The following is a 143813-nucleotide window of genomic DNA, read 5'->3' as shown; positions in this document are numbered from 1 at the left end:
TACTACTACTACTACTACTACTACTACTACTACATGCATTGCGGACGCACGACCCACGGCTTAAGGAGCTTCGCCCCTAAAATAAAGAAAAAATACCAGATTTCCAAATGCCATAGGCTCACCATTTTCACCAGAAATCCACTCACAATAGATTTTATTGATAGGTTATGCACCTTTGAAAAATCTAGGAATACCAAATTTCCAAGGGCCAATTTCACCAGTAATGAAGACAGAATCAATTGTTATTTAAATGTCACTGAACTGAACTTCGTGTCATTTTGCATACCAGAGTCTAAAGCGAAACTGAATACTAGAGCAATGCGTGGATTCCAGAGGCTTTCTCTGTTTTTGTTGTTGAAACTTCATTGAGAAAATCAATTTGATTATAAATGAAAAGAAATTTCTAATAAATATTTCATTTCAAGGTTTCTCGACGATTCAGTTTTGTCAATTTTAATAAAATTCGTTTTCGGTGTATTTTGTAGTCAGAATACTCCCTATGCTTATATTATTTGCAATATGCGAACAAGGTTTCACTGCCCAGTGACCCGCTAATTGCGTAGTGTAGTGGCTGTGGTGTTCGATTGCCGACGCGAAGGTCGTAGGACCGAATTCCGGCAGCGGTTAAAATTCTATTGAGGCGAGAATACTTGAGGTCCGTTATTTAGGAGCATGTTAATAAATCCCAGGTGGTGTAATATCGTGGTTCCGGAACCTTAAACCCCAAAAGAATACTATTTTGAGTGGCCGCCGAATCTGTTGGATACCATTCGTAATGTTAAGGCAGAATGAATGAATACGCTTTCGACTGCGGTTTTGGCAATACTTGTATCCAAGAACATTTCTTTACTCTTCTTTTAATAATTGTAATGCACATTGGCACGCTTGGTCTTAACCATTTTATTCATATCCTTAGATGATGGTGTAGGTACTCTACACAATAATGAACACCACAGCATGAACAACACGTAGGAACAATGGGAGGTGCTGCCGTCCAGCTCGGTCTTTGAACCTATTATTCAAGCCAGTAAAACTAGAACGCTTATTATGTTAGCCGAGAGAAATGTACGTTATTTGGCGTGTAATAATGATATCGATAAGCGCCATAATAATGTCTTAAATTATGTGTTAAACATAATGTTTCATGAGCATTTGAATAGTAATGGGGTGTTCACCGTATGTATGGATGACCCTGTATACACACGTTCATGGGCAGCAGTATCTTAATTGAGTTTTTCGAGCATCTTATCAGGCAACGAATCACTCAGTTATCAATCAAGTGATCTGTCGATCGGTAGTACTCTACTATACAAACATGTACGATCAGAAAAGTGCAGTACATTTGTGCTACATACAGCGCTAAAGTTAGCAACGGAAGACAGACACCATATGGGGGAACGTGGCCTTGAAATGAGTTGCGTTGCGCTGAGCCAAGGCGTGGGCGTGATGACACACTCTTGACGTTTTCATATATACATACATTTTGGTGACACCGACCTTCCCTATACGAGTGATAGCAGCGGGAATTCCGGTAGTTGTCGGTGCATAGACCGCTTGCAGTATTGTCGCAGAGAATGCGAGCTCGCAGGAAGAACAACGTACGTAGCTACGCTACAGAGAGAAAGGGTCGTTATGGAGAGGAGCAGACTCTATACTTTTAACAGGAACACTGCTCAGTCAGTCTATACAGCTAAGCGAATCACGTAATCAAGGCGGTCATAGCTATCGCCGGTTAAACCGATCGAGCCGTAGCCTTACAGGCAGGCATCCTTCTCCCGCTGCCGTCAAAGACGTCCGCTGACGCAGCGTCCAAGAGCGCGGACTTCCGAAAGCTTCAACGTGCGCGCTCGAGCGAGCGTCAAGACGACCTCCGAGGCGGATGCAAAGCGGCGCCCACGCGCCGATATTGCGTTGGTACCGGCGGCGCCCGGAGATATAAACGAGAAACGGAATCGGTGAAACCAACATCCCGACGACGCCCCAGAAACGTGGAAAGAAGCACGCCCGACGACATGAGCAAACGCGCGGAGAATCCCGCCACAGCCGCCGCTGCGCTGCTGCTGCTGCTCTTGGTACAACTCTCCGCTCACTGGACACCCGTCGAGTCGCAGAGAATCCTGTCTGAAGGTGAGCAATATTAGTTATTGACAAAGTCTCGTATACTTACACAACGCTTGTCTTTTTTTCAATTATGCGAAGCATGATGGGTTATTTGGTTTGGTCAAGTTGGAGCAATATCTGCCAAGCACGAGAGGAAAAGACGCGAGAAAATGTTCACACACATGCAGGACAGGCAATGGTCCTCTATATGTTAGGCGCCGGTACTTAGCTACGGAGCAGAAACCTGGAGACTTACAAAGAAGGTTCAGCTTAAATTGAGGACGTCGCAGCGAGCAATGGAAAGAAAAATGGTAGGTGTAACCTTAAGAGACAAGAAGAGAGCAGAGTGGATTAGGGGACAAACGGGGGTTAAGGATATCATAGTTGAAATAAAGAAGAGGAAATGGACATGGACCGGGCATGTAGCGCGTAGACAGGATAACCGCTGGTCATTAAGGGTAACTAAATGGATTCCCAGAGAAGGGAAGCGGGTTAGGGGGAGACAGAAGGTTAGGTGGGCAGACGAGATTAAGAAGTTTGCGGGTATAAATTGGCAGCTGCAAGCACAGGACCGGGTTAACTGGCGGAACATGGGAGAGGCCTTTGTCCTGCAGTGGACGTAGTCAGGCTGATGGTGATGTTAGGCGCTTCATCCTGTCTTCTTCTGCGACGATTAATAGTGCACAAGTATAAAGAGGATTTTCTTTCTTCTGGAAGGGCTTCTCTTCGAGCCTACTACTGTCAAGACGCACGGCTTTAGAGTTGCTACAGCTTGATGTTCTATATAGGCCGACGCCTCTGCTTTTCTGCGAGTAGCTCGCTCCCCCTTCTCTATCCGAGATGTTCTCGCCTGTACGAGAGCCACATGCTTCGTAAATGCCGTATGCGAGCTATCTACAGTTATACGACTATACACATCGTTTTCTCTACGCAAAATATTTTTTTCCTTCATCAGTTTAATATAGGGCAACACTGGAAGTATTCAGAACATTACATTGAATTGCATTGCATTGAACAGTGCATCGATTTTTGCATGGTGTATACAGTGACTATATGCTAATTAGGCTGGCCAGATTTCCGGTGCCCAGTAGTGCAGTGAATGGAGAACGAACGCAGATTGTATATATATGATGATGTGAATTAGACCACAGCTGTGCTCGTTTCCACTGCGTAGTACTATACGTCTCATTTTTCTAATAAAAATGGAAGCATTTCACATTCGAAAATGCGATTGCATCACAGTGCAAAAAGTAGCATGTGTGGACGTGCCTATAGAAGAGTATAAGCGCCAGGGTGCAAAATAATTATGTTGAAGCAACTTTAGTTGAATGCTTCGCTGTTGATTAAAATACGTGACAATTGCAGGAATGGTCTTATGGCCATTATACTAAATTTTATATGAAGTATTTCTTTATTACATCTGCATGTTTTAGAACATGAACAACACGTACCTCATGCAGCTCCACATTATTTTTAAGAATAATTGGTAAACAAAAAAAAAGAACCGGAGGAGTTCTTCGTGTATGATACTAACAATTTGTGCGAAGTCTGTTCGTTGTAATGTTGTGGTCCTGTGGTCTAACAAATTTTATTTCACTTGCTTTCAAATGTGGTTACTTCCAGAATACTAAACACAATACTCGCACGATTCACCGAAATGTCATTGTAGGCTCCCGCCTTTGTACAAGAGGTACACAAAACGTGCTATTTTCGAAGTTGCTCGTTTATGTAACTGCAACTGAGCCATTCAAACTTATTTGTCTAATACGGCTACCACTCGTACAAGCATAGCCAGGTGGGGGAGTGAGCTAGGGCTCGACTTCCCTCGAAATTTTCAATTTTGCATTTGTATATATACGCGCACGCATACGAAAACACGCCCGTACATAGTCGCATGACTGAACTTCCACTCCGGAGAAACGTTTTGGCTTTGTCCCTCATAGCTGGGCTAGATGAAGAGTCAACATTAGCACAGTTTATGGTGGAGGAAAGAAGGTGTCGCCTAACAGGCATGGACAATGAAAAGGACGAGGCATACAGAGAAACTAGTTCATAATTGTCATTCTTTGTACGCTGCTTTGCTTGCCGTAAATACTCGCGTGTAAGAGGTCTATAGCACCCGATGCACTCAAGCACAGTTCTTTATTTTCGCAGAAGAGGCGGCTTACATTGCGCCTTCGGCCAAGCAGCAGAAGCCGCGAGACCCTCTGGTGGAGTTGCTACGGGAGCAACTGCCTTACACCCGCACCATCGCCAGCAACGGCGGTACGTTCTCCATCAACGAGACCGTGCACGGCACAGCCTACAGCGGCCATGTGTACGTCCAGAAGGGACACCTCCACGGCCTCGCAACCGTATCGCGATCGGCAAAGAGCTGCGGCCACCGCAAGCTGCAGCTTATGTGGCCTCGGGTGACGGCCACGTTCAAGTTCAGGGCTTCGGTCAACGGCGTCCGCGTTCTCGGCTTGGCAATGGTGTACTTGCTGCCGGCCACTGTGCGGCTGCCGCTTGACGTCGACGGTATGCCTTCGGGCTCGTACCGCGTGGACGCAGTCAAGGCATCGTCGTTCAGCACTTCCTCGCTCAAGGGTTTCACGCACCTTGTAGGACGCATGTCCCGACACCTGACGTACGCGAGTCAAGCCGCGCTGCGCTCTTTTCTTACGGGCGAAGGACGCAAAGTGCTCGACGTGACACTGCGCAAACTTTACAACGAAGCGACGCCCGGAACAGCGTTGGTCTGCTGAGTGAGCGGGAGTGTGATGGCAGTACTTTTGTGCAGCTGAGAAGGCGGCGTAGGAAAACTGCACCCCCTCTCGCCAAGCATTCAGCGACGTTCCCGACGATCGACAGAAGTTTTGTGGTCGTCATCGTACAAGCTATAGAGTACATAAGTGTACAAGCTCGCGAGCGGCTCCTGGTGGCAGCACATTAAGTAACGCAGTCTCTTCAAATGTGTGGCACACTGCAGCAACGATGAGAACAGTTTTTAGGCAGCAGAATAACTGTGTTGAGTATTTTTCTTTTTAAGTTGGGGGCAGGGATGGGAGAGCTATGATATGGGTAGCACCTAGGCAGTGCAACTAAAGCTTCAACAAATTATGTTTAAACATGACATAAATATTTCTTGCCACGTGGAACTGTGCCCTGTATTCTTTCGAACTCCGGGACTGCGATCGAGGACATCGATTTCCGTGTCTGGGGCTGTCAGAGACACGACCAAGGATGAAATCAGCCTCACGATGTGTTATCCGGAATTTTCTCAGAATATGTACAGGCAATGCTTGATCATTGGCAGAAAACATGCCGTGCTTCAGGCAGCATGGAACAACCTATAGGACAACTAAGCATCAGCTTCAACGAAGTTCTCAGCTTACTTTTTCTTTTCTTTGAGTGCAAGCCATCGCATGGGGATGATATGCCGCCTTAATATGCCAAATGTTAACGTTGAAGGCTGTCCGCGCTCCCCAACCTGTCCGATATATTCAACGAAGCCAGACCACAGGGGCTAAGGGAGAAGGACAGGCTGTGCACTCAAAGAATGCGCACATCCTGTGCTCTTCGTTGATCGCTATGCTTTCAGCGCTGTGGGCTCAAACCAACAGAATGCATGCGTTTTCTTACTCGACGCAAATCGAGCTTAGATCAAATGTTCCACTCCGATCTGTGCTTAAGTACGGCGGGCACGCGAGGGAGCCTACATCCATAACAGGGCGATAGAAGTGACGTCGGAATTTCTAGCATTGTAACAAAAAAAGAAGACCGTTGTTTTCTCTCTTTAGTGCCATGCCCACTATACTACTACAATAACACTGAAAGGCGCAAAAAATGATGATGTCGGTGTCTTTATTGCAGAGAGAGCCATTGTCAAGCGAAACTTTCAGACTTAATTGTAAAACAGGACTCCATTACAAGTTGGGGAAAGAAGGATCTTGGGACATGCCGCAGACGTTCCGGTTCCTCAGGATCCTGATGTAGCCTCCTTCGCCCCAACCGGTGCCCCAACTGCACAAGAAGAGAGGTTTGAAAATGCGCGGTAGAAATTGGCTCAAGTGCGAGCGCTTAGAGAGCTGCGCGAGTACGCCTTGCTCTACAATTGAAGAAAAGACAAAGAAAGAGAGACAGATAGAGAGAACTGCTAGCACACCACTTCTGTGCACGCTCGTAGGAAACTGTAACCCATGCGTTCATTGTGCGTACAAGCGCTACAAACTACATCCGCTTCCTTTTGTCGTGCGAAAGCTCTGCTACTACTAGCAAGCATGTAATTAACGGAAATTCAAAAGCCACAATAGCTTTAGAAAACGCGGACACTCGTAATTCCCCAAACTTCTTGCCTTGAAATAAATTTTCTAAGCAACAATCGAGCCACACATTCAGAGAGCCCCCTAATTCTTTAATGTCCCCTAATTTGGAACACCTTAATTAACGCATGGACGATCGGCCATGCGGCAAAAACACGCTAAGGCGACTACACGCGTCTCCGAGCGTCTACAGCTGTTTAGTACAAAATACATTTTGAACAAAATGTCTTGAAAATGCTCACCTGTTCTTGACAATCCAGTACGGCACACCCCTCTCCTGTCCGTAACCGACCAGCAGCACGGCATGATTGAGAGCACGGGGATCGCAGTTCGGTTCACCGTAGATGCCTACATAAAACGAAATAAAGGTTGGAGCATTAATGGTGCTACAAACAGCCGGAAACAACATTGCAACGTGTTGGCGGAGAAGTTCCCCCGAGAAAAATGTATAAATCCGTAAAAAAAAAAAAACGACGTCAGGACAAATGAAGTGACAGTCGTAGAACCCGCGCCTGAACAAAGTATCTATGTGTGAATACTATGATGTGCGTTAATCGTGGTAGTATTAGCTTATGGCGGACATTTCGTGCACTCCAGTGATTCGAGAATCAATATTCCAAATTACTACAGAGTAAATTAGCACTAAACTTTGCACATCACACAATGCTACGCCCGAAAGCATTTACGTATGAACAATTGACCTCGCATTGTCAATGAAAAGATTAACAAAGTGCTATTTTTGACACTCCCTTACGCAGCAGAAAGTGACATCCGCATCGCCGTAGAGTTTGCCAACGACGTAAATGGGTGCCTCAACACCTATTGCAGCCAATGTGTGTGTGGTTGTTATGTCAGTGGTGATCACATCAAACTATTAGTGAAAAAGCCTCAGAAATTGTAGCAAGACCCAACAGTGAGAAGGAAAACTCGCGGGCTCAGCTTGAAAAGTGCCTGGAATTAGCACAACTCAACAAAACCTCTTAGTGGTGCAAGTGCTGTTTCAAATTTCCGCGAACAAATATACAATTTAATTACATTTATCTGTTGTGCACACTCCGGCAAAAGCACGCGAACTTTGAGGCGCTGCCACGGTCTTGAAAATTTGTTTTTCGAGCAAAAATGTTTAGCCGCAACACTCCATGAGGTACACGGAAGCAAAATCTGCGACGTTTGAGCACGCCACGTCTGGGACACTTGGCATGGAATGACCCACATATATGCACGCGATATGGAGCCCGTAGCCCATTGTTCGATTGGTGACATATTGTATAGGATTATTGCCGAGCTTGCATGTTTGTGTGTTGTTTGATCTGCCATATTTGAGAATTTTATGTTTTGTTTATCAAATCTCGGCTCCGACTCGTAATTTGGATCACAGGCGGCGTTCGGTGGTGCGCCAAATAGGACCAAATGTAAATTGTCCGAGCTTTAGTGGCGCAGTTCGGGGGCCGATACGTCGACCATTGGAATTAGCACGGCGATTGCCTTTCTAACGTGACCAGTGGCAGCATGCAGGTGGGTCGAATCTCACCGTTCTTGTAGAACATGAAGGTCTGCGGACTGGCGTTGATGCCGATAGCAATGGGACCGACATTGGCCAGGGCATCCTGGAGCACACGCTCGTTCCTAGGTGGCAGTCGTGTGTGGCCGTTAACGAGCACTCGCCGTGCCTCGAAGGAGTTGGAGAACTGGCACTGGAAGTTGGTCTGCAGGAACGGGTAGAAGGAAGTGCGACGTTAAGGAAACGTTTCGGTGGCATAACGAGGCGAGATCGATGTGTCGTACACACGTCGAAAAGGAGCAGATCTTATTTTGGTAAATAAACAGATGCCTGACGTAAAACTACAGACACATTCCGTTTGAAGTTCCGCAATTGTAAGTAATAAATACAATGCCTCTTGGAGGATATGGACAGAATAGTGAAGAAATACTGAGAAACTCGTTGCGGAACCCAGAAGTTGGTGGAAAATGAGGATAGTGTAGTTTACCAAGAAGATAGGAGAGGGAACTGTGTAGAACCGAGGAAAGGGGAGCAGAAACCATTGCATGGCGATCTAGTATATAGTGAGCGGTGGGAAAGAGAAGGAAGAAGGAGTAGTGTAAAGGTTAGAAGAGGGAAAAGAAGACAAATATAAATAGAATAGAAGAAAAAACTTCGATTTCACCAGGTGGTGGCGCGTAATGTAAGCGTGCCAGCCACGCTGTTTACCGGGATGTCGCAGGAATCGAAGTGCCTTTTATTTTGACCTCCTGCCTTCTCCATCTACATTTAAGCTGCGACACGCTGCGAAGGAGTATTAAGAAAAGTATACGTAGACTGACCGCCTGCCGGTACGGGTACCGGGCTTCTGTGTCCAATCCACCGGCGTCTTGGACGTACTGGAAGGCCCCGGGCATCTGGCCACCGTTGCAGCCGTTGTTGCCGTAGCGCGGTCCCGCACAGTCCATCAAATTCTGCTCGCTCAGGCTGATCAGCCGGCGGGTCCTCTTGAAAACCTGACCTTCCAGGGCACCAACCTGCAAACGAACGAGAGAGAAAGAACATTCAAGCAACTATTAGCCTCGTACAGTGCAGTAGCAGAGCGCTGCGTATAATTACTGGGCGCCACGTGCTTGCAAAAGATACAGCGTGGAAGAGGCCAGAGGATTCAAATACGTACACGCAACTGCATAGAAGGTATACACTGTGTTGTGCGCTGCGCTGGTTTGCGAGAAGCACGAGGACAAAAAGAAATTTGAATACCAGTAGGGAACTGTCGAATGTGCCCGTAATGATAAATTCGACAGCCGACAGCCAGAATGCTTGTAGTACCGCCAAGGACCCAATCGGTACACGAATAAAGCCAACAGAAAATGTTTGCGGCGTGTGGAATGCATGAGGCAGCTAAATCAGTTGCGGATATGGCAAAAAAAATTAGCGAAGCGATGTTATAGGGGTCGTAGGAGGACTGCAACTTTAGATTGTAAAAGCATTCATAACACTCTCTTAACCTTAATTCGTCCGCTTTTGAATTTCTCGCGTCACATCTGTATACCATGTACATGGGAACGATAGCACAACGAGGGTGCAGCTTCCCCGTTCGAGCGACAGCCGCGACGAGAAACACAACTCACCTGAAGCAAACAGACTGAATGACGCGAGACTTGTCTAATGGCACGCAAGGGCGTTATAGAGTTGTACCGACGGCTACCACGATAAATTGAAAGGGGTGCCAATATGAGACACTATGAAGTGGTAAAAGGTTGAAATGGTCCGAGTGAACTGCCTGCTATAGTGCTACTTGAAGCCTAGTGGATCCACGAGCGTGAACAAGGGTTTATCGCACGATACTCACCGCGCTGAACGCCCAGCAGGCACCGCACTGTCCCTGGTTCTTAACGGGCGTGACGAATCCGTTCTCCCTCCAGTCGACGAATTCAGGAATGTCGCCGAGGAGCGGAGCGTAGAGAGGGATCTCGGCCAGTTGCTGCTGACTGGGAGGCTTGTAGCCCGTGTAGTTGGCCACAACTTCCTCTGGCGTCTGCAATGCGCATCACGGGTAAGTGAAATGAAACAGGCTTGAGGACACTCGCGAAAAAAAAGTTTGTCACATGTTCAAAACTCTGGGGATATTGGGCGGTTGTAGACGCACGGGAAACATAACGGGTAGTAAATAACGTCTTGATATGATGTAACTGTAAAGAAAAAAAAAGTGTAGGAACAACGAAGTTCCACCGGTATTTGCGCGATTTGGAGTCTCGGTACCTTAAGGATAAGAAACTCGGACCTTCTGATGATCCCTCATTCAGTCAGTGTTGAACTAAAAAAAAAGTAAAGGAATGAAGAACAAATGCTGAAAACAAAATACGCGTCGTCATTCGGTTCCATTGAACAAAAAGAGTGGGCGGTGCAATATTACTGGCCAAATGCCTCCAAACCCAAGCACCATTCCGCGATTCGGTCCGTTCTGTCGGAAACGTGGGCAATGCTGCTTTAGTACACGTGTAATGCCTGTATATCGTCTAATGTGACACGCGTCTAATGTGACAAATAAAAATGTTACGGTTTGTTTACGTGTATAATAATGTTTGTCAAGGTACACACATGTTTAAGAAGAAAGGACACTGCAGATCAGAACTTTCTTTTTCTTCAATTTTGAACTTTACCATAGTCAGTATGATAGCGCTAATTGTTTCTTTATATTGTTATTGTAAGTTTCTAGAGCTGCAAGTTTTGACAAGCTAAGTCTTACACTAGTAAAAAAAAAATCTGGTGTTGTAACAGCAGGCGGGTTTAGAGTCGACAGGCTTCGTCAACGCCAAGCAGTGAGCGTATATCATCGATTTTCCTGTGAACGACCCACATTTCACTCGCTCTTTTGTAACCCGCGCTGCACGACACGACTGCCGGTTTGGTGGCAATCAAAAGCACGCATGACGTCACGCACCGCGCCTGTTGCGTGCAGCCTTTATCGAACAGCCACAGCAGGACGTTGCCGCCAGTTGCCTCAATAGTTGCAACATCGGCACCAGCTAGAGAGATAAATTAACTGCCAACCTCTAATCTTTTACGTCATTTTTTACTTTATACATGTGTATCCTTTAAGCTTTCAGTTGCTATTCTGCGCTTGTGTATGTGTGGCTTTTGTTTCTTGTCGCTTTTTCGCGCAGTTTCGCAGTTACGAATTACCAACTCGTCCAGCGTTCAGTCCTCTTATGGTACGGGACTGTTGCACTTCCAAGCATTTGTTAAGCGGCTTGAATTGAATTGCTTGTTAAAAGTCAAACCAAATGTACCGGGTGATTGCGAGAGTTTCGCGAATGTCGCTGAGCACCCTTGAGGAAGGGAGGCTCAGGTTTTGAATAAGGCTGTAAGTGTCTCTCCGCCGACACTACTTGCTATACCACATTGGCGAGCATGAAATTGTGGCATTTAAGAAAGTTACTCGCAAGTGTTGCTTATGGTATTGTAAAACAGAATGATATGGGGAGAAGCGGTTATATTTATATATACGTTGGTTATAAAGCCAACTTTGTTGAACAGACGGAAACGCTGATCAAATGTCACGAAGAAAAAAAAAGGTGCGGCTTCCTCGTGGAGCAATCGTTCAACTCGCGGAAAAGACGAAACCTTCAACCTCAATCTGCGTCAGTGATCGCTTCCGGCGTTTAGGGCATGTTGGCGGGAGACTGCCGCCGCTTCGATTAAGCCCGTGTCTCGTCAACTGGATTCCAGATACATGTATATAGCTTCGTCCAGTTTTCTCGGTCGGCAACTGAAGCTTGCCGCCCCAGTTGAACGAGTGACGTGCGACTTCACCGCACGGTGTCGCCAAGGAACGTGGCTTAGTTTGTCCTGGACAAGCTCGTGACGCAAGTTGGATCTAGGAGCACGGCCACATAAACAAGACGACCGAAGCAAATAATAGCGCGAAAGGTCGCAATTCGCGTCGGCTCAAAGAACAAGGCTCCCGTACGGAAGCCGAAACGTGAATGTTCGTCAAAACAATTTTGGTAGCAGTTCTGCGCTCTTTTTAATTATACCGTTACTATCAGACAAGACAAAATTTAATCTAAATCTTGGTTGCAATATACGGCAAAGATGTCTACGCCACACTAGTTACAAAAAAAAAAAAAGCCAGGCCTGCGAGGAAGGCGCAGCACAGTCACAGCGAAAGCTAGCGGCCTTGCCGAACCTTTTCCAAACACTCATTGGGTAAGTGCTGCCAGCCCACTTGCTTGATACCCACTACGGCATTAAGTTTTGAATAGCAGGCCGGCTTCGGTGTGCTATTTTTCGCCATTCTTCTCAGAAGCGTGGCGTCCTCTAAACTATTGCGAGGAATTGTGTGCCAATTGTTCATGCAGTGGCTGACGACGCTGTGGAATTATGTTCGTAGTGGGTATGCGGCACAGTGAATAGCTGAACAAAAACAAGCTTTTGTAATGGGTTGGAGCATTGGACGGCCTACTCGTTACGCTATTCGCATTGTGCGACGACTGCTTGTTCTGCCACCGTTTTAAAACGCTTTGTAAGTCGTACTAACGCGATTGCTTTCCCGACGGCAAGCCTGCCTAAAACAAGTGTAACAACAAGTCACAAGCACCGGTGTAGCTCAGTTTGAGTAAAAACCACGGTCTCACCTTGGGGGATAAATTGCCTTATCTGTGAAAAAAACCGGAAACTATTGACCATGTTTTCTTACATTGTTGAGAGGGAGTATATTTTTGGGATGTACTTCAAAGGACGTTACAGAAAGAATTACCTTTAAATGCATATGCTATAAGACTTCTGCCAATAGTGGACGAAGAGGGAATGCCTTTCGATTTGATTATGCTATGTGGACTTCACTGTATGGCGGGCCCGTATGACCGGTTTCTGTCGCGATCAGGATGCACGGCCTGCACTAATGTGTTTCCGTGAATGTATGGCCAAGTTTGTTGAACTGCAGAAAACACGGGAGATTTCACCTGAGTGGTTGTCGAGGGTAGAGGGGTAGAGCCCTTGGCAGCACTTAAGGACAACAGCTCTTGTTGTTAAAGAAATTAGGAAGACCGGAAAACAGTGTACTGACCAACAGTGCATGCAGCAAATTGGCACACATACCATGTCGGCGAAATGGTTGACTGCGACGCTGTAGAGGAGCGTGCCGTTCTTAAACTTTTCGTCCACGGTTCTCAAGAAGTTGAAGGTGCGGCGGAACACCTGCTCCCGGTACACCGTCTCTTCGGTCGTGTGGTACGACTTGTCTGCAAGTGGAAAGAAAAATAAAATAAAGGCACCATCTAAACGAAAACGGCCCGGCAAAGTGACTCAAGTGACAAACGAAAGCGATGAAAGACGGAAATAGAAGTAAAAACACATGAAAAACAGATGCGGTAGGAAAAAAAACGTTTCAACAGAGAGAACACCGAAAGAGAAGAAAAGGTAAGCGAAATAAAGATGTAAACAGACAATAGAAAAGAAATATACATTAAATGTCACCTTGCTGTAACCTGCCTTTGCAAGTACTATAGTGCCAAGCTGCAAACACTTTTTTTTACAGCTTAACACGTTTTGTACAGATTAACGTATAGCCGTTGGTAACTAGTTTAACAAACGAAAAGCCCGTCGAAGGCATGACACCGTACGTGCGGTAAGCTTCCCTATAATATGCGACACGTGTGCCAAATATCTGCAGTGTAAAAATAATATGCGAAGAACTGCAAGAGGCGAAAAAAAAAAATTATGGACCACCTCCCCGTAGGGAACCAAGACGTGCGGCGCTTGGCACGACGAAACGGACGGACTGCGTTACACAGGGTAGTCAAAGAGCTGCTTCGCATCTAAAAAAAAAATCACAAAGATGAGGACCGAACAGGACGTCCGATGGTTCGAGCTTGTCAAACACCAGCTATGGCCTCGTCTCTCGCGCTGCTTCAATTTATTCACAAGATGAACCAACGAGCCCCCCCCCCCCTCCCCCCACCAAAAAAAGAATATCCATAGAAGCCATCCGCAGCAATTGGAAATACTTTCATGGTCGTCTGCAATTTAGCACTCAGCGCGGCTCAACCTAACGTAGAATGCACTACGTGCGCATGCACTCCTTTTTACGCGTGCGGATATATTCAATTGCACGACCGGGAATTTTGAAAAACGGAAGCGGATATGGCTGCATTTCATTGTACAGGACAACGGAACCATAAACGTTATGCGCTTCAAGAAGCACCCTATAGCTCCCCACGAGGGGAATGCTTGGTACAGTAGAAGAACTGCAACAGTTTTCGTGAACTACGTACGGGGTCTCGCGAAACAGATGCAATGGCCGCACCGTCTTTTTTTTTTTTTTGTAAGCACCCATTTTATAACCACACACAAAGGCAAGACTGCACTCACTGTAGACCTTGCGGAACTTGTCCCAGGCCTTGCCGAAGTTGCCGTAGATGTCGATATTATCATCCTGGTGAGAGGGCCCGATCTGCATTAATGCGATCACGCAGAGGACCAGGGCGAACACTGGGGAAGCTGCAACAAGGAGATGAGACGGCGCACTATGAGCTGGCAGCGAAGGCGCGTCATGACAACAGATTTGGTGCAACGGCGTAGAAAATTAAGAAGGAAAGGGGGACGGGTAATACCTCCCCCGCCACCAGTAAACACGCACAAAGTTAAAGCGGAGGACGGCGAGAGGCTCTCGCTGTGTTGCAACAAACACGCTGAAGTGCAGTAAAAAAAAAAAAAGAAAACCGAAGCTTAAGGAATTCGGCTGTCAAGTCTGAATACAAGGAAAATGCTTCACGTACATAGAACCTGATACAAAGCGCTTCCGCCCTGTCGTAAAATTTGGCAAACAGCCGCAGAACCGCTCAAGCTGCAAAAATTGCGCACACCGCGTGACGTAGAACTCTTGCTCTTTGCATAAATTATTTACGTGGTATACAGGTACCAAACCGAGAACTCGGAAGTTCATCAGACGAAGTTCGTAAGACGCAACTTAAGCGAACGCCGCACCAAGCATGATTCGTATGTCTGCTACTTCTCCGTGCTGCAAGGACAGTGCAACCGGGTTTCCACTGCAGCGGGTCAGCGTGAAGGTATATAGAATCGGCCCGCAGTGAGCAGCAAGGTGGCAAGTTGGATAACGTTCATGATTGAAAACTTTTGTTGAAGCGCACTGAAGACAGACGGACAGAAGAGGCTGATAAGGACAGCGCTTGCAAGCGCTGTCTGTCAGCCTCTTCTGTCCGTCTGTCTTCAGTGCGCTTCAACAAAAATTCTCAATCATGCAGCTGTGCGTTACGCAAAATCCCAAGAACTGGCCACTTCTAGCAAGTACCTTGCAACGAGGAAAGCGACAAGTACGTGACGTATGGCGATTTATTTGGCCGCCCGAGTCGACCATGAAAATTCATGAAAGAGCAACGCAGGAAGCTTACCCGCACGCAAGAAACTAATTTCTTCCCCCCCAAGGTTCCTCACACAAGGTCTATAAGACTGCAAGGCGAAGGTCTTAGTTGCCGACGACCAGTTTCTGGTTCCATCTCACTGAGAGCTTGTCAAGCCTACCCTGGTGAAGCATAAGTCTCCGCGACGTATATTTGAGCCAGCTGAGCCAACAGCGCCATAGAAAATTAGGAAAGAAAGGAAAATGCCCCGTGTACGACAATCATACTATCCCAGAGTAGGCGTCATTTGTCTTCGCCTGGTCCCTGTGATTGCGGTGGCGTGTACCGTAAATACGTCGTCGGCCTACTACGGAAACCACAACATCCTCTGGTTAACTTCATCGGAGGCATTCGTCACACTACTGCATAGGTCGGTTCACTGCACCCGAACCATCGTTGTTCGGTTCTTTTATTTAAAGAATAAAGAGAAAATACAGCTATATAGTCGTACAACAGTACGCAGCGCAATGTGGGCTTTCATTTTCGCATCAATGCAGCCTCTGCAATGAAACATGTGGCGACAAATATGTCGTGCCCCACGGTTATTTTGCCGGGGCTGCGACCATGAACTTGCAACACAAGTGCATAAAACGCATCTTGACTTATTGGCTAGGAACATTTTCTTTTCGGGTGTTATTAACTTAACAGAAAGTGGTTTTGCCGGCATTCCGATGGGAACAAAGTATTCTACAACTAAATCGCACTAGAAACAACAAGCTCACGCTACAGAGCAACTCACCGATCATCTTGTTCCGTTTCGCTGGGCAACTGGACGAAGAAGGCGGGAGACAGCTTTGGTGTCGATGCCTTTTAAGCCGCAGGCCAAATGGCGAAAATGCGATACGGTCATCGATGACTGGTCAAATCGCTAACTCTGACTGTGACGTCAACTCTTTCAAGACCAGTAGTGGACGATAGCGACAGCATGTCGCTTATCTTTCGTTTCCCTCGGGTCGGAAATCGTCGACCAAACCAAAAGCGGAAAAATTTAAACGGCACTCGAAAGGCATAGAACGGGTAACCTTCACTGCAGCGATGTCACGACACATGAACCGAGTCACGCCACGTGTGGTTTGTGATAACAAGAAACGCACCACACCCTTCCACCGTATCTTGCCACTTGAGAGCGACGGAGAAGCCAAACGGGCGCTGGTAGCGGGCAAACAAGACTGACGTTTAGAAATGTCACCACGAACTCTCGAAGCAACGGCGCTCTGAACCACGAAGTGACGTGCAAAGTCCGAACGTGGCATGTGTTTTCTCAACGGGCCTGAAGGACTGAGCGAAATCTATGCAGCTGCCCGTGGAGCTTGGCAACCTCTTGACGGCTGACATTACAGCCATAAATACAGCCGTAGTCTTCTAGTTTCGACTACGTCGCTTTTCGCCCCGCCTCGGTGGTATAGTGGCTACGGTACTCGGCTGCTGACCCGCAGGTTTTCTTATGCGATTCTTAAATGAAAAGAAGATAAAAGTGAGCCCCGTAACTGTCTCTCAGGGGGAGGACACCTCAACAGTAGCTCAAAAAGGAAGGGGTTAAGGAGGGATTAAAAAAATAGGATTAAAAGGTATAGAGATGGAGAAAGGGGGAAGGAGAGATCGTGGCACCGGGACAGCAACATCCAGACGTAAGGAGAAGATATGAAAAATGGACACGGTCGCAGAAGTCCAAGGACGGGTCATCCCTCAGCGAGAGCTCTTGTCGGCGTCAGGAGATGGCGTAGGGCGAGCCAGTCGGCCAGAGCTGCGATGTCATCGGAGATCGCGGGGGCACAGCCGGTCCGCAAGAAATCCAGCAAGCGAGTGACCCGCAGGTCGCGGGATCGAATCTCGGCTTCGGCGGCTGCGTTTTCTATGGAGGCAAGAATGCTGTAGGCCCGTGTACTCAAGGCTTGGGTGCACGTTAAAGAACCCCAGGAGGTCTAAATTTCCGGAGCCCTCCACTACGGCGTCTCTTGTCATCATATGGTGACTTTGGGACGTTAAACCCGACATATCATCATCTGCCTCTTCCAACCCTCTCTCACACGCAGCGGACGTCTGCCGCCATTTTATTCTTAACATTGAAGATTTGCGAAAGCCACCAACGTCAAGGCTCATTAGCAACGCATCTTTCAGCGAACAATATACTACCTTGAAGCACCTTTCTCCTGCTGTCCATCCACCGTCATCAGTGAGTGGGGAACGCGTTTCACCATAGCGTTAGGAAGAACGGGGCTACCGAAAACGAGCGTTAGTCAATAAGATTCATCGGTGATGCTTCCATGGTTGTCGGTGCTTAAGAAAAAAGAGGGAAACATCTGGATACTTTAAGCCCTCCACTACGGCGTCTATCAATGCCATATGGTGATATTGTAACGTTAATCCGCACATATATCAATCTAATTAAGTCACTTTCCAGTGGTACCCATATCTCGGGTAAACTGCGTTGCGCGAATCTAATACGATGTTTAAAATGCTTCGCATTTAAACGCTCGACGAGCGTTTTCTGTGTCGATGACGTGTGCAAGCAACGTCGTTATTCGACTTGCATTCGGCATAACTATACGTTGACTTCATCAAGTGAGCGCACACGGCGAAATTGTAGATAGCTGGACCAGTTATAGATACGCGGTAGCAAGCAGCGCGAAAAAACAAGACGAACACACAGGAAGGACTTGCTGCCGTCATTTATTCATGTGTGCTCATGTTGGTTTCTTTTTGTTTTGTTTTTTGCGCTAGTTGCTACAATAGCGCAGACTTCCGGCAACGGGCTGATCCCTACAGTGGGGGGAGGGGGTCCGAATGTTTTCAGCTCTCGCCCCCTAATATTTAATGTATGCCTTCATTAATTAATTATTTATTATACACGCGCGGTTTTCTGCATCGGACTTCCCATGCATAGGCTACTCCACCCTTCTCTATTAATGGACTCTCTCTCAGCCCCTTAAAGGCTTAAGCGTAATAAAGAATTGGGAATAAGTAAAATATGTAATAACAAGTGAAAACGATTACCACATTTAAAAAAATGCAAGAAACTAGCCCAGTTTTAGGTTTCTTGTCCCAGACGAGCAATGCATCGTAAGCGGTTTTCATGACTGCAGGCCCGCCCCACCGCGGTGGTCCATTAGTGGCTAAGGTACTCGGCTGCTGACCCTCAGATCGTGGGATTAAATCCCGGCTGCATTTTCGATGGAGGCGAAAATGCTGTAGGCCCATGTGCTCAGATTCGGGTGCACGTTAAAGAACTACTGGCGGTCGAAATGTCTGAAGGCCTCCACTACGGCGTTTCTAGTAATCATATAATAGTTTTGGGACGTTAAACCCCACATATCAATCAATGACTTCGGGCCCATGTGCTATAGCAAGAGCGCACAAAAAAAAAGGGGGGGGGGGGAGGAAGCAATGTTTAGTAAGGGGAGTGGAGTTAAGCAGAAGCCTGAAGATGCACGATATCTCTTTTCCCTGGTGCATGTAACTGCAATTCTATACAAGTTAAGCCTGCCGTATACGTTTTTAATAAAAAAATTGAAATCTATCGGTCGTGAGGCATCGTGAGATAGCAAAACAAATTTAGGCAGTACAAGTCATTTTTTAGAACTCTACTGTCAATTTCGCCGTCATAGGTAAACTGTTACAAGAAGAAAAGCGTTTTATTTATTTATTTTTAATTTCGCACCGAAAATTTATCAGTACGAGGCCACCAACTCCCTGAAACTTGCTAGGTTAAGACCTCGTGTGTCTCAGAACACAAAGTAGATCATTTTTTTACGAAGGCCCTAGCAGTCACCGTCAAAACTTGTGAGGTGGTGCGGGATCGCCAAGGAAACGTCGCCACCTGCACTTTTTTGCATCATTATTATTATTTTCGAACATACATTTTCTAGCGTACCAAGTGCCTCCTCGCGGTAAGAGTGGTGTTTTTGATATTGTAAAATTGTAATTTACTTTCAGCAGTCGTGTCATCGCTTCCTTCCTCTTTCTTTGGTGTTCTGTGCGAGCGTTGTGGTATTATGATGAATTTACTAATACGATAGAAATAGCTGTTTATCCAGAAGAAGACATTCCTTACACTGAGTCGCGTTAAAAGCATAACCTTTTTTGCACTGTACTAGACTGACAAGAAGTGTAACCGGAAATCCTTCGCGATTGCACGCTCGCTGATGCTATCGCGCGCGAAATCACTTTTGCATTTTAACCTTATCAGAAATGAGTGTCCTGGTGTCAAATTTGCCACGTCATGCCCATCAGCAGAATGCCACAGGCGCGTACTCGTATCTATCATGACTGGAATGAAGTTGGCTTGATTACTTATACTATGTGTGGTTTGGCTGAGATGACTAGCCCGGCTCTTTAGATAACTGGTATCAAATTAGGTGTTTCTCACGTCTCCGCTGATCTTCAAGCTCCGTGAACCGACAAATTATCGGTACGGACAGGGGATTTTCAAGTCGGTCTCTAGTCTCTAGCCAACTTTCCGCGTGGCAATTGTGTAACACTTGGCAAACGTTAATGCCAGCCCACATGCATATATATATATATATATATATATATATATATATATATATATATATATATATATATATATATATATATATATATATATATATATATATATATATATATATATATATATATATATATATATATATTCATGCATAATACGTGGGCGGCGCGACAGGATTGCACAGGGTTTTGTACAAAACCGTAAGTTACACATTTGGAAACAGGATTTGATGGAAGCCGTCGAAGTTTATTTATTCGGTGATCAAGTGATTCTGTAGTCTAAGTTGGGCTTCTATTGCTTAGGGCATAAAATTATAGGGGGTATGCACTGAGCCGCAAGGGGGCCACACCACGCCATTTTGACGGTCCGTTCGTACGCTCGTTCGGCTGTCCGTCCGTGCTTTGGCAGCGAGCGTGCAACATTTGTAGATATATTTAGCGTCATTTAATAACGTGTCGCTCATAAAAAAAATTACAACACGCTTACCTTAATTCCCTCTGCATGCTTTGCATAACGTCGATTGTGAAGGTACGTGGGATCTGCCCCCCCCCCCTTTTTTTTTTGTAAACAGATGGCTCACTAACGCACTTGTCTGGACCAAGCCTAAAAACCATCAATTAGCCCCGCTGCGGTGGTCTAGTGGCTAAGGTACTTGGCTGCTGACCCGCAGGTCGCGGTATCGAATCCCGGCTGCGGCGACTGCATTTTCGATGGAGGCGAAAATTCTGTAGGCCCGTGTGCTCAGATTTGGGTACACGTTAAAGAACCCCAGGTGGTCGAAATTTCCGGAGCCCTCCACTACCAACGTTTCTAGAACTATAGGTAAGTTGCAAAACTCCCCGCGTCAGACTACCCGTAACGCGGCGCAAGAACAGCTTCCGGTTTGGTGGCGCTGGCGGCGCAACAAGCTTCCGCTAGCAGACAAAAACGCGTAATCATCGTGTCAAGACGTCGTGGCGGCTGTTCTGAAAAAGCTTTGCCAACAGTATATTATCGTGATTTGCTGTTGTGCTGCCACAGAAACTTAATACTGTGCAATATTTAGCGGCGTAAGGCAAATACAGTATAACTATGGCTTTCTGAACTGCCCACGATAAACGATGCTTCATATACGTATATAGCATAACATTACGAGTCTTTCCGTTAGTTGCTAGTTGGTGTACGTTCGCGATTGATTTTTAGGCGCAAAAAACCAAACTACAATGTCTTGTATCCTCTCTTGTGACTATGTTTTTCATGCCTTAAAATAAATTACATCTATTTGGCGCAATACCGTGGCTTTTGTCTGGTTCTGTAGGCAGATTTTTTTTTTTCCATGTCAGTAACATTCTTTAGCAACTTAAACCGTCGAACAGCTGCGCGTGCGGCCCTTTTCTTGAGAATATCTTCCATCTGCAACTTCTTGAGTTCCTCTAATGAAACCTGTTAATAAAGTTGAAGCCAACGCTTCGAACAGGGACCGCACTTTGGGTTATTGGTGAGCACTTCGTAGTCATTACTCACGAGGGTGCTTGCTGACGCACTAGGACAACATGAACACACTTTCAGCTTTTGTATGTCCTCCAGAAGTTAGGCCAATTGGGTGATGGTATCTGCATACCTGGCCGACTTGGCTAAGCGATGGTGACGGCTGCTAATGGTGACTGTCATGTCTTCTGCAACGACTACGCATTTCTCTTCAAATAGCGCTCTTCTTTCTTCTTTGAACGCTAGAAACACCTCAAGACGTCTTGTCTCGCCATTCTCAACAACGTTCCGCCAGCATGCAGCATGCAAACAAACGTTTTCAATGTCTTGAAGCGAACTGACGCCACTCGTTGACGGCATGTCGGGACTTATTTCACTGTCTTCGAGCTCAGTAATCGGCGATAGTTTATTCTTTTTCGCCGATGATATTCTGGAAAGTACCCTACTTCTATCCGGCAGCTTTCGCTTCTTTGTCGTGGGTTTTGATAGGTAAGCGGGCAAATTCGGGAATACCCGTGGAACCCATCCTTCGACGAGGTCCCACTTTCCTCTGGCGATTTGTACCATGTTAATTTCCATTGATGACGTGAGTGAAAGTCTTCAGGATGTCTTCCTCATGAAAGTGTTCGTCACACACACGTGATGTGCTGGGCAGTTTCTTATCCGCACGAGGAATAGCGTGGTCCCATGGCTTTCGCTGCTCAGGTACACGCGGGGCACAGAAGAAATGTCGTGGTACGTGTCTCACTTCCTGTAGCCACTCGTACAGCTGGGAACGGAACGTGTGGGCATGATGAAAACACGCAACACATACAAAGCAGAACAGGGCACGCTGAACCACAAAACTGTTCACGCAGAAAGAAGCCTGCACGGATAGCGACACACTGCAACAGGCACAGCCGACGCAGGTTACGGGAGTGGCACGAGCGAGCATGCAGTGAGTGAATCCGGATGCGACAGCAGCGCCACATTTGTCTCTGGCAGCGGCGGCGCCGTGCAACATGGCTTAGTTTTGCAACTTACCTACTAGAAACATTGTCCACTACGGCGTCTCCCATAAGTATATGGTGGGTTTGGGACGTTAAACCACACATATCAATCAATCAATCATTAAAGATCCTCAAAATATGTGTTGTCAGAAGTGGGAGTTTTAAGTTTTCAGTAAACTCAGTAGCTAGTCTACGCCCATCCTGTTCACTTCTACTTGGAGAGCTAGTGCAGCGCACGTTGTTAAGTGGTTTGTTCACCTTCACGTTGCATGATGCCGCTTGTTTCGTCTCGCGGAGTGCTTCAAAACAGCAGTCGCGAAGCCTACATTTTTAATCTTTGGTCTATGCACGTTTTGATATCATAGATACCGGCGGATTCCCTGAAATGGAAAGTGAGTCGTATGGCAATCGTGTCGAAAAAGAAGGTACGACAGATGCTTATGTTGGTATCAGCTTCAGTCAATGAGAAGTACTAGACAAAAATAAAATAAAAAGAAGCTTGACATTGCTTGCTGACGACACCGATAAACGTTTAGAGCGACCCCATTTGAGTAATGATGATAATGAAACGTCCACACAACAGAGCTTACTAGTGCACAGTTATAGATGCTCAACGCCGGCGACTATGGGTAGGCAGCCATTTTTTTGTCAGAGGCGGCCGGAGAGTGCAGCAGCGCAGTCACGTTTGCGAGCGTTGGCGTAGCTTGCAAGCGTGATCGCGTGCGAGTGCAACGCAAATTTAACTCTAAGTAGTGTCGTGCACGATGTCAGCGTCACTGGTGGACTACACTGCAACGCTGTACCAAAAAGATTGCCCGCAGCTTCCCTCGGGGGAACACTGAGGAGGATGCGGAGCATATAATTGGTTAACGGGGTGTTAAAGTGCGACTTACTTGGGTCGATGGCTAAATTGGTTAACGTGGTTGTGAAATGGGGTGTTAAATTGCGACTTACTTGGGTCGATGGCTAAATTGGTTAACGTGGTTGTAGGAGGGGGTGTTAAATGAGTGAACACGTACACACGTATGCGAAAGGGTGGCGCTGGTCGAAGGGACGTCGATCATTGTGTTTGTGGATTCGTTCGCATTCATTTCACCGCGACCTTGGACGTCGACGCGCCGTACAAACCAACCGACGAGCGGCAACTGAGCGAGCGAGCGCCGACCTTGAGTATATATACAGCGCGACGGCGCATGCACTGTCAGCTGTTGAATGTTCTCGAAGCGCGACGGCGCATGCGCGTCCACTGGAGAATCAGGAGAATTGTAGAATGTTCTCGAAGGGGAGAAGCGCGCGTGGCACAGATGGTGGGTGACGGTGCATGCGCGCGTCAGCTGTCGAATGTTCGAGAAGGGGGAGAAGCGCAATGGCGCATGCGCGCGCGTCAGCTGCCGATGGTCTCGAAGCGTGACGGCGCATGCGCGCTACATTATACACCTAGCGAATGTTCGTGAAGAGGAGAAGCGCACGCGGTGTGTAGAGGAGGAAGGGTGCACAGATGGTGGAGGAGTGAAGCGCGCGCGGTGTGTAGAGGAGGAAGGGATGCACAGATGGTGGAAGGAGGAGGAGGAAGCTTGCGGACGGCGCCGCACTACAAGCCTCGAGTATTAGATGCTCCGCATCTAAAAGACCCGGGGGAGGGGGGGAGGAGGAAGTGCCATAACAGACGTACGGATGATGATGGGTTGATGAGTTACGTGAGACTCTCGCACAAAGCGCGTCGCGCCACGTCCTATCCGACAGCGGCACCAAAAAGACCTTGAGCGGTGCGAAGAAGAGGCGAGAATTTGCTGAGTGGGTCCATGCGACGTGTACTTGTGGCCGTGCGTCGACAGATCCGATGGTCACGAATTTCTTGTTCTGAGAACGAGTTTTATTGCGCGGAATCAGTTGAAGCCGAGAAATGCCTTCGAGGGGCACAACTTTGTGACGAGTAGCTGTGTGTGGGAGCCGTGGGTGAAGAGTGTCGCCGCCGACACCGTGATCGTCGTCACTCAAGTAAGACGTGTTAAACTGAGGAGCGCTCTTCGCGTGCACGTACGCCACGTAGAATAACATGTGAGAGGCGAGCAGATTTCGCCGTTCCCGGCCATGCGTGTGCAGTGCCCGGCAAGGACCTCGCCATCACTCTTGCCCATGAACAAGACGCCGACGAAGGACTTGTTAACACACTGGGAGTGGTTAACCTGGACAGAAACAAACATTAGCACCCACGGCAAAAAAAAAAAAAAATACGCGTCTTGCTTAAGTGACGACGATCACGGTGTCGGTGGCGGCTTTCTTCACCCAATGCTTCCACACACAGCCACTCGTCACGAAGTTGTGGCCCTCGAAGTTGTGGTCACGAAGTTGTGGCCATTCGCAGAAATGGCCAGAAGGGCTTCCGCGAGGAGTTTTCGTTGAGCGCTGCCAACCAAACTCATGAGGAGCGCGTCGACATTATCCTATCGTACGCAGTGGAGGCGCCTCACGAAGGAAGTTTTTCATTCCTACATGCCTCGCCTCTAGCATACGTGACGCTAAACGGCATGGGACGACAACGTATGACAGTCCGGACCTCTAAAGAACTCTGAAATTAAAAAAATAAAAATTCCGCCATATCCACGAAGTGAATGATGATGAGTGGGCGAAGCTCCGGAGGTAAACCTGGTAAACCATGAATGCTCTGTACATTTTGCCCACTCGATTTTATTACATCGCTCCCCCTAGCGTACGTCGCCGCACTAAATCGAACGATTGCCTTCAACCAATGACACGCGCCATATGTGACATCATTCCTATTTTATAAGATCTCGCGTCTTTCATCAACTACAAGTACCGCTTTCTAGTTTATAACATCTTGCATCTTTTCATCATCAGCTACAAGTACCACCATCTAGTAAACACTACAAGAACTAAACGAGAGGTGGCTACATACAGGAGACGGTACCGCCATCTAGTGAACACTGCAAGAACTAGAGGTGGCTACATACAGGGGACGGTACCGCCATCTAGTGAACACTGCAAGAACTAAACTAGAGGTGGCTACATACAGGCTACAGGGGACGCACAGCCCACGCCCTAAGGAGCTTCGCCCCTAAAAAACTTATGATTTGGCTATCACGGTCAAGCTTTACAACTTTTTTGTTTGTTTGTTTGTCTAAGCAGGTTCTTCCCTGATCCCAGCCACGCGCGGGGACGATCCGAATACAGAGGCGTCCCACGCGCGCTCTTGCAGGCAATCGACGGCGGGTGCAAAGGTTGGGCGAGCCGAGAGAAGTGGTCGTTTTGCACGCGCTGCCTTACAGTACGCTTATTGTTTCAACCTGAAGAACTTTTCCACATAATCATCTAATGAACTCGTCATCACTGGCTCACGAATTGATTGCAGCAAGAGTTTGTCGGATCCTTTGATAACGGGCGGAGTTACTGAGATGTTTCACGGGAAGAGGGGGATGACACGGAGGAAAGAAGTTACGTCAGCGTGCGTGATCAATCCTGGTGCACGAGTGTGGCTACTGTGTCTATAATCGTGCGCAGGGTTCACCTTCAGGGAGCGGGGGTAGACATTGCACCCTTCCCCCTATTAGGTGAATGGGGGCAGGGGGGGGGAGCGGCGCCCCCTGCCCCTTCGTGTGAGCACGCTTATGACTGTCTGTCATTAGCAGTGCGGCGCCACCACGGCAAGAAGCACATCTGGTCCAAACGCCTCTCGATTTATGTCAGCAATTAGCCAATAGCATGCTATCTGCTGTTCGACGTCAGCACCAGTAGCTCCGAACATTGGGCTTTAATGGCTTCGAAGAGAGTGAGCACCGGCCTCTGTATGAAAAGAGGGCGTCTCAGAAAATGGTAACTTTGCACCCCGCTTTCATATCTTTTTTGCCATGTAATACTGCAAGATTTGACTCATCTGTTCATAGCAAGCTTTCCACAGGACATTTAGCGTCGACCATTTAGGTCAGTTGAAAGTTTAGAAGTCATATCGAAGTGCGAGCTCATGTGATTCGTTTCTTTACTACCGTATGTGCTGTACAGGGTCGTTCGCCTCTAAAAGTGAACACATCATTAGTATTATAGACTTCATAGAAACTTCTCTTGAATGCATAAAACTGAAAAACATTGTGTTTATCTCCACCACGATAGTTCGTAAATTAACGTACATTTCACTTGTGAAGTAAAATAAACATTCTAGTTTTACCAGCTTGAATAATAATAATGTGTTCCCCTTAGATGTGGTCAACCCTGCGCATCCCACCAGCATAGCCACAGCAGGCGTTCACAGACATAGAGGTGGATCTGTTCATGCTCCATACAATGCTTGTAAATTTAATAGGCGAATGTTTACTACCGCGCACCAGGTCAACAAAACTACGACCCTTACTTTGCACGATTGTCCAGTGTGTTCCAGCTGCTATCAGTGCATTGGCTTTCAAACGAAACCGGCTTATTTTTTGCCTTAATTCGCACACATGTGCATAAAGGCATGCAGAAGCTAAAGAAAGCCAACAGTGTGCCAGACATGTTAGTCGAGGAAGAAACAACACAACTTTAAAAATTGTTATCTATATATATTATAGGCAAAATATTCTCTCATACAACAGGGACGGAAAATATCATATCAAAACGCAGAGTATATCTCTTTTTAAAAATCTGTTCAGAAATGCAACAGGATCACATCAGCTTCATCTTGGTGACCTCGGGTAACACGAGTCTGCTTTGAGCAGCCCAGGTGTGGCCTTGAAGACGGGAACGAGGACTGTCCGCGTCATGGTCAAAGTCATGCACTTGCAGCCAGGCAACAAAGACGTGACAAGGAATCGCTTGCGCTGCTGAGGTAGCCCATCAGTCAGCAATAAGGGTTGGCTTTGCCAGAGGATCCAGGAGTGGTCCCGCTTCGGCTTGACGATTTGGCTTCTTAGTTGACGTTACACCCAGTTGTAGTCGCTGCAGTGGACAAAGTGCAATGCTAGTGGCAACGTTGTTTTAGCAAGCTGTGCACACTCCTGCCACACCATTTTATTCCTCCATATTTCATAGACTTCTATGTTCCTCCACTCCATAGAACTTTTATGTTTCCCATTGAAAATACGGACGCTATTCTGGAACTACATTTATGCAATTTGGCTCAATAGCAATCGCTTCAATGCCAAGAAAAGTTGTCGCCAAATATACCAAAATAAACTTTAGCTTGGGGATAAACTCTTCTTCCCCACGTTCAAATATATGTGAAGAATAAAAGTGCCAAGTGCCTTTGAAATTCTTTATACTGATTTAAATTACCTTTACAGTCAAACCTGGATATATCAAGTCTGAAGGGGATCACAAGACTGTCTTTCGATATATAAAATTGAAAATATTTCATATATTGAAAATATTTCAATGGCATTTTACAACTGTTAGATATGCACAATAATTTGTTAATGTGGGTTCAATACATGCAGCTATTGCAAATGCAGCTATTGCAAATAAGAAACAAAGTTAAATTCTAGATACTCTAGGAAGGAGAACACTCATTTAGGATTTGTCTTCATTCTACATTGTTGAAAAGAGGTATGTTTCATATCCTAACATTTATAAACTTGTAACTAAGTACATAAAAGATACATTGCAGCCTCTTGTACCCACAAGAGCATCTCAAAAGGACGTATGTGATAAACTTATTATCAGCTCACATGAAGTTGCTACATTTTTTAGAGGGATTTTGCAAAAAGAACTACTGTTGGATTGATAGCATGTTCATTTGATAGCAGTGTATGGCCCAACCCATTTAGTCTACATTTGATGAGTTACTGGGCAGAGTTTGCAGATTTGTGATGCAATTTTTAATTGACAAGTTATAGAGTCCTTAACATGCCGAGTTTTCTTGAATTAAGCAACATTCAACAATTTTTCTGAAATTACGCACTAGTTATGGCGCCACAAGCCTTTTCAATGTAGTAATTGCGGTGGTTACTAAGAAAAATGACCCCTCCGTTCGCATAGAACATTTGGGAAGGAGCTCCGAAGCTCCAGCTTTCTGTCAGCTCCAAATTCCCAGCGAATACCGACTTATGGAACATGACAAAGGTGCCACAATACCCACAACACTTCATGATGGTTCCGTAACACTACAACACCAGTGAGTACAGCTGAAACAGCTGTTCAACTTCGACACTGTTATTGGCTGAGATTTATGGACTGTGTGACAAGATACAGCTGCAAAGCTCCTGGCTGTTATGCTCCAAGGCATACATGAGAGCCACTACTGTCAGTACAACGTGAAGGGTGTTATGCATGAAATGAAGTGGCTAAAAGAGATGGGATAGTGTTTGTTAGTACAAGCAGAGAGAAGAAAAATTGCGTCTTCACAACAGGAACAGAGGAACCAATATACACATTTGTGAGCAGAGATTACAAAGTTGTATGCAGTTAACCAATAAGGGAGAAGTTCAGGGGAGGGTGGAAGCTCAATGTGACAAAAAATCTTTGAACACGGGCTGCCGCTGGAGCCAGTGTTTCGACTAATGGTGTTGTCTTCGTCAAGGCAAGACCACTTGTTCAAGCACTGCTGTCAGCAAAAAGTGTTCGAGCAATTTTTATCGTGCCAGCTAACAGGTTACTAACACTGGATGCTGTGAAGTAGTGAAAGCATGAGGAATCTGCATGTGCTCGCTAGTTGTAACACATTACGCAGTCAATTTCTCCAATAGGCAAGGCATTCTTGGAGAAACTCTACAAATGTTATGTCTATTTCAACCCACGGCAGAAACAGTTGTCAATTCTCTCATTCAATGCTCTGCGCCTTTTACTGCAGGCACTCTCACGTCCAGGAAATCACAGAATGTGGAGGCAGGCTATCCATCGACACGACAATTGTGTGTAAGACTTAACTACTTTCTCACAGCAAAAGCCTCAATTCGTCGACACCACCACGAATAACTGTGTACAGCATCTTTTATGCATTGCATCCTAAACACACCCCGAATACAGAACAGCCTCAGACATGAAAAAGATGGTTATTCTTGACACTCAAAAAGAGTTATGATGCAGAAGTGTGTAAGTCGGCTTTTTGTGCTGACTGAAGGCCATACAACCGTTTCGTTCAACATTTTCAAACTGGTTGTACTGATTGGGTACTTCTTTTGAATTCTTTCTTCCTCTTCTGTCAAGCACTTACAGCTATCAAATTGAGAAATTAAAACAAGACAAACTTTTTCTGTGACATTTCCTTAAAAGAACAGAATTGAACAAAGAATCAACAGCAATTTCCGCACGAACGTTAAAGGATGCAATACTTTTGGGATTGTGAGAAGGCTTGTAGAATCATGCACAACATGCAACACTACACGGTAATAAAGAATCTAACAATCACACTGCTGTAACCACAGGTTGCAAAACAGCATGCCAATCGCACCATATGTAACATCACCAATGTTGTCATATGTGATAGCTACCAAAAAAGTAATGCCCCCAGCGATTTTTTTCTGTTTCTCAAATGTGTTTCGTGAGACTGCATGGCACTCCCTTTTGCAAATTGCTATGTGACATGTTGAGACATTAACGCATGACTAGCTCAACTTCATCTTTTTTTTTTTTCCTAAATGAAACTATAAAACAAATCATTTTTCTTTCAGAAGCACGACCTTTGCAAACAAAAAACACAATCCCTTAGTGCACGATCAATTTTTCACTCACAAAACATGTTTTGCACATTGCATGATTAATTGGGAATGCCCACGATTTGTAGAAAGCTTTAATCGAAACTAGTACTGCTGCTTACAGTGAGTGGGAATGTACTGTTCAACAGAACCTGACCCTTGCCCCTCGAGCAAAGAAATTACACTCGTGAAGGTTAAGAGTGTTATGGATAAAATAGAAAGTCTATCAGACTTGCCTATACTGCATTGACACAGGCCATTGTGATACTTTAGTTTATCAGTGGTCTTGAAGGACCTCTCAATACCAAAACGTACATTTATGCCCATTTCATAAATTCATTCAGGACCACCATAAGTTCTGACAGTGTCAGAAGATAGTACCTACTTTACAGATTGCTACAGTGCCAATCTTCTCGATTAATAGTGCAACTGGGCAAATGTAAATGTAATGTTCAAGGTCACTGGTATTTAAACGACAATAATTTTGAGGTGCCTAGTTTATTTCAAGAATAAAAGATGGCAAAAAAAAGTTGTGGGCGTTACTATTTAGGCAGCTCTTGAACATTTTCACAAAAGCCTTACATGTGACTTGAGAAGAAGGCAGATGACAACGATAATAGTGGTAGGTATTGCAAAGCTCAGTTAGCACGGGTCAAAATACACATGAAATTCCAAAATATTTGATAGATTCAAAATTGCATAACCAACACATGTTTATATAATCAGCCTTTCAGAAGTCAAGTCTTAAAATAGTGTTGCAGAATGAATCAAACATCAGTGCAAAGAAAACAATCTTGATTATCAAGCAGCAAATATCTAACTCATAGAAGTACTGTTTAATACATGAACATCAAATATGTGCATACAGGAAACATTGAGGTATTAGGTGCACCCATTTCCGGCTTTATCAGCTTTGTGACACTGTTAAGTCGAACTGCTTAGCACTATCAAATTATAATACACTGTGAACCTTTTTCGAAAAGCCATATGCAGCTTTGGTTGTGATACTATGCGATTACTCGATTAACAGAGTCAAAGCAGTACTGACACAAAAACTCTGGCATTGCGTTTTTATGCTACAATGTGTTGCTGGGGGCCTGTTAGTCACAACACCACACATCGTTTGCTGCAGCATGTGACAGATAATTACAGGTTTGAGAGAGCTCCAAAAACGACAAGACGCAGGGTGCAGCTATCCCCACCTGGCATGTGCAGCTCATGACCACATCGGCACACAGAATTGTGATGCACTTCCACATGGTCTGCATCAAAAATTACTATCGAACGGAAGTGTCGCTAAGGATTAAATTTCTAACACGTTCGCCGCGGCCACGCATTTGGGTCCAGCCGTCGAGATGTATAAACTCCGGGAACAAATGTGGCAAAAGAAAAATGCTGGCTACGACATCATCATAACTTGTTTTATTGCCTGCAGTGTGGAGACGTGAGGAAAGTAAGGGGGTCCCCAATGGGTCCCTTAAGATGGTGTCAACACCTTCAAAATTCAAACTTCGAAATCGCTGTAAAGCACCTTCAAAGCTATATTCACTGTTGAAATGTGGTGCATGATGTACGCATGCTCACAGGTATCGATTTCGCTGGCTATCTTGGCCACGAAATTTTGTATCAGTACACGTTTAACAAAAGATGAAGGTAAAGCACACAATTGACTAGCTGGGAAGATTATAATGCAGTCAAACCTCAATAGAGTCAACATAGATAAAACAATTCACTCCCTATAACAAAGTAGGTTTAGCACCTTCCTCACTAATATCTGCAAGTAACAAATACAGCTATGCAAATGGATGCTTTGGCACCCAATTGCTCAGACTAAACCAAGTGGCCCACAATATAGTTTTGGCGTGGAATGTCTAAAGTGTACATCACAGCCCAACAGGGATTGTGGCCCATTATCACTATACATGTTGTCTGTTGAATATAGCATTGATGCCTTTTCATGGTAATGGTACTTGTATCTAGCATGACAAATGCAGAGATTCTGAGTCTTTGGAATTTTGATTTATAGCTCCTTCACTGCATTTGCAAAACCAAAAGTGATAAAATAAGCTTTATGTCACTTTATAAGTGAAGTGGTAGCCAGAACTTGTTTCTCTTTTTAAAAAAAGAAGAGAGACGCAGTTTTGATGTTGTTCAACTGACAGGACCTGTCACCGTTGCAGCGGAGGCGCTTCCATCACTCTTTACTTCAAAATGAAGAAACTCTACAGAGGAACACTAAAAGCAACTGACAAAGCACCCTTGATAAACTTTATGCCCGCTAAAATTGCAGCAATATGTTTATTATTATACTATGACTAGCAAACAGGAAAATAAAGGTTGAGGTTCTTTTAGCAGCAATACAAGTATGTGTAGAAGGATAACTAAAATATTCCAGACTAAAAGTGTTAACTAATACTGAATATTAACAATTAAACAAAACGAAATGCAAAATATATGAGCACGCCATGAAAAGCACACCTCAAAGGGACACTAAAGTGATACAACGAATCGGCTTTCATTTATCAATTGTACTTCGAGAAATCTAATGTCCTAAATTTAACCATCATACATTTAACGGAGGAGAAAATCGAGCTTAAAACTTCACTTTTAAATTTGGCAACAAACATCCGTGAGTGATGTCGCAAACTTCAAAGCGTATCTTTTGTACTAGTTTGGCAACATTGGCTCAATGAAATTCTCTTCAACTTGCAACATTAAGTATGGCTCTCCCAGAGGACAGTGTACTTCATTTTTACTAATTAAGAACTATGTGTGACCTGGTATACACCTTCAAAATCTATAAGTGATGACGTCTGGCGCGGGAATTTGAAAAAGGCGTCGCCACCCGTTTTTTTTTTTTTTTTTTCGTGCGTTTTCTCGCTGTCCAAGCAAGAGTGGGCTTTCGGCATTGTGAAATCGTTATTTAGTAATAAGAAAAAAAACGGTTGTGTCTTTAAGTGTCCCTTTAAAAATAGATTTCTTGGTAGTGATCGCATGTATGTTAGAAGCAAATCTAAAGAAATGGCTGGAATGCTATGCATCGAAAATGCCCGTTATTAGCGAATGTCTATTCTGCGAAATCTAAGAAAAGACAGAGGTTTAGAGGAAAATAGCTCGAAGAGATGAAAAATTCATGAGCACAGGGTATCCTTTATAGGGGTGGTTTCAACAACGCCAAACATCGGCTCCAGCGACGTGACTCAAGGCAGCGTGGCTGCATAGGTTGCCATACTTACTACAGGCTTGCATAACTATTTGGAGGATGCGTCCCCGGAGAAAGCGACGATGTAGCTTTCTCGAACACCTCGTGTCCCCAAAACTCTTGCTTTTCGGTGTACATACTCATATATCTTGTACACTCAAACAGCGGAACTATAGCAAACCCGATTATCACGAAATATCAGTTATAACGAAGTAAACGAAGAATAGCCTTATACAGTGTAAGGAATATACCTTTAAAACAAATTTTCGGATGGAATAATGAACTTACTTTCATGTAAGATGCAACCTTGTTATAATGGGGCTTGAGTGTATTACCCCAGCGACACCCCATGTTGACAAATTTTTCATCTGTTCCACAAAGTGAAACTTGAAAAGAGACAAGTGCATTCTCAAAGGCACACCTTGGAAAGAGATCCCTTGGTGGTGATTAGGTAGTAGATGGCATAGGTGGGAATCATCATCATGGATATTAATGCCATGAACCAGCCGCTTAGCTCACCCCACCAAGGGTAGAAGTACGTCCTGGCATACACTGGTGGCCGGTACTGAATGATGGACGATACGAATATGGCCTGCAAGGACAACAAGGTGAAAAGTTATGGCAGTTTCGGAGACCACATACGCTTGCAGTATGCAATAGAGAACCACATGCACATCCTTGTGCTGCTATGGAACCTCCCCCCGTACAGTGCTCGCATGTACTCTTAGATGTGGGTGCGTGTGTGTTTGTGTGTTTATAAGCACACTCGCAAAACAAAAGGGGAACTTAAAGGGCTTGTTTTCTTTATTAGACGCAACATTATTCACAACCAACAGACAGTCAAGCCAAAGAAAGCATGTAGGATGTAGCTTGTAGTAATTAGGATAAAAATGTCAAAATATTACAAGGCACCAAAAGACAACTCGCCAACAGCAGGGCTTGGACCTAGAAACTACAACGCGTCTAATGCTCCACGGATTGAGCTATGGCATATTGTATTCCTCCCGTACACTTTGTCGGGTATATCTCTGCATTTAAACCTGGGAGTGTTAGCGCCGCTCGCAGCTCTGACAGCGAGTGTAGAAAACGTTTTTGTTTTTGCATGATATATATGGGTCATTTCGCGTCAAGTATCCCAGACATGGCACTCGCCCACTGAAGATTTGGCTGATAATATTTATACCTTTTTTTGTATTTACCATGAAGTATTGTGGTGAAATGTTTCTCGCTAAAAAACTTTTCGAGACCGTGGCGCCCCCTTGGAGTTCACTTGCTTTAGTTAAACTATGCCTGATAGATAAATGCATCTAATAAAATCTATTTTTGTGTGTTGAGCTTCGAAACTGCAGTGTTCCTGCAAGTGCGGTTCCGTTTAGTTATCCTACCTAATAATTCTTAAATGTTGTGTTTATGTGCCAGCTACATCTTTTCAGAAACAACATAGGTCTTCAAAATTCATATTTTTTTTCTTAAATTCAAACTTCCTCTATAAGCATTTTTTTATATTAATGTGGTTTTCGGGAAAGTGGTCTTTTATTACGTATCGAATAAATTAACACACGTGTGCACTTTTTATTTCGTATACCAGTTGTTCAGACAGACCTGTACCATTTTGTGCTAATGCTACCATAAGCTTTTTTTCATTACTTAGCAGTGAAGTACATAGTAAGTTTCGTACATACCGAATGAAGTAACACGTGTTGTGCGCATTTTCTATTTAGTATAGACCCTTTCACTGCTTACAAACACAGACCCTCAATGACATCCAGTTTCGTCCATCGATGTGCCTTAATAGCATCGGTGGACAACAAGCTTTAGAAAAAAGCCCACTGATTTTCTACAATTTCGTTCCCTAATTTAGTGAAATATATTCAAATAAATGTTCTTTTGAGCTACATAAAAGTTATAAAAGATTCCCTTGTACATTAGGCATGCTTTTTTTATGTGAAAAATGAGAGACTTGCTTTACCCTTGAAAAGAACTTGAAAAACTAGCTTTCAGTTTCGACATTAGGAGCTGGTGAATAAGATGACCGGAAGTTTTTGTGGGTGCAACGCTTGCAAACTTAAAACAGTCTATACCACTTGTTCAGACAGCCCTGTAGCACTATGTGCTGATACTACCATAAGATTTTTTTCCCTTACTTAGCAGTGAAGTGTTGTATCAAACGCTGCAGCATGAAAGTTCTTTAATTGAACCACATCAGCACAAAAAATGCAGTCAAATATGAGATGAATTTGACATTTTTTCCGATTTCACATTTTTTTTAGAGGAGTGGGGGGGAGACTTGACATCTATTTTATGTTTAAGCATTTCTGAACAAAAGTACACATTCCTGAAAATGACACTAACATAAAAATTGCTTAGAAAATACTCGAGTTTATTATTTTTTAAAGTGTGAACTTTGAAGATTTTTGTTGTTTTTGTAAATATATAGCTGGCCGTTAAACAGAAAATTCCTCAATTATCGAGTAGGACAACTAAGCAGAACCTTTTTAATATGTAACATGCTATTTTAAAGCTAAATACATGATAACAAATTTTATATGTTATTTTTTTTCTACTCGGCACAGTTTAACAAAAGCCAGCAATCTTTGAGGAGGTTTCACTAGGGTTCTGAAACATTCTTCCCAAGAAAAAATGTTTTGCCACTATACTCACGGTACATGCAAAGAAGGTATAAATTTTATCAGCAATATTTATATAGATAGATATATAGTTAATTATTTAAATATATAAGACTTAATTACACCAGTGGCATTTTCAGCATCTAAAGAGTCCTTTAATTACCTAGCTTTCAAATTGATGTGCTTGTAGAAGTCTGCGTGAAAACTGAGTGGATCTTGTTCACTGTAGAGGTGCTGCCTAAGTAGACGACGGGCAAAGACTGTGCTGCTCTCTCCCTACTTACACCCACATCCCGAAGCATTTATTCTCCAATTTTGTGAATGTTCCCACTCGGAACACAAAAATTCTACTATCATTCTTGAGTCAAAAGGCCAATGCATGTGGCACAACTATTTTGCCACTGTTTATCTGGCAGTCGATTTACATAACACGTGCACTGCTCTCTACTTACAATGCAAAAGAAGGGCACGAACACCATCCAGCAAGCACGAAAGAACCAGTTTGGTGCGTAGCCAATCATCTCTTTTATGTTACTGGCAAACTTGTTCGAACCTGAAATGAAAAGAAAAAAAACAAAAATTGTCCGCCAAGCATGTGTGGGGTAGCGGAAAGAATATCCACATAGGACAGCCTACAAAAACAACGGAAATCACCCATGTCGCAAGGAGCAGCACACGAAGCCCAACCAAGCATTTCGTGCCTGCTGACAGCTATATCGAGGTATTAATGCCATAGGTCGGCAAACTAGCTCACGAGTTGACACACTTAGACTCGATTCAACTCAGATCGAGCCATAAGTCTGAGTGTGTTCGAATTAGCAATATTTAGACGAGTTTGGGTTCGAGAGAATCCGGTTGAGAGAAATTTTAGTGAGCCTGAGTCTAGTGAGCCCTGAGAACAAAATGGATCTTTTGGGTGAGTCTGAATGAGTCAACTCATTAGTGAATTTGCCGACCTGTGATCACTGCCGACAATCGCAGTGTGAAGCGTGGGCATCAGTAGAAGGGCCACTTGCCCCCTCAGACCACACTAGTGCTTGCCCCTCCAACCAAGATACACTGCACTATTCCCTTATGCCTGCAAATTAAAAGTTTGCAGGCATAACGTGAAAGCAGAAAGCACAAGACCAGGTCGATTGGCCGAACATGAGAGAAGCCTTTGCCCTGCAGTGGGCGTAGCCGGGCTGATGATGATAAGGACATGCTCTAGGTTATGCTGTAAGCAACAAGGAAAATCATTCAAATGCGCGCTTGCTGCATTGTGGCAAAAACAAAGCGGCATTATATTTGCGAGAAAGATGAAAGTGGCAATATTTAATGCGGCAATATTAAGAGTTTAAGGGTGCCAAGAAAGATTGTTTCCGCTGTTGGCTGCGATTCCTACCATTATTCTATATTGGTTCCGGGCATTGTGCGAGTTTAACTGCATCCAGTGGAAAGTGTAAAAAGGACTCACCGTAAAACCAGGAAATGGCCACGTTCTGGAAAAACACTATAAACAGCAGCGTTATGCCCGACACAGCGTAGCTGTCAACCAATTGGAATAGATACATGCCACCCTGAAATCGAGAACAATGATTCATTAGAAGATGCAGAAATGAAGCAGAATGTTTGCTTCTGGAAAAAATATGTCTGTCTAGACTTACACAAATTTTTTTGTTTTCCAATAAAAACAAACTCGTAGCAGTTCGAGCTGAGCACATAGCGGATTTTTAAGTGGCATTTCCACACCCTTAGTTAGGGATGAAAAGTGCCGCACAGAAAAGAGTAAGTGATAGAAAAAGCAAACAAACAGGGAAGCACTCAAATACTTCAACAGCAAGCAGTAAGCTGACTTGCATCACCTTTTGCTCCCTTTCACTGATAATTAAAGAGCTATATGCAAATTAGAAAAGCATTTGTCGAAGCGATTTATGCAATACCTCCTTCCAGTTAAAGAACAGAGTGGTGACAGCCTCTCACCTGGGTGACCATGCTGAGCCCTAAGAGGAACTGAATGGTGCAGAAGAGAAGCGTCACTTGCGGACGGTTTCGAAGAAGCACAGGCCACACGTCAATGAGGCCGGCTATGAGGGCCTCGGCTGTGCAGAACTGCAAGAACACACAAATACACCTCAACAACGACAACATGTGAAGAATAACAAGTGCAATCAATTGCAGTGATGATTAAAGGCCCCACTGAAAATTTTGGTGAAACATTTGAGGCACTTTGTGCACAACATGATAGTGTCAGTTGTGTCAACTATGAAAGAGGAAAAGACATCGGGTTTTGCAGAAACTGAACCCCCTGCATAATGAATGTACGTTCGTTTAAAATAACTGTGCAGTGTGCCGTTATATATGTATTATCATTTTGACGAAGGCACTACCACGCTTGACAGGTCGTTGAGTGTGTTGCCATACATGAGCCACAGCGTAAGTATAATTTTCTTTACTTAAAATGCACAGAACCAGAAATAAAAGTGGCGGCACATAGGACCAATGGGGCAAGCAAGACAAGTAACAAGAACACCCAAATAGTTCCATGCGCCCAAAACTCACAGATTGTGCCACATGACGAAACTGCAGGACAGCAATTGCCACCTGGTGGCTTCCACACAATGGAACGTATGCAAGATGTGACATGGGTGCCATTTGCAGGCAAGATATTTTATGTTATCTTCATTTATTTTTTTTATTTTCGAATTTTGGGCTGCCAAGTTGGGGGGAAGTGGCCTTTACACGAGCGTGGCTCTTAACTGAGTGTATACGGTAAAGTGTTTGCAATGTTGAATCTAAAAGACACCTTTAGTGATCCCTTTTATAATGAGCTCAACAGTATGCAACATTCTGCACACAACGTTGCCAAAGACAAATGAGCAGATTTTAAAATTTTAGGAAGCGCACCTAAACGCTACGTGCAACTGACCTGGCTGTCGATGCCCACCACAAGCAGCATCACGAAGAACAGCACCGACCAGACAGGTGCCGCTGGCATTTTGGCCACGACTTCAGGATAGGCTAGGAATGCGAGGCCCGGTCCTGAAATATTTACCATATTCTGCGACTGAGTGCAATACACTTTATCGGACAGGCTGCCTAGAGTAAAGCAATGGGTACTATAAGAATCAAATGAAGCCTGAACAATGGCAAGCATTGAAGATGACTTAGTGTGCGCCGTCCATTTATCACCATTTACAGGGCAGCACTCGGTATGGACACACTGCTCATGTCCACAGCTATGACTGGACAGTGCTCACTTACACCATTTATAATGGTTGCCATTGTTTGGGTTGCATGTTACCCCATATTGCCTCACATCCACTAGCATTTTACAGACACAAATACACCGTAAACTTGACAGGGGATCACAAAATCTTCAGCTCATCAAAAATACGAACAACCAAAAAATTAACTACTGCCACTGAGCCAGAGCACTGATCTGGAGCTACATTTGCAATCTTTTTCAAAGGTTCGTTCCAGTTTCACAAGGTTTTTTTTATGGCACTAGCGCCGGCTGTTCATCCCCCAAAGCAGTCTAGTACAGTGCCAACCATGAAAAAATGTTTGTCATTATTGTTTGAACTGTAAAAACCGAAATATAGGTCAAATTTACAAAAAAGAAATGAAAAGTCGACCCTCGACTTATATACCGGCCGTTGGCAGAGAAAAATGTTGAAGTTTCACAACAATGGGCAGCCCAAGTCAAAAGCCTTCATTGCTATTGTGAGCATCAGCAGCGGTGCCATTGGGCAAAGCTAGGCAAGGCCTACAGTGTTCTGGCAACGCCATTTTGCCTCAGTTATATGCTGTCAGTCTGCTGTTTCCTTTTTTTTTCTATTTTCTTTAGAAATGAGTGGTAGTCAACGGCAGTTCACGATGTAGCTCAATTTTCCTAAATGTGTCAAGTAAACAAACACCCCGGTATCCAAACAGAAAAATGGCACCAGTAGACTTCCAAGGATTGCATTTACCATGCTCTGCCAATTGTTTTACTGGTGCGAGCCACACGTCTCCCACTTATGAACTCAATCAGAATGTGCAAATGCTAGGTTTTTCACCTTGCCAAAAGAAGTCCCAGGTCCAGAAAGATGTTCGCGCATAAGGTGCCACCGTGCCACAACGGGATTTCTTTCTGCTACATTATGTTGCTCACAAAACGCGAGATGCGATTGGTTGCTTACAAAATGCAAGATGACCGCTAAGGTACCAACTAACTAAAAGGCATTTTCGCTACAGATACTATAAAAAATGTTCTAAAATCCAGGTGAGTTCATGATTAATTACGTACAACTAGCTTTGTGAATCTGTGCTCAGAGTTGTCACATTTCAAGGAAAGCGCTTCCATGTGCTGCATGCAGGCCGCGTGTGCCCTGCGAGTCTCGCAAGCTAATGGCGGCTGCGAGTGATGGGTAAGGAGAAAACAGCGCCGAGAGGAGGAGGAGCTCGCGCTGCTTTTAAAAAAATACAGGGGCGTCACCTTAGCCGAGAGCACAGCAGCACCTGCTGTGCACTTAGTACAATGAGTGCCTTGCGACCTCCGAGATTAGCTCCAGCACGCCTCGCCAGGACTAACTGCGAAGGCCTTAAGCGTCTGGCTCGCAGGGCAGTAAAAGTACCTCGCGTGAAAACCAGCGTACGGAAAACTTATTCTACCAACCTTTTACATTCTAAAACCTTCGAAAATGTCGATATTGTAATAACGTGAGCAGCAGACAGCATACCAAGAAGCAACTGATAAGTTTATTAGAAGACGCACCATATATAGGCGCAGAACCACGTGATCGGTCGCACAGGAATGCGCGCACTGGGTGCGCAGTGATAAGTGACGTCACGCTACAACACTCCTTCCCCTTCAGATTACTTCCGAAAGTCACTGGACTGGTATCTGTTCGGGGCATGTCGTACACGTGCACTACGACGCAGAGTTGGAAGTTCGGCTGCAGGTGGCGCGTCGTCGGCACTGGGCTGGTCCGGCGAGCCGGAGGCAGCTGCTCCGGCCGTGGGCGATGCAGTTGCCGGAAGGAGAGACGTCGCAGAGTCGGTTGCGTGTGGATTTACGAGAGGCGACCCGGCGACTGGCCCACACGCCATCGGAACCGTCGGTGGAGTCGTGTCTACGGATGCCGTTGGAGCAGGTTGTGCCTGCGGATAACTTGAAGAATCCTGGCTTCCGTGGCGGGCTCTGATGTGGTCCGAATGCGTAAATCGCACCGCCTGCGACACTTTCACCAGATAGGTTACGGGACTGATAACCTGTGTCACGACACCATCTTCCCACGACACTGTTTCACCTCGCACAGTCTTCACCCACACAGCGTCCCCCACAGCAAAACATCGCGGAACCCCCCTAGACATGTCCTTTTGCACTTTGGTACGTTGCTGCTGCTCCCGCATGGAGAGCTCGAAATCTGGTTTTAGCAATGACAGCTTTACCCGTGGCTGTCTTTTCAAGAATAATTCTGCCGGGGTCTGGCGAGTGGTACTGTGCGGAGTAGTCCTGTAACTCATTAGATAGCTGTCCAAGCGTTCCCGAAATGAATGTTTGTGGTGGCTAGCTTTGTCCTGCAAGACATGCTTTGACAGTGCTTGTTTGGTAGTCTGCACTAAACGCTCGGCCGCTCCGTTAGAAGCCGCGTGATAAGGAGGTGTCTTGACATGCCTTACACCGTTTACACTTAAGAAGGCCGCGAACTCTTCGGAAATGAACTGCGGTCCATTATCACTCACCAGTACCTCTGGCAGACCATACGCGGCAAACATACTACGTAGCTTCTCAATGGTTTTGTTAGCAGTAGTGGATGACATAGGCGAGACCTCGATCCATTTAGAGAACGCGTCGACGAGAACCAAGAACGCCTGAGAGCCCTTTACCGCATAATCGACGTGCACGCGTTGCCAGGGCCTTGTGGGATAATTCCATGGTTGCAAAGGAACCGGTGAAGCAGCTTTTTGGACGGCCTGACAAACCTGACATTGTCGAACGTAGCTCTCAACCGAAAGGTCGAGGCCAGGCCACCACACAAAGCTTCTTGCTAACGCTTTCATGCGACTAGATCCCGGGTGGTCCTCATGCAATAGCTGCAAGACCTGTAGCTGGAGCTTATCAGGTATGATCACCCTTGATCCCCACGTTATGCATTCTTGCTCTACTGATAGCTCGTCGCGCCGGGAATAAAATGGTCTAAATGCTTCAGAGCACTCTGAAGGCCATCCATTTAAGATGAAGTGCGTCACGCGAGACAAGGTGGGATCACGTCGTGTGGCTCGCGCTACGTCATCCGCTTTGAGGGGCATGCTGTCAAATAGCAAGAGACACTCGGAAGGTTCATCGGCCGCTACAATAGGCCGTGGAAGCCGAGACAGAGCGTCAGCCACTTCAACATTTCTTCCCTTTCGGTATTTTAGTTTATACTGGTACGCTGCCAGGGTAATTGCCCATCTTTGCATTCGAGCTGCAGCAAGCGCAGGCACCGGCTTGTCGTGGCCTAATATTCCGAGCAATGGCTGATGATCTGTATAAAGAGTGAACTCTCGTCCATACAAGTAGCGGTGGAATTTTCTTAACCCAAACATCAGTGCTAATGCTTCGCGTTCGCACTGAGCATAGTTTTTCTCTGCGGCTGTAAGTGTTCTAGAAGCAAATGCCACTGGCCTTTCGTGTCCCTCTGCGGTCTCATGAAAAATGACAGCCCCCAATCCATACGACGAAGCGTCACATGTCATAGCCATTGGTTTCGCCACATCGTAAAAAGTGAGCACATTACTCTTGACAAGTAACAGTTTCGTAGAAGCAAATGCTTCGCTACACTCCCGTGTCCACGACCACCTTTCGCCCTTGCGCAACAGACGGTACAATGGCTCTGCCACGCAGGCAAGGTTACTTAAGAACTTTGCATAAAAGGTTAACATGCCGAGATAAGCCTTTAGCTCTGTTTGGCAAGTGGGCTCTGGCGCTTCTGTGATCGCCTTTATCTTTTCTTCTGTAGGATATATACCTTCAGCGCACACAGTGTGACCGAGATAAGTCACAGTGCTCTGAAAAAACCGACACTTTTCCTCTTTCAGTGTCACGTTGTAGTCACTCAGCCGCTGCAGGACTAGTTCCAACGTTTTTTGACAGTCGGCTAAGTCTTTTCCCGACACAATGACGTCGTCTATGTAACATCCCACGTGCGGTATGCCTTTGAGCACCTCATCCATGAAGGACTGAAAAATGGCTGGCGCACTGGCTACCCCAAATGGTAAGCGCTGGAACTCGAACAGCCCCCTGTGCGTATTAATAGTTAGCAGTGGTCGGGACTCGGCAGTGAGCGGAATCTGCTGATACGCGGCCGAAAGATCCAACACACAAAACACTCTGCCGCCAGCTATGGCAGCGAAGAAATCTTCCGGTCTAGGCAATGGGTAGTGGTTGGTCTTTAAAACAGGATTAATGGTGACTTTGTAGTCCCCGCACAGCCTCAGTGAACCATCTTTCTTTTGGATTACGACTACTGGCGTGGCCCAATCGCTCCGATTTACGGGGCGTATAACACCGCTTTTCTCTAGCCTTTCTAGCTCGCCTTCCACTTTATCTCGAAGCGCAAATGGGACGTTTCTGGCCTTGCCAAAAATAGCCGTACAATTCTGGCTTAAAACTATCCTTGCTTGATAGTTTTTTACTTTTCCAGGTTGCTTAGAAAACACCCCTGGGAACTTCTTTTTAACCGCCTCTACCTTGTGAGAGTCGCTTACATTTATAGCAAACACGCTTTTCCAGTCAAGCCCGAGCCTTTCAAGCCAACTTCGCCCCATCAGCAATGGTAGCTGCTTGCCGTTATCCTTGACGATAATAGCGGGTAGCCGCAAAGACTGTTTTCCCACCGTAACGGAAACGTTGCATTGCCCTTTTACTGGAACAGGTTCCCCAGTGTATGTTTTTAGGGTGACTCGAGATGGCTCGCACTTGACATGAGGAAATGCGTTCAGCCTCACACTCTCAGGAATTAGTGTTACAGCTGCTCCCGTATCAATCTGCATGCAGAGGTCTTGCCCTTCTACGTTTAGCTGCACTTCATACCCAGAACGCACGGTATTGATAACATGGTACACATCTAATTCAGAGTCACTATCAGAGCAGTCCACCACGTTTGCAGTCTTGAGTTCTCTGCGATTACTTGGACACATCTTCTGTAGATGACCGATTTGAGAACAGCTGTGACACTGGACGTTCTTATACCAGCAAACACTAGCCGCATGCGCCTTGCCACATCTTTCGCAAACTCGCTTGGCTTCCTTGAGCTTCCGAAGCTTCGATTTCTTTTCGCTTCCTTTTCCTCTTATCGCCATTGCATAAAAAGCCGCTTCCTTGCCTTCTGCATGAAGTAACGCTGTCTGCCGCGCAGCCTGCTCTCGGTCCTGGGCTATCTTGCACGCCTTTTCGAAGGTTAAATCTTCTTCAGCAAATAGGGCGAGTTGCGTTTCCTCGCGTCTTATGCCTGCCACTATTCTGTCTCGCAGCGCGTCTTGCAGAAACTGACCGAAATCGCACTTCCTTGCTAACTGTTTTAAGGCCACTATGAAGTCCTCGACGCTTTCCTGCTCTTCTTGTGCTCGCTTGTTAAATTTGCAACGTTCGGCAATGACCGAGCACTGTGGGCTATAGTGTTTCTTCAACAGCACTGTGACCTCTTCAAAGGACTTGTCCCCAGGAACAGCGGGTACTACCAAACTTTTGAGCACCTCGTACGTTCGTGGTCCTATCACACTCAAGAATACTGCCAGCTTCTTTTCCTCTCTGATGTCATTTGCGGTGACGAAGTGCTCAAAACGCTCCAGATAGGATTCAAAATTCTGATCCTTCTCGTCGAACTCGTCTAGCTTGCCTAGTCGCGCCATTGTTCAGTAAAAGTGCAGTATACTTATCGGGTTGCTTTCCCCGACGACTGCGTTGCCTCTTGCCGAAGGTAGTGCCGCCGAGTTCAACCGTCCCAGGCCATGGCTGCCGTTGTTTTCTGGTCCATGGCTGTCGACCGCCGATCGCCCGCAATACTGCTTCGTACTGAGCTAGTACAAGGGGGCGGATCCCATCCTCGTCGCCAGTGTAATAACGTGAGCAGCAGACAGCATACCAAGAAGCAACTGATAAGTTTATTAGAAGACGCACCATATATAGGCGCAGAACCACGTGATCGGTCGCACAGGAATGCGCGCACTGGGTGCGCAGTGATAAGTGACGTCACGCTACAACAGATATGAAGGTAATTAACCCCAGTTTCCCTCACTCATGTGCAAACAAAAGCTTGATTGATATGTCAGGTTTAACGTCTCAAAATCATCATATGATTGTGAGAGACGCTGTAGTGGAGGGCTACGAAAATTTCGACCACCTAGGGTTATTTAACATGCACCCAAATCTGAGCACACGGGCTTACAACATTCTGCCTCCATCAGAAATGCAGCCGCCGCACAAACAAAACCTTAAGCATAACGCCAGGAGGGCTACCAGCATCACTATCGTTCCACAGCTTTCTCGGAGAGTGTCGATGTACAGTTTAGGAGCTTTTTAGATTGAAAAAAATACTGCTTATAAGACAACCATGTAGGTACTGTTGAGATCAACCACTAAGTCTACACACACTACAAAGGTAAGTTTTCTGAGCACTGTAAAAACTGGGTTGAGAAAAACGGTTGTCAGTCCCTTTGATATTTCAATAAAATCATATCACTGGTAAGCAAGATCACCAAAGTCGGTGGTCATGTACTTTCAGTATTGCTATTGGGAGAACTTATCACTTACCTGAGCGAAACACATCACCAACATCGTGACCAGTTATGTGCGCCAGATGGCCCAGCACCGAGAATATCACCACGCCAGCCACAATGCTCGTCATCGGGTTCACTATACACAGCACCATGGAATCCCTGCACATTGACAGTCGGGTCAATGAGAAAATTTAAAGAGCTCCTAGCTAAGCATGACTGTGAGCTTTCGTTACACAATAAAAGTTTTAAGGCACTGTGTGGGAAGCTTAGGTATACCAAAAGAATTTTTTAAACCACACCGAGTTCAAAGAGGAAACAGTACTTCCTACCTACAAGTGGTATCTCCTCACCACCTATTGCTTTAGGGAACCATGGGATCTCAGCACTTAGCATTGAGCCAGTCAGGATTTTGTACATTTCTATCTACTGCTACTTGTACTGCTATCTCCGTCGCTAGAGCAGTCACAAATGCAGAAAATGAAGTGAAATCAGTTTATCGCGCACGATAGTCATGCGAGACAAAACAAACCAGGCATGAGACTGCATCGCAGAGCAGGGTAGGCAACCATTCACGACAGATATCTTTCATGTATGAATCAATCAAGAGCTTACTTTATCCTGACGTCATGTGAACAAACAGCTGGTGTCACGAACTGTGCTGCAAGGATGAGAAATGCCGGGAAAAAATAATGCTATCTTCTTAGTATTTTCAGAGGTGGTTTAGGGGCGTTTCAAGGCAAATGCCTTGGATGCCTCATCAAACGCGAAAAATTGGCCTCTGGCAGCATCGGCACAAGTGTTGCAAAAAGTTACCACGTGATGACATCCCCATAATACATCATCGCATGACAATGTTGCTTAGTCAAAGGTGGGCCAGCCTGGAGGCAGAGCGAAGCTGCATTAGGTGCTGAAAGCTTTTAAAGGGAGGCAGCAGAGCGCCAATAGTACATTGGCTGAGAAGAAAAAGACTTCCCTTTTTCAAGTCATCTTAGGAAAGCGTATAAAAGACCATAGGCATGTGCACTGTGAGGGAGAACAGGGGGGGTGTAACGCCAGCTTTATATTTTGGCATCATGGGGAGGGGAGGGGGAAGTGCTGTGACTAAGATACGCCCCCTTTGAAGGAGAACCCTGCGCACGATTATGTAAGAGATCCTGTGTGATCCAAACAAAGTACTCTTCAAAGCACTTAATTGAAAGAAAAAACAGTGCGAAATTCTAAAAAACACAAGACAAAGAAGGCACGACACGAGCGCTGTGTGGTTCCTTCTTCGTCTTGTGTATGTTTGAATTTTGCGCTGTTTTTCCTTCTTTTAAGCATGAACCAACTCTCCCAAGCCACAACCCTAGCAATCTTCGAATCGATTCACTGTGCAAAGAAAATAAATCTTAATTGATTGATTGATATGTAGAGTTTAACGTCCCAAAACCACCATATTATTATGAGAAACGCCGTATTGGAGGGCTCCGGAAATTTCGACCACCCGGGGTTCTTTAACATGCACCCAAATCTGAGCACAGGGGCCTACAGCAAAAGAAAAGTCTTGTTTGATGCAATGACTAAGAGCACTGTAGAGTAATCTCTGATTAATGAAGAAAGGAACAAGCACTACTAGGTGGCAAGCTACTAGGAGGCAAGAGCCACGGTGAGTGGAAAAACACTCTCGCTTTGCTTTGGCCAGCCACGCTATCCTGGCTCACATCTGGTAGTGGCACAGGTTCCTCGCATTCTACCCTGTGCCAAAGCATAGGAGCATGTAAATGTCATGTGACAAGCACTGACTCCTTCCTTTTATAGTAGAAGCTGTTATGAGATCACAACAACCAGATTTGGTGACATAACTGTCGCCTACCAGAGCAAGTTTCTGTAACCATTATTTCGAAACGAGAAAAAAATATCCAGGGTCAGATGAGATTTGAAGGCGGGACCTCTGTATGGCAGTCGACTATTCTACCAGAGCCACGCTGGTGCTTGTAACTTCTTAGCAACAACACTATTGTATTTACTCAAATCTAGGCCGACCCCGATTCTGAGCCGACCCTCCAAAAGTCCTAAGCTTGGAGAAAAAAAACTTACCGCGAGTGTAGGCAGAGTGAAACAATGATGACAGCGTTCACAAAGAGGAAACATTTAGAGGATATGAAGCAAAGCAGTTGGTTCATGATGCAAATAACTCGAGAAACAAAAATTATGGGCCCTCTTTCCAAAGAGAACCCTGATGGGATGCGAATCAGAAGTGGTGCGCACGGCGTTGACCCAGTTGAAATGAGCATCGACACGGGTGCTAGAAGAATAATTTGAAGTGAAACTCGGTGTAGCATTTACTCAAGTACATGTTTGTACGAGACGCAAAAGCACGAAAGTTTCATCGCTGACAAATGAGTTAAAAGAGTGTTTCCACTCGACGTGCAGTCGAGTGTTGCTGGCGGTGCAGAGGGTGAGGCGAGAGAGAAGTGTGTAACAAGTAGTGGACGGAAAAGCCGGCAGCTGCGGCGAGCGTGCTATGGGTGAGGGAGAGAGTGACGTCAGCACGCACCTACGAGGTAAGCGTGCGAGGGTAGCATAGATTCAATGTGCAGCTGCGGCATGACCTACTTGGCACCACTTCAACACCTGCAGCGAGGAGAACGCGTTGCGGAGCGTTCATACGGACACATGTAGATATGGCATTACACATGTAAGCCAAAGAGCTGCTTTGCATCTAATACAGTCGCAAGTGCTGTTGCATGTGTTTCTTTGCTGTATTTTTCCCACTGCTTTTAGTTGCATTATAAAAACGCCACACTCATAAAAAAAATGCTGCGTTGTTAACTTCGTTGTCGCTGTCTTCAAACAGTGCGCAATCTTCGGTGCTACCAAGTGCATTGGATATGCCGCACCTCTTAAAAAAGCACACAATAAAAGTTCCCGGGTTGTCGTCTCACGCCGCAGCCCCTCCAGTGACATTCCACACCAAAGTCCCGTCCGGCTTGAATGTTGAACGAAGACTTCGCAACTTGGACAATGTTCTTTTTATAAGCGGCACTATATTGACACCACCTATTTGGCGCCATTGAGCTAAGCCACACACAAACCACTCTAAGCGCGACTTTAAATGACAAATGCTCGCCTCAACACTCGCTACAGTGACCAAAATGGCGGCCTCATGTGTGTACTCAAGCCAGCTATTAGCTTGGCGACAACGCGTCTATAACGGCTATAATGGCATCTATGTGGCGCTGGTTGCGCACCGCTTTTCTCAATGCAGAATGACGCGTTTTTCGAAATTTTCAAATTTAAGCCGACCCTAGAGTATAATGCAAAAAAAAATAAAAAATATATATTGTCTTAGATTTGAATAAATACATACATGCGTCATGCCAAGTAAGGGATTGTGTTAACATACGTAATATAGCATAGTAGAAGAGTAAAACAGCAACAAAGCATCACACAATACGAACTGCATAATGGGACGGTTGGTTGTTAAATGGATTCAGCTCTTTAAAAAGGGCTCAGCCATAATTATTCATCATCATCAGCCACAGGATCAACAAAGTGCACGTAATTCTTAACAGATGTGTAGCAATACCTCGCTTCTCCACAGAATGAAGAATACTATTTGGTAGGTGCTTAGCTACTTCACAAAAATTATGATTTCAAGTGTCGTGGGTATCTTGCCAGTGTACTTGTATTACGTAGTTTCCCTAAGCGAGTTTACAGCAGGCCTTACATAGGCAACTTTTTAAGCTTTTACTGTGACCGAGATGTGCGTTTCACGCAGATCTGGCATTTTTTTCCTTCGCTTCTATTTTGATTTAGAGCATATTTCGAGTGGCAGGCACAGCACACTGAACAAGAAATTTACAATGAAATAGAGGTCTGCATGTTATTGCCCGCCAAAGCAAATTTACAATAGATACTTCTGTCAATGTCTGATGATTAAAAGCTACTAAATATCATTTTTCAAACAATGCTTCATGGTTTATGCAGACAGAAGAAACACAAACCTGAAGAAGTTGTGGTGGAATTTGTTGTAGCTGCCCAGGGCTATGACTGAGCCGAAGCCGATGCCAAACGTGTAGAATACCTGGGTGCCGGCAGCTATCCACACCTGTAATGAAGAAGCCTTAAAATTGAATGAGATTACACTAATTGTTACAGATTTTTATGCAGTACAATCTCCACAAATATTCATACGCAAGCCCATCAAGCATTTAGGCATGGCAATAGTATTGATAGCCCAGGTTGGTTTGTTTTTCTCCTCTTTCGTCTGCAATGGCTCGAAGTTAGTATTTATTGCTACATAGACACTCTTGTTCTGACATCTGTTTCGTGTATTTCAAAATTATCTCGAAAGTTCATAAGTCTCTTCTATCGTGGATATGTGGACTGGCCTGACACATCATTTCACCAAAGCTGGCCTGTTGATGCAAAGCAACAGAATACACATTGAGACGTTTGCTGCACCCGCAGTCTCTGAATAATAAAGAGTTTAAGTTTATAAGTCTTTTTACGTGCCTATAGATTACCTTTCCATGACCGGTGCAACAGGTACATCATGTTAGTACTTGTTGAACGAATTGCTTCTGCAAAGTCAGGGAGGGCGCTCAAAACACACAAAGCTTTTATTCTAAGCAGGCTAAACACGCGAAAATAAATTTACTTAAATTTGAAAACTAAGGGGGCTGCTGTGGTTGTGGCCAGTAAGGCCATGGGACTCTAAACATAAGAATGCGAAAGCTTCAACTGTGTGCTTGCAATACCAGGTATCGTCCTCTTGGCACATGGTACATTCGCTAAAGAGGAGCATAACTGACTCAACCAAGGCTGCAGTTGATGAAATAAGCATTAGTATTTACAAAAAGAAGAGAAATCTAAGGGCTCGTTGTTTCTTTGTTAGCACCAAACTTAGTGATAACCAACAGTCAATGATGCCAAGAAAATATAAGAGACAATATATACCTTAAAGGGGCCTTGCCATATTTCTTGAGCATGGTCCACACGCGGGCTAAACACTTTAGTGCAGCACATGGCTCGAATTTACAATCAATTCTTATAGTCAGCTACGAATAGCTCACTCTTTTCTCTACAAATGATGCCACATAGCCAAATTACTGTGCCATATATTTAAAGTCCACAGCTGATGGCTGATTCCAGCACTATGAGTTGCATAGTTAATGTGTTAGCAGCAGTATGCTGCCCTGTGCCTATGCGCAAGCTCGTGATCACACTAAAAGTAAGGTGTGCACTTGAAGAAAAAAAGAAAAGTGCTCAAGGTCGTGATGAGCGTTGATGGAGGGACACATATTCTTGCTCCCTTGTCATCCTCTTCCCTGTGCAGGTTTCAGCACTCTTGCTGGTACAAAAGGAGAGAGAAAGTGTTTAATAAAGGGACCCTCAAATCGTTTTGCCAATTTTGTACCAACGCGTTGGGCTGATAGACCAAGTCGCAAGGGTTATTTAGACTGATTTGAGCTCTCTGCATAAACTGTGTAATCTATTGCAACGCTTTAAAGCTGCCGATCGCTGCAGATCGTTGCAACTTGGCCCAACGCGTTTTGAATCGCCCATTCACAGAGCGACATTCTATTGGCCAGAGCATGTCAGCAGCCACGTCACCGCGGCTGCTGATCTGACTGGCTGTCATGGGTGTAGAATGTGCCGAAGATCAACTGTTAGGATGGCGGCACCTATTGAAGCAGATAAGAGTCACTCCGCGATCTTCGTCTTTGTTGCCAGACAGTGTGTGTGCTGCCAGGTGCACTATGTGATGGCCTCCGAGACTGCGCACAACCTGTCGGCGTTCTATTTCAGAGGTCTAGATTGGTAAAAGCTCAAATCGTCGAGTGCACTCATGAAAGCTCTGCGATTTCCAGCGATTCTAGCATACCTCATGAGTTGAGGAGGCCAGGCAGACGTGAGAAAGAAGGTATGACACAGTTGTCCGTAGTGGCCTTGGTACACGGCATGTCACTAAACTTGTGGTGCGGATGGTTTGATGATGCTCTAGCCTAAACGCTGAGAAAACTTCGAAAATCCATTTCAGGGTCCCTTTAAAAATGCCTGTAACTCCGCCTGATTTTATAAACTTTTGCAATTTTTACAGATTTTACAAATTTTTGTGGCATGTGATTCCTAACGCTTCAAGCACTATTAGTGAGACTATTCCATTATAACACAAAAATTGTTGCATGGTCCCTTAAACTGTATTTTGATAAAAGTGTGGAGAAATAAAGCAGATAAAAAGACAACTTTCCACCGGCTGGGACTGAACCCGCAACCTTCAAATAACGCACAATGATGCTCCACCAGTGGAGCTATAGTGGCATACATCCTCCCATCCACTTTTTTTGTGCATTTCTGCACATGCAAACCAAATAGTGCTAGTCAGTGCCGCTTCTAGCCATGATGGCAAGTGTGGAATGTTCTTTTTTTGGCAGTTGGTGTCCCAAAACACGTGATCTTTTTACGAGTTGGCAGCTCATCAAAAAGCCCTAGCATATTACGTGAAGGCACCAAGTCTTCCTGAACAAGAACCTCGCTACGAACGAAAGAAGGAACGGTAATTTAGGAGCCTGTAGTTTTATTGTTAGACACAACTTTGTAGTTCGAAAAGATGGCGAAAGCAAAACCTGCAGTCCTAATGGCTTACGTGAGGGTCCAGCAGCTTTCCCCACTGGGGCGTCACGTAGAAGAGGAGGCCTGCGTCGGCACCAGGCAGAGTCACACCTCGCACAAGCAGCACCAGCAGTATCACATAAGGAAACAGGGCCGTACACCAAATTATCTGCAAGAAAAGGGTCACGTGATCACCTTCGCACAGTTTGCACAGCAAGTGCAGCAACTGAATTAGCATTGTAAATGAAGTCGCCTCCCTGCATCTGCATTTCCGCTATGCAGTATGCTTTGTACAAGTATTGGGTACACTTCAGCATGTAGGCTATGGCATAAATACGAAAAGAAAATCCAAAGTGTTGGAGCGCTGCTCAATATGCATGAAAATACAGATATCTGCTTCAACATAAGTGAATGACAGCATGCCTTATGTATGTATGTGCTAATTAGAAGAAAAGTGAAGTACTTGAAGATTTAAAACAAATGGGAACAAAAATTTAGATTGGCTAAACTGTTAAACAACTCTGCAGAATAAAATACATAATTTAAAACAAATGTTGACAATGCTACTGTACTAGCACTGAAATTTAGATTGGCTAAACTGTTAAATAACTGAGTAATATAAAATGTATAATGCAAAGAAAATGTTGACAATGCTACTGAACTAGCACTAATTATTCAGTTTTTTAATTAAAAGCTCAGAAATAAACCTACACATACACATTGTACTGGTTGGCTGAAATTACACGAATCACGGCACCCATTGCCTAAAAAATTTTTACCCGACACTGACACCGCATCTTTGACGTCATGCTAAGAAGCCGAACTAGTTCTTTTTATCCACCACTTCACGGAAGACGTAACACTAGTGACTGTTTTTGCAGCTCTAGCATCAAAAACACGTATTTTTGGAAACATCTTATGGCATACCTGCTTGCGTATCAAACATAAAATCTTACAAGAAGGCTGCCAAGTATCTGTGCCATTGAAGACAAACTTTTTTTTTTTTGTGCAGTCCATAATATTGTAAGAGTTGGTCTTCAAAGTATGGTTCAATTATTTTGTAAGGGCACCACAGAAAAAAAACGAGAGAGAGAGAGAGATCACATGAATGAACAAAATCACCCACTCTCATGTGATGTTTATTCATATGCCGAGGACATTACGTGTGCTCATGTCCGTGTATTATTGCGTGTTTCTTGTACTATTCTGTGGTGCCATTTGAAAATAAATGAATTATAATAAAGGAATGGTAAAATGAGTGCAACAGCAGGCACCTCTGAAAGACGGCACATTTTCTGAGAATATCAAGCTCCCCGTTAACACAGTATACCCTCAGATAAGCATTTGCTACACCAGAAAATAGTGATGAGGTAGCAGGCCCAAAAAAGATTACCTTACCAATCTGTGTAATGCAGCTAGACTCACCTTGCCGCTCTGATGAATGCCCTTCCATGTGACCAGGAAGACAATGGCCCATGACAGCAGCAGGTACAACGCCAGCTCAGAGCGCACACTGCCTACGTCATCAAGTCCTGACGAGATGTTGAGCACACGTTTCCTGCAACACAAACTTATTACACAAGTGCAGTACGTAAAAAACCAGACACAAAGAAGGAGATTCAGTCTGCGCACTGACAAGAGGTTTTGCAACTTCCAAAAATTTTGCCAAAGGCTTCGCAAGCACTTCTCAATATCTGGTGAAATATCAGCCCTAGCCTTTTCAATGCTCTACTATATCAAAGCATTACACTTTTACACTTCATGATATTGGATGCAAGTTTTTACACGCTCTACAGACTACATTTCTGGTAGTTCACAGCTCATCACAGATGTCAGTATCCAACTATATATTGTCACCATCCCCATGGTTACATATGGATGCTTTGGGACTCCGCCACTGGCTGCAGTGCTGCCTGTTCTACAACCAAATGTTCCGAGACATGAACACTCACTCCCAGTACTCCTGGACAGGTGTGGTGAAGGTGGTGTTGGCGAGGTTGGTCCCATTCGGTTCTCTGCAGCGTTCAGTGTTCCAGTAGTTGCCACACTTCTGCCACGGGAGATTGCTAGTGAAGGACGCAAAAAGGTAGAACATAATCCATGCGACCACAATAATGTAGTACACGTTCGAAAAGAACACCATCACCATGGAAGCGATGCCCACACCTGCGGTCATAAGCAAAAATAAAGGACAAATAAACAACTCGTACTGAAATGCGCCCACTTGAGAGAAGGGCAGTTCCTCTCGTACTAGTAAGCTGCCTTCAGGAATACCTTTGAAAATGGGCACCAGCTTCCACACACCAATGCCGCCACGACAAACATACTGTCCAAGGGCCACCTCAAGAAGGAATGAAGGAATGGCTGTCAGGATGAGGCATACGAAGTAAGGAACCAGGAAAGCACCTGCAAATTAGATTTACCAGTGCGTGAGGACGGTGCACGAACTGTCTGCTTTGCAAGTGTCCATGAGCTCATTAGTGCATTTGCTTACGCTCAAACTTACGCATAGAGGTTAGTTTCTGTTCGGTTACATATTTTTTATTGCACCTGCTTCACTAATCGCCTCTCCTTGTTTTTATAACTAGCATCTCCTAAATTACACCCATCCCCCTTTCTTGCTCACTCTACGTTCTTGCCCTGAATCATGCTCATCCCGCCTGACTGAAGGCAGAGAGAGCTACGCAAGTGCTGCTATGGAAGACCACTGTCCTATGACGAAGGCCCCTCCTTTTGTCAAAACAGTTTCTATGCCTCTATAATTTGTCTTCTGCCACAATTTTTTCTTTTTTATTTTTCCCACTAACATTGCACTCAATGGTGTAAACATCAAAACAAATACACACACAAACCCGAAATTAGCTCCTGTCTGCTTTATCTGACAAAATAACAACAAGAGCTTATGCACATGGGTAACCATAAGCAAGAGAAACCCTGCAAAAAAATGGAAACTGCTGTTACCAACATCTGTGAGGTACAAAAAAAAAGCAGCAGTAGCAGAGTGGTTCTGCCATCTGATGAAAACCCCAAACGATTTGATTTGCAAAGGAATGTTTTTCCAGCCAAGTAGGGAGACGATGGAAGCTTTTCACTTGCGAAAGCAAAGTGCGCGCACAGCTAGCATTTTTAAAAACCTACTTCTAATAAAGAGCTGTAAAATGTCACTACTGAGCTAAATTTGGACACCAGGACATTAGGAAACACAAGGTACCTTCACATAGTTGTTTATTCAGAAATTCAAGTACCCCTTTTTTCACTTACTGGCTGGCTTACATTTCAAACATGTATAATAACTAATATTCTGCATAATCTAGGATGTTCAATAAACTTCATGGAGTAGATGGTTATGCCAAGTATTGATTAAAAAGAAAAAAATTGTCCCCAAAAATTTCGCTAGATCCTTGGTCTAGCAAATGGCAGTGTTGAACGAGAACCAGAAAGATTAAAAAAAAAAAACTAAGCTTTTACTGTGAACACAAATAATGTGGTAAAAAATAACAAAAAGGAAGCACATTTTGAAAGGTAAATAGTTTGCATGTAGCATAGCTACTGAGCTAAAGAGCACAAGTGTCTGTGATCTCCTTATATATTAGCTGAGATCATTTCGCATAGTATTTCCTTAAACTAAATTGCTGAATTTAAAGCTAGCCATACTTGTGTAAGCTGGCCAAACTAAAGACTGGCCACACTGATTGCAACAGTTCGACAGCATTTTGTAGTAATAGATGGCAGCAGCCATGATGTTGAGGTCAACTCAGAACATTGGGGCCCTCCACATAAAGATGATACCAGAAAACGATGTCACACCTCCTCCATTTTCATAGCACAGGTAGGGAAAGCGCCACACGTTGCCCAGGCCGACGGCATAGTTGATGCAGCCAAAGATGAAGTCAAGCCGACCTTGCCACTTGCCGCGATCATAGGAGTGGTCCGCGGTTGAAGAATCTTCCACCACCTGCAGTTGAAATGCTGCCACAGCTGGTTGCCCGGTGGCATTTGGCCGCACTTCTTCGTCATACGGCACACTCTTGTTTCTTCTCGGCACAGCCTCTTTAGTCCCTTTATTATCCGAGCTGTGGAAAGTGGCCGTCTCCATTGAGGCTTGTCACAATACCATTCTGCACCAAGCAAAATTCAAGCGATGCTATAAGACATTGCTCGCTTGTATAGGAAAAACAAGCACCATAGTACAGTCCAGCCTTAACTTGAGAAGAAGGCGTAAACCAATATTCATTATGAAACAGAGCCTAGCATAAACTAACAAGTCTTGACATAAAGTACTCCACAACACTATTATTCGTGATATATGAAAGTTTGTGTGTTCAACTGCCAATGCAACTTCTACAAAAAATGTTAAGTGATAGTACCGCACTCCTTTGTATCATTAAAAATCAGAGCAATTATGGTAGAACTGTTATGCTAGAGGCACAGTTTAGACATGATGTGCACCGATTCTATAAAAAACCCCAGCTGCAGCAATTGCAGACATTAAAATTTAGTCGGCACTGGCACGCTCCTCTGTGCATTTCCCCATTCCTTGCAAGCATACAGCTGGTTAACCAGTACACAGCGGCGTCCCCACTGTGAGTGAATACTGAGTGCTTACAGCTGGTAAACCGATTGGCAGTGCAACCTTAGCACTCCCCCTTTAATCTGTGACCAAACAAATGAATACTTTTACTCAATCAAAGATAAATCATTAGGTTCTGCGTGTTAACTGCCCCTATGTGGAGATATATCAAAAACAACTTTTGATATATCTTGGTAACCTATGCTTTTTTTTTTTTTTGAAGGAATCGCCTCCTTACACATTGCACGCGGGAATATGGGATTATGTGAAGCGCTCTTTAACCGATGTCTGTCGGGGAAACGTAGGCGAAGGCGAGTGTAGTCGACAGATCGAATGAAAGTCCATAAAAAAGTATGATCAAACTATCTCCTCCACATTGCAACTTAGATAGCAACACCGCGAAGTCGCACACCTCGGGACGCGAACATTGCCCCCCGAAGGCGAGAAGTACGCAGTGATATGACCGAGCCGTCTTTCGTTCGGATAAGAAGAGGCACCGTATACATCTGACGACGACGCCACGAACGGAGTCCAAGGTCGATACGTGTATCGCGAAGCTATCACGACGCCTGCAAACGGTGCGGGCACGGTAACCGAGTCTTGTTACGCAGTCGAACGATAAAACGCGGTAAAACCGCCTCATCTCACCTTTGAAACCAGCGGTTGAAAACTTACGGCTCAGCTGACACGGATAAACTTAGCCCGAGAGGGTCATTACACTTTTAGGGCAGCCGGTTTGCCCCGCTCGCTGTGGAGATGCAACTGGCGACAATGATCAGTTTCTCTCTCACACACACATACACACACGCTTTTACAGAAGGCTACTTCCAAAAGCGCCTGCACAGAATCGGCGCGGATGAAATAACAATTTGCGCCCACAGGCTGGACGGTTCACTGCAGGGCCGCAGTCGGCCAGAAACGACGACGCGAGAAGCTCGCGACATCGACGAGATTGATCGCGTAGGCGAAATTCGCCTAAAGAGCATAGCGATAGATCAGGTAAGCAATACATAGCGCGGAGGTTCTCTGCCGTGGAATAAATGATTCCCTCAGTGAATGCACACCAGCAAATGACTGCAGTTCGGATCGATCGAAGCAGGCAATCAAGAATGCCACGCGGAACGCGCTTCACCAGCGCAATGACATTAGCATAATGCGAACAAGAAAATAACGGAGAATGAAACATTACCCCCGAGGAAAAACGAGCAAGGTGACTCAAGCAGCTGACTTCGATTCGCAGACTGGAAAGGAAAAGATAACATCGCGCGTTCGCGATGTCAAAGGCCTATCTGTGCTGCGCACTCACGCGCAGCTGAACATATCGTGGCGGTAATAAAGCGACGACACCCATTGCGAGGCGAAATTACGCGAGAAACTTCGTACATTCGAATTTAACGCCGGCGAGTCGGCTCACACAAATTTGCCGGCATGAAAACGTTTCAGCCGAAACTCGTTATCGTACGTAGGGCAAGAGCCATGATGAGCCCCTGTGTAAACATAAAGAAATGATACTGTTTGTTTTGTATTTCTGTAAATGACGTTATAATGACTGCACCCGAGGTACACTGTCACAAATAATAATTCTACACTATGAAAATAATCGATTTTTTGTGTTTGTATAAGAATATATATTGTTTTGCGCATCTTCGCCCAACGTGGGCCTGTGGCGCAACGGATAACGCGTCTGACTACGGATCAGAAGATTCCAGGTTCGAATCCTGGCAGGCTCGATGTTATTTTTTTTCACTTCGCACATTTCATCATTTTTTTTCTTTACATATAGCAATGTAAATTTACCAAAGCACAGCGAGAGGGAGGGCGCATTGTTGCAAAAGTCATTCAGCTCAAGCCCACTCTGCAGAGCCTGTGCTCCGACGATAGCTAAAAAAGCGCGGGAGCTACCTTTGATCTCTCTGGTCTCACTTGTGTTTAGAATAAGTGGTTAACGATTTAGAGTACTTGTTACTCTACTATGGGAGAGCACTGAGCCGTCCCTACATTATGACTAACTAGCTTTTTTACAGGCACTTTTTAGGGGCGAAGCTCCTTATAACGGCACCTGTTCATCCCTCGTAGCCGTTGTAGTGTGTAACAAGTATAACATTTTGACCTCCAAGGTGGTGCCGGTGAGATATTTCTTCTGTGCGTTGTTGAACAATAAAATATAGTGCTCAGTGTACATGCCAATGGCTGTTAATGGGGAACGAGAGACAGGAGCATTCGGCTTTTAGGTAACGCGCACGCTGTGATTCCCATTAGCAGCCATTGGCATGTACATTGAGCACTATCTGAGAAGGAAGGGTTGCTACGTTATACTCGCTGGGCGTAACTTTCTTGGTTTTAGAAAGGTTTAGCGAGCGTTGGGCCGCAGTGCCATGAATACAGTGAACTAGCATATACCATGCACTCGAGGTGGTTAAAGGTGGGAAGTAGATACGAAGCGCAAGCCGTAAAGAAAAAAAAAAAACCCGAATTAGCAGCCATTGGCATGTACATTGAGCACTATCTGACAAGAAAGGGTTGCTACGTTATACTCGCTGGGCGTAACTTCCTTGGTTTTAGAAAGGTTTAGCGAGCGTTGAGCCGCAGTGCCATGAATACAGTGAACTAGTATATAGCATGAACAAGAAGACCCGAAGCGCAAACCGTAAGAAAGTGTGCGTGTGCCACCTCTCGTTTAGTCCTTGGAATGTCCGCTGGAGGGCGGTGCTTCTATATGGGGAATATATGATGAAAAGATGCGAGATGGTGGTACTTGGAGTGTTGAATAGATGGACGAACGAACACACAGGCAGATTCATGGAAGGACGCATGAACGGACGCAGGGGGGGATGCATGGACGGACGCACGAACAGACGCACGGACGGACGGGAGAATGGACGCATGGAGAATGGAAGCAAGAACGAATGGACGGACTAATGCTTCGCCTCACTCTCAATCATTCACTTCGTAGATATGCTGCCATTTTTTCGACTAGCGTCGACCCTGCTAAGTGGGCTTGAGTTGAATATTTGTTGCATGTCTTCTCTCTCTCGCTCAGCATGTAGATAAAAAAATTATATTACGAAAAAATTTATCCGAGCCTGCCAGGATTCGAACCTGGAATCTTCTGATCCGTAGTCAGACGCGTTATCCATTGCACCACAGGCTTTTTTTTTCTTTATTTACATTGCGCCACAGGCCCTCAATAGTTGACAAAAAACATCTCCTGACATCAGTCGGTTGGCAAATACAATTGATGTTATTTATCTATTTAGTTTCTTATTTATTTAACCACTTTCGTCTTTGTTTTTTTTTTTTCTTTTTCGGGCTGGAAGGGTGGCGCGTGCCCCACGTGAACCATCTTCTTCCGCACCAATCACATTTGCTTTCATCCTTCGTCAAGTTATACGGTTTCCATGTAGGCGCCGCCGACATTGCACTTGTAGTGACATCGCGACGCGTACGCTCCGCACAGTCCGAAGCTCGCCACTATGATCACGTGACAACTGGCACGGAACATTCAAAGCTGCCTCCGAGCAAAGCATGTCGAAGAGGAGCATCCCTCGGAGCAGGTGCTCCTCCCTGATGCTCTATGCCAGTTGCCACGTGATGGCAGGGAGCGGTGGCGAGATTTGGGCTGGGTAGAGCCTACGCGTCGCTACTTTTACTTACTTATGTGGTTATAAAAGAGAAAAGAAGAGAAAAGTGAGCCCCGTAACTGTCTGCGTCTGGTGCGACACCTCAACAGTAGCTCACAAGGGATGGGGGTAAGGAGGGATTAAAAGGGTATATATATATAGATATTAAAGGTATATATATATATAGAGAGAGAGAGAGAGATGCGCAGGGACAGCAAGCGACAACGGAAGTAAAGAGAAGATAGGAAAGATGAAACACGGTCGCAGGAGTCCGAGGAAGGGGCACCACTGGCAAGAGCTCTTGTCGGCAACAGGAGATGGCGTAGAGCTAATCCAGTCGGCCAGAGCTCTACGCTGTCGTCGTCGTCGGCCTAATCCAGTCGGCCAGAGCTCTACGCTGTCGTCGTCGTCGGAGACCGGCGTCAGGGAGTGGCGTAGGACCAACCCAGTCAGCCAGAGCTGCACTGTCGTCGGAGATCACAAGGGCGCAACCGGTCGGCACGGAATCCAGCGAGCGAGACGTCGCCACAAGCGCCTCAGTATGTCCATATCACTTATCCCTGTTTACCTTGGCAGCCTTATGCAGTTTACAAACAAGCCAAGGGGGCCCAGCAAAACTTTTTTTTTGGTATTCATCGAATGGCTTCATTAAAGGAGTTCTTCGCCTCACGAATCAACTGTCACAATATTCTTCAGTTATACTGGTGTCACACGCTGACTGTTAGTTAGCCGCGATCGGGGCTGATGCGGATCGAATGTCACGATCGTGATTGGATCATTTAGGCGTGCTGCAGAAGAGCCAATCACAACTCAGAAATTTGATCCTGATCGGGCTCAATCACAATAAGAGATGCAAGAGCCCGTTCGTCGACTCGCGTATTGATCCGTGAACACTTTTTTTTTTTCGAACACGTGGCTTACTGTCAGTGCGATCACGAGCGATCGGGCACGTGGCGGCCCCGACAACTATATATGTTACGTAGCTCATAATGCTAAGTTGATATGTGGGGCTTAACGTCCCAAAACCAACGTATAGTTATGAGAGACGCCGTAGTGGAGGGCTCCGGAAATTTCGACCACCTGGGGTTCTTTTACGAGCACCCTAACATCTGAGCACACGGGCCTACAGCATTTTCGCCTCCATCGAAAATGCAGCCGCAGCACCCGGGATTCGATCCCGAAACCTGCGGGTCAGCAGGCCGAGTACCTTAGCCACTAGAGCACAGTGCTGCGCAGGGCTGCTTACGATGCTCAAATACGCTATTGGCAAAGGAATGGATTTTGGGTTTATGCACGGCAATTTCGGTTTATGGAATCATTTTTCGAAGGAAGAGTGAGCAATTTCTGGCTGACTTTGAGCACTAGTCGTACGTCCCAGACTGCGCGCTGCGCTCACATGCCATCAGGAGCCTCAGCTACCGATCCGCAGTGTTTTATGACCGCATTGCAGGGTCCTTTTATTTTATTCAGTCAGACCCACCTTTACCACCTACCCCCCCTCGCCCCAGAAGTCGAAGTCCGTTTAGAGCAGCACGTGTCATCGCCTCAATTTCATTCTTGCATAAATCGCGAATCTTTTTTTCAGTCGGACTCGCCCAAATGGCGGAGGGGGTGTTCCCCTTTAGGGGGGGGGGGGCGGTGGTTTATCATAGCCCTCGCCCTCCTAACCCTGCAGGGGCGTAGGCAGACAGAGAAACAATTTTGTTTTGGTCCTGAGAGGCGAGGCAGAGGGCCAATTAGGTAGGTCCACCCAGCCGTCGGGTAGTCCCACGTCGGAACAGAGAGGCCATGCCTTTTAGTACGTTCACGGACCCTCTGGACAGCGCGAAGCTGGACGCCTTGTCTAGGCCCTGTGATTGCCGTCGTCCAGCCTGCTTGTTGGCTGGACGACTTCAAGTCCTCTAACTCAGGACACTGCCAGAGCATGAGACTGAGAGAATAAGATTCGGCGTAGGCAGAAATTTTTTTTTCACGGGTGCACCTCCTTGGTCTGAAGTGGGGTCCGGGCAGGCAGTGTGGTCGGTCGATTCTGTGCTTTGCATGTATACCACGGGGAAAAAAAAATTTCGGGGAGGGGGTGGGGGGCACGGGCTCGGTGCGACACCGGCTTGCTACGCCACTGCCTCCATATACTAGGTCTAAGTATGGGGCGAATTGCCACCCCCTCGTCTTATGTGTGACAAGGGGGGGGGCATGCCTCCCCCCCGCGCGCACAGCTATGGGGAATAGGAGCTACGGTGATCTCCCCCCCCCCCCCCAGAACTCTGGCCGCGCCTATGTCCAGGGCATGGGCATCGACAGTATTCTGTCTAGGGGGGGGGGGGGGTTGCAAACTTGTGCTACAAATTACTGCTGGGGTAGGAGGAGGAAGCGTTGGTGTACTTTGGGTGTGGGGTACGTTCCGGTGTGGCTTGAGGGGGGGGGGGGGTCTATTTGCATAGCCCTGGCGACGTGCATGGGCCAGAATATTATTAGTTCATAATGTAGAGAAGCCTCCGAACACTCAAATGAGTCGAACTCTCTAGTGCTTTCTAGTGGGTCTACCCAAAAAGGACGCCGCTCGCGCGGAGAGTCCGCACTTGGCCGTTACTGTCGCCATTGTGTATGCTCGCTGTATGCCGGCTAATAAACGCCCTAACAATAGGTGTATTTTACGATGGATTCGGGGTCTTGAATACAAAAACATCTGCGAGGCAAGAACGTCTTAACAGATTTCCGTTTTCCGACAGGCTGGCGAGAGAGAAGGACGGGCCCGGAAACGTGGCTTCGGCGTCCGTACCTACTCAATGTGTTCGGTCAGATCAGCGTTGCCCTTCCGGCGCATTTCACGGCGGGATGCCTTGGCGTTGACGTCCGGTAATCCTCCAGACCGACGGGCGCCAAACCGTGGCTGCAGCGTGACGGTTGATAGACACACAATATGCGCGCCGCATGGTTGACGCTGGCCTTTTACGCTACGGCAGCAGGCTCGCTCTCCATATCGCGCAAAGAACTCTTCCGCGAGATTATCAGACAGCTGTCGCCCAAGCATCATAAGGTGAGTGATTGCGTAATGTAGATATAAATCACCAGCCACTGGCGTAAATCGTGTGTGTGTGTGTGTGGGGGGGGGGGGTTCAGGGTAGTCTAGACCTTCCGTGTTAACTTTATTTATTTATTTATTCGAGTACCTACAGCGCCCAGTTTGGGCATTACAGTAGGGGGAGGAGACATAAAACTTGAAATTGATACAGGGTATGAATACCGATAACAAAACAAGTAAGCATGCTCAGCTTATACAGTGTGTACACATTCTTGGGAACATGAGGCAATCAAGGAAAAGTAAAACACAAACAGGAATGCAGACAGAAATTGGCATCTTTCATTTCAACAAAAATTGTGACAGAGCATTTTGAAATGAGGGTGGTGGGGTGGATACAATATATTCTGGTAGGTTGTTCCATTCGTGTGTGGTTTTCGGGAAGAAGGAGTTTTTCTAAGTATTCATGCGACATCGGTATTCGCGAACTTTGCGGGAGTGATCTAGGCGAGAGGATACATAAGTGGGATCTTTAATGTACACGTGTTTATTTAAACCAGTGCTATCAATATAAATATTATGAAATAGATTTAATCTTAAGAATTTGCGCCTGTCCTGCAGGAGAGGCCAACCCAAATGTTTACGAATGTACGAAGAGCGGTTAGTGAAATCATAGTTACCAGACACAAAACGCGCTGCTCGTTTCTGAACCCTTTCTAGCGCATTTGTACATATTTTAGTGTCTGGATCCCAAGCCACACAACCGTACTCTAAAATTGAGCGAACGTTAGAAAGATAGAGCGTTTCCTTTAGTTTAGGTGGGGCCTGTTTAAAGTTACGCTGTGTTAAATACAGTTAGATAAATCCCAAGGGGGAGGGGGGCACTTGCAAGGGGAGACACCACTTGCAAGTGCCCCCCTCCCTCTTGGGATTTATCTTTCAAACACATTTAATTCGCTTGAGAGATTAACTGAATCTCCGTAGTTCTGAATTCTGAAGTCCTTCCAAAAAACACTCACATCTACTGGAAGAGGAGGGAGATTCGTGCTTCCGAAGAGGGGACAAAATTGAAAGTTACTTTTCGTACCAAGAATCACAATCTTCCTCAAGTTCTCCACGATGACGCGCCGCAGATGATTCAGTGTGACGGGTGGTACGCAGATTTTTATGCTTTATCACGCTTTAGACACTTATGTTTTAGATAGGCGGAAGCCATTGTCAAAGTAGAGGAAATCAGGTTGCTCGACAGCGATTATGTTACGGTATATAAAGAAATGCTTTGTTTTTTGTTATTTTATTTCGATGTTGTTATATGGATGATCATGTCATTAAAACTAAAATGAATATTTATAAAACTAAAATGGCCACCATATAGCAACAGGTGCCCCGCCCCCCTTGCGATTTTTCTGTTCGCTGACTGTGCCATAGTGACCCCAAGCCTGAACAATGACACTAACAAACGACAAATTGCTTCAGAAAGTACCGCTATCTGAGATAGCTTATTTCACCATTTTTCTTTATGCAAGTGCCGATTTGCAGTGCTCCGTGGCACCATTTTAAGCCTGCAGACAGCGTGTTGCAAGTCATTCTGTGCGTGGCTGTATACATATAGCTTATAGTGGTTATAAGACAAGGAATCTCACGGACGGTGAATGAGCAAGACGAGATAGCGATGTGTCCCTTCTTGCTTTGTCTGTGCGATTTTTGCGCTAACTATATACAGGGTGTCCCACGTGCACATATAACTTGAGCCAAGAATTTGAAAATGAAAGACACTTGAGTGGCGAATTGAACCAAACGCGTACTACCCGCACCATCCCTGTAGGTACTCAGGCTGTTTTTTTTTGTTTCTACCCATACTAATTATTAATTCCTAATTACCTATTTTTTAATTATGTACTGAAAACCCAAAACATGAACGCTGAGATGTAGAGCACTTTCAGAAACGACCGACTAAACTGTTCCCTGTACGATACGTCTCGCTCTGTTATTTTTTCCACGTTGTAAAAAAAAAAAAAAGCCCGTGAAATCGAAAAACAACCATGTGACGGACCACGAGCGCACTGCTACAGTGCTGCTATAGGCTTTCTTTCCGGTCTGTCCGTGTACGAGCTTGTATAATATAGAGAATTGTTTTCGGTAGTGATTTATGCACTGTTCCAGCACCTCCCTAACAACTCCCCTTGAGCTCGGAACCATTATATATAGCAACTACGGAAGTAAACTTGCTTGTTCCGTTCAGTATAAAAGATCACGGAAAAAGGCTCAGAGTATACTTGAAATCAAGTGACGACCTTCCGAGCCGGCCCTAGTAACGAGTCGTATAGGTCGGCGAACTCGCTCAGACTCGGATCGAACCGTGAGTAATTTTTTTGTGAGCCTGTTTCATGAGCCCGAGTTAGTCCGGCCAAAGAAAATTTTTGTGAGTGCGAGTCCCAGTGAGGAAAATTATGGCGAGTCTGAGTCCGAGTGAGTACAAAGCGCAAAATATTTTTTTGTTGTTGTTGTTGAGCGAGTCTGAGCGAGTTCCACTTTCTTCTGGCGACCTAAGGCCCTATCTAATCATATCAACCTTTACTATCAGCCATATTTGGATTAACGTTTATACTCACGTCTATACTCAGAGGTATTCCAAAGCAGTGTCGTTCACGCACCGTTTCAATGTTTATTATTAACAAACGTGAATTACATAGGGGGTGTTTTGACCTCCCCTCGCCAACTCTTCCAATGAATTTCTTGAGTATTATATCTTATACTGTCATCTTCTCCAAGAAAAATGGCCTTAGTGGTTCGGGCACTGCCAACTCGTTTTCGACGATACTAGGTCAAACGGCACCAAGAAGAGAACAGATTACGCGAGATATTTGGTTCTAAAGAGGATTGGCACCACGGCCGAAGAAGCTAACTATATAGGCTACAGCAGACTCATGAGTCAACTCACTCAGACTCAGATCGAGCCATGATTCTGCCGTCTCAGTGAATCCAGGTGAGTATTGTTTAGGTGAGTTTGAGTCCGTGAGAGTCCGGCTGAAGAAAATTTTTGCGAGTGCGAGTGTGTCCGGCTCAGGAAAATTTTCGCGAGTCTGAGTGAGTCCAAAGCTCACAATATATTTAATGAGTGAGTGTAGTGAGTGCCACAAGTTTTGCCGACCTATAGGGTAATGACCTATAGCATGCCACGCTCAAGAAAGACAATTGCTCCGGAGGTGCCGGAGTTTGAACCCGGGACTTCTTACACGCGAAGCAAGCGCTCTACCTCTGAGCTACACCCCCAAACAGACAATTGCTGATACAGTGGCTGTGATGAGTGATATTTGAGCTTGTCGCATCCTTAGTCGAGAGAAGAGAAAGCAATTTTTTTAGCCGACTGATAATTTAAAGCAATTTTTTTAGCCGACTGATAATTTATTGTAAATTCTAGGCCGGGTGCTGCGCTATAACATCTGGCCAGAGTGTTCCCCATAGACTCGACTATATACCAATCGACAGCGTTGTCTGACCATGCTCAAATAGTATTGCAGGGCCCCTTTAATTAACATGCAGCTATAGATGTGAGTACACAGCCGCTAGAATTTTCGCCTCCGTAGGAAATGCAACCGCCGGGACCAGGATCCGATCCCGCGACCTTTGGGTTGGACAGGCAAATGAAACAGGCTAAAAATATGTATGCCATAAATTATAATGCACCACAACTTTCTAACGTAAGCAACTGTCCTCAAGCCAATAAATAAAAACGTTAATTAACGAGCTTTTGTTAATTCATCAAGTCGACGTCGTTCTAGGTGCAGGAAGTATTTCCGCCTCGACATATGTCATGGAATTTTCAATAAAAAAGTATGTATAGTCGAAAAAAAAACACCCTGTATATACATGACCACCGCGTTTAATGTCCACTAAGAGTGTTTTACTTGCGACATATTGCAGAATGCAATTGGCCACGGCCCTGTCCTGTACGACTACGAGGATTATTTCGGTACGTATGTTTACCTGCGGTGCCTGCCAAAATATAGTCGAGACAGTGGAGTAATCGTTTCCCGTGAGCGACCTTCCAGAAGATCTGTTTCCGCTCGACACATGCGCGCAAGAAGGTTTTCGGCAATATCCGTGGCCGGCATCTTTGGGTACCAGCTTAGTAAGGCACTGCGTGAAATCTTACTGGAAAGAGCGGAGTAAGAAACTGACATTGGATTGGTATCGATTGCTCCTCGCACTGTTCCTTTGTGTTCACCCTTGGCGCAGCTGGTGAAGCACACAAAAAAAACGCGGGGAAGGAACGATATCTTCCCCTGCGTTGACACTATCAAATATTGGTCGCCAAACTTGGGCACGGCTATAGAGTGCATGCACTGTAGCACGGGCATGCTCGACTGCCCTTTCCGCACGAAGGGAGCCGATTCCGGCCGTAGTTTGGGTACCCAGCGCAGCGAACCAGTCTGTGACGTCACGACGTGAACACTGTGTCAAAAAGGGGCCTCAAACTCGCACCATCTACCGGGCCGTAGACACGAAATTAAGGAAGGACCGGGACACTGCAGAAGTGGGAAGCCAGAGGGAGGGGGGGTCGACAAATGTCATAACGTTGCGATTTCAAAGGCCTTTCTCACGTGTCGTATATTGGGTCAGCTCGCATATATGGGTCAGGACTCCAGGAACATACTACCGAGGCTTCACAATCACCAAAATCTAGACGTCGATCGAAGTATAGGGGCGAAGCACTTTAGGGTAAAGCCTTGTCCCTGCGATGTCCGTTGTCGTGGCTCGCACGTGATGGGAGCGCCGGCCGCGGGCGCGCCGATCGTAGAAAAGGAAAACAATGATCGCTGGTGCGCTCATGGCATGTTGTTTATTTCCCTGCGGCGCTCCAAAGCTATAAAACGCGTTCGCACTCGGCTCTCTCTCTCATGGTCAAGGAGTGCACTTCGTTATGAAAGGAAGAAGGAATGTGCGAGGGTTAATGATCCCCGCAGCTTCGGCCACTCGCCATCATTCACTTCGTGGATATGCTTAATTTTTTCTTCTTTTCGCGGTTATGTTAGAAGACAAGGTTACTGCATTAGGTGCCCTACGACAAAAGAAATACTTCGTGGTCTTGAGCGTTGCTTATCTGAGCAAAGCGTTTTAATCCCCGATAGGCATAGGTCGGCGAACTCGCTCGCAATCGACTCACTCTCTCAGATGGAGCCGCGAGTCCGAGCGAGTTTGGTTCAGGAGAATTTTGGCAAGTCTGAGTTAAAGCGAGTCTTAGCGAGTTCCACTTTCTTCTGCAGACCCAAGGTCCTATCTAGTCATCTTCAGCATTACATTCAGCCTTACCTGAATTCACGCTTATACTCACGTCTATTCACATGTGTTCCCAAAGGAGTGTCGTTCATACACCATTTCAATATTTATTAAATTAGAGGCGTGAATGACGTAGGGGGTACCTCGATCTCATTCACCGAATTCTAGAAAATTTCTCGATTATATCTTATGCTGCCATTTCTTCCGAGAAATATGACTTTACTAGTTTGGAAACACTCGGTACTGGTGACATTGGACCAATATGCAAACTAGACTGTGCTTGGGTGAACGTCTATGCCAGTTCGCTCTGAATAGAGTGACAGCAGCGGTGAAGCTCGCTTGAGTCGTGATCGAGGGTGTGCACCACGCCATCGCTGTGGCCATTTTGAAGGCCCGTTCGTATGCGCCACCTCGCTGTCTGTTTAGGCGTGCAGGAGGTGTTCCGGAGGTTTCCAGACTTTCAAGTTGTCGTACGGATCTCAGACACAGCGTGTGCGGCAAGCGCGCGGACCTCCAAAATGGCGACCCTAACGCTAGCGATCCTAGCTTTCCTTCCTCCATGTACCCTAGCGGATGACGCCCAGTGCATGCTACGTTGGCCCACTGCCGGACCGCGACTTTACAAAGGCGAGCGCATCCCTCCGAATGCTCGGAAGGCGTTTTTCTCGATCAAGATCGCCTCAGCAAACACAGCGCGCGCGAAGTCTTGCCCGGCAGCTGCCTGAAGCATCGTCATGGGCGCAGGCATGTTTGCTGACGACATCACGCACGAACCAATGAGCGTGCAGCTTCCGAGAGCCTCGTAAGAGCGCCTGGCGCAGTGCATTGTGGGTGGGTCTATCCGCTCGCCTTTGTAAACTCGCGGCCGGGCCAGACTGCACCTGCGCGCGCAGGTGCAGTCTAAGCCCGGCCGTGGTTGGCCTAACCATGCCACATGTAACATGTTCCTCGCGCACAGACGCGCCCGACTTCAAAGAGCCGCTATGCGTGGCTGAGTTGGTGTTGGCCGAGGACCGACGAGCGACGTGCCGGCCGCGCAACCAGCTGGTGCCGTTGCCCCCGGGGCCACCCGAACTGCTGCGCTTCCCACGGCTGGTGGAGCTGAAGCGCTGCGAAGGAGCTTGCGACCACGCGGGACGCCAGTGCTGGCCCACGGTCAAAAACAGCGTCAACATCAAGGTGCGTCGAGTAAACCAACAGTTACTATAGCATACTCAGAAGTGTTACTTACAAAACTGACACTATTATGGAGATATACATCTATACTCCGAAAAGTTTAGTGTCATTAACTTTACCAACATAAGTGTATTATTAGATGAGAAAATAAACGATAAAAAGCTTCATTTTTTTATTTTCCACAGATATATCCTGTGATGTGGTCACAAATTTCAGCCCTTTCTCGTGTTTTGGTTACATTGGCTTCACAAAATTTCTCGAAACTTATTACGTTGTATGTTTAACTCACCTACTGTCCACCTGGAGGACAATGTAGTTCAATTTTATTGCCGATTAGAAACTTTGTGGGCCCTACACTATACGTGCTGTGAAAATGTGCGACGTCACATAACTAGTGTGGGAATTTCAATGTGGTGTCGCCACCCGTCTATTTAATCTGGACGTTTTTCCACATCAGACACGATGCGACGTTTTTGCTATCGTGAGAGGGTAGTTCAAATTGTTCTTCACAAAACCCCTCGTCAACACACGCAAGGAAACAAAATTGGCGTCTTGGGCATGTTTGCGTTGAAAGTTACTAAATCTGGAGCAAATCAAGTTGTGGGTTCAGTGAAAGTGCATTTGTAAATCCATGTGTAAAATACACTCCATGATGAAGTGGATGATACCATATAAGAACTGAAAATAATAAAGAATTGGATTTATAAAATTCTTTTTCTACACATTTCAGGAAATGTTAGCCTCCCTAGACGATATGGCCAACATGAAAAAGAGGCACTTTCATCTTTCTAGGCTGAATCAACTTGGGAATGTGCAATGAAAAGCACAGATGTAAATAGTCAAACTGTGTTCAACGACTACACTGAAGACATTGAGCAAAAAAAAAACAAGCACAGGATAAAAATATCGAGAACAGGACAGACCCTCTTCCTGCACTGTTTTTTGCCTCAGTAACTCAATGCTGGACCAACCGGTCTTACAGCCATTGCCCATGAGTTCGATATCTTTACATCCCATCAACATACCTGTTCCAGTAACTTCCTTAACTTTCCCATAAAACAAAATTGGTGCCTCATTTTCAATTTCTTTGTGTTGCCCATGCAAGCTCTGGAATGCCAGAGGGGATTAAATAGATGCACATAAATTCACAATGCTGGCATGCATAATGCACAAGAGGACTCGCTTTGCATGAAACGTGCACAACAAAAACTTGCTTTTGCTATAATGTGGGCAAGTCTACAGTATGATACCGGTATTTCTAACCATGCAGCAGATGGCAATACGTAACTATTGCAACATTAATTTTGAACATCTGAAAGCTGCCAGTATGTGCCCACAGCATTTGTTTTTCACCAAGTGTGGCTCATGTCTACCAGGGTTGAGTATTCAACTTGCAAAATTTCTTTTTGTCTGACAGTAGGGGGAAAACAAAGCATCCGATGGCCATGTGTATTGAAGGAACTACTCTGCATAGGCATGGGCAGGATTTTCCAAATGGAGGGGCAAAGTTTCACCGTGGCACAGCTTCCTCCCCTTGCCTCTTCGAACACTCCCACGGAGGCATCTTACATACAGAACACAGGGCTAAGATGAGGCACTAGAGGTATATATATCATTACAGGAAAACATACATTTAGAAATATAGGGAGAGACAATGGCTGAGACACAGGTGGGCTGGCACACTCCCAGACCAGGATCTCTACTACCTTGTGCCAGGAACCCATTATTGCCTTGTTACAATAGATTTTTCTTAACAAAGGGGAAAAAAAAAATACAGCCACTCTTTTGTAACAAAAAGCCACAAGAAAATCCGTATAGAATTTTCAGACAGGAGAGCTTCTCAGTTCCCTTCTGTCACCTTGCGGGTTTTTGCAGAACTCATTTGCAATAGATTTTTTTGCCACCCTGTTACATGCAGGTGGTGAGAGTGAATGTGACTGGGGGCAAGACACAGGTTCAGTGTGCTGAGGAAATCATGGAGGAGCATGCCAAGTGCAGCTGCAAATGCCCTGTCAAAAAACACCACTGCAGCCCAAACCAGGTGACCACACAAACTGCATTTTCCAAGGCGGCCATTAGAAGGGTGCCCACATGCCTATGGGTCCCAGTGGCAAGACATTCTAAAAAAAGGTGTTGCAAAGAAAAATTGCTTTTCAAAGCGATGAATATTGAAACTCTTCCTCATGCAAACAGACTGTTAAGTGTTGAAGAACACACTAGTATTTTTGAATAAGGTAAGTAACTATAATTCTCGAACAGAAATATTTTTTCACTGGCTCTAACATTTCATGGTGTTCATTCAAGCAATGCTGTACACTCAAATATTAATTTAACGAAACCGGATATAACAAACTATTGGTTATAATACAGTAAATGTAGAATAGCTCTGTTACACTGTGCTACAAATATATGTTTATAACAAATTTGCGGATATAACAAAGTATTTTTGTGGTAAGTGGCGACTTTGTGGTAATGAGGTTTGAGTGTACTGCAATGACTCTGCATTGTATGGGTGCTCCTAGTGTCTTAGCACACCTTGAAACATTGCACTTCCCCAATTTTCCCAGGTGTACAAGGCATTGGAATGCGCATGCATCTGTCCAGACCTACAAAAGCAGCACCAGTGCGAAGCAATGGATCGAACTTGGGACCCAGAGCAGTGCACGTGTGCTTGCCAGGGAGGCGGGCAGGACTGCTCCACGGGTTACCGCTTCAGCAAACAAGAGTGCAGGTATAAGTGTATCATGCTTTGAATGGGCTCATGAACCAACTTTGATATATATTTTATATCATATCAAGTAAGCATGCGCACTAAGTTCAGAATGCCGTCACGATCAAGAGTAGCAAGTGCGGCAGCCTTATGCGCAGTGCGTGCACTACGAAATAATAAGAATAATCTCGTTCTTCTCACTGGGCCTTTCGGTATTGCAAGTGTTGGTTGCGACATCACCATGAGAACCTGGTTATGCAAGCAGCAGTAAGAACCTGCTTGCCTGCCCGCGACGGCTAAGCGCACTCCCAGCTTATCGAGTTCTCGCACAATGAGGAGGAATACTCGGACAGGAAAAGACCAACAAGAGGAGCGTAACGAAGGACAGAGCAAAATAAGCAAAGGGCCACGTGAAGAATACGAAGTGCGGGCGACTCCACTATTATGGCACCATTTCAAAAAATTATCACGGCTATCTGTGCTTGTCGCAGACACAATTGCAACACCAGAATTAAAATTTGACTTCTGGGTGGTTTAGGGGCTTTTTGAATGTCGGAAGGTTTCAGAGCTCTGAAGCGAATACTGCACTTTAAGGAGAATAGATGCAGGGGCATCTCTCCCTAGTGAAAATGTTCACTAATGAGAGATACATACAATAACGAGGAAGCAATTGAGGAAAATCTGAAGAGCTGATGATTGTAAAGTTTTCTCATTGATAGCCTTTAAACAGCACTTTAACAGGTCACACATGCAGTTGACAGTCAGAAGATGTGACAGCACGTCCCATGACATCATGGCTTTGGAGCTTTTCGAGTACACTGTGGGTATCACCTGATATCGGAGGTCATGCCAAGGATTTCACTGGTTCTCGAATTTCTAAATTGTACACTGTTTCTTACCAAGTGGTTGTGGTTTTTCTTTTTTCCAGTTCGTGAAATCAAAAAGTCTCATTAAGAATAGCTTCTGCTGACACGATAACTTGCATTTTTTATGTAAAATGTTGCGTAGATGCCAATATATACATCATCTGACAGTTTACTTTTTATACTATCCTGAATTCTGGCTGTACCTGAATTCTGACAGCCAAAGATCAGAGTGCTCATTTTGCTTCTGTGAAAATAGTTTATTATGAACAAATATTCACTGTTTGTTTCTGTTGCTTCTTTTCAGATGCATTCCTGTTGAAGAGCACAATTTTTAGTTCAAGATTTCTTCCCCAGATAATTCCGTACTAATGCTTCTAGTACTGCTGCTCAAAGAAACACACAGTGCTTTACAATAAAAGCTGTGACAGTGCCTGGCTAGAATTGAAATGTTCGCAATGAAACAGTAGAGTCCTTGTCTGAGTGCACTATGTACACTATGCTATGTAAAAATTACACTTATCTGCACAGGTAACAAAGCTCACATTGATTGCTCTATCTGCAAAGAGAAGAGAAAAAAATTTGAAAAAGGTTCACCCATAACACAATACTTTTTGAGCAGTTCTGAAAGCGCATCAACGTAAAAACCAGACTTTTGTACATAACATTGAACGAAGTGTTTTCATCAAGTGCTAATTAAAAAAAACATGCACAAATGGTTAGTGAGCAACCACCACCAGCCACAACTTTGAGACTTGACTTTGTGTCAACTTTGCGACTTCACATGTTCAAACGAAATCAGCTAGTTTAGTGTGAACTGAAATTGAACTTGAAAGTGCACAGTTCACTTCAAAGGCTTTTAAGTCCTTGAATATGCCATTTCGTCATTACAAGTGTTCCAAAGTTTGATGATCCCCGATCTGGCGTAGCCTTTCAACCAGCCATATTTAAATTAAGAGACACCTGTACAGTTTATTCATTTCCAAGATTATGGTGTAAAGCAAATAGAAAAAAATGTATGAATAAATGTATAAAAATACAGTGAGACTAGTTACAGTATATACATGCCTTGCATATGAGTATCTAGACAATGCCCTCCCTTACAATCTCGTCTTCGGACTATCCTGCTTGACTTTGTTATTTGCCCCCTCTTCTGGCACCTTGTCCTGTGACTTTGGTTGTTGCGGCCTGCAAAAAAAAGCACGGATATTTAACACAGCACTTATTTCACGCTGTGTTCAATGGACACTTCTTTGAGCAGTACATTTCTCCCACAATGATAAATCGAACCTGTGGGAGGCGGTAAGCGCTGCTGGTAGAGCTGCTTTATCTTTATGTTTCATGCAAAGAGACGTGAGGACACAGAGCTTCAATATATTCTTTCGTGTTTTTTCGATACCCAGTGCTTATGCCGAATATATGAGGTACCAACTTAGGGGCCCTGAAAATCGAGAGAATTACAAAACTATAGACGGGGGACACGATGAGAGAGAGAAAAAAAAGGCACATGTTCATTTTCTTTTTTGCTTCCCAGGGCCACAGATGATTACAGTAAAGCCTTTAGATGCTTAGATTAACAGAAAGCTGAGCTATAGTTGGTTAGTTGTTAGTCGGCACTTGTGTTGTCTTCATTTCTTGTGTCCGTGAGTGCACGCCTGGTCATTTAAAAGCTGGCAGTCATGCTGCCACTTGTAATTGTAATGCATGTGTCAACAACTTAATTCTTGAGGAAGGACTTTTGCTTACAGAACACCATGCATGAAAATTTGCTGCTTTACCTGTCGTTCAAATGCAAAAACAGTTAACATCATCTACATACCCTGTCAGGAGTACTACAAGGGTTCTCTACTGTATACTATATGTATTTTTTAACGGAGGTTTCTTGCCTTGCCCCTCTTCATAAGTAGACCTCACTGTATGTCCTACAGTTGTTTTTCCCTTAACCACACTTGTATCTTTGTCCAGTAAGTTGCTCGGCAGTATAAAATGCATCTGAAAACTTTGCGATCACTCTACACTCACCCAACAAATTGTTCTCCTTCCATCACGCTGTCCGGCAGCTGAGCTCCTCGGGTCTCGGGCAGCAAGAGCACGGTAAGGCCACTTGTGATGCAGATGGCGCCGTAAACACCGAACGGCACATTCTCGTGCGTAGCATGGCCCTGCACATCACACAAAACAAAAACATTGTCAGCTGTCGCAGGTAAGCAGTCGAATCGCTCTGAAGAGGGGATTATTGTAAACTCTGAGAAAATGGAAATCCCCTAAATGAAACAACTGCCTCAAATGCGATTGGTTTCGTACATGAATACTGCAACCCTGTTCATTCTTCACTGAAGGACTTCTAAATAGGAAATGATTTTTGGTCCTTTGTGTTTCGTTTAGCGAGAGTATACGGTACTCACTGGGTGAACTTGCACCCACCGAAGGAATGCTCTAAGTAACATTCGTACAACAATAATAGTGGTGAGTACAATTTTCAGACATCAATAATCTCATTGTTAGCAAGAGGAACGCTTTATAAACGCATTGTAGAATTATCCAGTTATCGCTGGTGCTTAGGTTAATTATAGAATAAGCTTAACTACTGGCATCATTCGATGTCTTAACAGGGCTGTCTGAAATGATTGTGATGTTCTCCTAATGTTCTGGCGTGGCCTACACAGACCAGTGGTAACACATGCAACAACTTTTGTAGGTGAGGCCAGTTCACATGAAGATAAATAAAATGAAATTTTGATGCTCAGGCAGAAATCAGGCAGACACTTGGCATGGGGACAGCATTTAACCTAGCGTCACTTTCTGTATTCCATCAGCTTGCGACACATTTTGGTATTGATCTTGTTGCTATATCTAACATTAATTCTAAATGTTTTTATTAGCAAAAAAAAAGAAAGGCAAACTATGCCACCACTTGTTTGTAACATATGGATTTATCACAATGCAAAGCCATTTTAGTTGCCGAAAAGTTCATCCTGGTCCGAGCATTGAACCCGGGACCAACGCCTTTCCGGGGCAATCGCTCTACCAATTGAGTTAACCAGGAATCAAACAATAGGCAGCGCGAGAGTGAATTTATCGACAATCCAAAGGACATAGACACAAGTTATACAACTGTGTTCTGCGGAGAGACGCAAAATTGCAAAAGAGTAAAGAAAGAAAAACGAGACAGCCACTCGTTTATGGCACAAAGCCACAAGGAAATCTATACAAATTTCTCGGAAAGAAAAAAACTATGCCACCACTTGTTTGTAACTCGAAGCCACAAGGAAATACATATGGATTTATCACAATGCAAAAGCCATTTTAGTTGCCGAAAAGTTCGTCCTGGTCTGAGCATTGAACCCGGGACCAACGCCTTTCCGGGGCAATCACTCTACCAATTGAGTTAACCAGGAATCAAACAATAGGCAGCGCGAGAGTGAATTTATCGACAATCCAAAGGACATAGACACAAGTTATACAACTGTGTTCTGCGGAGAGCCACAAAATTGCAAAAGAGTAAAGAAAGAACAACGAGACAGCCACCCGTTTGTGGCACAAAGTCACAAGGAAATCTATACAAATTTCTCGGAAAGAAAAGATTTTTCTTTTTGAGAAATCCACATGAATTTCCTTGTGCCTCCAGGCCACAAACAGGTGGCTGTGTAATTTCACTTTCCTAACCCTTCCGCTACTTAGCGGGTTTGCGCAGAGCTCATTTGCACTAAAAAAGAAATAAGTTTACAGATTTGAGCCCACAAATATTGCACTTGCAAAAAACGGAATTAGTTACACATATTGGCCAATTCAACATACAACTGTAAATAAAATTATTGTATTTTCGAAGCGAATTGCAGCGAGCGAGTTCTCTTCATGGCACTGAATAGCAATGATGCAAGAAAAGTGCCTCCTTCATGGCAATATGCTTTTTCTTTAATTTTGTATTTTTCCAAAGTTTGTAGTTGGAAATGTGGATAACATGCAGGGGTGGGATGTGATAAAATACTCACACAATGTGACTTCAAATTACGCGTGCTAGCAAATACTTGTGCCTTCTAGATGATTTGCGACGCACGAGCCTGCGGGACCCAGCTGCGCTCGAACCGTGTTGGAAAAAAGAAGAACGTAGAAAAAGAGGCAGAAGTGAATCCTCGAAACAATCTAGCTGTGTTATTATTCTCGGGCACAAGTTCGCCCTGCCTACGTTAGCCTATTAAAAGAGTTCATTGAAGAGTGCGTTACAAATCTGGTGGAAGTGCTGGGTGTGATGCCAAGCCCCTCTCGAGTGACGGAGCACAGTCCAGAACCACAGCGATTTCGACCCAACGAGCTGACGCCTGTTCATCAGCACTGCAGTCGATGCCTACGTGGTGAGGGTCCTGAATTTTCACCTTTATCGACTTCCCTTGAAACATCAACGGCTGTGAACGGATACGCAACCGACATGACAGCTCAGGTCATTCCAGCCAACATTGTAGTAAACCAGCCAATGCTACCAAAGCCTTTCCACGGCGAAAGCTACGAGGACGCAGAGGACTTGCTTGAGCACTTTGAATGTGTCGCAAAGGCTAACGAATATGTGGAAGACCGCAAACTTGGAAGTGTTTACTTCGCACTGGAAGATAGCGCACGAACGTGGTATGAAAACCACGAAGCTACCTTCCGGTCATGGAATGATTTCCGACGGGAGCTGCTCGCTGCTTTCCCGAACACAGACCGCAAAGAGAGAGCTGAAGCTGCGCTCCAGACAAGAAATCAGCGGAATAACGAAACTGTCGCCATGTATCTGGAAGACATGTCTCGCTTATTCCGCCGAGCGGATTCAAATATGAGCGAAGACAGAAAGCTGCGCCATCTGATGCGAGGCGTGAAGCAAGAACTGTTTGCCGGACTAATTCGAAGCCCGCGGCGCACCGTTGCCGAGTTTCGTTCCGAGGCGACTACAATGAAAAGGACGCTACAACAGCGAGCAAGGTTATACAACCGGGATGCGATCGTCACTTCCTTAAACATGTTGCCACCAGTCTTCGGTAACGGCATGGAAGCACTACGCGAGCTGGTGCAGTCTGTTGTGCGAGAAGAGCTGCAGAAGCAGCTTCTTGACCAGAACGCTCCAATGCTTTCGTCTCTGGCCGATGTGATCCGTGAGGAGGTCAGGCAGGTGGTACGCGAACCTTCGAGCAACGCACAGCCAGGGCCGCCACTACAACAGAAGACGAGAATGACGTATGCTGATGTGCTACTACGAGGACCTCCAGGACGTGCGGACGTCGCGGCGGCTCTTCAAAATTGAAGAGCCGCCGCGACGTCCCTGAACGTCCCTTCAAAATTGAACGTCCCTTCAAAATTGAAGAATACTTGTCAGGTCGTCAAACCTCAAGTGGCTTCCAACGACACCAACCTCGCGCAACGACAACATGGAGGTATAGATCGCCTAGCCCCCAACCTTCGGCAAGCTCCCCAAGGTCTCGTTCCCCAAGCCCGCGTCGGGAAAACTAGAGTCAGCGACCTGTGGAGGCAAGGCCGCTGTCGACGCTAATGCAGAAAAACCTCCATTGCTGACTCTGAACGACTACCGATTCAGAAACCGGTGCTTCGATAGTAACGTTGCTTCTGATTTACGTGTGTTCGTTGACGGCTACGAAGTCATCGGACTGGTAGATACCGGCGCAGATTATTCAGTGATGAGTAGAGGACTTTCTGAAATACTAAAGAAAGTGCTGACTCCTTGGAAGGGACCACAAGTTCGCACAGCAGGAGGGCACCTCATCGACCCTACTGGAATATGCACAGCAAGAATCGGAATATGGGGTTTCACGTACGTCGCCAGTTTTATTGTGCTGCAGAAATGCTCAAGAGACTTGATTATCGGCATGGATTTTTTACGAGCTAATGGTGCTGTAATTAACTTGCGAGAATATTCCATCTCATTCTCGACTAAGCACGCGATTACTACCTTCGAAACGGAAGAAAACGTATATGACCTTTGTATTGCAGATGATGGCATCATGGTGCCGCCAAGATCGAGCATATCTGTCGCAGTAACCAACAAAGCATTCAGTGAATTCGAAGGATTTGCTGACAACAACACTGCCTTACTACTCCAAAAAGGGATCTGCATGGCACGAGGCCTTGTTAAGTTACATGACGGATGTGCAAATGTTCTACTCACAAACTTTGGAAATGAGGTGCAGCACGTTGCAAAAGGAACCGTCATCGCCAGTCTGAATGATTTCGTCCAGGTTACGGAGCTGCGCATTTTCAAAACCAATGAGTGTTTTCGAAGACGTGGAGTCTGTCCTTGCAGCCATCGACATAGAGCCAGGCCTACTACCAAGCGAAAAAGAGCAAATAGAGGGTCTTTTAAGGGAATTCGCCGAATGTTTCTCGTTGTCATCTAAGATTCAACGCACTCCTATCGCCAAACATCGCATCATTGTCGATGAGTCAGTGAGGCCAATACACCAGCATCCCTACCGAGTGTCACCGAGAGAAAGAGAAGCTATTGGTAATCAGGTTAAAGAAATGCTCATAGACGATGTAGTCCAGCCTTCATCAAGTCCATGGGCGTCACCTGTTGTTCTTGTAAAGAAAAAAGACCAAACCTTACGTTTATGCGTTGATTATCGGAAGCTGAATGCCGTCACCAAACGGGATGTTCATCCTCTGCCAAGAATTGATGACACTCTGGATAGGCTGCGAAATGCCAGGTATTTTTCCTCATTGGATCTTAAAAGTGAATATTGGCAGATAGAAGTTGATGAAAGAGATCGCGAAAAGACAGCGTTTGGGACACCGGATGGTTTATACGAGTTCAAGGTACTCCCTTTTGGCCTTTGTTCAGCACCCGCCACATTCCAACGGATGATGGACACAGTGCTTTGTGGTCTTAAATGGCAGTCATGCCTGGTTTATCTCGACGATGTTGTAGTTTTCTCTGCTACCTTTGAGCAACATTTGGAAAGGCTCCGGGCCGTGCTCACTGCGATCAAATCAGCGGACTTGACGATAAAACTGCAGAAATGTCATTTCAGCTTCCGTGAGCTCCTTTTTCTCGGCCATGTCATCAGTGCAGAAGGCGTCTGCCCAGACCCTGCAAAAACTGAGGCCGTAGCAAGATTTCCGAAGCCAACAGACAAAAAGGCTGTTAGGCGATTTTTAGGTCTCTGGGCCTATTATCGACGGTTCGTTAAAAATTTTTCACGAATTGCTGAACCACTGACGCGGCTGACAAAAGAGGAAATGCCTTTCGTATGGCTTGCCGAACAAGAGGATGCCTTCAATGAACTACGAAAGTGCCTTCAAAGCCATCCTGTTCTGGCGCATTTTGACGAGGAAGCGGAAACCGATATCCACACGGATGCAATCAATTTAGGTCTTGGGGCCGTGCTCATCCAATGGCAAAACGGACAAGAACGAGTCGTTGCGTATGCCAGTCGCACTCTTTCGAAAGCTGAGGTGAACTACTCAGCGACCGAGAAAGAATGCCTTGCCGTGGTATGGGCTATTAGCAAGTGTCGACCATATTTATATGGTAGGCCTTTTCGAGCTATAAGCTACCATCATTCGCTATGCTGGCTGGCTAATCTCAAGGACCCATGTGGTCGGCTTGCACGATGGAGCTTGCGATTACAGGAGTATGATGTCACGCTTGTGTACAAGTCAGGTCGCAAGCACAGTGATGCGGACTTCTTGTCACGTGCTCCGATTCAACCTGCTGCTTCTGCTTCCACCGATGATGGTGAAGATTTTATTTTTTTGGGAGCTGTGACACCATCAGAGATGGCACAACAGCAGCGATCCGACGCCGAGATACTCCTCTTGATCAAGTACCTACAAGGACAGTCTGTCGATGTTCCACGACCTTTTGTCCGCGGCTTGTCAGCGTTCGTCCTACGAAACAACATCCTGTATAAGAGGAACTTTGACAACAATACAGCGACATTCCTGCTTGTCGTCCCTTCACCTCTGCGACCAGAGATTTTGGAGGCTTGCCACGACGATCCATCAGCCGGACACTTAGGAGTAAGCAAAACATTAGCACACATCCACACTAAATACTACTGGCCGAAGTTGCTTAGCTCTGTACGACACTATGTCAGAACCTGCCGGGACTGCCAAAGACGTAAAACGCTACCGCTAAAACCAGCAGGTCTCCTTCAACCGATAGAACCACCAGAAGCCCCATTCACACAAGTGGGAATGGACTTACTGGGCCCATTTCCTACGTCGTCATCAGGAAAACGGTGGATAATAGTTGCGACCGACTATTTAACCAGATATGCCGAGACAGCGACTCTTGTTAAAGGATCAGCCGTTGAAGTAGCCGAATTCTTTGTCTCCAACATCGTACTGCGGCACAGAGCTCCAAAAGCGTTGATCACGGACCGAGGGACTGCATTTACGGCCGACCTGGTGAAATGTATTATGAAATTGATGCACACCAGTCATAGGAAAACGACGGTATATCCTCCTCAAGCAAATGGTCTTACGGAACGACTGAACAGAACGCTGGCTGATATGTTGTCAATGAACGTTGATATAGAACACCGTACTTGGGATAAAATATTACCCTATGCAACATTCGCCTATAACACTGCGATGCAAGAGACAACACGGACGGTAACGACACCTTTAGATGCATTGTTACCTATTGACGAGACGCCCGAGAATTACTATGACGTTCACGACTACATACAAAGAGCAGAAGAAGCCAGACAGCTGGCACGATATCGCATTCTCCAACAGCAGAAAACCGACACGCATCGATACAATCTGCGAAGAAGAGACGTCCAGTATGCACCAGGAGACAGAGTATGGGTGTGGATTCCTGTACGAATATGTGGCCTGTCAGAAAAACTGCTTCGCCGCTATTTCGGTCGGTACAGAGTGCTCCGCCACGTCGGCTCGCTCAACTACGAAGTTATGCCAGAGGGACAGGATGGTTCATCCCGACGGCGGCATCGCACGGAAACTGTGCATGTCGTCAGGATGAAACCATATCACGACAGGCAATGAAAACCGAAGACACAACATTCTTTCACGTTAACGACATCCCCGACGAGAATTTGTGAATGACTGCCATGCAACCAGCTCGACACAAGCATCGGGACGATGCACTCTGGAAAGAGGGGCAATGACACAATGCGACTTCAAATTACGCGCGCTAGTAAATACTTGTGCCTTCTAGATGATTTGCAACGCACGAGCCTGCGGGACCCAGCTGCGCGCGAACCGTGTTGGGAAAAAAAGAAGAACGTAGAAAAAGAGGCAGAAGTGAATCCTCGAAACAATCTAGCTGTGTTATTATTCTCGGGCACAAGTTCGCCCTGCCTACATTAGCCTATTAAAAGAGTTCATTGAAGAGTGCGTTACAACACGGTAAAGACGTAAGTAGAGCCTCGAGATCTTCATATGCAGCTGGGTGTACTCGTCGGATGCAAGCTAGGACAGGATATATGCCATCAAATACAATAGAGACGTAAATAGCGACACAAAATCTTCAAGCATAGCGTGAATGCTCAGTGAACACCGAAAACGTGTACTCTGCCTTGGCCCTAAGATCAGCCCTGTTTTTAAATATTGTACTCAATGTTTGTCTTGGGATAGTGTACACAGTGGCAGCGTCAAACTTCTTTTTTCTACGTTCGACTGTATTGATTATTGGCAGCCTTGCAGAGAATAGTAGGTTCTTCTGTTTTACGACATCCATTGTGTTAACAGAACAAGCAAAGAAGTGAACGGATACCCCGCACAATGGACTGGTGGAACAATGACAAAGAATCATGGGAGAAAACACACGACAGCAGGCGGTACTTTCCACTTGATTCGCGGAGCACCCTTCTAATCCTACGACTCACTCTCTGAAACGCATGTGAAAAAGTCCCCTCCTCCATGAAGAAAAGCCAACTTTTTGGGGCATTTGAACATTGCATGATGTTTGATATATCAAGTGTTCTGGCTATTTCAATGTAGCCAACATTTTGTAATGCACTCACGTTAAGGCATTGCATTCGATACAGAAGTGTTAACTATAATATTGGAAAGGATATAGAAAATTTTCAAGTTTTTTTTTTTGCACCACAAGAAAGGTAAAGTCCTCAAGAGCCTAGAAAATGTATGTGAGAGTGCATCCTATAAATTATGTTTTCAGAAGCTAGTTTTGGTTTTTACTGTACCCTGACGTCAAAAGACAGTACGAGCTTTTTTTCGCCATTTGTTCATACTAGATAGTGTTTCCACGCTTCACTGAGTGGCTCCGTGGCCGACGTACGAGCGGCCATTATGTGCGTTTTGTTTCCCAAATGTAATCACAACTAGCCATACCAGTGCGTGAAGTCACCATAACTAATACTGTAGCCTGACGTCTTGCTAGGGTCTTCAATACCAGAATAGACTATTGTCACTAGTGTCTTCATTGTTGACTTCAATATCAAAATGAAGTATCTTATCAGCAGTTGTTGAGCTTGAAGCTTGCTCAGAGTGGCCTCTGTATACAGGAGATCTCTGTGACAGAGTAAACTCGGCTTTTAAAATCAATGTCAGTATACCTTTAGGTTGGTTTCAGTATGCAATAAATGTTACTGATGTTCCTCTCACCAGCTCCTTTACGAAAGGGGCGATGATGGCACCGAATCGAGCGATGGTAGAGCTCGAGCCGACCCCAACATTGCGCACTACAGTGGGGTAGATCTCGGCCGAGTAGACGTACAGGATGCCGTAGGAGGCCGTGATCAGAAACTTGCCGAACATGGCAAACGTTATCTTCACCCAGAGGGTCTCTGCAAACATGCAAGAGGACGCAAGATTAGAGCCTCAAGTGAGGTTTTTTTCACTTATATAACCAAGGACCATGGTGACAAATTACTGCATGCAAAGTAGTTAAGCCCTTTCAACAAGCCAAAAGTACGCATTAATATCCCTTGAGAGTTGCAAGTCACTGCATGCATGACCAAGAGTTTTAGCAAGACTTCTAAACAACTCACCGAAGTAATCCAAAGCATTTTTTTGGTATTAGATACCTTTCATGCAGCCAAATATGATATAATGTAGAACAGCTGCTTTCTACATGGAAAGGACAACAATGATGTACTAAAATTACCAAAACATACCGGATTGCATATAATAAGTAAGGGCATTTTGTTGATGAAACAAAAAGCCCTAAAAAACAGAGGTGAATAATGTTGAAACATGTGTTTATCACACAAGGACAGCAAAACCTCTTCGCTATGTATCAAAATTGAAATTAAGATACAAGATATATCATTAATGTTGAATGAAAACCAGCAGCATATAACATGCTTGTTGGAGAAAATTCCCATTTTGTTAGCAGCAAAAGGTAATACTGTTACAATGAGAGCTACCGGAGCATGAAAGTAACCTCTTTAAAGTTATACCTTCAATCTATACGCGATTTGCTACTCTTGCTGCTAGTCTGGTAGAATCATCATTTTGATGTTGCTGTATAAACAGCAATTAAAATGTCAAACACGAATGAATGATACGAAAGAAGAGTTTTGCAGGCTCGCTTCTTTGTTTGCAGGAACGATAAAGCCAAGGAGAGTGTAAGGGATATACTAATAGAGCTATTTTAAGTGCATCATACATCATAGTAATTGGGATATTGATGTGACGAAAGTAACGTGAATTAAAGCAGACTGTGTTGCTGGGGGGGGGGGGGGGGGTGCAGACCTGCAACTTTCAGATCAAGCTCCTGATGCTCTTAGTATCAGAGCTGCAGCTGCAAACATTGATTGATTGATTGATTGATTGGTAGCCCCTTTATCCTGGTGCAATTCATCATGGAGGATCGGCCATGAAACGAGTGGTGCCTTGCTACATAAAAGATTTCGTTCATAATTTTAAAATGATAAGTAATACCATTTTTAAATGATGAGTAATAGTTTTGAAACCATGTGTTAGATTATTCCACAATAAAAAAGACTAACGTTTTTAATGAATATATTTTATTTAGATAACCTTTAAATGAAATTAATTTTATTAAATAAAAAGATGACTAATTTCTTGAAAAATATTTTTGAATTCGATACCTTAGCATTCAATTTGTCTTGTCTCTAGCAGAAAATCGCCGACGACCTCGGCTCCTTGTCCACTTAGTGAGCATGCAAACACCGGGAGCGCTAGCGCCGCATGCGGCAATGACAGCGTGTGCGAAACACACTCATTTCGCCTGTTGGTATCACATGATTAGCTGGCAAAAACACAGTGGGCACCACACTCACTGTTATGGCTGCAAATGGCACTAACTAACACCCGCAGGGTTTGTATGCACCTAGTAATTGCTGCACAGAGTACACAAAAGGACGACTGCCGTCGTAGTTCATTCGAAAGAGCATTGGGTGCGTAATTCAAAGGTTTGCAGGTTCGGTCCCGGCCAGCGGCAAGTTGTCTTTTTTTGGCTAATTCTTTTCATGTATATAACACAATTACTACGATACACTTAGTGTACAATTAACGTCCCTTGCACAGCAGCAAACCGTGTAGTTTGAAAGTGCAACTTTCAATGGGTTACCTTCGTGCTCCAGGTAGATTTCATTGTAAGAGTTACTTTCCACTGGTAACGAAAGAAGAATCTTTTTCGATAGGCTCATTTATATATAAACCCAACCAAATGGATTGAACGGATAATTAGGCCAGGGAAAGCACAGTGGTCATCAATCGTTGCCTTCAACTGTAGTTTACAAATTGTGATGTAAATTGCAATGAACAGCAATAGATGAAAAATCATTCCTTCCGTCCATGAGACCTCAACCCACAACTTTCCATTTACCTATGCATCCAATGGTCTATCAATTGAGGTACGACGGAACATGTCTATCACTGGTTCCAAACCAACAGAGGGGATTACTCACCTCCCGAGAAGAAGATGGTGACAATGCAGGACGTTCCCGCCAACAGCATGCATCCGCTCTGCGACCAGCGCCGTCCCATCTTCTGGATTACCCATATGGAGATGGCGTAGGCTGGAAACTCCACAGCGCCAGCGATGGCAAAGTTGAGGTATGGGTTGCCTCCCAGGTCATTGGTATTGAGTGACATGGCATAGTAGGTGAATGAATTGACAAACCTGTGCGTGCGGAACAAGAACGTTCATCACATACAATCGAGGTAGTGTCCTCAGGAACACGAAGAGTTAACCCTTCAACTGATAACTTGAGCAGCAGCTGTACGGGCATGGCATTCAAACACAGCCACCAAGAAGGCAACAACGACTGACTGTGGAAAGGACAATGCACGACTGTTTAAACAGACCCTAGACCAGTTTGAGCTCATAGATGAGAGAGAGTGGTTTGCTTCTCGCCTTCACGTCCATTTATACAAGTGCTATATTCTCCTTGCCACTTACTACTTCATAAAGTACCTGGACAACATAAAATGTGTCCAGCATATGTGGACAGCATAAAATATTTATCAACCAAATAAGAGCTCATTTCCTCATGATGTCACGTGAACAAATTTCTGGCATCAAGAATTGCACTGAAAAGACGCGAAACAAGAACAGCAGGCACTTTCGTTGTATTTCCATAGCTTGTTAAGGGGCCTTTAAGGGCGCTTTCCTTGGTGTCTTGCTGGACAGTAACCTATAAAGAAGAGACTGAAGTGGCCTTTCTCTTGTTTGTTTATTAAAATCAAATGTGGCTGCAGAGTAATTTTTTTAGTAATGTGTTACCCAGCCACGCAGAGGTCAGTCAGAGGTGTTTTCCTTTATATTAGCCAGGCCAAAGCCTTTTTTTTAGCTTTGCCTGCTGAAGTCTTGCTGCTCTCATTAAATCTTTTAGCATTGTGCACTTCAGTTGTGGCATTTAAACATGTAGCTCGGTGCTTTCAGTACCTTTTATAACCAATGGGTCTCATGTTTATTGCAACCTTTGCGCACATTCTCAACAAAAGTAAAACTGCACTTATATCACTTAAATTTATCCTATAGTTTAATTACAATTTACTGGAATAAAAAAAACGTCACAGTTTCGCCACAAGGGTGAAGCGATGAATGCAATAAGAACAACTTGGAATGTAACCTTGAGAATGACAAGCAGATCTAAACGTGCAGCGCGCTGCTCACGCACAAATGACACATGAAAATAACATACACAGCTACAAATGACGCATGAAATAACATACAAATGACGCATGAAAATTATCTTACAAAATCACCTTACACGTTTTATTGAACTTTCACGTTTTTGTGTTAACACTTAAATTGGCATGATTGCTTGTGTGGATTTCTTTTTTGTTTTTTACAAACTCAGTGTGGTGCGGACACAGTTCTACGCAGTGTGGACTCATTTCTGTGTGGTGTGGACACTCAGTGTGGAAATACGTGAACTCATTGTGTAAGTGTTGTGCTATGTACATATGATACGAAATGAGCCTTGTGTTTGCTACTGAATGTGCGGTGTTGACTTTTGTGCAAGAGGAGTAGCCGGCGCCACGCATTGGCACCAACCTCTCCTTACATACATTTAATTAAAAAAAACATACACAGCATGAGAGCGAACTGACAACATTTACCGCTCGACACTTTACGCGCCGTTTAAAAACACCACACACGAAACGTAATCACAAGTACAGATGAGAGCAAACTAACAAGTGTCCCAGTTGTTATACTTCGCTGTGTATGAAAAGTACGCCCTTTTCGCAAACGGGGCCGGTGCAGCGAGCGAAGTGACCTTTGTGGGCCCGGCAACTAACGCAATAGTTCCGGTGAATATATATATATATATATATATATATATATATATATATATATATATATATATATATATATATATATACATACATATATATATATACATGCGTGTACATCTATGGTGAATGAAGGCAGCGACGGCAACAGCAAAAAAACCAGCCGGAACTGCCCACATAATTGCTATTGCAACAAAAACTTGTAACTTGCAAGCTTGCATTAAAAACTTGTAGATAAAAGGTTTAAGAGATGAGCAGGAGCTGTACAAAACAAGCTGATGTCTTTTTGTTGACTGAAAATTCAGCCTGGTCCTGGGATTAAATCTGGGAGTGACACATTTCCCACCTAACCAGAGTGAGCTCATGTGGTAGAGCAACTGTCCCACAAAGGCAATGGTTCTGAATTTGATCCCACAACCAAGACAAATTTTCCTTCAGCTAGTAAAAGGCTTTCCTTTCTGAGAAACCCGTATGAATTTCCTTTTGGCTTCATGCTAGAAAGATGTGGTTGTCAATCATTCCTGTCATAATCCTTTCATAATTCTGCAGAAGGCATTCGCAAAAGTAATCTCACCAGCAGGCATAGAGAATGAGTGTGCGCCTTCTGAGCACAGGCGTCTTGAGCAGGTCGAATACCGTTGCTTTACCAAACACATGCTTTGGCTCCTCCTGCGTGGTCAGATGGGCAAAGCGCTGTCCAGTCAAAACTACCGAGGAGTACATAAAGTAGCCAACACAGCAAGTTAAACAGCATCCTTAAAAGCACAAAGTGATTCAGTTTACGAGTAGGCCGGCTCATGTAAGAGCCCGCTACGGGAGGTGGCAAGGTGGGCGTCCTTGAATTTGTTGGCTCACAGCTTGCTGTTGTGAACTTTTTCAGAGATCAAACACTGGCATGTCCTGTGCGGGAAGCTCCCAAAGTACCTTTTCTAAATTAACTACAGCCGAAAGAGCTGCAATTCCTTAATGGCTACATTGACAGAAGTACTTTTGTTTTGAAGGGAAGGCTTGTCTTTATGTGTCCATAAGAGGGTGAATGCTAGTGCGGTCAAAGAAATCTTGGCTATCGTAGTTTCTTTGTTTGGAAAAGGGAGACAGTAGATCACTGCACAAGTTCTGCACTTTCTCACGTCTACAAAAATTTGCCGTGCATAGATGTTCACTGACAAAAGATAAAGCAAAACAAAAAGATTATGGCTAACACCTAGTGGTAGCTAACCATGCCGTTCGCTAAAAACGCAGCTTTAAAATGCGACGGTAAAGATTTCTTCCCTTCGCAAAGATGCAGACAAAAGCATTCACCTTCTCGATCTCTTTCTTCAGCAGCTGAAACTTGAGCTCTGCCTCGTCCTTGTCCTTCTCGTTGCGTTCCACAGCCTCCATGATCAATTTGTGAGCTCGGTCGAACTTCTTGTTGGCCATCAGCCATCGTGGAGATTCGGGGAGAACCCTGAAATCACCAGTTACGCTGAATCTCTTGAAACCCTGATCAAGCACCCGACTCCAAAATAAAGTTGCAGTGTTTTACATGCCAAAACAATAATCTCATAATTACTGATGATGATTTGTGGGGTTTAACATCCCAAAACCACCATATGATTATGAGAGACGGCGTAGTGGAGGGCTCCAGAAATTTTGACCACCTGGGGTTCTTTAACATGTGCCCAAATTTGAGCACACGGGCCTACAGCATTTCCGCCTCCATCAAAAATGCAGCCGCCGCAGCCGGGATTCGAACCCACAACCTGCGGGTCAGCAGCCGAGTACCTTAGCCACTAGACCACCGTGGCGGAGCAGTCTCGTAATTATTAGGAGTGATGTAACAGAAGAGAGAAATTAACAGTTTTTAAGTTTAACAGATAACAGAATTAACAGATATAGAATATAACGTGGAACAGCTGGGGGAACCTAGTAATGTTGGTGTTTACAAAAGCTTCAATGACAGCATAATCCATATGTGCAATATTTATGGATATTTAGGTGCCAGAAGTAATAATTTAAATTGACAAAGCAGATGCAGATGAATGTATAAACTGCAATTGCATTGTGCTGTGCTGGAATTACCTGCTTGTGAAACTCCCTTGAGGTGCAGATAGGATAAAATGATGGCGAAAGCTTAGCAGCTCCGACCAAGGTGAAAATAGCCCTACTGGTGTTCTGGCTCTTGCACAAGAAGCTTATTCAGAAACGAAGGCCTTCGTTTCATCATGAACAAGACTCCAAGGTACATGGGCGTTGAAACACCAATAAATATGATTGATATGTGGGGTTTAACGTCCCAAAACTATCATATGATTATGAGAGAGGCCATAGTGGAGGGCTCCAAACATTTCGACCACCTGGGGTTCTTTAACGTGCACCCAAATCTAAGCACACGGGCCTACAACATTTCCGCCTCCATCAGAAATGCAGCCGCAGCAGTCGGGATTTGATCCCGCGACCTGTGGGTCAGCAGCCGAGTGCCTTAGCCACTAGACCACCGCAGCGGGGCAACACCAGTAAATATATTTTCTTTTCGGTCAGCATTTGTTCTACCGTATTATCCTGACCAGACGAGATTTTGTCAGGACATACACTTCAAGTGAAAATTCCCCGTAAACGCAACTCATGTGTGATGTGTCACACATAACAAATCATAGCACTAGATGTCGAGCAGAAAAAAGTAGTGACAGCATACTTCTTGCTCGGAGGCAAGTGGTTTGGATAGCCCTAGGAATGTGTGAATCTATGAAGCTCAATTATTTAACTGGTAGGATAGTTGGTTAGTTTTCGATAGCTCATGGTTGTGTGCATAAATAAACTACAAAATAGACACAAAAATGGGCATGGATGCAAGCGCTGACATGTCCATTTTATGTGTCAATTTTGTCACCGTTTTCGACGAGTGCTGACATATGCTATATTAAAACTAATTTTCCTCTTTAACTAAGCATTTTCAAAGCAAACAACATGTGCTGTAAGGAATTTGAAATCGTAGTTCAACAGTTTATGCCAAGCTCGTATTTTCTTTCGGTGTAAAGCAATGGGATGATTCCAAAGAACCAGTGTAGAAGAGAGGTCAGCTCACCAATAGCCAATGACGAGTACTAGCGCTGCTATCATGGCCACCAGCTGGACATAGAACCAGTCGTTGATGAGGTAGGAAACCAGTGCTAACACCAGGTAACCAGTGGCCCAGCCAAATTCATAAGCCAGGCCAAAGAATGACCGTGTGGATGGACCAGTGACTTCCATCACTGCATTGGAACACAAAAGAAGTTTTTTCAAAGGCCGCATTGATTGTTTGAAACAAGAAAATGAATCACATGGACAATTAGGCCAGGGAAAGCATAGAGGACGTTAAGCTGTTGTGTTTAGCTGTGGTGCATTAGATTGTGACATAAATTGACACAAATTGAAGTGGATGAAAATTGCCCCATTCCCTTGGTGGATTCAAAGGTCGTAAGCTGTGATCCCATCAAACGAACGGGTGATTTTTGGTCCACTTCAATTTGTTGCAATTCAAGTCACAATCATTACACCACAAATAAACACAAACATTAACAGCTTTTATGCTTTCCCTGACCTAACTGTATGTTCAGATCATTTGATTGCATTGGAACACGCCACTTTATACAGTGGTCATATTAGTACTAATGATAATCACATAATAATGAATGCAAAAACCAATAGCAGCAAAAAAAGCATGGAGAAAATTATTTTTTTGCTTAATTAAACTGAAGAAATGGTTAAGAAAGGAATCAAAAGAGGGGGGGGGGGGGTACAAAAGCTCTGTGTGAGACACAAGCTTCCAAATTCGGTATTGTGATTAACAAGAAGACAGCTTTTCTGTGATGGCATCATAGGTGCCATACATTGCGAAAGACGAAGGCGACAATATGTATACATCACAGCTAAATTCAACTTAAAATTCGACTGTGAACTTCCTCACCTAACGAAGCAATTTACATTCCAAGACAATGTTGAACCCATAGAGTTCCACACTGTCATCAACTCGAATTAACGAAGTTGTTATGCCACCATACCCAATTGAATGAAGATTTTCCAGAAATAAATGAGTAAAAATTGCAGAGATTTCTTTCCAATCTTAGACTGGAGGAGTGTTTCTTCAGATAGGTGCTCAAGTGTTATTGCTTTAGAACATCTAAATGTCCCAGTCCAGGCCCTACTTTTATTAGATGTGAAGCAGCTCTGACTCACGCGTGTAACGCTGTACTTGCGTGCTTCCGTACGAACACGCTGCAATGAGTTCCTCTCACCGCAGGTTTTAGAGGGTGCCAAGTAGGTCACTCCGCAGCTGCGCGTTGACCTAACACTCCCCTCGCACGCTTCCCTCACAAGTGCGCGCTGTGTCCCTCTCTCCCTAGCCCGCAGCACGCTTGCTGCAGCTGCCAGCTCTTCTCTCTCTCTCTTCACCCTCTCCCGCAGCGCTCGACCACACATTGAGTTGAGACGTTCTTTCGGTTCGTTTATATGTGATGAAACTTACACGAGACCAATTTGCCTCCCGTGTCTTTGCATTTCAAACAAACATTTACTCGAGTAAATGCTACATCGAGTTCCGCTTAAAACCGTTCTTTCAGCACCACGGTCGACACCTGTTTCAACTGGGTCAACGCCGTGCGCACCACCACTGCTTCGAATCCCATCAGGGTTCCCTTCGGGAAGATGGTCCATAGTATTTTTTTGACAAGACTGTTGCAAGCGCACACCACCATCTCTATGAATTACAATAAATAGCACACTCACGCAGGACAAATGATGTGGCACCCACTCCAGAGACGCCGAGCGAGACGAAATAACGCAAGGATATGAAGGCGATGAACGTCTTGGAGAGGAGTGTCGAGAACCCGGCAGTAAGCAGAATGGTAAGGGCAATGCAGATCACGGTGCGCCTTCCAACTCTGCAAGAGTGCCAGATGCCAGGTCAGCATCGAGTCTAGAAGACTATTTGCTGGTGCACACACACGCACATGTCGCCTATGAACGATATGGCAAGAAACTTCACAGCAAGAAATTTTCAACAACAATAAACAAGACAAAACTGAGCAAGACAAACTTGTGCTGAGGTCGCAAGATAATTTGCACATGAAATCACTTGCTGAATCCCCCTCCCTTGTAAGGCAATACGAGCTTTCCTTAGCCTCCAAGCGGTCCATAAAAGCGCCCAGTTATGTAAGTTGTGTTATGTTAAGTTATGTAAAAAAACTCTGCTCAGTATACCATGCTATTGCGGTGTCTGTTGAAGCTGCTGCTCGAAAAAAAAAAATTGTATCATCTTTTACATGTCTCCAATTCTAAGGCAGCTACAAATCAGAATGCTAAGCCTACATTGCTGCTCATTTTTTAAACGTTGCAAAAGTTGGAAAACAGAAGAAGGAAGGAAGCAGAAAATTGGTACTCATGATATAATTAATTAGGTCAAACTGACTAGCATCTTAAAAAGGAAGCACAGAAAGACTTTAAATAGTGACGACTGTATCTTAGTTACTGTAATTTGATGTTTCATTTAAGAGTAAGGTCAGCAGACTGGTTACCCTAGGAAATATGCATTGAGGAAATTACTCAGTTCTTGCACGCATGACTCACCATAGCTGCACATGCTACTGGGAAATTGAGCACACATTTAAAAACAGCTGTATTTTATGAGTGTACCATAGCTCCAATTAATGTGCCATCAACTGAGCTCTTACTGGAGCATTTAAAAGGTCCAATTAATGTGCTCACCCAATGGACACCTTGAACCATTTCCCCAAGCCTTCAGCATATAAAAAATAAAGGCATAAGGCAAGGTAGGGTTCTTCACCTGTCGGAGAGTTGTCCAAAAATGATCATGGATGTCATGTAGCCTGCCATGTACACAGACTGGCTGAGAGAGACAAGCCAGCTTCTTGAACACACGAGATCCCACTGCGTGATATCATCGCCGTGAACATGCACTTTCACAAAGAGAGGACATATCAAAGCACAGTGCAGCCAGGAGAGGCAAACACAGCTTCTGTGTCGTAGAGCATGCCTAAACATGAAGCAGTGCACATAACAAATGATGCCCGGCAAATATACACCACGTGCTTCCATGGCATTTGTCAGATGCATGCGGGCAAACGTTCACACACGCCAAGCAGGTGCCGATGCGCGTGGCCACATTTATACAACACTCCTCATCCCTGTGCAAACTGATTGCTGGTTCTATCATACAACTACCACAGAAACAAATTGCAAATCTGGAGTAAGGAGTGTGACAACAGGGCAACTGTGAAAAGAGAGGCTTGCAATTGATATTGAGCAAGAGTGAAACTTGCTGTAGTGATGTGTGTGAAGGAACACAGACAAAAACTTTCTTATGCTTCAATGAAACATGTTCCCATTACATTACAATGGTGGCTATTTAATAAATTGCAAGAGAACCCCATTCAGTAAAGTAGTTCTAACCCCAATCACATTTAAGTGCCATAAATTTCAAACATTGCCACCGTTCTTCTGATGTGGGGATGGTTGTGGGGATGAAAGGGTTTAATGATTACAACACAACATTCACTTATTGGGCAACAGTGGCTATACAATCCTGCTATAAATGAGCAAAGCTTTCTGAATACTGATGGTAGTGTGCACTTCATTAGCACCTTCAAAGTTCCCAGTGCCTGTGTTGACTGACTGCCACAAAAGCTGATAGGACGGGTGCCACAAAAAAAACAACAACATACTCCCAGGCTCCTTCGTTCAGTGAGTCATATGCACGTTTTTGACACAAATAATACCAGTTTTTCTTCCACGAGCCAAGCTGTAGGCACACACTGCCATCACTCGCATTTACGCTAGTGTTGTGCAGATTTTATGCAGCAGTAAGGGCACAAGCTGCTGTCAATGCAGCATGTATAAGGCAGTGCTGAAAAGTTCCTGCTTCGTACAAGACATGTAAAGTCACCGCATTGAAATTAAAGAAATACTTAAAGTAATCCTTTCTCAAGCTGATGCCCTTTTTACATTTGTTGTATTTTTTCTAGTGAAATAAATTGGCATGCGATAGGTTGTCAAACCAACTTTCAGCACCATGTTTGAGCTACGCAATGTTGTCAGAATGATACCGCTTCGAGTTTTTCTGTTGATTAAAAAGCCGATGGTAGCTAGAGGGGGCCAGGCCAAGTGAATAGGAGTTATTGTAGGCCAATATGAGACCCACGGTCTTCAATGTGACAGCCACAGCTTTGTACGTGTGTGAATGCTCATTGCCGACAGTTCAAACACTTTGGCACCCACTTTGCTGACAGCTTGCAGATATGTAAGATAACGGTGCTGATGATTCACTGCAGATTCCCAGAAACTGGGCTATCTCTGCGGCATATAACTGCCTATCCTCATGAATTAGCTAGTAGACCCAGGTTGTCACCAATCCGTGCCATGGCGCATTTCATAATTAATAGTCTTGAAATGAAAGAGCCAGCTTCTGAGCGTGCCTTTTAAATGGGGAGAAGGATCACTTCCCTCTGAGCTGTTTCATGAAAGTACAAAAGCTTGTGTCACAGCCACGGCAGTGCTGCGGGTCACACATGTTCACAACGGCCCACAGTGGATTATAGAGGTGCCCAAGGATCTTTTGTTGACAAAGTGCATAGAAAGGACACTTTCTCACCAGTGTTTCTGACATTTCAGTCTAAATATATTATGTAGACTTTTTCCTGGAGAAACAAAAACTTCATAACGTCCAGAATTTACTTTGACTCCTCTACAAAAAACCCAATTATATCTCTGCCATCTTACATTCTCCTTGTAATTCATACTGTGAAAATCATACACACCTTATGCTTTCCCAATCATTTAAAGGGACCTTGAAACGGTTTTGCCAATTTTTTACAAACAGAATGAGTTCGTAGACCAAGTCTTATGCATCATTTAGAGACTGATTTGAGCTCTCTGCACAAGATGTGCAATTCCTTACAACTCTTTAAAGCTGCAAATCGATGCAGATCGCTGTCGCTTGCTGCGGCTTGGCCAAACGCATTTTCAACCGTCCATTAACCGAGCGACATGCTCTGGCCATCAGACGTCACCGTGACTGCTGATGTGATTGGCTGTCGAATGTGCTGAAGTAAGATTGGTTGGTAGGGTAGCGGCACCTTTCGGAGCAGATATGAACCACTTCGTGATCTTTGCCTCTGTTGTCAGACAGTGTGCATGCTGCCGGGCACATCGTGTGATGGCCTCCAAGAATGCGCGCAACCTGTCGGAGTGCCATCTCAAAGGTATAGACTGGTAAAAACTCAAATTGTCAAGCGCGCTCATGAGAGCTTTGCGATCGTCAGCGATGCCAGCGTGCCTCACGAGTTGAGGAGGCCAGGCAGAGATGAGAAGAAAGGTATGATATAATTGTCCATAATTGTTCGTAGTGGCCTTGGCACATGGCATGTCACTAAATTTGTGGTGCGAATGGTTTGATGTGTTAGCCTAAACGCTGACAAAAACTTCAAGAAACCATTTCAGGGTCCCTTTAACAAAAAATTAAACTGTCATATGGTTTTAGCTTAGTGTTTCAATTCTGAGCAAAAGGTAACAAAGCCACAAACTTTTCTGCCCCTCCTCACGTACTGCACAAGCACGAATTAATTAATAGCAGAAAACAGTGGGGACGCCAAAATTACAGCATTTGAATGCCATAAATGCCTCAAATGCAAATATTGTACCATTTTAAATGGTAAAACAAAAAAAAGCAAACATCCATTCATCCACTAATTCACAGCAGAGGACATGACCTGCAGTCAAACTCATGCTAGAAGTGCTGAAAGTGGTCCTAAATACTGCAAAACTATAATTATTAACAACACGCCTTTCTGAGGAAATGATGCGACATATTTTATGCCGTTGACAGGAGGGAGAAACAAACATGTGTAGATGAATGCAATTGTAAGAAACTTGTGCATTACATAGGCAAAGGTGGATAACAATATTCACAAGTTTTCGAACAATCTAAAAACTGACATCTCCTTTAGGGGACATTTTTGTCACAAAACTGTACCATCATGTGGCTTACTCACATTTCCTTGCTTGAAAACTATGTGGCCTTAAAATTTTGGGCATGCAGTAATGCAGCATGCAAGGGTGTTGCATGGTGTGTTACAGGGAACTTGGCAGTTATTTACTACAGTACTAGTTATTACTACAATCAGTGCAAGAATATTTTGATCTTGTGCTATGTACCCCAGCCTGCTGTCAAAAACATGAAAAATTTCTAAGCGACAAATGAACATCAAAATTACCCTTGAACGGAGAGCAGAAACAGTGTTATTACTGCTATTAACTTATCACTAATGCGCTGCAGCAATTTCATTACTCTGGTCGAGACGGACTCATTTTTTGCTGTACTGAAAAGAGTCCTTTCCAGCCAGCGCATCTCTTTCTTCATCACTGTATAAACATTACATTGCTTCCTTCTGCCAGTTTGCTTTTTCCTTGTGCAAGCAAGACGCTCACCTGATCGACAACGGTGCGCTTGTAGTGACTGTGGTCGTACTCCCAGGAGTTGCACTTCACCGTGGTATTGGTTTCGAAATCGTACTCCTCGCACTGACTGTAGCGCTCTTGCCCTTGCCTCATTTCCTTGGGAATAGCCAGCTGCTTCCACTCGTCGTCGGTCATGTTCTCAAAGGCCTCGGGCTTTGCGCACCAGTGGTCAATCTTAGGTGCCACGGCCGTAATGATGAGGTTGTGGTATGCGCCAAACATGCTGATCGTGACGGCAAAGAGGAACACGATTCGTTGGAACGGACCATATGCCCCGTAGATGTTGGTAAGCTCAACCTTGTCCTCTTTGATCATGGCTTCACTTGATGCCGAGCCGCCGTTGCAGATGGTCTCTACTACTAGCTGCTCACTTTCTTCAGCACTTCCGTCCCCTGCTTCAGTGTCTCTACAAGTAGAAGGACGGTAGCTCTTCAATACAAAGTTACACCAATGGACTAGCTGTGTAGACACATACATGCTGAAAAAGAACTGTGGACACTATTGCAACTTCGAAGTTCATAGAATTTTATGTGCATATCAAATCCAGAATAGTTTTTTTGGTGAACAGCGCAGAGCAGATGCAAAGACGGGATGCTATCACAACTTTTACATTTGTGGTATGTTTTCTGTGCACCAAGCTAAGCTAGACAGAAAATCTTGTGTGTACATGAACAGTGCAAAATAAACTGAACAGAAAGAAAGCAACACAAACACAGTGCCTTGTTTATCCCACAGCGAATAGAACACAGCACTGCATAATTCATAACACGAATAACACGAATTATCTTTTCATCCACCTTTAATTTTCCCTATATACCTTGGTTGATAAACTTTTATTCGGCACCGCAACTACAACCCTCTTCGCCTTCGTTGCCTAACTTACCTGTCAACTGAAAATGGGCCTCTACCAGGCAATACCAGACACCATTTTCAGAATTTATTTTCAGGGATCCCCTAACTTTTGCAAGACTTTAAGAGGCAAACAACGAGGACAAGATATTTCTCAGATAATTGGCAATGAAAGAACAAGAGAAAGAAGGAAACACACTCTTGTTCATACGAATCGTAATTCAACCCAACAACTAACGACCACACGCGTGTTGTCCCGACGTTCTTGCCTACGTATGTAGAATTTTCTACGTATGTTCATACATGTTAAGTAACTCTGAAGGGTAAAGTATCCAGGCGAGCGTTAGTAACATCAGCTTGCACACGAAGTAGACGTCGGCGCTACCAAGAATCGAAAGAACGAGTTGCTCGGAAGTTGAGTCGGCGCTGTACTTTGGCGTTCCCACGTATCGGCACGCACAATGTCTGAGAGGCTACCCTGTGCGTCCTCAGAGTCGGCGAGTCCTCACGGTGCCAAAAGCACACACGCGATAAAGCTGACCTTTCCCCTCACGTGGGGAGCAGCTTTGGGAGATACCAGCTCCCCCCAAGAAAACATAAAACACTGAATAAATAAAACTGCCCTTAAGTATGTTCACAAAAGCGAAGAGCCAGATGCGCTGCGGCAAAGTCGCCCTGCGGTCATGACTCCGTAGACGAGAGACAAAACAAAAAAGGAAACTGCAGCGCTTAAACATAAACCGGCTGTTTCATAACATTCGCGAGTGTGCCAAGCTGCACTTAAAACAGAGCGTCCAAGAAAAACAATTCACGCATTTAACAAGGTCGCAACAGATATCAGACGCATGCTGCTTTCAAGACATTCAAAATGTATCTTTTTTCCATCGCGCTAACACAAGCTGAAAACGGCTTTCACGCGGACAGTAAATTTGCCTGGTAACGGGGGCGGGAGCTTTCTCACATTAGACGTCAGCGCAACTTTCCGCGTAATATAGATAACGCACAACGCGAAACCGGTTCTACATTTATTACGCTGCAAAACGAAAGCTTCTTGATGTCGCATCAATCGGTACCGAAGAAAGCAAGCGGTTTTGAAAACGCCAAGTGCCAGATCACCATCTAAAGAGTGCGTCGGACACGTTAGGGAGGATTTGTCAGCCGCATTAGGTTGCCTGTTGCTCACCTTCCGTTGATGTGCTTTAAAAGTGGGCGGCAATCTCGACATCCGAGGAAAGGCGAGTACCACGTGAGCAGGAGAGGATTGCACTGATTGCGCATGTCAGACAAGTCGGCTTCTTGGTAAACACATCTCGCCTACTTAAAGTGCTACATGCGCCACACAAATCGGTAATATACCCTCAGTCAACTCATTTTACGTGTCAAAGAACAGGAAGGAAACAAGGAAGGCCGGTTTGTTGCAGGCCGCGGTAGAAACCACGGAAACGGAGAAGAGCGAAGGGTATGCTCCACATGGCAAAGGGGGCGAAGGTGGGGCTTCCTTCTTTCTGGTGACGACGTTTGTGAACACCTAGAGTAAAGCCTTTGCCTTAAGAGTGAAGTCGCACCCACCCTAAGGTGGTAGCCGCCATCTTAGAAGGGGCAAGTTGAAATTCTACTGGCGAGAAAATTGAGTGTTTGGGGCGAATTTCTTCTATACAACTACAACATTCGTCTGCCTGGCATACTTTATTGAGTAGCCACAAATTTTTGGGGGGGGAGAGGGGAAAAGGAGGTTCAACTATGTTTATGTATATTCGTGCGTGCGTTAGCATGTGTATTCGCGTGACAAAATTGTACAATAACCGCTACACGTTGTCGCTTGATGCCATTTTACATTTTTGCATTCATTACGAAGCTTTTCTTTTGGACTCGATCGGGATTTGGGAGGGGGAGGGAAGTTGGCATGAAATTTGGCCACAGTGTAACTTGGTGTCTCATAATGAACAACCCAGACTGATAATATTGTGGGAAACATTCCCGCGCTCCAGAGACACGTAGACGGAGTGATCGGAAAGCCGCGAATCTTGCAGAAAAAAAAAATGTAACTATGCAGGGTGTGGCTCGACTTCTCGCCAACATCCTGGCACATCGCACGCACCAAGAGCAAACGATTCGGACTGAACAAAACCATTTCGCAGTTGTACTCCTTAACAACTAGCAATACATATATATACAGTTTCGGCTTGGCACAATATATGTTTCGGTTTTGCACCAGAAGTGCCAAGTCTGAGGGAAGTGTGGAGGTTTGCAGCCTTGCTTGGTTCCTCAGGGCGCAACCCATTTTCTTCGTCCCCCCCCCCCCCCCCTTGCCTTCTTTCCTTTTCCGTTTTGTTCTTTTTTCCCTCTCTTTGTTTCTATTTACTTTTCCCTCTTTTTATCTGCTTTCTCTTCCTTACTCTTTCTATTTATCTTCCCATTTTTCCCATTTCTCTCTTCATATATTTCGCGCTTGCTTCCTTTTTCGTATTCGTGGTTTTCCTGCGTTACGCCAAGCGCACTAGTTGTTTCCCTGACGGTGATAAGTGATCATCATAAAGGCGCTTGAAGGAGGCATCTCGTGAGCGCGCGCTCAATATGATACGAGCGTTACGCCGAAAGACCGTACGACGACACACGACAGTCTGACCCCCCCCCCCCCCCCCAACTAAAGTGCTCCGCACTTAGAAGAAACACTTTCGAGTTCACATCTTATGAGAATACGCTTATAAATCTTCTGCAACTTTCCATCCGTTGTGCGATGGGAGGGTTGATCTATGGGGCGCTCCTGTACGAGGAGTAAATGGGGGGAGGGGGGTATTCTCAGGAAAATGAAAAGTAGCGTGATACATTGCAGCCCAGAAAGGAGCACAACAGGATGAAAGCAGAATAACAAGATAATAGGTCAAGAGGAGTACATATCCGAGGACAGCAACAGGAACGAGCACCATTATAATCAATATTTGTAAACAACAGTAAGCGCCGTCGCCATACTGAGGCGCCTTGTAGCGACGGCAGATTCCACCCAGCCCAAAGCTCGCCACCGCCCTCTATGATCACGTGACAATTGGCAAAACAGCTGTAAAGCTGCCTCCGAGCACAGCGTCTCGGGGAGCCTCTCGCGACGTCGCTACAAGAGGCTTCCCGACGCGTCTTGCTCGGAAGAAGTTTTCCACCTGCTGTACCAGTTATCACGTGTTCATAGAGGGTGGTGGTGAGCATTGGGCCGGGCGGAGCCTGCCACTGTTTACAAACATAGATTATGTCTGTATCTACGCAATAAGGTAACGCAAGAGCTCCTAGAGTGCGTATGCGCCACAGAAACTGAGAAATATCCCCCTGCTCATCTTGAAGGAAACACACGGGCAGCAAACGCCAGTTGCGACCTATGCACAAACGTAACCAGTCATTAAAAAAAAAAAAAATCTCTTTACTATAACATGCTTTACTTTTAACTGCCAGATTTGGCGAGTGTGTCAGTGCGAGTGTGCGCCAGTACGTCGAGGATCTACAAATGCACCTACACTTAGAACAGACTCTGAAGCACGCGTCCGGCGGCCAACGCGTGCTCTTTCCCTGCACGTGCAAAGAACGCGACGCTTTGGCGGTCGCACTACAGTGAAACAATACCTGGTCGGTGCACGGCTCATCTGTAAACACACACTTGTGTTACAGTTTAAGCGCGATCAGCCACGCTGAACGTGAATACCAACTACGAGTGATTCAGTATAGGGGGCAGTGCTGTCCAGCTCACACCAGAGGGACTATCAGCAGCAGTTGTGAAGACACAATGACAAAGCCGGGCGAGCCATACATCGCTTGGCAAACATGGAATCAATGGCGGACACTTGGGCACTAGTCACTGACAACCTCGTAACTTGCAGTAGTGACACCAGAAAAATAATTTTACCAATATTACGGGTACACGGTTGTTAAATGTTTGTCCCGCAGTTATATAGTGCTTCTTCGCTACGCAATATATTCTCATTGGTTATTTCTTCCTCGCCCTTTACATTCGACAATGGCCGATGGCTATAGACAACTGGCGTAGCCAATGTGGCCTTACCCCCCCCCCCCCCCCCGAACTTTCACTCATATATGGCTGGGCGCGGCTACTACATCTACTACTACTACTACTACTACTACTACTACTACTACTACTACTACTACTACTACTAATAATAATAATAATAATAATAATAATAATAATAATAATAATTACTACTACTACTATCTCGGCGGGGGCGACTCTCTTCAAGTATGTTGGCACGCGCGTTTGCATGTGTGTGCCATATATACGCATAAAAATTGTAAAAGAATTTGGGAAGGGGCGGTTCTAAACCCGCGAGGCACACTCCTGGCAACACCGCCGTCGGCGAAGTTGATGGCTGACAACTGTAACAACAGATTACATCTTTTTCAGTTGAAACGTATACACAATTTGCGAAAATTCTTGTATGCGTCGACACTGTCTTTATCTTGTCGCGTAGAGCGGCCTTTTCGGTTCGTTTTTTCTTTCTTTCTTGATTATTTTTTGCAACTGAGCCTGCTAGTGTGATTAAAAACCCCCTTGAAACATTAGGCGCGCGCTGTCCCGGTGCCCTAGAAAAAAACTAGGTCATTTACCGAGTTCACGTTCACGCGAGATATATGAAGCATACGACGAGTGATATCTTTCATTTCATTTCATTTATTTCATTTATTGCATCCTTAAAGGCCCGAGGGCATTACATAATGGGGGGGGGCAACAAATACGCTGTGAGGGTGTACAATTCAATGTGATCTAGGCATATTTTTAAACCATGCGGGTTATTTGTGGTTTGTAAGTCAAAATTGCCCAACACTCGTATTCTGCTTATAGTGTGGTTATCACGAAGTTCTTTACGAATTTTCACGCGTTACCTGGAAGGCGTGAATACAGCAGTTTTTGTATTTCGCGAGCTTAGGAGACCTCGTAATATTATAACGTGATTAGTGAAAGAAAGCGCGATATTGTTAATACGCAGAAAATCACTTACACGTATACTCCAGCAAGCTTAAAACCACATTTTACGCACTGCGGAAGAAGTTTGCTCAATTTTCTATGAAATCGCCACAAAGTGTCACAAGGTTGCCATTTGAAGTGCGCGAAGGAAGTTATGAGTGATTGTAGGGCAAACTTTCATCAGTGACAACAACAAAGGTATACCAACAACAGCTGCTACTTCAGTGATAACTTCAAGATGGCGGTGTTGCTCGCAGTAAATTTATACACCAAGCCTTGGGCTGTTTTAACATAGTTCCACAAATGATAGGTCTCGCCCATTTCACACCTGTCCTTTTAAGCTAGCAATATGCTCTGTTATAAACGATTTCCCGTAGCGGTGCACGGGAGCCGCCATATTTGATTTCATGATCTAAACTTGATGGCCCTCCCCGAGCCCACAGCCAACTCATTGGGCCAGTGAAGCGCTAAGCAACTCACGTACATGCGCCCTTATTATTTCAGTGTTAGTTTTATATTAGCATTTGCCTTTCTACAACTTACGTAACTGAAAAATAAGGTAGTTGCATTTGTCATGTACAGTATTTTTAATTTTGCTTTGTTCTAGTTTTATCCCTTGCTATTGATAATTTTTATGTCTAATTTTATTAGTAGTGTTACCTTCATGTTATGTAACAATGATATTGTTACTGTTAATTAATCTAATTAGTTTTTGCTCACAAATTCGCGCATTTTGCTGTATTTTTTTGTAATTACCCCAATCATGTCGTTATAGGAGGTCCCCCCGTCAGTTTCTATGAAACTTTGGGACCTCCTCCTGTACTATTCCAACCGCGTAACCAAATGTGAAATATGTATTAAACTTGACTTGACTTGACTTGCGTAGGGTTCCTCATCTGAGGGGGAGGGGGGAGTAAAAACACTGGATCAAAGAAAGTACCACTATCCTTTTCTCTTCGCCGCGTGCAATCGATGGTCTTCGCCACAGAAATGGTCCAACTCTCTTCAGGTGTGCAACAGCTGAAATGCTATTCGGAGCAATTTTCGGAGCAGCAAAATGCTACTTTTGGAGCATAAAAATTCAGATTTGGAGCAGTTTATGGGGTGAAACACACGCATTTTTTAACACGAAATACCAAATTTGGAGCAGTATATATAAAAAATAAAGCTTACATTTAGAAAAAAAAATATATGTACGAACCATTCAACATCACCATAATCGTGCAGTCTGAACATGAGCACCGATATTTAAATAAAAGTAGTATTTTGAACCACCTCAATGAGCAAACAATGAAGTGTGTATTAGCATTTGTTGTGCCTATCAAAACATTTGACAGACTCTGCGAGTTCAAACACGGATCCACGAACCTTGCGACCTTGAAATTTGGGAGATTCGTAAAACCGAGGAGTATAGGAGTGGCATAAAAAAATTTAGTGCACAATTTGTATTTTTTTTAGGGGAGCACAGATGTCATACCCTATTTCAAATGATTGCCAATAGCTTATTTAGACGTCAGTGATTATACTAGTATTAAGAATTATGCAGTCTACAAACGCATGAGTAACTGAACAGCTTGAATGTGCAGTGTCCCGCGACTAGAGCTAACAGCCCCTCCCAAATCTCAATACGCTTTTTCGCAGGGCACCAGTGCGATGCGGCGAAGGTGTACTACACAACATTCTCTGCACGGGTTAAAACCAAATCCAATAAATTTCCTAACCGATACACCCCCCTCCCCTTTCTCACTCCTATTTATTTTCTTTCATCGTGTGGTTAAGTGCCGCTTCTGCTCTCTTGCAAGGCGCGTTCGACGAGGTAGAGTAACAAGAGGTAGAGTAACAGAGGTAGAGTAACAGAGGTAGAGTAACAGAGGTAGAGTAACAGAGGTAGAGTAACAGAGGTAGAGTAACAGAGGTAGAGTAACAGAGGTAGAGTAAAAGAGGTCGAGTAACAGAGGTAGAGTAACAATGGCGCGCACCCGTCGGCTCGGCGACGGTACCGGATATCTATCGCTGCAGGTCCCTGGCGTGGGATAACGCAACTTCAAGACAAAAAAAAAAAAGTATTGTATGCCTCTGCTAAGGCAATCAACGTGGTCGCTGGAACGCCGGCATTCCCAGCACGTCGAGCTTGTACGCGCAAGGAGAACGCAGCTTCCAGCTTTAGTTTATATAGAGCCATTCCATGTTTGTAAACACAGGTAGGCCGACGTCGACATCATAGTTAAAATTATAACGACGTCCGCACGTAACTTCCGCCATAAGCGCTAAGGGCTGCGATGTGCGCCAACAAACAAATCTAAGTTGTGAGACGCGACTCACATACAACCGTGACGCAGATCGTCGGCATACCGTTTTTTTTTTTTTCTCGTTGCTTGACTGAACGCCACATGCACCATTGAAAACGCAGCCGAAACTGTGGCAGGCAGAGTGTGTTGCCTACCAAGACAGTGCCACCGCATTATCGTGACGTAAGCCCGGTGGAATTTGTCTATAGCCATAGCCGCGTTTTCAGTCTAGGAAATTAACACTTCATGAAGCGTTGGTGGTTCGAGCAAGGAAGTTTTATTTTGAAGTTTCATCGTCCCCACTGACATGTATCCACTTGAGTTCAGTGGACCGACGGGCGCGCTGCATGACTATCTGGTCGATAACGTTTCGCGAGCGTATATAAGGCAGGTGCCATTTTAAGTATATTTCTAGGCACTAAGGGTCTGCGCGCTTTGACTGATGGCGAAAACTGCAGGTGGCCGACGTGGCCTGCATTTGTCGCCGAAAGTAGCGCACATGAGAAAGCTTTGAGGTTGGCTGCATGGACACTTTGGAGCAGCGTGGCGCAATTTCAGTAAATTTTACGGTTTTGGCGCAGCTCGGCACAGCATTCGGGAATTGTATCAAATTGGCGAAATTGGCGCATCTATTGCACCCTTGTCTCTCGGCTCACCACTCACTCCCGATCACCAGAGTTTGGCACGTTGGCGGGCGATTTCTTTCGTAGCCTCGTAAAAGCGTTCAGGAACTTTTAGACATCAAGATCCTTTTGCACGCTTAACTGCCCGCTTGTTGAGCCATCGAATGAAAATACCCGGGTGCTGCGCTTCAACGTGCGGGGAACTGGCAAAGCCTTTTCGCTAATCGCAGAGGGGAAAAAAAATGACGCCAAGAGACGGGATGTGCGGCTGCACAGAATATGGCAAGAAAAATTCCCTCCCACAGCTGATACCTGCCTTTATGAGGTAAGAACGTTACTGAGAATTGGCAAATGTTTCGCGAAATGACTGCGTTTGCACAGCGCTAGAGCAGCGCGTTTCGCGCGGCTGTTGTGGACGTTCATGAGCAATAACATTGCCCTTTTAAGTTTGCCGTAAAATTGACGCCTTATAGGCTCGCATGTAGCGATGAGTGCGTCATGAAACTGACTGTTACATATCCACTGCAATAACATTCCATTGGGTTCGCTTTTGATTTTTGGTGTTGCGTAAAATGAGAATCCTTTAAAAACGGGCGCAATCACTAACACAAATGGTATCGAGCAAGGCTATAATGCGCAGAACAACCCTTCAATAATGACTATCTTTGTATCTTTCGAAATGTGGATCTAGAAATATTAGATATATGCGTGCCACTTCTTGAATTTTGTTTGTACTCCATCTGTGACAGTGGGAAAAGCTTCACTACAGTTGCAAAAGGTTGCGCTGCTAGCTGCTGCAAACGAAACAAGGGAAGGTTACCAAGAAAAGCACATTTTGCCGCATATACCAAATATAATTGCGGTGTCGTGTGTTACGAACCATTGTCCTGTGACGGAATCTACATGGCTCGATAAGAAACGTGTGTGAATGACCGATCTGGACAGCGCACCTTCACTATGAATAAAAAAAAAGGAAACGAACGGATTTAGCGAATCACGTGAAGTCTTTGCCGATGTCAGGCATTGTTTCGTGACGCAAAACTTATCGGCAAAACCTGCACTGAGTAGGCCCACTTGATACTCAAATGGTATCACATAAAAATGACAATAGACAGGGCAGGTGTGAATTGCGTTATTTAAACTTCGGCCGTCCTGCGCGTGAAAGCACTATCTCTAAGCGCATATGAAATAGTCAGCCTGTTGTTTCGTTGTGCGAGTATACTACCGTCGACGGGAGTTGCAATGTGGGCTCGTTGATGATGCATTTGAAAGAATTATGTAGTCAGAGCCGAACCGCGAGCCGTATCTAGGCTTCATTGTTTCCGTATTTCGCCTCGGGCTAGATAATATTCTTTCAAATGCACTCCCATGTTAGACGACCCTGCACATGCGAGCGCAATATATATATATATATATATATATATATATATATATATATATATATATATATATATATATATAATGAAGGCGTTGAGGAACACAGTTAATTGTAGCTAATGTCAATAACAGACCAACTGTACCCCCTAAAGATTTGTTATCTGGTATTTTTAAAACTATTACTGGAGAGGCGCACCTTCAAGTTCTGAATTTCCCGCCAAAATCTCAGACGCGGATCCCACTGTGACGCGACGAATTCAACGTATTTGATCGTGCATGAGATTCCTTCTCAAGTTGCATACTGGGATGATGGTGAATCCTGTAGCGGAGGGGTCACGATTAACTTCGGCCACCTAGTGATTCTTTAACGTGCTCTTAAATACCATTTCAACGAATGTTTTAGCGTTGCTCCTGTTCTCATTGTGGTAGCGAATAGAACATTTTACTTCGTGCTGGAGAAGCACTAGGTTTCAAAGCAATTTGACATGTATGGGCCGGTATGGGCGACAAAAAGAAAGAAAGAAAAAAAGAAAGAAAGAAAGAAAGAAAGAAAGAAAGAAAGAAAGAAAGAAAGAAAGAAAGAAAGAAAGAAAGAAAGAAAGAAAGAAAGAAAGAAAGAAATACCTCTGAGAAACAACCTCTCAGAAGCTCCTCAGCGTACGGTTCTTCTATATATTTGTTGTGGACTCAAGAAATCTATGACGACCTAACGAGCTGTTAGTGTGGTATTTCCGATAAAGCGTTGCCACCAGCCTTTCCGCTTGTTCTCGAGGCTCACAACGTCTCCTTTCTGGTCATTAAGAATGTTTCGTGACTTGACAGAAGCAGAGAGAAGTCAGAATTCTCTGTGCCAAATTTACAACAAGTTTTTTCTTATTTACCGATCGACCAGCCGACTTCTCCGATGTTTCCAGCGTCAGAATTGGCTGAAATATCATCCTACAAACATCCCTATCTTTTCGTGGACACGAGCCCCTTGTCTTTCTCGAGAGAGTCTCCGGCGCAGCGCTTGCTCTTCGGGGAGGAGGACGGCCCGTAGCTTGTGTTGTCGCGACACGCCCCCCCCCCCCCCCCCCTCAGATCTATCAACGTCGTGCGACGACGAGCTGGCCCACTTTCTACCAGAATCCGTGTTCGAGTCAGAGACAATGAGACGTTCTTTAATAGGTCGACATTCCCCATAGCTGGTCTGTCGCTGAGGGTTGCTAAGCAGTGCTTTTGGTGGCCGCGCGAAGTGCGGAGGTTTTGCTACAAGTCGAGTGTTACCCACTTGGCTTGGAGTTTATTCAGCCTGGTGACAACTACATGAAAACACACTGTATAAGTGGTTTGGTGCAAAAAAAAAAAAAAGAAGCTGCATGTCACAGTTTGGCCCCTTTATCCCCCCCCCCCCCCCCAAGAAAGTCTAAATTACAAAACTAAAAAGGCAAAAAGATCACGAGTACAAAAAAATTTAAAAAAGACGGCGCGTGACTACAGGGATCTTAGAAAAACTGCATAATTAAAGCTTTCTATGGTTTATACAATGATTAAGTGAAATTCGATTCGTGCAACATCCTTCCCGTTTGGCAATGAACACAGAAAGTAGAGAGAACAAGATAGTAGATTCCAACTCGAATTATTCGTAGACGTTAGATTTAAACCCTTGACCAAGTTGATATTATAGGTAAGCTGATTTTTAGGCATTGATTAGCGTTATATTTATGCTTACTATACGGTGACAAAGCGATAGTGATACGATGTTAATAGCATACTTATAAGCATACCTATATTGTTTACCCATTAAGAGCCGTTGAATTATTTTAATTGACATTCGGAACAATGTCTAGTATTTATTTTAACTTCCAGGTGTCCCCGAATTACAAAGAAGAAACGGAATAACTAAGTTTCATACGCCTATCTCGCCATCGGCTATTCAGCACAGATTTGAGGATATTTAAGGTTCCTGCACTCTTGAGGTGCCTTTTGGAGCCCCGTGAAGTGGCCAGACATTGAATTAGCTGACCCGATGACGCAGACTACCCTAGAAGAAAAACAAATTATGAGTTACTATTCTAGACGAGTCCACCTGAGTCATTAAATATGACGCTCTTTAAAGTGGCGGGTCAACACTCTTTCGTTAGGACGAATCGCTGTTAAAAACAATGATCTTCAAAAAAAGTTAATGCATCTTTAAAGATAGTCTTAGCCAGCCAGCACTCTCGAAAAGTAGTGGTGGTGGTGGAAAAATTTTACTAATTGTCCGGCAAATTAGTGGCCCGGGCTCAGGTCTCCCACGTCGGGACGTCAAGGCCATCGGTGGTCAAGGCCCTGCCTCTCCGCCACCCCGCCGCAGTTGTCTAGTGGCTAAGGTACTCGGCTGCTGACCCGCAGGTCGCGGGATCGAATGCCGGCTGCGGCGGCTGCATTTTCGTTGGAGGCGAAAACGCTGTAGGCTCGTGTGCTCATATTCGGGTGCACGTTAAAGAACCCCGGTGGTCGCAATTTCCGGAGCCCTCCACTACGGCATTTCCCATAATCATATGGTGGTTTTGGGACGTTAAACACCACATATCGATCAATCAATTGCCGCTCCGCCGCCTCACGGGCCTGCTAAAAGTAGTGAAGAGATAAACATTAAGAGCGTTACGTACGCTTCGCATAAACTTCTAAAGTTCTTCTGGACAAAATAAAAAACGAGGAAAAAAAAGCGATATGAAGGGTGACTTTCTTGCTGCTGGTTGAACAGCGACAACCCACACGTAACAATAACACGGCAGAAAAGCTAGCGTAAACGAGAAGGTGGTACGTGTATACTCACACACCACGGCAGCGCGCGAAGATAGAACACCAAGGCTTGAGCTGTGCGTGCTCGTGGAAATGACCTGGCTGGCAGCCGCAGCTATTCGGAGAGCCCCAAATTGTGCCGCCCAGAGCGCGCGCAGTCCAAGGCCATAGCGGCGTTGAAGGCAGTTGGATAAACGGGCATTCAATAGGTGGATAACGAAATGGCGCGTAGTCTGCTATAGTACTTCCGGTTCGAGGCATATTCCTTCGCCGCTTCAAAGTTCCTGCTGAGCAGTGTAACATAGGACATGTGCGATTCTGCGACGCGTTTGTAGCCGCTTGTTTAGCGATTGTGTTCTAAAATTCTTTCGTGAATGCATACTTCATATCTCGTAGCAAGAACGAAGCAAGAAGTGAGATTGGGGGAACACGAGAAACGGCGAGAGACAGTTTTCGAGCGCGTTTATGCTTTGAAACACGCGGTAATCTTTTGCAGAATCACATCAATTTGGTATTTTCGACCATAAACGGTGGCCACATTAAAATCACTCACACATACGAACACACGCTGCCAATCGTCAACGCAGGTGAACATAAGTACGCGTACTCTGGCTGAACAAGTACGCCGATACAATATGTTTGCATAGCGTATTCTGCCTTCCCTATTATCTGTCAAATTTATGAAAACAGCCAAGCGTGTGAGAGGCCCATGGCACAACCGCTCAGTTAAAGGTATCGCAGGACGTAAAACGACTAAGACTGTTTAGCAGCAAAGATAACATAATGTCCCAGTGGAACATCTCACGCAAAGGGAGATTGAAAAAAACAAAAAAAAACAACACAAAACTGTGAGAACATTTGATTTTTAGAATAAGACTAAGTTTACTGTTGCCACTCTTTATATTGAACCTAAGATGGTACTTAGATAAATAATTCTACGAGTGAGCAACATGAAAATGAATGGACGGATGTTCAATGATGCTATGGTGGATATAAGAATATTTGTATGCGCGCGAGAACAGCCTTTGCTGCAAAACAACGTGCAGCACACTGCTTGAATAAGACATGACCACTCGTACGATTATAACTACCCCTAAGTGATAGAATTTGTTATTCATCTAAGCTGCATAGCACTCCAACGTATGAAGCAGCAATTTGTGAGCAAAGGCCTCTGCCAGCGCTAAGTGAAACTTGCAGAAAGCGACGGCACTGGCAAGAATGCCTGTCGGGTGGCTCGGCATTTCGAACCGAAAGTCGATGCAGACGAGCGTCGTAGTCCACAATTCTTTGCGTGAGCCACGATTTTGCTATCCACCTATTCGCAGAGCCCACGTTGGATCATTTTCGTGCCACTGAACGCTGGCTTTGGAACACTGGCCTGGCCTCACGTGCCCCCAGCTTTCTGCTAAAGCCCCTAGATGACCACCGTAGCGCCATCTTGCAAGCGCACGGGCAAGCAAGCTCACTTTCGAAGCACGGCCGTGTGGCGCCAATTTCATATGCTTCAACCCAAGGGTTCAGCCAGTGGACTGCGCATTCAATTAAAGAGCTTGTTTCGCAGAATTTCTCGTGTTGGCGGCGTTGGCAGCGGCGTTTTTAGTTGTGAGCAAAAATTCGAGGTAGATCCAATAGAGGTACGAGCCGGAAGTTGGTAGGTGCAATGAGTGCGTCTGCACTTCGGCCTTCCTTGAGACACACACTTGGTCTCCACCGAGAAGTCAGAATTGAAGGCAGGCTAAAAACTAAAGATGCGATAGCGCACGTGCGCGTGCGTGCGTGAGGATATGGCTATCACGTTCAACTCTTAAAAGTAAAGCTTAAGGGTCCCCAGTTTTTACTATTATAAACGTATAATCGTCACAATGAAAGCCTTAACTGCCTCATCAAACGCTATAAATGACCACCAGCATCAACAAGAGTAATGCAAAAGGTCAGCATGTGTTAATGACACTGTGATGTCCCATGCTCCTGATGTCAGATAAAGTCTTCATTAACGTGCTGTAATCTGCCGTCGTCCGTTCTTTTGAATTACAACGGCGTGCTGAACAGCTCATTTAGCGGCGCATTATATTGTCGTTCTTATTAACTTGTGCTGTACCCTTGTTCCTTACAAGTTTACTTCTGGTCTCTTTGTAACTCCCTCTCAATACCTTCGTACCTGTAAGGTATTTTCGAAGATACTCGGTTGCTGACCCGCAGGTCGCGGGGTCGAATTCCGGCTGCGGCGGTTGCATTAGGGATGGAGGCGAAAATGCTCTAAGTCCATGTGCTCAGATTTGGGTGCACGTTGAAGAACCCCCCAAGTGGTTGAAATTTCCATAACCCTCCACTACGGCGTCACTCACAGTGATATTGGTTTTGGGACGTTAAACCACACATATCAATCAACGAATCATAAATCAGCGGCGGCTGAAATGGATACATCCCTACATGGACACACATAAAAGAGCTCCCCCAGTGAAGTGATGTATTTGATGCTCAGATCACCCACTCCGGGCAATATAAAAGATTAACAGCGGCGCAGCGCAATTATTGCGTGGTGGCGGCGGCAGCGGTGCGACCATTCTCGGGACTTCGGCGGTGACGAGAGCGAAGTGAGCAAAATCATTCGGTGGTGCACAGCTATAGGGTGTGCCAAGCACTGTTTTTCTTTTTCTGTCATTCAATAACTGGAGTTGCAGTGCACATTATAACACGAGCTTCTTCAGTTGAATTTATTGCTCTCTCTCTAAAAACGCCAGTAACGGACCGATCGACACGGTATTTCCTAATGCAGTGAAACTCTTGCAGCGGTTACTGCGTCTTAAAAGAAAACCATATGTGATCCTTCCATGCTCACACAGCATATTCAAACCAGTTTGTAGCAATACCAACAGACACAGAAAAAAAAAATGCATCTAGTTTCAGGTTTGCAAAGCATATCATGGAAGCAAAAGTACAGGGCCATTTCAAGCTACATTTATGGACTGCTGTTATCTAACATAGCCATGCCCAGGATAACAGGACCGCTCATCATGAAACGTACTCACTGTTCACCGCTCCCTGTTATCCACGGGCTTGTTCTTGTTAACCTTCTCTTGTGGGCTGATGGCGGTTATATTTTTATCTTTCCTTTTCAGTGGCTCGTACCCACTGCAGGAGATTGTTTAAAAGGCGGGTGGTTTTACAGATAATTTCATTGGGCTAATAATAAGGAATAACACATTAACACCGCAGAATAAATATACCAACAGAAGTTGATCTTGTAGCGGTTTTCTCCACTTGTGGAGCATGCCCGCGGAGGGATTGTACATGAATTGTAACTCCCGAAAGAAAGAGAGAGAGAGAGAGAGAGAGAGAGAGAGAGAGAGAGAGAGAGTGGTCGTGAAACATAAGAAAAGAAACGGGTGCTTTTTCTGGCTCCCATTGAGGGGGCACGCATAAGCGCCCTTAGGGATGGGAAAGGGAAAATAAGGAGGATAGAAAGAATAAGAGTAGGCGGAAGGAGAGAGTAGCATGGCAAGAGGGTACTTTGTCAGCGCAGGCGGGAGCTAGAGGAACTCAGGGAGCCACTAAGCAATTCATTACTGTTTTGTTGGCGGAGGAGGAGGGCGAGGATACAGTTTTACTGACGCCAAGAATAGGTCAGGTGAGGAGAGGAGGTCAGAGAAAAAAAAGACGATGGGCTCTCAGGCCGCTCTAGGTGCTCGGAAGTCCTTACGCTTCAGCGACCCCTGTGGTCCAGCGTACGATCCAGAGTTGGTCTTCCTGTCGTGAACTGCGTAGGGCAGCCTCCCATGACTCCCGTCGCTCAGCCTTCAGAAAGGGTGGATTCCGCCTTAATAATTAACGTCCCAGAACCACGACACGATTACAAGAGAAGCCATTGTAGAGGGCTCCGAATATTTCGACGTATACCTGGGGTTTGACGAGCACACCACTCTCGAGCATTTTCGCTTCCACCGAAAATGCGGTCACCACGGCCGTGATTTGATCCGGCAACCTGCGGGTCAGCAGCTGAGAAACGTAACCACTGTTCCACCAAGGCGGACGACCTTGAAAATATTGACACGAGGTTTCAGAAGTACTGGGGGAGGGGGGGGGGGACGGGGTATTAAGTCACCGAGTAGCTAGCTCCTGAACAATGCGTCCGTCGTGGCTGGCTCTCGAGCAGAAAAGAAGCACGAAATCTTGCTTGCTTACTTGCTTGTGCCTGTGTTTGTCTCGTACCCACTTCGGGGTTCGGCCATTAAAGATGCTGTTATTATATTGAGGATACAAGAATTTCAAATTTGATTAAGGAAAGTGAATGAAACAGGTATCTAGAGAATATGAAATTTAACAATCCTAAAGTCGTGTACGATTAAAGTACGAGATCTTTTTCCTTCAGGGTGACGGCCGCTCTTGCCCTCGACCCACTACGTGCGGGTGGTAATGTAAAGCACCCTAACAAGCCACCAGAATTCTTTCATCTGCAAAATATACTCTGAATTTTGAAAGCAGGCTTAAGGAAACGAAACTCATTCCCTAGTGTCAGGTTCATACGACGGCGACGAACGTAATGAATCGAGTTTTTTTTTAAACCTACTTCTCATTTACTACAGCATAAAACAAACAAAAAAATTCTGTCAGAAATAGTTACGTGCTATTGAAATCAATTTGTCTGAGCCCCCCCCCTCTCTCTCTCTCTCTCTCTCTCTCTCTCTCTCTCTCTATCTATCTCTTTCTCTCTCTCTTTTTTTGTAACCTCAGTTTCTGAGTTTTCCCAACCCAAACGTATGCGTGTAAATATATGGTGTTTTTCGTGCCAATAACACAATATCATTATGAAGGGCACCGTAGTGGACGGCTTCGGAAATATCGGCAATCTGGTGTTCCCTGACACCGTACAAGCTACGGAACTCCACCATTTCACCTATTCTTCACAGAGGAATGTGTCACAGTTAAAATAGATTAACAACAACAAGACTAACAACAACAAAGATTACCTAGTCGTTAATGTGGCTTGTTCGTTACTCAACATCCTACTGCTGGTATCACCGACGAATCGTCGATCACGTCGGGTCGCTGTCGTTTACTGTGGTAACGGGAGTGAAATTGTGCGTACACGAGGTTATGCACGCGTTCGATGACGTGGCGTTCTCACAGCCAGGTCACTCCCGGCATTCTACCCGGGAATTTCGTGACTGCACTTCATGCAAGGAAGCTCATGCACCGGTCCATTGAATAAACGAAAACTACGTGGAAACTGAGTGCGGCTTCGTGAAATACCGAGTTCTACATGTAGCGTGCGTCACTAAAGACATCGCAATGGCTTGCGCAAGCCACAGGTATTGGAGGATGCGATGTATGGGCACACGTGTTTGCAAAAAAGGTGTGATGATGAATCATTCCAAAATGTGGAACTGTTGATTACTTTTATACTATCTGATGTTGCTTAGCTCGCAGCTGAATGTAAGCACAAGGGTGATTTCACTTCGCCTTCATAGAGATGCGGCGACCGTCACAGAGAATCGAACTTTATAAAGCCTTGAAGGTTATAACAATGAAATACACTAGCCAACAAATTACCACGGCTGGTAATTATTATAATTTTTACGTAGGGGTCTTAGATGTGGTAATGCACGATTTGGTGGGCAGCGCCGTTAACAAAACACTTTAGTGAAAGGATTGAAACTCGGCCTAAAATGTAATGACCACGTTCGAATTATTTCGCTAAATCGACAATAATAAGAAATAACAATGTGGTCAAGGGAAGTATAGGGGATGTTATTAAAAGTAATTATAATGCAAATGTTAGGAAAGAAAAGTGAAAGAAAAGATAACTTGCTGCCACCAGGGACCTTGCAAAGCTGGCTGCGATAAATCGGGAAGCTTGTAAAATCGAGAAATGAATTCCACGTTCCTCAGCAGTATAGTATTGTCACGTATAGCGACACTTTCGAGCAATCAAGGCATTTTATGTGCCACGAGCGCTCGCCCGCACGTGTGAAAAATCTGCGAAGGAAATCTAGACATGGAGCTTCCCAAAATCAGGCAACGAAGTTATCACATGATACGGAAAAACAGTTAACGAATACAGAGATTGAGCGAGCTGGATGAGGGAGAAAGTTGCAAGGAGGTGGTCAGTGCCATGTGTCGCGCAAACCATTCGATAACCGAAGCAACCAGCATGTTTCGGTGGGAACATTTCCAGAGATAACCTATTATTTCACTATATCGGTGTTAAACAGAACAGAATAAAAAATTCACAGCGTTTCCACCGAGTGAATGATGATAAGGGGAGCGAAAAGTCCGTCCATCCGTGCGTCTGTCCGTCCGTGCCTGCGTCCATCTGTCCACCCGTCGATCCGTGCGTCCGTGCCTGCGTCCGTTCGTCCGTCCGTCCGTCCGTCTGGCGACGCGCACGAGCCGCCGCGGTCCTCCCCGCACCCCGCTCTGCTTCGTCCACGCCCCACCAACAATCCGACACGTATGGCGCCGATCCAGGTGACAGATAGGCACTCGTTCCTCGCGCACCCAGGTATAGTTTGTGTAGTTTTGACTTCTGGAGAGCACTCTATCCCGAAATTTAGACGACTGTGGGATTGGGCGTGTTGGTACAACAAGATTATGAGTGCAAATCAGCGCCACCGACAGGAGGGAACCTTCAGTCTGTGTCCTCTCTACTGTCCCCTCCTGACGGTTGCGGTGACTTGTGCTAATAACTAGCCTGAAGTCATAGATAAACGCATACTCGTATACAACAACGGTACAAAGTATAAAAAAAGTAGAATTCTGTCTGTCCGTCCGTCCATACGTATGTCCGTCTGTCTGTCCGACAGTCTGTCCGACAGTCTGTCCGACAGTCTGTCCGACAGTCCGCCCGACAGTCCGCCCGACAGTCCGCCCGACCGTCCGCCCGACCGTCCGCCCGTTCATATAGTGGACACTCCAATACCGCCTTCTCGCATCTTTTCAACCCTCTCAGTCTGAGGCACCTTTCTTGGGCATGTCCCACTATGCCCTGTTTCAGTCAGCCGAAATCACGTAACAATATATTGAACATATACAAGTACCGTCATCCAGCGGACATTTAGAACTAAACGAAAGGTGGCTACCTACCTACCTACAACTACATACATCAAGGACGTACGACCCACGCTTAAGAAGCTTCGCCCCTAAAACACCGACTGCTCGCTCTGCACAACCGTTCACTGGCCACCCCGTATATATATAGACACTAGATCTTGACCTCCAAGGTAATCAATTGATTCATATGTGGGGTTTAACGTCCTAAAACCTCCATATGATTATGAGAGACGCCGTAAATTTGTACCACCTGGGGTTCTTTAACGTACACCCAAAGCTGAGCACACGGGCCTACAGCATTTTCGCCTCCATAGCAAATGCAGCCGCCGGAGCCGGAATTCGATCCCGCGACCTGCAGGTTAGCAGCCGAGTACCTTAGCCACTAGACCACCGCAAACTGATCCAGCAAAAAGCTCCACGCGTTCAAAAGCAGCAATCAACTTGCTTGAAAGCTGCTTGATGCAGGAATTTTGCTTTAGAGAAGTAAAGCTCGTCTACGTCGCCTTAAGCAGGAGCACCATCATTCAGAATCTCTACCTGACTAGCGGTGCACGCCGGTGACCGCTGTCGTGAACGCTGCCGGTGACCATAACAGCGGGCCACTCAACGCACATGCAAGAGATATCGAATATGATACCATGCTAACTAACGAAGACGCGCTGTGTCTCGCGGAAACGTGCCATGGTACTCCACAGTACCGACGATCAGAGGACGAAATGAATATGCGCTGAGGAAGCGTCTCGTTGCCTTCACCGCCGACTCGGGAGAGAGCAGGCGAGAGAGGGAGTGAGGTAGCGGACGCGTGAGGGAAGGATGGACACAGCTCCGAGCAAAAGCTGCCTCGAATCTAAAGGTGATTCGCTCGCAGGATTTCAAGCTGGACGGTTGTGCCCTCGCGATCTCCGACGCCAGCGTAGCTCCCGCCGACTGGTTCGCCCTCCGCGGTCTCCTGACGCCGTGCAGCTCTCGCATTGTGGCGCCCCGCCCTTGGACTGCTTCGACCGGATCCCCACTTTCCTATGTCCTTCTTTTTTCCGTCGCTTGCCTGTCTACTTCTTCGTCTATTTTCCTTCTATTCTTTTTATCCCTCCTTCCACCCACCCCTATAAGGCACTGCGCCGTGTCGCCTGAAGGCAGACAGAAATTAGGTGCCTTTTTCCTCTTCATTCTAACCACTACCACCACCACCACCGAATCTAAAAGTTAGGAGCAAGAGGGATGCGAGTGAGCGCCAAAAGTTAAAAAGTGTTTATTTCGACTGAGCAGCAGCGCTATACTGACTGATGACGTAGCTCAAATGTTCATGGAGATGGATTGAAAGTTGACCTGTAGTTGATGACGCGTACGTGAGCATTGCCGACGAAAAAAAAAAGGGGGGGGGGGGAAGAGCACAAACCAGAGCACCAACGAACCCTTGTGTTCCAATAACTGATGCTAATGCACCTACTCGTTTGTTTTCTAGATTGGTGGTTTGTCCCCCTTCTTTATTTCGCCCGCATCGTCGTTGTGCTGTTTCGCAAGTGTTTAAAAATTTTCAAACGTTATTGAAGGCTGACTGGAGAGTGCTGGCAGGTTACCTGGTTTCACTCATTGACCGTGTATTAAGATCCAGTCACTAAGGTATCTGCCCTTGCCCAAGTTATTAAGGTGGTCATCATCATTGACGCCGTTTTTGTAGGGTTAGTACAAGTTGTTTAACGCGAAAATAAGAAAAGTTTGACAGTATCTCTTGCGTTTATCCTAAACAGAGTATGAAGTGTAGCACTGCAACAGTAGTAGGCGTAGTAGTATTTGCAAAAAGTAGTAAGTAGTCGTAGCTGTTGTGAACGCACTTAAGCAGTAGTAGTAGTAGATAAAGTAATACTAGTTCTTGTTATTGTAGAAAATGCACTGGAGTAGTAGTATCTCTTGATGTAGTAAACGTAATCGAGCAGCAGTACTAGAAACGCTAGCGTTGGTGTTCGTAGTAGTCTCAGCGGTATATAGTATAATAGCAGCAGTATAGAACTCCGCTGTAAAGTTCCCGGGTGATGCGTTTTCATGCCTGCAACGATGTTTTCGGCCGGCCTAGGTAACGCTACCATAGGATCAAATGCATTGGGAACTTTGCTGTTACGTTGCAAGTGTGGGAAAATTCACGCGATGTATACGTTGCGAACTGGTCCTCAGAGATAGCTCAGGAGGCCATGTCGACTTTTTGCTTGTCCTGTCTTGGTATACGCTTTGTGGCTTGACAATCGAATTTGCCCCCAGAAGCGGTGAGGGTGACATCTATGAAGCACTTGAAAGTCCCGCCATCAGAAACGCGACCTCTGAGATCTGTATAATTTGCATCTAAACATGATTTCTATGGCGCGTCTGGGAGCCAAAAATTGGTTTTGATGCATTCAAAAAAAGCATGGACTTCGAGATCAGTTGTCACTTCCGCGACCTTGTACGTCGATCACATAGGGACCGAGTGTGCCGATGCGTACGCCAGTGACGAGGAAGTCAGGCAGGTGGCGGAACAGGTGGCGGAACAGGTGCCGGAACAGTTGCTGGAGCCGACTGCTTCATTGACCGTAGCGCTGAATTTGGATTTGTTGCGGCGATCTCTGCTAGAGAATGCTAAATATTTCAGAATGCTATAACACTGTAGGTGCTTGAGAGATGCCTTGTACTGATTACTTCCTGTTTACTTCCCGCCATTGTTCCTAAGGAAGCCGTGCATCAGAGGCAGCTCACTGTGAGAACATGTCATCGCTTCAGCGTCATTTATACATGCACTGCATCATTTCAATCGTGCTCGATCATTCGGGAAGGGCGATGGATAATCCTGCGCGCGTCCACGTTATCGCAGAGACATTTCCGTCTCGCAGTTGTCCTATTTGTCAAGAAACAAAATGTGGTACTAGGGAAAACCCATGGCTAACGTTCCGAAATCTTCAGAAGAATGATTTGCTGAACGAGTTGGTATTCCATTTAGCTGTTGCGAACAGCCTTCCGGCCTACGAATGATATCGCAGTGGTGATTTATAGACTGTGATCACCCTGGCGCATGGGCTTTTCAGTATGGTCACTCCTATCGTCGGTTTCGCGTAATTATGGTCACGGAACTGTAAAACAGGGACGAAAAAAAAAACTTGTTCTTGACGTCATACCAGTGTCTGAACACAAGATATTCAGTCATGTAGCTATAAAAGCGCCTTAAAAGGAGCTGTCATATGTGTTAATAGCTTTGCATACGCGGCATAAAATGCTCGTGCTTACGGTATCTGCTCCAACGTATACAAGACATGTGTTGTAATGTTTTGAAATGATGCAACGTCGTGATTATTAGATCACCAAGGCTCAGTCATATTTCCAGGCACTAAAACTTGTCAAGCGCCGCGATGTACTACTCGTTAGGATATATAGTCGGTAGCTCGCTTGTGTGGCATCGAAGACTAACATCATCATCATCATCAGCAGCAAAAAGCGCGGCTCACCCATCTCGTGATGATCGCGCTGCGCGGCAGCTCGGGTTCACCGAAGCTCTGGCTGACCTGGAATAAACGACGTGCCACCTATGTTCTGTTCAGTGAGTGTCGTGCATTTCAACGGCGTTCGTCTGAGTGTCTACTCTTTCTTTGTCCCGTCGCGATAAGTGCCGTTATTACCATGTTTTAACGCAATTCACGTGTCGGGCATCCCGGAGCTCAGTGTTTTTTGATGGATTGATATGTAGGGATTAACGTCCCAAAACAACAATACGATTAGAGACGCCGAAGTGAAGGGCTCCGGAAACTTGGACACTTTAACGTGCACCCAAATCTGGGCACACGGGCCTACAGCATTTTCGCCTCCATAAAAAAAATGCAGCAGCCGCAGCTGGGATTCGATCCCGCAACCTGCGGGTAAGTACTGCAGCTAAGTACCTTAGCCATTAGACTACCGCGGTGGGGTGGGCTCTGTGTTTTTGCTCATAGAAACAGCGACCTGCATGCGTGTTGGCAGGGGAGTGCAGAGGAGGCACAATACCTCCCATACCACACTATAGTAATACCTGGTGTATTACATACAAAAACCACGATATAAATATGCGAGACGCCGTATAGTGGAGAGCTCCGGAAAATTTGAGCACGTGGTAATATTTAACGTGCACTGAAAGCGCACAGTACACGGGCCTCTACCATTTCGGCTCGAAATACGACCGCCACGGCGGGGATCGAACCCGTGACCATCAGGTCAGCAGCTGGGCACCATAACCACTGTTCCACCTATGCAGACCCCCATGCCGCACTAGCGACACCCCATCAAGCCACACCAGCACTCCCATCCCACTTCTCCAGCAGCCGCTGCAATACGAATTTGACCCAACCCAAAGGCGAAATCTGGCGACGCCTGTTTGAAGAAACGAGGGCTTTGTACCAGTTTATATAGGCTGTCTCAAAGATGGGTTTTGATGCGGCCATATTGGGCAGTCAACCTTGCGACTTTGTACCCTTTCAACGATTACACGAACAGTGATGCGGTGGACGTGTAGGCATAAATATGATTGGCTTGGTGCGCTTAATGGCCTCATTATTTCAATTAAGATATACGTCTTCTTGTTCCAGTGCAAGACTTCTATCGCAGTTGTCTCGCCTAGTTTACTGTGAATTAAGGGACGGCTGTCAGCTCTCCCATAGTAGAGTACCGAGTACTCTAAATCATTAACCGCTTTCTCTTCACACACAATAAGAAACCATTTGTTTAACAGCCCAAGGGGGCGGCGTTAATATGTCTTACGTAAATTCGCCTGTACTCCAGGCAAAAAAAAAAAAAGGCATTACCTGACAATGCCGGTAGCTGCTTTGCGGTGCGACATCTCGTTCTTTAGTCACAACACCCGACTTTCTTCACAATTCTAGAATTCAAACACACGCAAAGCCGCTTTTCGCGCACGCCGGCTGTTTTTGACTCGGGGGGATGGCCGAGGACGAACTGTCTAGCATTCACTGCAGGATAGAAATCGTCCTATTTTCCACAACCACCCTCAGCGTTCACTTCCCAAACAATAAAAAGAAAGAAGCGCTTGTATCAAATCCGGCTCGTATAGTAGTTTTAGCCACGTGGCGTGAAACGCCCCTCCATTCGCTCTCGGCGCGCAACGTGACAGTTTTGACAGCGATGCGTAAATATTTGCGTGCAGACAAACTGACGTGTCTCGATTGAACACTGAGTCGCAATGAACGCGAAACGATGATTATTAAAGCAAAAGGTCAAGCTGTGCAACTGAAGGCCGAGTAAGGGACACGGACACTTACTCCTCCGATGGCGTGCCACGTGACCAGTTTCACTGCTTCATATATGTGCCTTCCAATAAATTCAAGTTTAGTCGCAAGTTCAACGTCTCTAGTCTCTTCTTCAGTACTTGCCTCTTCTTTTTTGCGCTGTTTTTTTTACATCCCAAGGATGTCACGTTGACTGACGAAACATGATGGTTAATTTTTTTTTTGAATTCTTGGGGTTTTTAGCACGCACAAATTAATCACCCGATTACGTAACCATATGACGTCTTCTCGACGATACATAGCACCACATTTTTTTTTTTTTTCACATCATGACGTCCGATACTGCGACGTTACACGGTCGAAGGTGTAGCGATCACGGAACCACGGCGAAACCACATTAGGGGCAGAAAGTTTTCGAATGGGTGACTGGAGAGAATAAGTATACACCGCCAAAGAAGAAAAAGAACAAGATGGCGGTTTTTAGTGAAAGAAAAAATCCTAGCATATCGACGGAGTGAATGATGATGAGTGCGGCAAAGCTTCGAAGGGTTTTGTCGGCAAACCGTAAATCATCCGCTGGCCGCGTCCGCCCGTCCGTTCATCCTTCCATCCGTCCGTCCATCTGTCCATCAAGTGAACACTCCAAGTGCCGTCATCTCGCATCTTTTCGTCATATATTCAGCATATACAAGTACCGCCGTCCAGCGGACATTCCAAGGACTAAAACGAGAGGTGGCGACTACATACAGGAGACGCACGACCCACGCCTTAAGAAACTTCACCTCTAAAAAAAAAAAAGGGGGGGGGGTAGTATATTGGGCCTTCACGTTTATAGAAAAATGGACTGTAAAATAACATCTCAGTAAAAAATGAGCCCTAGAATACGCCGGCTTATTATAAACCGCGTTAACCGTTGGCGACTGTCATTTTAACGCGATATCATTAAAGATACTCGTTCCGCAGAAATTCCGGAGTCGGTGTCGTTGGTTGTGAGCGAAAAATCACCGTCTTATCTGTGACCGAAAAAACGAGAACAATGCAAATAAAAGAAATGATAACAAATATTCTGGGGGGGGGGGTTGCGGGGATCGAACCCTGGTCGTTTTCGTGGCAAGTGGACGTTCTATCACAACGCCACGTGTCTGCGCGTGAATTCAAAGAAAATCACTTCTGCTTGGAAATGCAGTGAAAGTAACTCTTGCTTTTTCAAATACATGCGTCCTGCATACATGCTTCGCAAGACAACATGAAATGTTGCAGAAACAACGCTTGGTACAAGCGTCCATTGCCAGCGGGCGTCAGAACATGTGGTTATCATAATGACTTCATGGTTTAATGCCAGCCACCCACTACAAAAGGCACACACGCTACTGCACGTGCTCCGTTAAGGCCAAGTGGTGGGTGCATGGAAAGTTCGAAGAGATTCCATACACTAATAAGTGTCTGAAGTATGCACTAAAACCGGGACATCGCTATCACATTGAATTCATAAAGGCGCAGCTTTAGAGTCCCCTGATTTTTTTTTTTTTTTGCCTTGGCATGCTGTGATGTGGCATGCGCAGCAGGGAGCACAGCTTTCGTCTTCTACTAAAGTTTCAGCACACACACAGCAGTGCAGGACACAGCACACACACACCAGTGAGATATTTGTACTTATTTTCACTTTATGCGTTGTCACTTTACGTTTTCGCATGCGAGAGAAAGTCAGGCCTACTGCGTGCACCGCAAACGTTAAGTGGCGTCTACGTTAGTACATGCAACGCCGATAGAGCGCGACCATAAATTTCCACAGCGGCGGAAAGTTGTGGGTTTTTCTTTCATCATCATTTCTCTTCTTCTTCCCTTTCTTCCTCTTTTCCTCTTCCCTTTCCCCTCTTCTCTTTCTTCCCCTCCTCCCTTTTCCTTCCTTCCCTCTTCCCATTTTCCTTCCTTCCTTATTCGCACAGCAGTACGGCACCTGCACCAAACCGGCTACTAATATCGTGTGAAGGAGCATGTAAACAATCTCGGCCCCCGTAGCTTTTTTTATAATTGCAGAGAGGTTGTCCACGATTATAGAAGGCGCCACATCGGACAGGTGACCAGAACGGGCAGCACTATCCAACCCATGCCTGAAGGAAAGCGTGACGGCTATCACGGCCAGGGAGCTGTTTTAGTACACAGAAAACTCAGTGGGTATGCGTCACATAAAGCGGCTGTGTGCCTAGCAGCCCCTAGCTTAGCACAGCCGTGCAAGAACGGTATAAGAAAGGGGGAAGGTATTTGAGAATCATGAGGATTTGAAGTAGGAGGGGAGAGAGTAAAACACGGCATAGCCTTGTTAGTATACCTTAGCAAGAAGGAAGAAGGGGGCGGTGAGGGAAGGAGGACCGATGTTATGGTTAGAAGGAAGTGAAAGGGTAAGTCATTGCATGACCTCGCATAGTATTGCGTAACAAGCAACGGGAAAGAGAAACTATGATGAGAAGGAGTGATGTGAGGGCAAAGAGAATGGAAAGAGAGAGGGCATAGAGAGAAATAAAAATAGAAAGATGAAAGAACGAAAGAAAGGAGATGTAGGAATAGAAAAAGAAAGAAGCACGAAACAAAGTATAAAGAACTGCGAACTGGATCTGCATTTGCCAGATGGCGGCACTTGCATGCCAGCTCCACTTTTTACTCAGATTTCACGGGCGTGGAACTTGCTTTAATTTTGCTTATGTTTTCGCAATGCAAAATTAGCTGTGTGTCTCAATCGGGTGCTTGCTGGAATCGTGAAAATAGGGTAACTGACTTTGTTATGACAGAGTACACTGGCACCGAATGACAAGATTGGGGTATGTTGGCGAGAGAGAAAGGCAGAGAGGGAGGCCCTCGGCTGAAGGTAATTCGAGGCCCGCAGGGCCTAATGTTTCACAAAAGAAATAGAGTGGGTGAAGCCACAGATGTATGACGAAGTCCATATATAGAAGCCACGTGGCGTTTCATGAAGTTTTCGGGGATGCTTCGCGGATCTGCCATGCTTTCACAATCGTTACAGAGGCTGCTGATATTGAACTCGATATCAGCCGGCTTCGTTTTCAAACTTCGGAATAAGCTGCATTTCGATAGAGGCGGGAATACAAAAGCGTTGGTGTACTGAGATTCACAAGGCGTCTTAATAGAATTTAAGGAGGCTCAAGTTAACCCGAAGCAACTCCTTTATACAACGCGCCTCATAGCTCATGCAAGGAGCCGTGCCGTTTTTAGATGATAAAGTCCCTATACGATCCAATCCTGGGTTTAACTCCATTGTGCTGTCACAATGGAGTCAGACGATTCATATTCGCCCAGCGGTTAATTTGCATTCGTTCGCAGAGTGTTCCCATTGGGGAAGACTGGAGACACGGGTTTAAAAGAAATAAATAAAAAGGCGCCCTATCTGCTGGGCACGTGTGTGCATAATCTTGTAGTACTATTTTTCGTTCCTACCGTATTGCAAACTCCCGTCGTCTTCCTTACTACAAGCGGGGAATTCAACCTTTACACGTTATTTACACGTGCTTAGCAGCGCCACACTTCTGTTGCTTGTGGCAACAACGATGGTCTTGCGTTCATGTCCAGGTATAGTAATGAAACGTGGTGACGTACAATGACAAGTCACCTCAATAAAAGATTCGTTTATCATATTAGAAATGGCTGATTTTTATACAAGCCCAGGATAAAAAAAAACATCGGTTATTGGACAACGTCGCATACGAACAGGCATGTGACCATAACACCTTTGAAGTTCCCATTTATAAACATTTTCTAGTACCGGGTTGCGGCCTCCAATATTCGCAACTCGTATAATAAGCTTCGCCAGAGACAGCGGCTCGTCGCTAAGAAAATTGACGTTGCTAATATGATTCAAGAGCACTAACCTCTTCGTGCGGCATTCCATGTGATTTCACCAGGTCGTTCACGCGTTTTGGCTCTGAAGAACTAGGTCAGCTTGCAATCGCCTGTTGTGAGCAATAATGGCGAGCAAAGTTTGTCAGCCGCGACGGCCTATTGTACGTTACAACGGCAGACCAGGGACACTCCACACTGCGAACGCGCATGTGATGACAACATCTCTCACCGGGCATTGAATGCCGTCCCTCCCTCTCTCCCTCACTTCCTCTCTCTCTTTACTCACTTCCTCTCCCTCTTTAGCCTTCCAGCTAAAGAACGATACCGAGTTTTTTTTTCCCCTTCTTTTTGTTCTCTCCAGTGAACTGCGAAGGGACTGCGCCGCTCTTTGGACGGCACCGACTCCGTGGCCGTATAGTGTAGCGTCCACGAAAGTCGAGATGTTGCGACGCGAGCCGCTCGCTATGGATCCCAGGGGGAAAAGACGAACCAGATAGAGGCGAGCGGGCGTCGTTGAAGATACATTGTTATCTGCTATGAGCACCTCCGAGAGCGCGGTCGTCCCGCGAGGCACGGATTTCAGAGGATGGCGATGTACAAACGCGGCCGCTGGGAAATAACAGTTTGCGAGTTGCGAATGTGCCCGATACTTGTAGGCTTCGTTGTGGAGGCGGTTCATCGTAGTGACCCGGGGCCGTTTGAGCGGCTTAATCTAATTTGGCGTATCCACGGAAATTACAGAAGAAGCTATAGTTTACCCTGTGCCGCCGCCGCCGCCGCCGCAGTAGTAGTAGTAGTAGTAGTAGTAGTAGTAGTAGTAGTAGTAGTAGTAGTAGTGGTAGTGGTAGTGGTAGTGGTAGTGGTAGTGGTAGTAGTAGTAGTAGTAGTAACGAAAGAAGAGGAATTCCAGGGGCTCGATTTGTTCGACGCAGCATTAATGACGACCTACAGACAATCAAGCCAATGAAAACGTAAGAAACGTTATCTCCAGTAATGATATTATAAATGCGAATAAATTAAAGCGGACGAGAACGCAACTCGCTGTCGGCAGGGATCGAACTTGCAATTTGCGAATAGTGAGGCCTCCGGGCGTATGCCGTGCCTGCCGGCGGCGCCAAGGTACCTCGATCGCCACCTTCATTCGTCACTGACGCATCACGTGAAACCCTTCGTTCCCCGACTTGCGGACACCTCAGCGGAATGCCTAATCTTATAGTAATACGATGACCAACATTCAGCCCTTGCCAATGCTTCCGTACGTACTGCTGAGCGAATTCTAGCAAATCGATCTTCCTCCACCAGCACTTGACGGTTTCTTGTTTTGGAGTCATTTTTTACCAACCAGATATAAGGCTCACAAGGCTGAGATGAAATCAACCACCAGGATCGAATGGTTACTGGAGGTTTTACGTGCCAATACGATGATACGATTAAGAATGAACGAAATAAGGTAAATGGGTCAATGCTTTCTTTGTTAGACGTACCCTAAGACTAAGAAATGAGCCCAAAATGAAGCAACGGAAGGCACAGGACACGTTATTTGTAGTCTTCTAACTGTACTTTCATAATTATGATGTAAAAGTGTGAAAATGAAAGTGCGTGAAAAAAAAAACACAAGTTGGTGCTGATAAGGTTCCTTGTGCGGTATAACATACAGCGTCATCGTGGATAGATACCTATTTAAACGTTCAGCTGCGGGAGCTGCTCATTGCGCAAGGTAACGTGACGACATTATCGTATAGCGCCTAATGTAACTGTTGCTGACTAAATACGTTACGTGCCTAACACCATAGTGCAGCGTTACCGTACTTACTGTACGTTGAATATGCACTGCTTGAAACACTGCAATGCCACAACGGCATGGCCAGCCAGCCCGCCAACATTACAACTTTCAAGGTTTGTATTAGCACATACGGTGATTTCGTCATGTTACCGTACGCACCGAATGAATGGCACGCCGGAAATGTTTTCGAATACCGGTAATGGCGCAGAGCAAACGTTACAGTAATTTACTGTTACTGCTTGAACACACTAACGTAACAACTGTGGTAACGAAGCCATACAGGAGCCCCAAGTTTTTGCGTTATTAAATGCGAAGCATTTCTTAGCGAACATCGGTGACTATGAGCGTATCTATCTATCTAGCCACCTACGACTTTCAGCTCTCCTGGCCGTTTCAATAATAGTATTGATGCCAAAATTGGTATGGCATAACATGACTGTATGAAAAACGTATTTGATTAGTCATGACATGAAACTCATTACATGCATGTCATGAATGTCATGATCTACATTTCATGGTTCTGCAGCTCTTGCGGCAGTTTCGTTCACACGGCATGTTGAAAAACTGGTATGGTATGGCATGATTGCATGGCGAGCACAAGTGACAGACCCTAACATGAAAATCTTGACATGCCTGTCATGTAAGAACATGACTACATGCCCCACTCACGATGCGCTCGCGGCCGTTTCGCTAGCGTTACATGATTCCGAATTTGGTATTACGGTACGTGAATGGTTGACGAAGGTATGTGACTGGTGCAAAGATGATAAACATGAGATGCGTGTCATGTAACAACATGACTACATGCTACGCTCATAATGCGCTCGTGGTCGTTTCGCTAGCTTCAATGTACCAAACTCGGTAATAAGCGAAGCGAGCGGACGACATAGGTAAATGACACATTCAAACATGATAATCACGACATGCATGTTATGTAAAAACATGACTACATGCCACACTCATGCGCTCGCGACCGTTAGCTAGCTTCACATATGCCAAATTGGGTATTACGTTACGTCAACTGATGACGAAGGCATGCGACTGGTGCAAACATGATAATAATGAGATGGGTGTCATGTGAGAACATGACTACATGCCACAGTCAAGGCGCCAATACATTTCGACGTCAGGCGGTGCGCGTGCTCGGCGGCGTTCATTTTGTCGCGTCACGCCGGCGTTGCCACGCCAGGCGCTGGTCCTGCCATATACTCGCAGGCGCGCGCTGCGTTGCATCGCTTTGACGCATGCGCGTTTCAGCACGTCCGGCGTCCCTCCGTCACAAAAAGAGGGAGGAGGAGGAGGATACAACTTTATTAAAAGAGATTTCATGGGTTTCGAGATGGCCGCTTGTCTGCGGTGACCTCTTGTGCCCATGCAATGATTGCTTTCTGCAGTTTTTCGTCGGGGGACCGTATTAGGGTCTCCCATGTCGTTTCGGAGGGAACTGGCAGAAGCTCTCTGGGTGGGGGAAGGCCCTCGCATTCCCAGAGGACGTGACTTTGGTTCGTTATGGCATTTTTGTCACAATTTTTGCATGTTGAGTCAACCTCCCCACCTGTGAATATCGCTAAGCGGTGAGGAGTGGTTAGGCTGTTCATTTGCATTCGGCGGAGGATAGTGGCCTGTGCTCTCGTGAGGTTGCTGTGCGGTATGGGATATGATCTCCTGTCATCTTTATACATATATTATGCTTCAACTGCAACAAGACATCCTTGACCCAGGCCCAGTACGAGCCACTCGGACCATACTGGGCCTGGACGTCAGTAAAGCTTTTGACAATGTCGCGCATCAGGACATCTTAAATGGCTTATCCCAGTTGAACGTGGGCGAAAGAACGTTTGCCTACATTTCCGACTTTTTCAGAGAAAGAACGGCCACCATCCAACTGGGTGAAGTGCGCGGTCAAAAGTTTACGCTATGCACAAGAGGAACCCCGCAAGGTGCCGTCCTCTCGCCCCTACTCTTCAATATCACCATGATGAACTTACCACAAGAGCTAAACAGGATAACACATATCAAACATGCCATATACGCGGACGATGTTACAATCTGGACGAACAGTGACTCGGGCGGTGCGACAAACTACGCGTTACAGGAGGCAGCCAACGTTGTGCAAGAGTATGTTAGACACAACGGGCTAACATGCTCCCCCACGAAAAGAGGGAGACACAGTGTTTTCTAGATAACACATCGGCGCGAATGTCGCGCCGGTTGCCGTCGGGCCGTGCCGACGGGCGCTGGTCGCGGCGGTCGCACCTGGCGTCCCAATATAGAGTGCTCGCTATTTTGCTAACGTAGCGTTGCTGTGCCCAGTGTGCGCACGCGTCAACGCTACATTGGAGTATATTGGGTCCTTCATGCATGATGCACTTGTGGCCGTTTTGCTAGTTTTACGTATACCGAATTTGGTGTTACGTGACGTCAATGAATGACGAAATATATGACTGGCGCAAGCATGATAATCCTGAGACGCGTGTCATGTAAGAACATGACAACATACCCCGTGCTCGGGGCCGTTTCGCTAGCTCCACCTATACTAAATTTGTTGTGACGGGAATAGATGACGAAGGTAAACGACACATCCACACATGATAATCATGACACGGAAGTCATGTACAGCATCATTTACCTCGACCTCGTAACGTTTTGCCGATTTTAAGGTGACATATCAAGCTTTCTTATTCGTGCTTCGCATATCATCAATTCCCACTGTACGTGGAATCTGCCAATTTTTTTTTCTCCGAGTTTTTTTTTTTGGTTCACTATCTGCAGTCAATAAAACTGGAGGATGTCGTTGGTTTTCCCACAAGAGCTTGAGGCCCCCAAACTGAAGTTCTTTATTGACGAATTGATTGATTGATTTGTGGAGTTTAGCGTCCCAAAACCACCATTTGATTATGAGAGACGCCGTAGTGGAGGGCTCCCGAAATTTTGACCCCCTGGGGTTCTTTAACGTGCACCCAAATATGAGTACACGGGCCTACAACATTTCCGCCTCCCTTTATTGACGAAAAGGCGACAACGCCGAAGACTGCGCCACCTGTGGAGCATGCAAAGAAATGGAGTTTATTATTTTTTTCTTGAGCAGTGACGATGAACCAAGATACAAAAGTAGTTAGTTAGCTCAGAACGTACGTAAAAAACGTGAATTTGGTGTACTGCACGAGAGCCATCGTCTCTTAACAGATCGGTAATCTTAATGGATGCAAGAGGAACGGAGGCAGTGCGCCAAGATCTCGACACGAGTGCTGCTGCGCGCATTTCTTATTACGGCTACGTAAAGTTTTTAAACACCATACACAGGCTGCAAAAATGTGTAATTTTGCGCGACGAAAAAATGAGGGAAGGGGTTCAGCGGAGCACAAACTTTTGACTCTTTATGGGTCGTATTTTGCATTGAAATACAAGGGCACAGACATGCGTAGAAAGCCATGGCAGGCACACGTCAAGTGCAAACCACCCTAATCCCGACTTGTGAACTAAGAACTTGTTCCCTGCATGCGAAAGAGACATTGGCTTATCACTGATACGTAAGGAATCTGTTGCTGTGATGTGGAATGCCTCCAACAATTTTCGAGCTGCCGTGTCCCTGCTTCTGCCGATAACGCGAATCACATTCAGGCACGGCTCACACTTACGAAAATTTCAGTGCGTCGACAAATGTGCCCAACATTCAGTGAACACTCGTGTTCCCAGCGACGCTCATTCATGCACCTTTCCGTCTGACCCACAAACGTCTTGCCGTAGGATAGCGGAAACTTATAAGCTACACCCGTGGCACAATTTGTGTACGTGTCGGCGTGCTTCTTGCCGCACTCACCTTTGTTCCTATCAGACAGTATACGGGGGCGTAGCTGAGACCACTTTCGTGGCCCAGAAAAAAAAAAAAAAACAATCGACACATCATGTCTGTCTGCAAACTTTTCTGGGTTGTGTGCAATACGACGTATACACGGTGCGACATCAGGTGTCACCGTTCTCCGCTCTTGATTGACCACAGCACCGTGGTGTTCAGCCTTGAACTGCTGGAGGAGCGACGGTGATGAGGCGGTGAATTTTCATAAGTGTGATCAGTGCAAGAATAGGGTTAAGGGCACCCACCACACTGGTCTAGCGGCTATAGGGCACTGGGCTGCTGAGCCGTAGGTTGCGGGATCGAATCCCAGCCGCGGCTGCCGCATTTTTGATGGAGGCGGAAGTGCCTGAGGTCCGTGTGCTTACAATTCGGGGTGCGTTAAAGAACCCCAGGTAGTCTAAATTTCCGGAGCCTTCCACTACGGCGATTCTCATAATGCATATGGTGGTTTTGGGATGTTAAACACCAACAAATATTGACAAGATTGAGGTTATCGGTAGAAGCAGGGATACCCCGGCTCGAGAAATGTTGGAGGCATTCTACAGAAAAGCACGAGGCTCCTTATGTATCAGTGATACGTCAGTGTCTCTCTCTAGCAGACAGAAAGAGCGAGCTCTTAGTTCCCAAGTTGAGGTTTGCAGTGCTTCGCGTTCTGCGCATGTCTGTGCCTATAGATTTTGATTTAGAATATGTTCAATAAGCAGAGGCAGGTTTGCGCTCCCCGCGACTTTTTGCCTAGTTTTTCCGTCGCGCAGAAGTAGCCATATTTTCGTGGCCTGTGCAGGGACATGAACCGACTACAGACCACCAAACAGTATACTTCCAGACACAGTCGTTGGCCCGACAAAACAGATTACAGAACGCACGCATACTTACTGCTTATCCGTCACGGCTCCGTAACGCTTCGGCTGCTGTAAAGCCTCGAGGATATGTCCTGAAGGCCGAGATGTACTTCGACGCATGGCTCGACGGGCCAGTCCAATCTCCGCTTTCCTGTTGTTGACCGAACGCCGTCAGCGGAGAGCATTCGCGCAGTGATTGTTGTGGCAGGGCAACGCGATACTGCCTATAGCGTCCACGAGCCGCGTTTGCATCGTCCTGATAACATTGTTCCCAGCAGTGAGTACAAGTTAAGGAAGCGTTGTAATCGTGCGTCAGTAGTGACTAAAACGTCAAGCGCATGTGCATTATAGCGTGCCCTTCTACACTGTGCTAAGGCTGTGCTGTCTTGGAATGTACGATATAACGATTAATCAATCGATATTCGTACAGCTGGTGATGTGGCTTTTTCCGCAGCACTGACGAACGCCAAGATGCATGAACCGCACTCATGGGCGAGAAGTTGCGCATGTAAAAGATGTAAAATATACAAAACAAAAACCATGCTGGACGTATCGGTAGAAAAAAAAGAAGGTAATAAATTCCGGAGTTCTTACGAGCCAGATACATGAGTCACACCAGGAAACAGTGAAACGACGTAAAAACTTTGACCTAACGAAGTTCTCTATTGTGGAGTTAAACCTAGGCAAGCAAACAGATGGTTCTCTATTTCAGTCGTGTTGAAATGCTACCGCGGTGGCTGGAAATTTGATACGGCACATCGCCAGGGCGAAGTGAAGTTTCAGTGTGGTCGTGACGTGCCACCCGTGACATCATTGGTGACGTATAGGGCGCCGGTGAGCGGTAATAGGCTATAGCGTTGTTATCCTAGTGTGTCTGTGTTACGATCTTCAATATATGAACGAGTCTGTTTTATGTGAACCTAAACCTTGCGGTTACATAAAACTACACAGGGAGCTGTGGCAGCGTGTTGGTCTATAAAATAAATAAATAAATAAATAAATAAATAAATAAATAAATAAATAAATAAATAAATAAATAAATAAATAAATAAATAAATCCTCCAGCCTGGAGCTCGACTTTATGAACAGGTTCCACGCATGAAATAAAGCTTCCCCTTAATTATCATTGTTCACACCGCTTTATGTTGGAATAAGCTTTTTTCCGATACACACCGTTTCTTTGTTATTTTATGGCTGTTTATTGCTGTCACACGGGCAAGATCACGCTGTCGTTCTCTTTCTTTTTTTTTTCTTTTTTGTTTTGTCGACAAGGCTTCCTGTTTCTGCTAAACGTATGGACGCATACGGCTGTACCTGGATCTTTTACACAACGAGCAGCAGTATCGCTCAGTGACACTCCCGCTTTCTTTATTTTTCGTTTAGTGGAAGATAAAGAGCACGTGCCCTTACCTTCTAGGTTGCCGGATGTTGTCGTAGCTTACCTTTACTTCAGTGATGGTTATTTTCTTCTTTCCTGCATACTTTCTCTCTCCCTCCTCTTCTCTTCTCACGAAAAGCCTGTTCCTCCGGAAACCCCGTATTGCCTACTTTGTATTTCATTTAGTACACAGTAGGGACCGACCTCAGCCTAGTTGAACCATCATTATTTATTTCTTTTTTTCTTGCCACTATTGTTACTCACCTTTTTTACTTTATTTTCTTTGATGCCTGAAATTATCTTTTAATTTTCTTTCCTGTTCTTTTTGTATACAAATGCGGTGTCGGCCATTACGTGCGCAACGCGCGGATTTTGCTAATTTTACGGGGTCACGACAATCGAACAGTGGTCTCATCGAATCTTTCAAGCTTATCGTGCCCTAATTAGTATTCCACGATTTCCTCTGTTTAGTTGGTAGATTAGACGCGCTAGACCTACATGCGCCAGGTACAATGACGAGTGGAATATGGATTCCTTTTCATCATGCCATTGATAAGACTAAATAAAGTACCCTCGTCAACGCTATAAGACCCCGTAGAACTTCGCTCGTTCATGTCTATCTTCATTTGTTATTATATTTTTTTCTTTATTAAATATCTTGCAGTTTGATGAACCGGACTCGGATCTCTCACGTCGGGACGTCCAGGCCTGGCCTTGACGCTGCTTCGTCACTTGCTCATTTCCTCTTGCATGTCATTCATTGCAGCTTGCTTCATCTCACTCACTCACTCACTCACTCACTCACTCACTCACTCACTCACTCACTCATTCACTCACTCACTCACTCACTCACTCACTCACTCACTCACTCACTCACTCACTCACCAGCTCACAAATCAATCAATCAACCAACCAATCAATCAATCAATCACGCAGAAAGTGAAGAGACAAGAATACAGTGGTTCGTAAGCCAGGCAGTTTATTAAATGCTTACCTTAATGATTGAAACTGGAGGGGTGGGGAAAAGTTTTAGGGGCATCACATCATGAATGGAAAAAAGATGTCTCTCTCGGTTTCCACACAACATAGAAGATAACAAGAAGGAACAACACTTGCGGAGCCCGCGTGAAAAACCGCAGGTGGTCGTATTGCATTCGTGAGGCGCGGCCGGTCCACACCGGCCGGGCGATACAGCAACGGGGACGTGCACAAAAAAAGAAAAAAAAAAGAAATAAAGGCTCACGGCGCCGGCGATCGTCGACAATGACGATATGCTTTTAAGCAGCAACTACGAAAAATTCCATTTCCAATTAATCATTTCCTTTTTTTTAAACCATAGTGTGGTGCATGGCGTCACTCGTACAATGTGCGCACCACGCTGACGCCACTGTCGTATAGTGTGCGCACAACGTGGTTTCATTACTAATCGGGAACTACGTGAACGTGTTTCGGTTTACGACAGGGTACACTCGCTGGGCGAGCGCCCACGTGAACGCTCTGACGCTACGAGCGCTAAAAAGCAAAGAAGAATGTACTTTAGAAATACATTTTTTCGTGGCTAACTGCTTTATTTCAACTGGGCGCCAGAGCCAGTTTCTTTTTTTTTTCTTGTCACTTTGCCTCTTCTTTTGAGCAGAGACACAGCTTCCGCCAACGAGCACGCGGGCGAGGCGAGACGAAAAGAAAACAACAACAACAAAAAAGAACTCTGATCACACATATCCGTCCAGAGATTGTTTAGTTTGTAATGTATAACACGGCTGTCCCCAGAGACGTTGCATAATCTCCACGAGAGAGATTTTACAAACACCACTCGAGGCATTCCGCTCTTCTATGCACAGAGTTCCTTTCTTATTACGGGACATCACACCGCACCAAATCACGACGTGTAGGCGTGGAATCACGTGAGTAGGGCCGCCCGCGGGCCGTGATTGACGAAAAAAAAAATCTTGAGTTGGACACACGTAACGTCGTCCAGGCGAACCGCGCGCGATCTCCTAGATACATATGTACATTGCAGTTCAGTGCAGGAAGTATCTATTTTCCTTGCTGCACATACGAAAAGAGGGAAAGAGCGGAGAGGAAGCGATAACAAAAAAATATATTGTGTTGAACTATATAGTTGATTTCGTAGCCGAGGGAAAAATTGCAAGTCATACACGCATCGTAGAGTCTTAGAGTATTTCGTAGTTGACAAGTTCGCCGTTCTACCGATGGATAGGACGATTCGATTTCGCGCGTGGTGACATAGCTTTAGTTACGAATCGCGACGGCTAAGAGAAATAAAGAGGGTAGCCGGAGGTGCTGAAAAAGAAATCGACGGAGTCACGCAGGGGTCACGGGATTCGGAATTTTGTTTGTTTGTTTAGGTGCGCAGTGGCCAAGGCGGAAAAGTCGTCTGTGAGATGGAACCTCGATTGCTCCTCGTTTCATTACCAAAAAAAAAAAAAAAAGCGTTCGTACTGATTCATGCGACACCCAGTGTTCGGTTAGAATGATTTATAAGATATCTTTTGTTATATTGCAAAGCTTCTCTATATCGCGAAATCTCACAGCCAGAAAAAAAGGAGAGAAGGAAGAAGGAAACAGAGCACGAAAGCACACACACGCACAAAAAATCCGAATGAGCAATCGAATGATCTAAGGCCCTTTGTCTTCAGAGCTTAAAATACTCAGGTATGTGAATGGTGCACAATTTATGAGTATATTTACTTTTCCGTTCTCGCGCTGAAATTTTAGCGGTAGACTCGCAATGCAGGCGCTGATGCAGACCAAAGAACCAGTGGCACAGCGGCGTTTCGTTGCGCAGCATAGTCTGGTTGCGTAGTTCGCGCTAACACTCTACGCCCCGAAGACGCTATAGCGATAACAGGCTTGACGAAGTCGAGTATTTGATGTCAGCGTAAGTTCAATTACTGCGCGCCACGAACGATATTCACGTTCGCGATAGAAGCAAGAGCAAAAAAAAAAAAAAAGACCGAATTTTAAACCCTTTGTAAGCACTCGGCTCCCGTGAGGTCAAAAACGCCTCAGGAATTTTCCAGTAAAAAGCGCGCGTGCACTTTATTGCATATCGAAACCGGAAGCAGAGACCATGATTTGAAAAAAAAAAATTGTTTCATTTCAAAACTTGTATCGCGAGTGCATTTCAAATGCTGCACTGATAAACTTTGCGTCAGCATTATTGTAGGAGAACCCGGAAGCTTAGTGGCCTCATGATAGTCGTCCGAGTCCTTTCCAAATTTTTTTTTGTTTACTCTAATTCAGCGTGCACTCACAACGACAGCTGTAGCGTAACCATGATTTCTCAATGGAGCTGCTCCTCTACCGATCGTTGTGGCCATGACCACACTCCACGGGTTGTGGCCACGGCATGGAGGAAGAGAAAAAACAACAACACTGGGATAAAGGGTCACGTGACCAAGATGGCCTCGGGAAACCAATTTATCTGACAACACCTCTTCTGCTATACGAGAGAACCTTGCGCACAGGGCTTCTTAGGTTAAAAATAGCCCCCCCCCCCTTATTCCCCCCAACAGCACAGACAGCCAAAGCGAGTTTTCAAACTACATCGCTAGCGTATCACGTGATTAGGGCCTATTTCTCCATTTAGAGGAAGGACTACGATTTCAACACAGTCACGTGACCCTATTTCCCAGTCATTTCCCACCCTCCATGGGCCTTGGAGACGCTACAGAGCTAACGGTACTTGCCAGCTATCCGGCCAAATTGCACAAATGCGGCGCGGGATTTGCTCTTGCAACAAAATAATTTCAGATCGCTTCTCGTTACTAGCGCCACCAGTGAACGTTGGCGGAGAACGAAGGTAGTACGGTGCGCGCCCCTTCAATTTACCGTTGAATGAAGCGGCACCAATGTCTTGCCACTGATTTTTATACTGTGGAATGTCGTGGGTTCACTTCATTTCTTCCCAAAACGAGAGCGGATAAACTATTGAAAACGTGCTTTTTTCATTGACCTCACCTTCGAGGTTGCTGTAGCGTTCGTGCATCTTGCGCACGTGCTCGGCGATCGTTTGTCTTACTTCGTTTATTCGCACCGGAGTGACCTATATGAGTGCTCGTCGCTCGTGCGAGAATTTTTAATAAGGCAGTCGCAGAAAGAGCGAGAGAGAGGGAAAATTAGAAAGAAACAAAAGAGATAACAGTTTTCTGGTCGTACATTGATATAGCTACAATAAGCCGAACGGCAGGCTGAAGTAAAGGCGAAACAAAGATTTCAAAGGTAACCTAATAGTCACGTTTTTGTGTAGTCACTAACGCTGAGACTTCGCATTTCTGCGGAGAGACCGCGGAGCGGCGGCGACGCATGCGTATTACAGCATGGCCGCCAACACTCGGTCCATTCATAAAAGCACCTTTCGTGAAAAAAAAAAAACCCAGTCACTACTTTCTGTAGAAGACGCAACGCTTTGGTCTGCACTCTCGAAGCAAAGCGAAGTTCTTGCCGTACTCTCGTTACCACAGGCTCGTATCACATCTGAGACACACGCGGCGGCGATGGGCAGGACACTGCCAAAACTTTACAAACTAAACAGTTCACACCCGCAAGCGGAACGTTCAACCTTACGAAAGCGCGCAAGACATTTCTGCGTGGTATCAGCTTTTTGTGCCTTACACCAGAAAACAAGAAACGGAACATGAACTATAAAAAAGAATAACGCATTGTCAAGGAATTCTGTCAGTTGAGAGGCAGATACAACGTTATACGATTTGAGTGAAGTCATTTCGACGTAATTCCAATGGCACTGCATTGTAAAAGCATCCGCAATGACGCAACGCTCGACAGGTGTGACTTTCACATGCTTCAGAACTGAATAACCTGCATCGACACGAATTTCTTCCGCAATACCATGAATTGAAAGGCTGTGTTTGCCTTTCTATTTAATAGGTTGCTACTTTTTCTTTATATAAAAAGACGATCGCTAAAGTTGGAATTTGCTTAGACAAACGTTTCACTGCCTCCGAGCCGACAGCGAGAGCGACCCGGATTACGCCTCACTTATCGCGCATGGCCACTGCAACACAGAAGTTAGTACAGAAATTGCTTTGTTCTCTTCCCGGTGGAAAATCAGCTAGGGACTGATGTGGAGACTTGTCTTACTTTATTTTTTTAAAGATTTATTTCACACATGGTTTTGGAAACAGCGCTTGCTTCGCTTGGCTTAGCGAGATGGAGAAGTCCCCGGACGTGCCGAATCAGGAAGCGTTTACGTAATCTCCCCACCTGTTCTAACATACCTGACATTACTGACCACACACGTGCAACTAAAGTGATCCTGAAACGGATCACTGGCGTCAATTTTTGGCCGTGTACACCAAAGCAGCCAGGTGTCACGCTCACCGGCTGTCCATGTGGGCAAGTTCCTAACGTAAAGACTTCCACAGAACCTGTTCACTATTCAGTACGAAAGATCGCTCAGTTAAGCCAAGCCAGTCGACCACTGAAGACTTGGTCTCTTGTTCTAACGAAACCCGTAATAGACATGTCAACACGCATGCCTGGAATGGGCGCGGACGTCACATGGACAGGCGGCAAGGTGAACTACGACCTGTACAAAGAACTTGTCCAGTGGCCCTAGTGTATGCTTTTGACTCAAGAACAAAAGGTTGGGCTATTGTGAAGGACGAACGAATACGAGCTAGTTAGTCTAGGCTCCTATTCTACCGAACATACAAACGGTGTTACGGTGTTACGACTCCTCTAAATCGCACCTGGCTAAACGATCATCATGGCTAGTTGAAACTCATCACTTACAATAAAAATGATGGGGCGTACAAAAGAAACGCGCATCTATAGAAAGAAGGAAAGCTTCTGCAGTCGGTGTTGACAGCGAGTGTAGCTTGTCTTTCTTTTTTATTATTCTTTATTCGTCTCCATGTAGAAATACGTCTGAGTACACGAGTACGACTAGTTATTAACTAACTAGCACTTTGTAGGCGTTACAACCCCTGACATCTGCATGCTCTACGCTTAGAAACTATCGCGCTAACCCGATACCTGATAGGCCTGGTGGCACGCAAATGCGTCAAGAACATTCTGCTTGCTTTGAACGATCACGGAAATATACAGATACAGAAGTACGAAAAAAAAGGAAACGGTAACAAAAATAACTGACCAGAACTAATTAGCCCGAAGAAATCCATAATTCGTTAAACATTTGCCTCGTATCGAACTGTATAGACCTATTTCATGCTTGTAAACAACGGTAGCTACGCTCGAATCGTGTGGACGAAACGGACGCTGCGAAAGTTCCTGTGGGGGTTCTGGACACAAATAAATGTGGAAACTTGCGACGTGCGGCCTTTTTTTTTTCCATGCATATTTTCGCTACGTCGTGGTGCGCAAACTCCGCCCAGCTTTGGGCTCCGACGTGGATAGAAGCGCCTCAGTATGTCGACGGTGCCTTCCACTGTTGGCTAACGTAGGTATACGCTCTAATCGTGTGGACGAAATGGACGCGGGGAAAGTTCCTGCGGGGGTTCTAGACAAAAATAAATGTGAAAACCTGCGACATGCGGCCTTTTCTTTTTCATGCATATTTCCCCGACGAATCTGGGAAATGGAGCTATATGATATTTTTCGTAAGATGACTCAACAACGACTTCGAGTTGCGAACACTGTTCCTGAACCCGAGACTAGAACGAGTGATCAGAATCGCGGACTGGCCGAGGTTGTTCCAGGTATGGACTTGACACGCTCGAAACTTGCGACGACATTTCTCTAGGGTGACAGCACGAAACAATGCAAACAGGACGTAGGCACTCTCAACTGAGCACGTTTAACGAACACCGTTTAGCCTAACCTTTCTCGTGACACGATTCGGACATACAGTCAACTCTCTGAAACAACATCACGCCCACACACTTTTAGAATTTGATGAAGATGCCTCTAATGGTCCTAATGAGAGAGTGAAAGAAAAATGCGATTACCTCAGCTTTATGGAAAAGGAAACTTAGTATTTAAACCTGTAAAACAACAAAAGAAACAAAAAAAAACCTGCTAGAGAGAATCACTCCGAAATTGCGTTGTGAAATTATTCAGTGCTGTGCTCGCCATGATGCTATGGCACGTTTCGAAAGTGCAAGCGATCGGTTACATTAGGCATTTTACGGGATGCACCTAACACACGCTTCCGAAACCGACAACTTTTACGACTGAGACGAGAACGCCGTGTCTCTTGATGCAGTCCTCCGAAAAAAGCGGAAACAGCGACCTGCAGGCTTAGCTTCACTTTCCGCGAGGTGGCGCTGCGTTTTGACCTTACGCCAGTAAATGTGCTGTGGTAACCAGTGTTGCCAACATTATATGCCCTGTCTGATACCGTGGAATCCACGGCTCCCAGAAAACAGCTCGAACGTCTGTGTTTGGAGGGTTGTAACAAGATAAAGCCCGATTCGAGCACCTGATCAATTAGGCTATTTTCAAAACCTTATGTCTATTGACCAGAAACGAAGATATAGAGACGGCAATGCTGAACAATCTATGATGACTCGTCGTACATACAACAACGTAATAAAGTTGCCGGATTGGGCGACTTGCAATTTTTTTTTTGGTACGTGAAGCAGCAACCCTGGCAGCACAATAGGCATAACGTGGAGACTCAATGTAGTGTAGCCGTGACTTTATATTTTGTTCAAGACATTAATGGATCATAGCTTTCTAGGCATTGCACGGCGCTTGGCAACAAAGACAAACAATATCTTGCCTGCGTGCTCTGTAATGTAGTCTCACCAATTTTTCTAGACCAAGATTTTAACGTGCATCCACTGCTCATGTTAAGTTAATGTTGTTAAAAGAACGCCAGAAAGTCTAGGCCTTATAGATTTCTAAGAGTTTCTGGACATGCAAGACACAAGAAAAAAAAGACAGAAACATTTTAAGGCGACTGTTAGATTCGAAGTGTACAATTCCTCGCGTTGGCATCACTGGTGTTAACTGATATGGGGCTCAGTCGTGTGTCATTCAAAAAAGTGATTCGATATGTTTTGAAGTCTAAGAAGGTTAACTACAATGTCTGCGAGTGTACTTTGTGTCGGTATGACCGCTCGTGTGAGAAAAAGGAGTAGACGCCACAATGTTTGACTGCCACCCTCACTTTTTTCCCCTTATGAGCCTACACGACGAGCGACGATAACGCTGAGCATCTATACACTGAATGGTGCTCATGCGACGCTAGGTACGGTAATATTGTGGGGCGTTAAATGAAATATGTTTCTCAGAGAGTGTGAAGAAAGGCTTCCGACAGGTACTGCGCGCCACCTGCTGTGAATGGCCGTTTCTCCAACGTTGAAAAGACGACGCAACAAGGCTGGGATGTACAAGTGCGAAAAAACGTCGCGTTATATGTATATAAAAAAGAGAAAGAGAGAGAGAAAAAAAGGAATTGTTATGCGGAAAGTATAATTGGATTACGACGAGTATGCCACCTAATTTAGAATCCCCATTAAAAAACGAAAAAAAAACTGACTACAAACGTACTGAGTCATCAAAAAAACAAAACAAAAAACAAAACAGCGTAGGAGATCTAGCCCTAACGTTTGCGTTAACACGTTAAAGTTCTTGTTTTCTTCTCGAGCGAAGCATAAAAACGACGACACAATTATGCATTTGAACATTCTTACTCCCTAAAGCTCGTACACATCCTAGGCACACGAAGAAACGACAACTTTTCTCACAGCAATATTCCACAACGGCGTTTTTCACACTCCCCTTGACGTTCCACGTCACGGCTTTCCTGGCTGGAATCACTAAAAACGTCTCGAAAACGGAAATCGCTTTGCTGCATAGAACTACCCCTATAGGCGGCTTTCCCCGAGAGTCACAGGTCTGCCAAGTGTAACTTATCCGTCCAGCAGCCCTCATATCTCAGTGCGAAGCTAGCTCAGAGGAGTAGATGGGACTGCACGACGCGTTATGAAGACACGATAAACTAGGGAGCTCAGCGGGAACGCCTAGTGTGTAGCATATCTCTATCATTGACTACAACGACCCATCTGGCTCGAAGCAGTGGGCGTTGTAGGACAGTGAAATTTGGATATCGCGTAACAGCTTTGCCGGAGCGAACTCAATAGGGTGAAAGGAAAGTTGTTTTCTCAAATTTTCCTCTGACAGACACTCGGAAAGAAACACCGCAATGACGCGCATCCGTGGAATGCAATGAGAGCCCGCTTCATTTTACTAAACACAGAAATATGTCGACGCACTTACGCGACATCACAAAAAAGGTAAGAAGAGGGGGGGGGGGGGAATGTCGGTAGGAGCGACAAGTTTTTGGATACCGTCCGACGAAACCTACGCACACTTGGTCTATCAGCATAGACGGCTACGAAAAACACACCGTGGACACAACCGAATCTAAGGTCCGTCGTCACCGATCACTGGCGATGCAGGGTCGTCTGCTCGAAAGCTGACGTGGTCACAACCTTTTTTTCTCCCGTGGGATGCGTCCAAAGTTCTATTTTTTATAAGGCTACCATCTCGAAGGAA

The 143813-nt window shown here is 45.3% G+C and overlaps 7 protein-coding genes and 3 non-coding genes across 18 annotated transcripts in view; 3 read left to right on the top strand and 7 right to left on the bottom strand.

Moving 5' to 3' along the window:
• Positions 1 to 1741: 1741 nt before the first annotated feature.
• LOC119174718 (uncharacterized) lies at positions 1742 to 5033 on the top strand. The gene is made up of 2 exons (XM_037425751.2): positions 1742 to 2127; positions 4255 to 5033. The coding sequence occupies exons 1-2, from the start codon at positions 2013 to 2015 to the stop codon at positions 4845 to 4847; spliced, it is 708 nt and encodes a 235-aa protein (XP_037281648.2). The 5' UTR covers positions 1742 to 2012; the 3' UTR covers positions 4848 to 5033.
• An 896-nt stretch (positions 5034 to 5929) lies between these two features.
• Positions 5930 to 16190, bottom strand: LOC119174719 (digestive cysteine proteinase 3-like). The gene is made up of 8 exons (XM_075895208.1): positions 16051 to 16190; positions 14263 to 14391; positions 12991 to 13133; positions 9740 to 9925; positions 8727 to 8921; positions 7936 to 8110; positions 6647 to 6752; positions 5930 to 6105 (listed from the first exon to the last, which is right to left on the bottom strand). The coding sequence occupies exons 1-8, from the start codon at positions 16055 to 16057 to the stop codon at positions 6009 to 6011; spliced, it is 1038 nt and encodes a 345-aa protein (XP_075751323.1). The 5' UTR covers positions 16058 to 16190; the 3' UTR covers positions 5930 to 6008.
• A 10592-nt stretch (positions 16191 to 26782) lies between these two features.
• On the bottom strand, positions 26783 to 58046 carry LOC119174720 (sodium- and chloride-dependent GABA transporter 1-like). Of its 4 annotated transcripts, none has more exons than XM_075895205.1 (14): positions 57784 to 58046; positions 55832 to 56142; positions 54299 to 54430; positions 53977 to 54190; positions 53450 to 53582; positions 52059 to 52193; positions 49414 to 49517; positions 45462 to 45586; positions 38610 to 38722; positions 37664 to 37792; positions 37158 to 37260; positions 36154 to 36254; positions 33496 to 33666; positions 26783 to 27179 (listed from the first exon to the last, which is right to left on the bottom strand). In XM_075895205.1, exons 2-14 carry the CDS (start codon positions 56118 to 56120, stop codon positions 27078 to 27080), a joined length of 1851 nt encoding a protein of 616 aa, XP_075751320.1. In that variant the 5' UTR covers positions 56121 to 56142; positions 57784 to 58046; the 3' UTR covers positions 26783 to 27077. The 4 variants fall into 4 exon arrangements, with proteins under 4 accessions (XP_075751320.1, XP_037281649.2, XP_075751322.1 ...); XM_037425752.2 differs by lacking the exon at positions 57784 to 58046 and adding an exon at positions 57474 to 57726; XM_075895207.1 differs by lacking the exon at positions 57784 to 58046 and adding an exon at positions 57243 to 57261.
• On the bottom strand, positions 43675 to 44911 carry LOC119168143 (uncharacterized). The gene is made up of 2 exons (XM_037419548.2): positions 43743 to 44911; positions 43675 to 43696 (listed from the first exon to the last, which is right to left on the bottom strand). The coding sequence occupies exons 1-2, from the start codon at positions 44558 to 44560 to the stop codon at positions 43675 to 43677; spliced, it is 840 nt and encodes a 279-aa protein (XP_037275445.2). The 5' UTR covers positions 44561 to 44911.
• Positions 58047 to 58251: 205 nt separating the features above from the next.
• Positions 58252 to 58324, top strand: TRNAR-ACG (transfer RNA arginine (anticodon ACG)). The gene has a single exon. It is a non-coding gene; the product is annotated as a tRNA-Arg (tRNA).
• A 1348-nt stretch (positions 58325 to 59672) lies between these two features.
• On the bottom strand, positions 59673 to 59745 carry TRNAR-ACG (transfer RNA arginine (anticodon ACG)). Its single transcript has one exon. It is a non-coding gene; the product is annotated as a tRNA-Arg (tRNA).
• A 3315-nt stretch (positions 59746 to 63060) lies between these two features.
• LOC119174722 (uncharacterized) lies at positions 63061 to 73695 on the top strand. The gene is made up of 6 exons (XM_037425754.2): positions 63061 to 63251; positions 67158 to 67206; positions 69472 to 69692; positions 71608 to 71730; positions 72257 to 72420; positions 73570 to 73695. The coding sequence occupies exons 1-6, from the start codon at positions 63135 to 63137 to the stop codon at positions 73598 to 73600; spliced, it is 705 nt and encodes a 234-aa protein (XP_037281651.2). The 5' UTR covers positions 63061 to 63134; the 3' UTR covers positions 73601 to 73695.
• On the bottom strand, positions 66435 to 66506 carry TRNAA-CGC (transfer RNA alanine (anticodon CGC)). Its single transcript has one exon. It is a non-coding gene; the product is annotated as a tRNA-Ala (tRNA).
• A 513-nt stretch (positions 73696 to 74208) lies between the features above and the next one.
• LOC119174721 (organic cation transporter protein-like) lies at positions 74209 to 133111 on the bottom strand. 6 transcript variants are annotated; one of them, XM_075895201.1, is made up of 11 exons: positions 132960 to 133111; positions 97416 to 97851; positions 93757 to 93860; positions 92700 to 92854; positions 91018 to 91186; positions 89253 to 89400; positions 88525 to 88619; positions 86117 to 86331; positions 83844 to 84025; positions 75285 to 75424; positions 74209 to 74450 (listed from the first exon to the last, which is right to left on the bottom strand). In XM_075895201.1, exons 1-11 carry the CDS (start codon positions 133043 to 133045, stop codon positions 74363 to 74365), a joined length of 1818 nt encoding a protein of 605 aa, XP_075751316.1. In that variant the 5' UTR covers positions 133046 to 133111; the 3' UTR covers positions 74209 to 74362. The 6 variants fall into 6 exon arrangements, with proteins under 6 accessions (XP_075751316.1, XP_075751318.1, XP_037281650.2 ...); XM_075895203.1 differs by lacking the exon at positions 132960 to 133111 and adding an exon at positions 126474 to 126610; XM_037425753.2 differs by lacking the exon at positions 132960 to 133111 and adding an exon at positions 122152 to 122275.
• Positions 133112 to 135265: 2154 nt separating this feature from the next.
• Positions 135266 to 143813, bottom strand: part of Shal (Potassium voltage-gated channel protein Shal) — a 232180-nt gene continuing 223632 nt past the window's right edge. Inside the window, exon 5 of the mRNA XM_075895199.1 lies at positions 135266 to 143813. This exon is cut by the window's right edge and continues 8238 nt beyond it. The gene's annotated coding sequence lies outside the window, so the exon portion shown is untranslated.

This window comes from Rhipicephalus microplus, chromosome 5 (genome assembly GCF_043290135.1).
Source record: "Rhipicephalus microplus isolate Deutch F79 chromosome 5, USDA_Rmic, whole genome shotgun sequence".
NCBI lineage: Eukaryota > Metazoa > Arthropoda > Arachnida > Ixodida > Ixodidae > Rhipicephalus > Rhipicephalus microplus.
Note: the sequence above shows the minus strand (reverse complement) of the source record. Positions and strands in the feature narration are given on the sequence as shown.

Coding starts and splice junctions, on each gene's coding strand:
- LOC119174718 (XM_037425751.2), top strand. CDS start 2,013: ATGAGCAAACGCGCGGAGAATCCCGCCACAGCCGCCGCTGCGCTGCTG. Junction 2,128..4,254: donor GCAGAGAATCCTGTCTGAAG/GTGAGCAATATT, acceptor TTATTTTCGCAG/AAGAGGCGGCTTACATTGCG.
- LOC119174720 (XM_075895205.1), bottom strand. CDS start 56,120: ATGGAGACGGCCACTTTCCACAGCTCGGATAATAAAGGGACTAAAGAG. Junction 45,587..49,413: donor TTCCACCACAACTTCTTCAG/GTTTGTGTTTCT, acceptor GTCAATGTGCAG/GGATTCCATGGTGCTGTGTA. Junction 38,723..45,461: donor TGGTGATGTGTTTCGCTCAG/GTAAGTGATAAG, acceptor TAAATATTTCAG/GACCGGGCCTCGCATTCCTA.
- LOC119174721 (XM_075895200.1), bottom strand. CDS start 99,572: ATGCGCAATCAGTGCAATCCTCTCCTGCTCACGTGGTACTCGCCTTTC. Junction 92,855..93,756: donor TTTGGACAACTCTCCGACAG/GTGAAGAACCCT, acceptor GCACTCTTGCAG/AGTTGGAAGGCGCACCGTGA. Junction 84,026..86,116: donor CACCATCTTCTTCTCGGGAG/GTGAGTAATCCC, acceptor GCATGTTTGCAG/AGACCCTCTGGGTGAAGATA.
- LOC119174719 (XM_075895208.1), bottom strand. Junction 8,922..9,739: donor CCTGCTGGGCGTTCAGCGCG/GTGAGTATCGTG, acceptor GTTCGTTTGCAG/GTTGGTGCCCTGGAAGGTCA. Junction 6,753..7,935: donor CTTCATGTTCTACAAGAACG/GTGAGATTCGAC, acceptor CGTTTTATGTAG/GCATCTACGGTGAACCGAAC.
- LOC119174722 (XM_037425754.2), top strand. CDS start 63,135: ATGCGCGCCGCATGGTTGACGCTGGCCTTTTACGCTACGGCAGCAGGC. Junction 63,252..67,157: donor TGTCGCCCAAGCATCATAAG/GTGAGTGATTGC, acceptor GACATATTGCAG/AATGCAATTGGCCACGGCCC. Junction 69,693..71,607: donor AAAACAGCGTCAACATCAAG/GTGCGTCGAGTA, acceptor TGTTACATGCAG/GTGGTGAGAGTGAATGTGAC.
- LOC119168143 (XM_037419548.2), bottom strand. CDS start 44,560: ATGGCGCGACTAGGCAAGCTAGACGAGTTCGACGAGAAGGATCAGAAT. Junction 43,697..43,742: donor ATCAATACCGTGCGTTCTGG/GTATGAAGTGCA, acceptor CTCTGCATGCAG/ATTGATACGGGAGCAGCTGT.